This window comes from Garra rufa, chromosome 3 (assembly GCF_049309525.1).
Source record: "Garra rufa chromosome 3, GarRuf1.0, whole genome shotgun sequence".
NCBI lineage: Eukaryota > Metazoa > Chordata > Actinopteri > Cypriniformes > Cyprinidae > Garra > Garra rufa.
This window is the reverse complement of record NC_133363.1, coordinates 47,710,942-47,815,890: the sequence shown is the minus strand read 5'-3', so window position 1 is coordinate 47,815,890 and position 104,949 is coordinate 47,710,942. Positions and strand designations below refer to the sequence as shown.

General features: G+C 36.4%; 5 protein-coding genes across 6 annotated transcripts; 3 read left to right on the top strand and 2 right to left on the bottom strand.

Annotated features, from left to right (window-relative positions):
- Positions 1-10,729: 10,729 nt before the first annotated feature.
- cmtr2 (cap methyltransferase 2) lies at positions 10,730-15,158 on the bottom strand. The gene is made up of 2 exons (XM_073837199.1): positions 15,095-15,158; positions 10,730-13,372 (listed from the first exon to the last, which is right to left on the bottom strand). The coding sequence occupies exon 2, from the start codon at positions 13,331-13,333 to the stop codon at positions 11,105-11,107; it is 2,229 nt and encodes a 742-aa protein (XP_073693300.1). The 5' UTR covers positions 13,334-13,372; positions 15,095-15,158; the 3' UTR covers positions 10,730-11,104.
- An 11,378-nt stretch (positions 15,159-26,536) lies between these two features.
- shroom4 (shroom family member 4) lies at positions 26,537-86,691 on the top strand. Of its 2 annotated transcripts, XM_073836279.1 has the most exons (10): positions 26,537-26,769; positions 53,164-53,315; positions 70,320-70,478; positions 71,938-74,440; positions 77,385-77,449; positions 78,464-79,099; positions 80,088-80,717; positions 80,842-80,980; positions 81,802-82,074; positions 85,056-86,691. In XM_073836279.1, exons 1-10 carry the CDS (start codon positions 26,644-26,646, stop codon positions 85,341-85,343), a joined length of 4,971 nt encoding a protein of 1,656 aa, XP_073692380.1. In that variant the 5' UTR covers positions 26,537-26,643; the 3' UTR covers positions 85,344-86,691. The 2 variants fall into 2 exon arrangements, with proteins under 2 accessions (XP_073692380.1, XP_073692381.1); XM_073836280.1 differs by lacking the exons at positions 26,537-26,769; positions 53,164-53,315 and adding an exon at positions 68,377-68,675.
- A 784-nt stretch (positions 86,692-87,475) lies between these two features.
- On the top strand, positions 87,476-88,441 carry LOC141331588 (uncharacterized). Its single transcript, XM_073836635.1, has 2 exons — positions 87,476-87,589; positions 88,343-88,441. The coding sequence occupies exons 1-2, from the start codon at positions 87,476-87,478 to the stop codon at positions 88,439-88,441; spliced, it is 213 nt and encodes a 70-aa protein (XP_073692736.1).
- Positions 88,442-88,745: 304 nt separating this feature from the next.
- Positions 88,746-94,746, bottom strand: otub1b (OTU deubiquitinase, ubiquitin aldehyde binding 1b). Its single transcript, XM_073837197.1, has 7 exons — positions 94,654-94,746; positions 93,993-94,054; positions 92,086-92,184; positions 91,872-91,990; positions 91,619-91,703; positions 90,407-90,601; positions 88,746-89,266 (listed from the first exon to the last, which is right to left on the bottom strand). The coding sequence occupies exons 1-7, from the start codon at positions 94,694-94,696 to the stop codon at positions 89,069-89,071; spliced, it is 801 nt and encodes a 266-aa protein (XP_073693298.1). The 5' UTR covers positions 94,697-94,746; the 3' UTR covers positions 88,746-89,068.
- Positions 94,704-97,974, top strand: cskmt (citrate synthase lysine methyltransferase). The gene is made up of 2 exons (XM_073837198.1): positions 94,704-94,913; positions 97,167-97,974. The coding sequence occupies exons 1-2, from the start codon at positions 94,829-94,831 to the stop codon at positions 97,850-97,852; spliced, it is 771 nt and encodes a 256-aa protein (XP_073693299.1). The 5' UTR covers positions 94,704-94,828; the 3' UTR covers positions 97,853-97,974.
- Positions 97,975-104,949: the final 6,975 nt, after the last annotated feature.

Genomic DNA, 104,949 nt, shown 5'->3' with positions numbered 1-104,949 from the left:
TCTAACTTTTATTCAATTAAATAATTCTAATATATAGTTAAGTTCTATTTAGTTTATATTTTGAGGAGATTACTAAATAATACATGCAATAATGATCCTGACCATTTAAAAGATAACATTTTCTAATATAGTATTTATATTACAGTTAGTGTAAAATTGAAGTTAGTTAAATACATTTGAATGTGTATTTGGACATGATCAAACACTCTTTTTTTTAAAATAAACATTCTTTTTTTATGTGTTTCGATTTAACGATTTAATGTTAAATAAAAAATAATAATTTACTCGTGTTATTTTATGATATTCAAATATACAATATAAGTGAATATTATAAAGGGAAAGCAAATGTGGCATTTAACATAATAGAAAAGATGAAAATAGTGTTTTTAAAACAAAACAAAACAAGGCAACCAGTTGTCAAGCCCATCCTGGGGAGGGTGTCCTCTTTTTGGATTCTCAGAATATGTTCACCCTAAGATAGATAGATAGATAGATAGATAGATAGATAGATAGATAGATAGATAGATAGATAGATAGATAGATAGATAGATAGATAGATAGATAGATAGATAGATAGATAGATAGATAGATAGATAGATAGATAGATAGATAGATAGATAGATAAGCGCCTTTATTTCCATAACTTAATCTCCTACTGTATGCTGAATATGTCAGATAAGTCTGGTTTAGCAGCATTACAATAATGTTCGTGTGTTGTGTATGAATCTATAGGGGCTACAGGATTTTCATTCCCTCCCCACCATCCCCCATTTTCCAACATCTGAACCAATGAACACATCAGTCTATTTATAGGGGGAAAAAAGAGAAAATGAGACAGAAACAGAATGTTTGGGAAAGCACCGGGATTACAAGATGATGGGAGAAACTGAAAAGGCAAAATGGACAGGAATTGGCTACACCATAACAAGCAATAAACAGCAATCTCAGTAAGAGATTGCGCATAAACTAAATAAATCAGTGTAATTTCTCTCAATTACCGATCAATCTCACACACTTACTTGTCTCAGCAGTTTGGACTCGAGGACTGCAGATCCTGGCTGAGTTGGTGAATCGGTTTTCATGCAGCACTTCTTCATGATTACCTTTGAAAAGCCTGTTATAAGCCTGTATGACATGATTAGTGATGAGAGACGCAAACAGCAAACACCTGCAGGAGGATATGCTGGCAAGCCCCTTGGAACTGCACTTATGCACTTAATGCTATAGAGAAAAAAACATTTAAGAGATTAAAAGGGAGGAATCAAAAAGGTTGGCAGAGATTTTTTTAAAAAGAAAAAATGTTAACGTTGTTGAGAAATTTGGGGTTGGTAAGATTTTTAAAAATGTTTTTTAAAAGAAGTCACTTATGCTCAGCAAAGCTGTATTTATTTCCTTTAAAATACATTAAACAGTTTACAACTTAAAATACCTCTTCAAAAGTTTACATACACTTGATTCTTAATACTGTGTTGTTACCTGAATGATCCACAATTGTATTATTTTTTTTTTTAGATAGTTGTTCTTGAGTCCCTTATTTGTCCTGCCTGCTGTTCTTCAGAAAAGTCCTTTAGGTCCTACGCATTCTTTGGGTTTACAGCATTTTTGTGAATTTGAACCCTTTCCAACAATGACTGTATTATTTTGAGATCCATCTTTTCACACTGAGGACTATTTCAACTATTACAAAAGGTTCAAACGCTCACTGATGCTTCAGAAGGAAACACAATGCATTAAGCCAGGGGTATAAACTTTTGAATGGAATGTGGACACTTTTTTCGTATTTTGCCTAAATATCATTTTTTTTTTTCATTTAGTACTGCCCTTCAGAAGCTACAGAAGATACTTACATACTCCACAGTAGACAAAATAAGTTATATTTACACTGTAAAAAGATTTCACTAGTTTCAACTTGAAAACTTAAGTTCAGCAGCTGCTTTAAAGTTTTAAGTTAAATCAACTTAAAACTTTAAGTTATTCCAACTCACGACAATAAAATTAGTTAAAATGACTTGTACTTTTAAGTTGATTTAACTTATGAGTTGAAATTACTTGTAGTTTTATGTTGATTTAACTTAAAATGTTAAGGCAGCTGCTGAACTTATGTTTTTAAGTTGAAACTGGTGACAACTTTTTACAGTGTACCCATATCTTCAAATTCAAAAAGTTTTTTTTAATTCTTAATGCATTGTTTATTTTTCTTTTGAAGCGTCAGTGAGTGTTTGAACCTTCTGTAATAGTTGCATATGAGTCCCTCAGTTGTCCTCAATATGAAAAAATGGATCTCAAAATTATACAGTCATTGCTGGAAAGGGTTCAAACACACAAAAATGGTGAAAAACCGAAGAAGGTAGGATTTTTCTGAAGAATAGCAGGCAGTTTAAGTGTTCAGGACAAACAAGGAACTCATGAACAACTGTGGGTCATTCAGGTAACAACCCAGTATTAAGAACCGATATATATATTTGTATATCATGAAAATAAAAATTTCAATTAATCGATTAATCGATTTGACAGCCCTAATTTAAAATAAAGAAATAATTAATTCCTGTAATGGCAAACCTGAAATTTCAACAGCCATTACTCATACAGTTTCCAAAGTCACATGATCCTTCAGAAATCACTCGAATATGCTGATTTCGTGCTCAAAACAGTTGAAAACAGTTGTGATGCTTAACATTTTTGTAGAAACCATTATGAATTTTTAAAGAATTCTTTGAGAAAATTTCAAAATTGCATGTACTTGAAACAGAAATCTTTTGTAACAATGTAAATGTTTACTGCTATTTCATCAATTTAATGCATCCTTGCTGGATAAAATTATTAATTTCTTTTAAAAAATGAAACTTTATTGACTCTATATTTAGCTGTAGTTTCTGACATTCATAACATTCCCAAAATAGCATATTGCACAATGTTCATTCAGTAAATCGTAAATATCTAAAATAAATAATAATAGATACATATCTTAATACAAATGATGACCAGCTGCAGTTCCTACCTTAGCCTACATTAAAAACAAACAAAAATAAAAAAGTGCTATGCACAAGCAGGTTTTAATATCTAGGGTACTATTTCCCATATTCCAACTAAGTGACAGCGATGGCTGTCCTTCTGCCACCAGAAAACATGATCTGATGCAATAGATTGGCGTGTGTTCAGCGTTAGAGCTCAGCAAAGAGAATCTCCCTAGAATCAGACCGACGATTCCATCTGCCAAATGTACCCACATATGTAGAACGTTGTTCATCTGATGTAAGGGATAATAAAGTTTTTAGGCTATACAGTATTTTTGGCCAAACACATGCAGAACACACACATATGTGCTTGATCCTCACCAAAGTCAAGATTAAGCTGGGCCACGTCTGCCACATTCATGTGATCTGTGATGAGCATGATGTCACCAACATTAAAACACCTCCTGCTGCATTAGTGACCATAAAAATGAAATGTTCACACTCAGCAATCTAAGACACGCACAGGGAAACCATGCTCATACTGTACACTCATATATGCATGCATGAGTGTATCAAGTCCCACCACTTCAACTATACAAAAAAGAAAGGTTCCAAAAAGGCTTCTACAGCCCGATGCTTTTTTAGAAACCATCTATATGTGCTTCAAAGAACCACGGATGGCCTACTTTTGCTAATGGAAGATATTTACAACCAACATACTGACCAGCATCCATCATTATGACGCTTTTATCTTCAAGCCATTGCTTCTGGATAAAATACAAGTCCTCTGTTCATAACACTGCCTTCTCTAGTCAAAGTACTATTGTTTGAATCAGGAGAGAAATATGCACAGATCATGCAGTGCTTGTCAAAACAGTTCTAAACAAATACACTACCAGTCAAAAGTTTTTGAACAGTAAGATTTTTAATGTTTTTTAAAGAACTCCAAGTCTGCATTTATTTGATCCAAAGTACAGCAAAAACAGTAAAATTGTTATCATTTCAAATAACTTTTCCATTTGAATATATTTTATTTATTCCTGTGATCAAAGCTAAATTTTCAGCATCATTACTTCAGTCTTCAGTGTCACATGATCCTTCAGAAATCATTCTAATATGCTGATTTGCTGTTCAAGAAACATTTTTTATTATTCTTATTATACATTTTTAAAACAGAGTTTTTCAGGATTCTTTGATGAATAGAAATATCCAAAGATCAGCATTTGTCTGAAATAAAAAGCTTTTGTATTATACCATTTAAAAGCTTGGAGTCAGTATTTTTATTTTTATTTTTTTTTGGCAAAGAAATTATAGAAATTAATACTTTCATTTAGCAAGGATATTTTAGATGATAAAGACATTTCTAATGTTACAAAAGGTTTCTATTTCAGATACATGCTGTTATTCTGAAATTTCTATTCACCAAAGAAACCGGAAACATTATATGTAGCTGTTTTAACATATATAAACATTTATTATTATTATTATTTATATATATATATATATATATATATATATATATATATATATATAGAGAGAGAGAGAGAGAGAGAGAGAGAGAGAGAGAGAGAGAGAGAGAGAGAGAGAGAGAGAGAGAGAGAGACACAAATCAGATATTAAAATGATTTCTGAAGGATCATGTGACTGGAGTAATGATGCTAAAAATTCAGCTTGAAATCACAGGAATAAATTATATTTTAAAATATATTCAAATAGAAAACAGTTATTTTAAATAGTAAAAGTATTTCAAAATTTGACTGTTTTTGCTGTACTTTGGATCAAATAAATGCAGCCTTGGTGAGCAAAAGAGACTTTTTTTAAATATGAAAAATCGTACTGTTTCAAAAAAACTTTTGACTGGTGTTTCAATGGTTTTTGATGTGAGAGGACAACGAAAGATTACATTTTCCAGTGAAGGAATCATTATTACGCATTAAAATTTTGACCAGAAAAGACAGTTTAATGTTAAATATGTCTTGATGGATTTTTTTATTTTATTTTTCTCAGAAACAAAACACAACTTTTAACTTTATAAGACATTAATCGATAGACTTGTGGATTACTTGTGGATTCATTTGATGTTTTTATCAGCTGTTTGATACACATTCAGACGGCACCCATTCACTGCAGAGGATACACTGATGAATAAGTGATGTAATGCTAAATTTCTCCAAATCTGTTTTATATAAAGAAACAAATAATTTTTTTAGCGAATTTTTATTATTGGGTAAACTATTCCTTAAGGTGCAACAACAAACCATTAAAGAACTTTTTTTAGTTTTTGTATAGTAGGCAAGACATGTTTAATTAGCAAGACAGCGGACAGAAAAAAAGATAAGCGATTAAAAGGATAGTTCACCCAAAAATAAAAATTTTGTCATTAAAAGAAGATATTTTGAACACAAAAGAAGATATTTTGATGAATGTTGGTAACCAAACAGTTGCTTGTAGCCACTGACATTGATAGATTTTTCTCCATATTATGGAAGTCAATGGCTACCAGCAACTGTGTTACCAACATTCTTCAAAATGTCTTCTTTTGTGTTGTGCTCATACAGGTTTGAAACTACTTGAGGGTTAGCAAACGCTGACCGAATTTCAGAACTATCCCTTTAAAGAGTTCTTGAGTCACAGATTTATTTCTCTGAGTTTAAACAACAAAGCTTAAAAAGGTTCAATTTAGTCAATCTTCTGAAAGAGTTATGTGTGCTGACTAAACAAAAACTGCCACTCAGAGCGCTCAGGCTGAAGCCCTAATAGTAATGGATGTGTCTGTACACACACTCTCTCTCTCTCTCTCTCTCTCTCTCACACACACACACACACACACACACACACACACACACACACACACACACACACACACACACACACACACACACACACACACACACACACACACACACACACACACACACTCACACAGACAGAAATCAGTGGAACTTTCCAAATTACAGTTGGCCCGTTTTAGTCAGGAACAGGAGAATGCGCACACACACTTTTAGAGACAAAGGGATATGTTTATGATGTCTGGAAAATATGTGTGTGAAAATAAATGTAGAATTGAAAAGATAAACATGACTGAATTTGATTTTACGTTTCAACAAAAGCAGCTCTGCAAACATAGCCTGCGTCTTACAAGAAATGTTGCATGAATTATTGAAACACTTTCTTTAATGAATCGGTGTCTTGGCATACATTCTAGCTAACTCAGTGCTGAGACCACAGAGTTATGGAGGTTTCGGCCGACAGATTAGAAGAGAGTAACATTAGAAAGAGGCTTTAAGAGCAGTGGATTAAATACTGAATGTGTGGCATATGCCAAGATTTCAGTGAGAGATATTTTTGTGAATCATTTCATATGCTGTGCAGCTATTATATGTTTATACATGTGCAAATGTGTGTGTGGTTTCACTTTAGGTAGTATATTCCTCTATTAAAGAATTCTTTCATAGAATCAGTTAAGCCGACAGTCCTCAACAGACGTACTGTAATGAGGATGAGGGAGGAACATCCATGGAAATCCCACTCCAACTGTGAATCTGTCCATGGTACTAGTTTAGAAACCACTAAAGGCCTGCATAGCAGGTGGCTGTTGCAGTTTTGTTTAGTGTGCAGAATTTACTCCAGCATATGTTTTTGTATTCATCAAGTTTCACTACGTCAAAATGCTCTTGCGGCCCATCATATATATGTTAATAAGTGTGCTCACAGCTTTAAAAGTAGTCAAAAACAGATTAAACAGATTTAGTCGGTTTCCCATCCTGGTCTGTTTGTTGATTTTAGAGAAGTTTGGGCATTTTTTTCATTTGGCCTAGCTGAGAGACCAGCACAAACAATCTATGATCTGCTGGTTAAGAATTAGATACCTGTCTACCTCTGCGAAGTCCAGCAAACCAGCTAAGACTGGTTAATTTGTTGTTGTTTTTTTCTTTTACAATACTTTATAGATTTTAAAAAATGGGGTTGCCTGCAAAAATGGTAAATTATAGAGTTTAGCAATCATTACGCAAAAATATTTTACCGTAGAATGTTACATTTGTATGGAAGCCTGTTCCTTGTTTATAAATTAAAAAAGGTAATTGCAACCTTTTATCTCATAGTTCTGAGTTTTTTCTTGCAATTGCAAGTTTACAACTCGCAATTCTGAGTTTTTTTCTCAGAATTGTGAGATTTAAACTTACAGTTATGAGTTATAATGCCAGAACTATCAGATATAAACTCACAATTTTCACTTTTTTTAAAGATTGTTTGATATAAACACAATTACGAGATATAAAGACAGAATTACAAGATAAACTCACAATTTTGAGTTCAATTTTGAAAATTTTCCTCGCAATTGTGAGTTTATATTAAGCAATACTAATTTGAGTTTATAGGCCTAGCATGCAATTCTGAGAAAACAATCAGAACTGCGAGTTTATATGTAAAAATTCTAAGGAAAAAAGTCAGAATAGCAAGATGCAAACTTTCAATTGCGAGTCACAATTGTGAAATAAAAGTCACAATTACCTTTATTTATTTTTCATTCAGTGGCGGAAATGGGCCCATTTCTGCCAAATAAGAAAAAAAATAATTCCTTATAAAGTCGAAATTATGACATACTTAAGTCATAATTACAAGACAAAAAATCTAAATAATGACTTACTAAAATTAAATTGTGACTTTAAAAGTCGTAATTACGAGATAAATTCGAAATTATAACTTATAAAGTTGATATTATGACTTTAAAAGTCAAAATTATGCCATAATTACAAGATAAAAAGTCAAAATTATGACTTAAAAGGTTGAAATGATGAGATAAAAAGTTGGAATTAGGTCTAAGTATAGACCTATATATATATTAATAAACTGTATAGGTTTGGTTTTTTTCTTTTTTATTAATTTTACTGTTATAATTTAAACTTTTTATCTCATAATTTTAAGTTTATAAGTCATATTTTCTATTTTTTAAGACATAATTTTGACTCAAATTATAATTTCAAATTTTTATCTCATAATTAATTAAAGGCATGAATTTTTTTCTTAATTGGCAGAAATGGGCTTCCATAGTAGAATGATTCTACTTAGTCAAATGTATAAAAGCCCATTTTCGCCACTGAATAAAAAATAAAAAGAAGGTAATTTACTTTTTTCCTCAGAATTTTGACATATAAACTAGCAATTCTGACTTTTTTCTCAGAATTGCGTAATAGGCCTAAACTTGCGGTTGCGAGTTATAAAGTCAGTATTACTTAATATAAACTCGCAATTGCGAGGAAAATTTTTAAAATTCAAATTGCGAGTTTATAATTTATAATTCTGTCTTTATAACTCATAACTGCGAGTTTATATCTCACAATTGTAATAAAAAAGTCAGAATTGCGAGATATGAACTTTTGCATAGAAATTGCAAGAAAAACATCAAAATTGTAAGATAAAATCTTGCAGTTACCTTTCTTAATCCTGCAAATCTGACTTTATTTCTTGCAAATGTGTTACATCATGCAATCTTAAAAAAAAAGTCAAAATTGTGAGTTTATATCTGACAATTCTGACTTTATAACTCTTGAGTTTAAATCTCACAATTCTGAGAAAAAAAAACTATGAGTGTGAAATGTTGCAAATAACTTTTTAATTTTATAAAAAGGAATTTTTTAAGTCATAATTTGACTGTAAGACAGTCTTTAGTTGTGATGTATTTTTTTATCATAAGTTGTTGTGGCACAAAAAAATTATGTTTAGAATCTTTGTGAATTTAAGATTCTAAAAAAAAGACTTTTCAAGATTATCTAATTTCAACCTGCTGTCTTTCATTATTTGTTTTGTATGTATTGTTTTAGATGTAAACTGGATGAAACGGCTCAATGTGGATAGTGTTGGATGTGAATACCGTTTGGGAGATTAGTGAAAAGCTGCAGATGAGATGCACATGCGAGTACAGAAATCTCACTCTTGCTGTGTAGAAATGCATCCACGCAGAAATAATCACAGTTGATAAGAACGGAGTCACTCACATCCAACAAATGAGAAAACAACATAATGCCAGCGTGGGCGTGATAATAGGACTTCAACTGAAGCATTTGTCAGATATGTGCAGAAACATTTACCTTCATGAGACGTAAGACGGTGCCTCGTCACATTTGTAGACATTTCCATAAACGCATTCCTGGTAAGAAAAAATGGCCATTGGTTGTTCTCTGTCCTTTGTTGGATCACTCAGTCGGAATCACATCTGTCAACATAAAAAATGTACTCAGATAACTCATAGCCCTTGGCTCAGACTTGACTGTTATTTGTCAAAACCTTTTTTGACACTGGTGAACACTAGTCACATTATTTATTATTTATTAGGGAAAAAGAGGAAACCAAACTTTACCAAACAAAAACTTTGTTGTTTAGATTAATAGTTTTTTTTAGGGGGAAACTAGTAAAGGGTATACATTTTTTCACTCCACGTTTTTTTTACCTACTATGAATAACCACCATGATTTTTAACATATTTTTATGCAGTTCATCCAACACTCTTAAAAAATGGTTCCAAAAGGGTGTTTTTAAAGTGATGCCATAGAAGAACCATTTTTGGTTCCCCAAAGAACCTTTCAATGAACAGTTCCTAAAAGAATAATTTTGAAGAACATTTTAAAAATCTAAAGAAACTTTTTCGACTATAAAGAACCTTTTCTGTATTTGAAAGGTTCCATGGATGTTCAAGGTAAAGAACATTTATTTTTAAGAGTGAACTTCAAAAATCAATCAATCAATAAGTCAATCATTCTATAGCAAATGGTCCCAAATTCTAAAAATAAAATTGACATTTTGGTCTTTTTTACTTGGAGGATATTTGGGTCAGTATAGATTTTTACCTGCCAACATTTTCACTAGCCCCACTGCATTGAACATTCCGTTTTTACATTTTGCAATGCATTTTTATATTTTATATAAATACTTGTATTTTTCATTAAATGTTTTTTTTTTTTTTTTTTACAAAACATTTTGTTCATTACAATTATTTTTTTCACTGCAAACAGAAAACATGCAACTAACTATAATTGCTGAGAAAACAAAAAGAAGAAAAGAGTTATATTATAGATTTCAGCTATGTACCTAAACACACTTTTGTTGGAAAACAATGCTGTATAATGCAAAAGATTAACTGGTTTTCAGTTTTCAACACAGTCGTAATGAATACAGCCACACACAACTGTCAAATGTGACCCTGCACCACAAAACCAGTCTTAAGTCGCTGGGGTATATTTGCAGCAATAGCCACAAATACATTGGGGTCAAAATTATTGATTTTTCTTTTATGACAAAAATCATTAGGATATTAAGTAAAGATTACGTTCCACTAAGCTATTTTGTAGATTTCCTGCTGTAAATATATTAAAACTATATTTTTCATTAGTAATATGCATTGCTAAGAACTTCATTTGGACAACTTTAAAGGTGATTTTCTCAATATTTTGATTTTTTTGTGCACCCTCAGATTTTAGATTTTCAAATAGTTGTATCTTGGCCAAATATTGTTCTATCCTAACAAACCATACATCAATGGAAAACTGATTTATTCATAATGTAAAAATCTCAATTTAAAAAAAAAATTGTCCCTTATGACTGGTTTTGTGGTCCAGGGTCAAAAAAGGCTATAATGTACTTCACAATATATACCAGACACTATGTGCATATAGTTCAAATTTTACCTCAAAATCTTTTTGAGGTAAAAGTATGTGACAGTTTCTGTCACATACTTATAATAACAACAACTGGATGTTTTCATGAAAACACATCATATGTGCATTAAAGAAGAGGTTTTAATAAATGAGCCAGGACAGAAAAATTGATAAAGGCAACACATCATATCAAGTACTAAAGAAAAAATAGGTAATGAAACATAAATATTAAAATAAACATTCTGAACTGCACATACCATTACATAAATATATTTTAAAAAAAAAAAACCTTACAGTCATATGCAGCATATTCAAGGTTAAAGAAAGATATTATCCATAGTATAAATATATAAAACTAAGGAATTCTGTTCCAGTATATCCTACAAACTGAGGCTACAGCTTCACTTAAATTAAACCGAGGCATGATTATACCCAAATGTAGTCTAACTAAAAAGTTATTCTAGAGAATATAGGCATACATGGGTTGCATTATGTGCACTATTCAACCTGCATGAGCACATGTAGCTGCTGTTGAATGACAGCAGTATTGAAGGAAGACAGGAAGCGAGGTAATTCCCCTCTGAGAAGTTCCTCCAAAGGTACAAACTGCAGAATCTGCCTCCCCAGCTCAAGTTTAACCTTTTTCATCTTCTCCAACACCTCCCGGAGAAAGTCCAGCAGCCGCGGTAGTGCTGCTGGCGGAGAGAACCCTATACACACGAGAGCAGCAGGAGGCCAACCAGATGAGCAACGGAATGTGATGTAACGAAAACACAGGTGCAGTGTGAAAACCAGGCCGGAGGTGAAGCGTGTCAAGACAGAACATAAGGGAATCACCAGGGTTGATCCCTGATGCTGTTTCTGGAGAGCCAAAAGGACAGTGTTCAGAAGCTCGAATTGATAGTCTGGTTGTCCGTCGTGCAAGATGGCATCCTGTACCTCACAACAGGAGGGTCCTTGCACAAACTCCGGCTGCAATTTAACGCCTACAAGCATGGCGCCACACCAAGACTGGCTTCCCAGTACCAAACAAGATGTCACATCAGGATGGCTGCAAATCTCAGATAAGATGCCTACAGGGGAGTCAATGCTGCAGGAGCTGCATGCTGGCAAAGCTCTTTCAGGATGATTCACTGCTTTGACCCTCAGGTTCTCTTCCAGAGCTTCATTCAGGAAGTCTAGCATTTCTTGATCACAGAAGGTGGAACTGCAGACTTTCGGGAGGGCAGCTCCCTCAAGGGCATACCAGGCTCCCAAGTCGCACTCATCCAACGGGCCACTAAGTACATTTTCACATCCTTCTGTGCCAGCACAATGCCTCTCTACGAACGGCCCATAATTTCCTTGAGCAAGGCGCTGCTTCCATCCCTGGAGTTCCATTTCCTTGCGCTGATTGAAAGAGCCCATTTGCTTTCGTTCACAGAGTTTAACCCATCTGGCCATGCCGCCACGGCAAACCCAGCTTTTCCGAGGGAGGTAGTGAACATTGAAACGCTTCGTATAAAACTCTGCAGCATATTCCCTGAGCTGCTCCAATCGCCTGCGCTGTTCTACGCTCATGCATGTGAAAAGCTTAAGGTTCTCCTGGATTGTGTTAACTTGCAATGCATGGAAAAAAGTGCATATCTCTTCGTGCTGACTTAGAAATGAGTCTGGAATGCAGCGACGGGGAAAGAGCGCCGCTGTGGATGCCAAGTCTGGTCCATAATTACGGATTAACTTTGAGAGCAATGGCCGAATTTGTTCTTTGGCCTGATAGTCCAAGCACACTATATACAGTTCTGAATTTCCAGACTTGCTGGTGCCCGGTTTGAAGATGTTCACGGAACGAAAGCAGCATGCAAGGAGATACAGCAGACAGACAGATGAGTGCTCAAACAGTGTGAACATCTTCAGGACAAATGAGCCTCCGCTTCCTAGCAGCAGAAGTGCACAAACAGCTTCGCAATATTGTAGAGGAGCAACTAATCTCTCCTGTTCCCCTGGGTCCCCCTGACAGTCAAAGCTTCCATCTGCTGTAACCAAATCAACACTGCGCATGTTGCTCACAAATCTCGGCAGCTCCAGCAGATGCTTCTGAAGCATTATGTCACCTGTGTTGTCGGATCCAAAGAACCACCAAGGCAGAGTGTGTGCGATGAGTCTGTCATCTGTAATAGTGCAACTGCGTCCGTTGGCTTCATAATATGGATTTAGAGTGTTCGCAATCCAGTTCCAGTCGCAATGCAGGCCACTTGTCTTGAGGAAGTGATTTAGAGCGGATATGAAGGCACCAGGGGCTTCACAAAGGTGTATGGAGTTCAACTCGCCACTCTTTAACGCACTGTCAGGCAGAAGTTTAAAACTCCCTAGGATTTCATAGAACTTGGCCCAGGCCTGGGTGCACAGCTCTGCGTTGGTTGTGGAGCGAAGGTGGGCCATAACAGAGCCTGCTCGGTTGGTGAAACAAGTATGCTGGTGCCATACTGAGAGGTCTTTATCGCTGAGTTGATTCTTCACCTCATTTAGTGATTGTTTCAGAGCTTGCAACCGTGGGTGACTCACTTGAGGATCACAGAGCACCACATTCGGGTCAGGCAATGTCCATTCTCCTCCAGCAGGGGGAATGTAACTTTTGACCTTGTTGAAGAGCTGGTGAATCTCTGCACGTATTTCCTCGTTGCAAGATTCAAAGGCATCTGATTTTTCTGCTGCAGTTCTTTTTCTCACTCCCCGGCCCCGGTTCATCCTTCAAAACTGTGTTTGGTGACATCAATCACTCAAAAACTGTAAAAGACAATCAATCACGAGTTTCATGAGCACTGTTATGTGGCACAATATGAATAGTTTAAAAAGAAAACCCCAAAATTTTAATTTTGTCAAGATTTACTCACTCTTATGTGGTTTCAAATCTGTATGAATTTCATCTGCAGAACCCTTTTTTTTTTTCAATGTAAGGAATGTAAAAAAAAAACACTAAAATATTTCTCAAAATATCTTCTACTTACCACAGAATGTCAGTCATACAGGGTTGGAATGACATGAGGCTGAGTAAATGACAGATTTTGATTAACTATCCCTTTAATTTTAATAGCAAGTATTTTAGTTAGTAGTTTCTATATTAACAATACTAAGCCATATTTGCTTTACCATGACAGTAAGTCTCACAAATGCAATTTCGTATGCATGCTCACATAATTTATTTATATATGCATGTGTCAGTGCAAAACCCACAGGCAAAGGGTCAAACTGCATATCATGGTTCATCAGAATTATGCGAGATTCACTGAATAATTGTTACATACCATGCTAGTTCTTTTAAAAGAAAAAAGAGCTTCTAACACTAGCATTCTCTATTCTTTTTCTATTCCATCTACTTGTTTTCTTTTTATTTATTAAAAAAATCACTCTCTAACTAGTATTCTCTATTCTTTTGACTTGTTTTACTTTCATTTTAAAAGATACACTTGACCCTCTAACACTTGCACTTTCTATTTCTATTCTGTCTTGTTTTATTTATTTTTTTAATTTAAAAAAAGCCCTTGCTATGTGTACTCTTTTGTTGGTTTCAATTGCTTCTATTGTCCTAATTTGTAAGTCGCTTTACACAAAAAGCGTCTGCAAAATTACTAAATGTAAATATCTATGTATGACAGTTTATGTAATTTTGGGTTACAATTTACGTGTAAATTAAAAGCTATAGGTCCTGTAACTAGTCAGCATTTCTAAACTTGTGTCACCTTTTTAAAACATATTTTTTGCCCTCACTAGTTAATTTGAATGGCCCTACAGTGTTACAAATGTATCTTAACATTAAATACAACAAATATATAATGTAGTCTCTTAACTAATATTAAATCACAAAAGCTGCATGCACAACAACTACAAATAACTCGCAAAAGTCGTTTTAAAATAGTTTTACACGGAGTATTGTCTGTCACAATGTATTACATGACATTCAATTACTTAAGGAAGTTGACAACTACCCATTTTCTTCCAGTGATTTAGTTTTCTGCGTTCAGAGAATGTTATGATTTGCTCTGTGCTTTTACAGACCACAAAACGCATGACACATTATAAAACATTTGCTAAAAAACCCCAGTGTGTTTACATTTTTTTAAGGATTACGCTTGTTCTTGACATGGATGTTGTTAAACTCAGTCTGGCTAGCTAGCAAACAAGCTAACGTGGCTACATATCTTAAAAATGTAAATATAAGCTTCGTTCAACTATTATAGTTTTTGACTCTAGATGTTTATGCTATATATTAATCGCTGCATTTTCTACATCAAATGAATCTCCGACCGAGCTGACAGATGAACACCAGCATTGCTATGGGAGTGTTGTGGCTAGTTCGGGGAAGATTTGAAGTAAAATACGACGTGTCGATTACAGTCTGATAAATTGAACTGGACCACTAAAAACGAACTACATAGAATTATTTTCTTTGAGTTAAAATTGTCCATTACTTCAATACTAACAGAATGAGATCTGCTTGTGCTTACCAACCTCAGTACGTTTTCTCGCTGCCTTGTGCATGGCTCAGTGTTTCGTAGCTACACCCGCTTACATGCTCGGTTGTGACAGGAGGGGGAGTGACTTTCACCAAGAGACGCTTTGCATTTCATTTCATGTGAATGCTAAATTGAGATGTTGAAATTAAATTACTAATGCTCTTTAATAGGCTTTGTTCTGACATGTTCCTTATTATACCTCCTCTCCCCTTTTCTCTCTCTCTCCGTATAACGACTATAGTGAGAAATGACATAACAATAACATAGCTGACTGATCTCATCTATCTACTGGTTTTCTAATGCATACTAATTCGCTCTCTTACCACATTTTTAGCACAGCTCACACACATACACGTACATTTATGGGGACATTCCATAGGGGTAATGGTTTTTATACTGTACTATAACTATATTTTCTATCCCTTACCTTAACCCTACCCCTAAATCCACTCCTTACACAAAACTTTCTGCATTTTCAGATTTTCAAAAAACTTCCTTCTGTATGAAATATAGCTTGGTTCCTCATAGAGACCTAAAAATGTCCCCACAAGGTCAATATGTACTGATTTTATCATCATTGTGGGGACATTTGGTTCCCATAATGTTGGGAATACCAGACACACACTGTACTGAAAGCAAAATGCATGTTCTTCATATACCCATATGACTATATTATGCACATACATTTATTTTGTTTGTCCATTATTTTACGTATCATTTTATCATATTAATAATGTGCTTTATATAATGTTCAAAAGCAATCATTTTAAAGACATTAGGGTATTGTTAACCTGAAATTAAATTCTGTCTTTATTTGCTCACCTTTATGTTGTTTCAAACAAGATATTTTGAAGATTGTGCATAACCAAACCGTTTTTGGCCCCCGCTGACTTCCATAGTATTACTCGTATACTGTGATAGGGGTATCTTCCATCCATTCCATATCCATTTTCAAACAAAAAAACGGAAAACGAAAAAAAAAACGGATCATTTTTTAATTTATCATTTTTTGCCTTATTCAGATATATACTTAAAACTGTTTTTCTATTTTGCAAAAAATGATTTTTTTCTAAATAAAAGATTTTAGAATATTGGCCTAAAAATGGGACCGTGGTCCGTGTGGGTAGGTTTTATTCATTTGATTTTCAATTTGAAACGAAATAAGCAGAAATAAGAAAACGGCTCCTTTATTCGTTTTTTCATTTGTTTAGAAAACGAAAAAAAAAAACAGATTTTGGCTCGATTTTTCGTTTTTTTGGTTCACGGGTAGAAAACGGATAAACGACTTCAAAATTCGTTTTTCACATGTGTGCGGTCACGAGACGCTCCTTTACGCCGATTGGTCAATCAAACCTGGACCGGTGACGCCAACCATTGTTCGTGCAACAAAATAAAAGACCATTATTTATTTATTTTCATTCTTTTGTAGTCTTTAAAACAACAAACATTCAAGTGCAATAACATAAATTACATCAAAATATAATATAATATAACAAAATATTATAATAATGAAATTGGTAAAGCATTTTCCAATTTCTTTGCTGTCTGCAGTACCCAGACAGCACAAAGAAGAACAGATCAATGTTCAGTCAAGTGTAAATGCACAGCAGGCAGAACTTTTCTTTTAGACATTATGCTCAGTTTTGGACAAGCGATGATAAGTGCAAATACTGTAACGCAAATCGGCTGAAGGTACCGAGGGTACTGTATAGCCTATCATAGCCATGGGAACGTTTCATTTCGCCAGGATTTAAGTTAGTATAAGTGTGCACAGCCTTGATGCTTAAGTAAAATGTTGATATCAGCTAGATAAAAAATAACGCTTTAAAAAAAGTCGCTTTTCACGGTGTTCGGCCATTTAACGATTAAATTACTTGCCCACCGCCCCACCATCGTTTTTTATTGAATTATTATATAGAAATATTTTTTATATTAATAATATCAAGGTAGTTCAGCGGGACAACAGACAATCGTCTGCTTCATATACATCATGAGCAACAGCGCACTGATCCAGCGAGATGACTGACAGGACCATAGCTGAGGCAGAAGCACGAGAGCACAAAGTGAACTTTTGTTAATTAAGAAAAAAATATAGGTGCCTGTAGGTACTATACATATACCGATATAGCCACAGGAATGTTTTATTTTGCTGAGATTTAAGTTAAATGTGCACAGATAATTAATGACAGTTAATTGGTCACCTGCTGGGTGGGCCCAGGGAAATAAAATATTAGACTAGAGTTTAAAAAATGTAAAAAAAAGAAGAAGAAAAAAACTTTAAACAAAAAAAAAAAATTCATTTTATACTGTATTATATATTTACACTGGATCACCAACTTAGTACATTTTTAATCTACAATAAAAAAATCTTACTTGACAAGCAAATGGAAGAAGCCAATAATGTGCTCACAAGATAACACTGTATAGAGCTATATATATGTTATCTATCTATCTATCTATCTATCTATCTATCTATCTATCTATCTATCTATCTATCTATCTATCTATCTATCTATCTTAATCGACGAGTCAATCATCTCGCTGAATCACTCTTCTCTTGCGCTGTTGTTCGTGCTGTATGAAGCGGACGATTGTTGTATAGACCATTTCAAGCGCTATTCGGCGGCTTAAGGAAGTGACGTCGTTGGTCCCAGGACGTTTCCGGTTAGTGGTCCAGCGCATTCAAAACAATGGCGAGAAGCGCTTTATGAACAGTGGGATTGCGGTCATATATATACAAACATCCTGCTTAAATGTCTAAATTAAAATTAGATCCTTGTAGTTCGGTGGTTGTGTGCTCCCTCTGGGGCGGTACTAACATTCTGAGACGTGTTTAACGGTAGATTTCCGCGAAACGTACCCGTGTTGCGGCAGTGAAGGAGAAGGCTGGATAACAACAAGCAACTCTAGGATATACAGCGCACATTTCGATTCAGGCAAGTAAATATCGTTTTTAATTAGTCAGTTTATTTGTATATCTTTACGTTAACTCTTCAAGTATGATGCCGTATAATTTAAAGTAGCATTTTGTCATTGTTTACATATGCATCTAGCTTTCGTGTGTAACGTTAATGAAAAAAGGCAAGTTTTTTTATTTCTGTTTTATTGCTAAGTGTTATGTGGGTTAAATTCATATTAGTCGTCTAGTTATTTTGTCAGTTGACAAATGCAGTGAGTAACATGAAAGTACGTGAATGTCGTATTGTGTAACAGCAGTAGTTTACAAAACGTAATGTTTATGGTAAATATTATTTTCCATCACATAAGCTTTGGTAATGTTAATTCCAAGATGTACTGACGTATTAAGCAATAATAGCATTATTTTTTTTTATATTGTGCATTAGATTAAATAATTGTTTTTCTACTTTTATCCTTATATAATGTAAACAAAATGTATACAGGTGATTTCTAATATCATTTGTTTCTTAGTCAAGGAAGCATTTTGATGTAAGCAGTTGTAAATATGCAGCAGGGTCACTAAATCTGACAATACAGTGTAATACTGAAATTTGTTAGCTCCCTGTAATTCCCATAGAATTGGTTAAATGTTATATACATTTTCATAATGATGGCTAATATCCTTTGTTTTGTTTTCTAGAAAGTATTCTAAACTGATGTAAACAGTTGCAGAAATACAGAGGGTCACCAAATCTGAGAAGGCAGTGTAAGGAGAGCCATCATCTGTAGACACCCAACGACAGCTGATCATCCTGCAGTGACAAACCACATCTGACCATATCAACACCCAGATGTGATTGAGAACTTGAGTGTAGTATTCAGTAATTTAGTGTAGTACTTAAAGCGACTGATGACAAGGCCGGATACAGACTGCTGCTTTTGACATTTGTTCCCCCTTTGTACTCCGTTTCAGTTGTTGTTGTTTCATTTGTTGAAGCATTTTATGTTCATACAAATATTTACATATCAATACATGTGCTGGAAATAAAAACAGTTGAAAGTGAGAGAATGCTTTTTGTTTATATACAGTACTGGTCAAAAGTTTGGACAAAGTATTTTTTTTATGTTTTTTAAATAAGTATTTTATGTTTATTAACATGATTAATTATTTAAATGATTTCTATTATAAAAAATGTCGTGCAAAGCTGAATTAGCATCAGCCTTTACATTACACCAGTATTCATTTTCACATGAATATATATATATATATATATATATATATATATATATATATATATATATAATTTGTGTGGGTGTGAACAGTAAATACGTGCATAAAAACATATATGAATGCTTTATGTGTGTTTGTGTGTGCATTTATTAATCTGCAGATATACAGGTTTATGTAAAACACGTTAGCCAGCATTGAATTGCGACGATCTTGTTTATTTGTGATCACATGATGACTCGGAGCATTCATACCCTCCACTTGCACTGTTCCACAGCAACAAACTTGACCAAACTAACGTTGAACACATGTTGAAATGAATTCAACACGTAATAATAGCATCGAGCGCTTAGTTTTAATAGCATACATTTAGCGTTGTTTGGAACGATATGTATTGTGAAAAGTAATGTACTAATGAAAACAAATATTTAAACAGAAATACAGACTGACCACGCAATGCAAGTAAATTAATCACGAACAACCTCCGGATATCTTGGGAACAAAACATGAAGTAAGTTGCACTGCTTGCTTCAGACTGATGACATCCATTGTACGAATAAATGTTCACAATATTTCCGTTCATGTGATATGCTTTTAGCAATCTCCCGTGTACACGCACGCAGCATCGATTAGTTAATGAGCAGCTTTTTTACCTTAACTAGCTTTTTCGCTAGATTTTAAAAGAATGTGTTCGTATTGACAGATCGGAGAAATAGCGCTACCGGAAATGTTTCAGGACCGGACATGCGCAGTAACGTTCCAACGCGCTTGTTATTGTTTACATCCTTGAAATGGTCTATAACTACATTGATATTATTTCTATAAAAATTATTTCTTTATAACATTTCTATAAAAATCGAAAGGTGGGGGGTGGACAGTTAATTCTGAATTCAATTTAATTCAAATTAATTCTGAATTAAATCGGTGGATGGCCGAACACCGTGAAACACAGACTTTGCAAGCTTTTTTTATCCAGCTAATAACACTTTACTTAAGCATCAAGGCTGTGCACACTTATACTAACTTAAATCCTGGCGAAATGAAACGTTCCTGTGGCTATGATGTACAGTACAATAAAAATTTAATTCTCCACCCTCGGTACCTTCAGTCGATTTGCATTACAGTATTTGCACTTACCATCGCTTGTCCAAAACTGAGCATAATGTCTAAAAGAAAAGTTATGACTGCTGGGCATTTACACTTGACTGAACATTGATCTGTTCTTCTTTGCGCTGTCTGGGTACAGATATAAACCATACAGCAAAATAAAACACGCGGGTGCAGATTAATAGCTATGAAATAAATATTTCTGTGAAATTAGTTAGGTTGAACAGAAGAAAGCCATCATTTTGTTGAAAAAAAAATATATATCATCTTATTTTTACATCTTACAATAAACAACGCGACACAAGCTTTCAATTATTTAAAAGCTTAAAATATTTTGTTTGAATAATTTGTAGTACACATATGTACATGTGATTTTCTTATTGCTTTTTCTATTTTATTATTTTTAAGTGTCTTATTTTTTTATATTTTGATGCAATTAATGTTATTGCACTTGTATGTTCGTTGTTTTAAAGACTGCAATTAGAATGAAAATAAAGAATGAAAATAAATAAATAATGGTCTTTTTTAAAATAATGGTCTTTTGTTTTGTTGAATGAACAATGGATGGCGTCACCGGTCCAGATTTGGTTGACCAATCGGCGTAAAGGGGCGTCTCGTGACCGCCCACATGTGGAAAACGAATTTTGAAGTCGTTTATCCGTTTTATACCCGTGAACCAAAAAAACGAAAAATCGAGCCAAAACCTTGTTTTTTTCGTTCTCTGAACAAATGAAAAAACGATAAAAGGAGCTGTTTTCTTATTACTGCTTATTTCGTTTCAAATTGAAAATGAAATGAATAAAACTTACACGGACCACCTACCCTGATTGATAGTCAATAGGGACCAATATTTTGGAAAAAAAAAAACATCTTGAAAGAAATCTCTCTTTTCCACAAATTTTGTATGTATGCAAATTGTATAATATCCAAGTGTGCGGTTAATTCTCATATTGTATTTTCAGAAAGTTTTGGAATATTTGTCCTTTCCCCATATTTGTCACTACTGAAACATATATAATATTTAATATGAAGGGTTATATTCGACCTATTAAGATTTTGCTTACATCTTCCTTGTAAATATATATTTTTTCTATTTTATTAAAACGTTTTCAGATGTAAATCAATAACAATTACAATTTTAACAATATTTCAAATATGATTTATGAGATTTGTTGTATTTTGAATCCAATTTTTCTTTGTAAAAGGCAAAAAGTTGATCATACCGATTTCAAACCTATAGGATTCATTAGTTTAAATATACATTGAACCAAACACTATCATAACATTTTAGTTGACAATTTAATATACTTTATTTCTGACTAAACTATCTATCTAAAAATCTTACTGACCTCAAATGTGTATACAGTAAATGTGATATGTTTGTATATAGATATAAGCATATAGGTTTATGCTTTATGAGTACAATGTACAATTTGCTATTGCATTAAATAGTGTGTGTATCTGTGATTTATTCCTTTGAATGTCTTACAAAAACCCCTTTCATATATAAAACAGGCTGCACTATTTGTTAAGCAAGATCTACTGTCCCTTCCTTTGATTTATAAAACAGCATGTCATACAACAAATTGAGTTTTAACCAACAAAATGTATTGAATTCAAATCATGTCACCCATAGAAAATGGGGGGAAAAATATTGCCAGTAAGCGATAGGAACGTGTGTGAGCGGAGATAAGAGCGATGCAGAGAAATTCCCCCTGGCTCAGCATATTAGAAGTATGCGGCCATATAACTGCCTGTGCAAGTGTGAATTTAAGGCACAGTAATCTGTCAGGGTCAGATCATTACTATGGAGATGACAAGCTGCTTGCATGAATGGAGCAGTTTATTGCCATGGTGACAGGCAGATTTTGACCCCTTTGCTCTTGCACAGAAAATGCCCAAGAAACAGAAAAAGGGTCACAGGAGAAAATCAGACCTATGTTTAGGGTGACAGTGAATGAAAAAACAATGAAAAAGAGTGAAAAAACCCAGGGGGTGCACCAAAACACTCTATATAGAAATGTAGATACTGTTCTCACGCCAACTAATTCTGAGACATCAGTGTCAAAAAGAGCAGCGTTCAGATGACCGGAATACAGCTGAGCTGATGTGTGGGTGCTGTCATGCATAAAAGTACACTACATGTGTGCTCAAGTGTATTCATTGACATAGAGGCACTTGTGCTTGCATGTGCGTTCAGCTGGCTCATATGGCTGTGCATTCATGTGTATGAGAGATGCGTTAAAGCGAGCACGCTTATGTTGAAATGATTTGATTAGAATGCAGAATGCTAAGAGACTGTTAAAAGACGAGAAAGATAATGGAAGAACATGCAATGGTTTCTTAATTGTAACATCTTATTGCTGTAATTGAAAAGTTGCTGGCTTCATCCGTGCAAAGAAAGCAAGCTGTGCGCTATCACCACTGTGCCTTTGAGAAAGGCATTTAACCCCAGGTTGCTCCAGGGGGATTTTCCCTGTAATAAATATACTGAAAGTCACTCTGGATTAAAGTGCATGGTAAATGACTGCTTACTTACTTATAGGGGTCTATACCTCCTTCACTTTAACATGGTGAGTCTCTAAGAGACTGTTTATGTGATGATCAGTGTTTTGTACTAGTAGGCGTTCAGATTAATACCCTGCATGTTCTGTAGGACTGTACCACTACTAAAATGATGATTGAGAGCATGTTGAGAAAAACTCTTTGCTGTAAACTGCAGCACCTCATAATGCCAAAGTCAGAAAGGTTGCTCCCTGTGGGCCTGACTTCACTTAGGGTCAACTGAATTTTTCAAACTGGTCAAACTGAACTAAATTTTTTATTAGCATCTTTATAATGTTGTGTTTTTGGCTTCATATTTTGCCCTTCTTTTTAAACTAAACTAAACTTAAAAAAAGTTTTGAAAGTGAAAAGCAAACTATCACCACAACCCAAAAAACACATTTAAAAAGCATTTACATATTCAAATGTTAAATGTTTACTAAGATCCTTCTATTATCTATTGAAACCCAAAATAATATTTAAATTATCAGTAAGCTTAATTTATAAAATCCTAATTTATTGGGTACTTTTAATTGGGAGGTGGCTGTCCTGAACTCTAACCCCTAAATTTCAGCTTATGAAAATTATATTTAAATAATTTTTGCATTTTATTCCATTGTTGTTTTTTAAAATATCTTTTTGATTTGATTTAAAAAAAAAAAAAAAACTATTTTATTTGAAAAATTATGAAACTTTATGTGAAAAATGTGTCCCGCATTTTCATGTCACCATCGACACAATGTATGTTTTAGTCCGTTGGCTGATGACCCCTACATTTATGATCAGGAAATATTTATGTGTCACTCTCTCATAGCTACATGAGTAGATAAGTCATGACCCATTTAATGGCGTTTCAGTAGTGACATCATTGTTTTTTTCTTAATAGGTCAATATAACCTAACATAAGTTACTAACATAATTATTAAATTATATGTTACTGTGTTTCGGTAATTACAAATTTAGGTTGAGGACAAATATTCCAAATATTCCTTTCTGAAAATACAATATGATTATTAACTGATTTTTTAAAAAAGATTTTTCCAACTCTGACTTTTATATATATATATATATATTATATATTATATATATTAATATGTGTGTATGTGACTCTTCAGTCGCACTCTTCATATAATTGGCTGATCAAGCATAGTATGTGTGAGTGTGTTACTATAAACTCTCTCCACACTCGTGTTTGACAGTAAATTGATTTAGACACGCTTTTGCAGTTTTTGATCATTTGGTTTCCAGTTTAATAGCTGAATGCAGATGTCCTAACAACATGACAAATTGGACATCATGGACTTCTGTTAATCACATAGCTGAATGGATAAGGAAACAGCTGTTCATCAATGTGGAAATGATTAGTAAAGAAAGCTAGTTGCTCATACTGAAGCTTTGATCAGATGCAGGCTGAGCTTTCAATAAATGCACACATGCCACACTTCTACAACACATGAAACAACAGCTCCCCCAAGTGGCCTTTTCTACTCTAATGCCTACTGCTGAAGATTTAATAAAGACTTCTTGGTTACTTTCATATTCTTGTAATGTCACATTTGCATTTTCAGGCTACACTTTCTATTGTAATTACCCTCTATTTAGGTTGAATGTATTTAAATTTGAAAAACATGCCATCTTATTCATTTTTCCCTAACGCTTTACATTATTGCACTTTCTGCATTAGTTTTGATAGGGCTGGACGATATGGCAAAAATTTATATCACGATATATTTCTTAATTTCGGTCGATATAATTCCGATATCGATATGGACAATATTAAAAAGCCTAAGGAAAAAACTGCCGAGGACACACACAATGGATGTCTGTACCTACAAATGTCTGCAAACTGAATTTGCAAAGTCTATAATACCTCCAGGCTCCTCCTATTAAAATTATAATTTTTCAAAAATAAAAATAGTACAAAAAAATATGGTTCACTTTTTATTTGTATTTAGCCTTTACAAACAAGAAATGTGAAATAAACTATCAAATAAATAAAACTCTCAGATTTATTAACAATAATATATTTCCATTTAAACTAGAACAGGCTTATTTAATTGAGAGAACTGTGAATAATCTATACAAATATGTATGTCTTGACTAAAGACTAAATTAATTCCCTTTAAAATCGCTTAAAAAGGGGGAAAGAAATCATAATAAAAATTATGCCACTAGGCCAACTAATTATTAATCCTCTTCCAGAAGGAGGTGCTGTTTCCCGCATTTTCCTGGTAACATTTGGACACAAAGTAGTGCAGTGGTCATGAATTACTTTATAAGGAATTATAGTAAAAATTAAATGAAAATGACAGAAACTTTTTTGAATACAGTAAAGTTTCCTTTTTAGACACATTCATTTAAAAAAAAAAAACAGCGCCACATTTTGACTGTGAAACGTGCAGTGCTCATGTTTATTTAACCTTTATTTAAGCCAATCTATTTGAAGCGGTCAGCGCTGATATTATGGCGAACATTTACATGAGCTGTGTATAACTTACCAATGGCAGAGTTTATCTGAACTTAAAAAGCCGAACCACTTCCACACCACTGAATTAGTCTTTCCTGTCTTATCAACTATTTCGTCTACCTTCTTTCTTGTGGAAGCTTGTTCATCCACATCTGTATTGCGGTCAGGGGTAGCTACTCATCTTGTAGCTAAAACTTTCCGTGATGGAGCTTAACCAACTACTGATGAGCGCTGGCAGCGTGTCTGTGATGTACGTCATCACGCAATTCTGTTCTGCTCTTTCTGACGGCTGAGCATTGAACGTCATTCAGTGACAAATGCTAATGTATAAAATTATATATTTTAAGCAATAAGGTACGAGAGGCCGTGCTGTATCGTGAATAAATCGTGATTTATTCACGATACAGCACGGCCTCAAGTACCTTATTGCTTTTATAAAACGGTTACCACACAATAAAAATATTAAAATCAAAAATATATATTAATTTATATATATTAAGTTCAAGTTGTATGTTTTCATAAAGTAAAATCATTAACTGCCTTCCGCTGTAAAAAGTAGTCCCTAACTGCTGCAGTTGTGTTTACGTTGCTAAGGGTGGTTGCTAAGGGGGTTCAATGATACACAAAACCGTTGAGTGAAGTGGTCATAGCAGTGCCATATCATGAATACGACACAGCTGCTGACCAATCAGAATTGAGGAATGGAACTAACCGTTTTATATATATCTATATATATATATCTATATATATATATATCTATATATACATATCTATATATATATATATATACATACATAAAATTATATATATATAGAGAGCATTTAGGTCACTTGGTCATTTAGTTGTCTTTTGAGCTTATCTTATGTCTGAGTAAATCTTACGATTGGGTAACATTTGAGTTCGCTGACATTTTACTTGAAACTCCATTTGAAGGTTCCTAACAAGTTTTGATGTAAATTATCGCCGTTCTTCGAAAGTTACGACCAAAGAGTTGATAACGGCCAACTTTCCTGAGTTTTCCCGGACAAGTCGTACAATGGACAATGCAGCGGTCGATAAAAACCCCGCCTCTAGTACAATTTCATTGGTCAGTAAGAGCAATGCGCTGTTCTAATTGGCCGTTCGATCTGCCACTCAAATCTACTTTTCATTCTCAAGCACTTCCTCCGCTAACAGTCCACGGAAAGCCCATCACTGGCCAACCCACCGCCTGTCCCCTCATGCCCGGAGTCTCCGGTTGTCGTGATGAGGTTGGGTCGTGATTGCATGGCGATCGGACGGAGCTGAAAGCACAGAAGTTATGATGGAGACCGTTGAGCAGCTGGTGTCTTTCCAGCACATCCATGTGCAACTGAACGGAGGCGCTCCATGGGGATTCACTCTGAAAGGAGGGCTGGAGCACGGCGAGCCACTCATCATTACTAAAGTAAGACTGGAGTTTACAAAGAAAAGTTTAGAAAGTTAAAGTTTAGAAACTCTTACTGCGCTTACTTGTGTGTTATTGATTGAGTGTGTGAACACTTGAGATTACACTGTGCTAAAAGTTTAAACTCACTGTTTATGCTTGGATGAATTTTAACGGTGCATTGACGGATGTTTGGAAACTTTGTAAAAACTTAGTGGTAAGGAAATAGACATGGATATGAACAACAGCAACCTCAACGCTCTTGTTAAATTACTATTTTTACAAATGACAGATAACACATAAGATCTGTGAAATCTGTGATCTCTCAAATAGAGGAATGAATAATCAATGTTTTCATAAGAGCCACATTTCTACAATACTTACTGGACATAGCTGAAGTGACCTGGACTTCTGCACAAAGTATTCATCAGCCATTTACTATCATGAGTTTTGATAGAGCAATACATTTCTGATTATTCTGCCAAACAGATGGTTATCTATTGATTAATTATATATTATCGGCCTGGTCAAAGTGGCCATTTCAACTAACATCATATACAAAATCTGCTGACAGATATCTCAAAGAATTTGTGTTTTCAAGTATTTGACAGTGAACATCCTATTGTGTATATCTTATTTGCATTACTTGTCATTAGATTAATTAAATTGCACTTAAATTGCTCATCTTGCTTTCTAGAAATTGCATCTGCATTCAGAAGAAGAAGAGCGCATATTGTTTGTATTATAAGTTTTTCATTATAGTAAAACCGCAGCTATTTGGTTAGAAAAAGGATGTGGGATTATAAAAATCAGGCTGTAACAATAGTGGTCAGTTTAATAGATATCTCATGGATCCCTCTGTGCACACCATGTGGACTCTTGCTTGCTGTTTGTGTCATCAGCTCATTAACTTCATCTTTAGCATGTAAAACCAACTGGGATTGTGGTACTGCTGTGCAGTAATTAGATAAAACCCTTTATATGTATTAGCCTGAGGCAGATAGGAAGTAACTCATGTTCAATGATTTTTTAAAACAGAATGATCAGTAATAATAATAGAGTTAAAATACACTCTTCATATGCATTGTGATACACAAAAAATTTAAAAAGCAACTTTAATTACTTCAAAAATATTAAAATACTTAAGTTAATGTTTCCATTATATGTGACTCTGGACCACAAAACCAGTCATAAGGGTACATTTTTTGAAACTGAGATTTATACATCATCTGAAAGCTAAAGAAATAAGCAGAGATACAACTATTTGAAAATCTGGAATCTGAAAAAAATGTAAATATTGAAAAAAATCGCCTTTAAACTTGTTCAAATGAAGTTCTTAGTGATGCATATTACAAATCAAAAAATACATTTTGATATATTTGTGGTAGGAAATTTACAAAATATCCCCATGTAACATGATCTTTACTTAATATCCTTATGATTTTTGGCATAAAAGAAAAATCGATTATTTTGACCCATGCAATGTATTGTTGGCTATTGCTACAAATATACCCATGCTACTTACGACTGAGTTTGTGGTCCAGGGTTAAATTTTTTAATTAACAACCATCTTATCCAACTAGAGAAAAGTAGTGTTTTTTCCTCACAGGGAGGTAAGGGGAATCATGTTTTATTTCTTCTTTCTCCACCCCCATTTCCTCTCCAACAGCGTTTGACCAAAAAGTGTTGATTTATTTTTCTTAAATGAAGATGTTTTGGGGGAACAAGACCCCCAGAGATCACATTCACAGACTCTGCCCCCTCAGTCAGCGGGGAGGAGGGAGTGGGGGTCATGAGGGGGAGGCTGGTATTTTTTTTGTCTGACAGAGGGAAGAAATTCATTTGATTTGTGCCTTTTCAGCGTGACTAAGAAGGCGTTTACAGTTGTTTATCCTGGTGCTCAAAACATCTTGATAACTTGTAATGTGCATCAAGTCCGGTTTGACTGGGTAGAATGTTGTAAAATGTCTTTTCTTAGCTCTGCTGGGTTTAATTTAATGTGCTTTAACACTTGGCACTTAGCAGTGATATTGTCCCTTTTATCACTTCCAGGCTTTTGACATTTACATGACATTTGATCATAGTTTCTCAATGAATCGCCAGCAGGATCAAAATGCATTCAAGATGAAGACTTTCTTAATGATTCTGGGATAAAACTCCATGTTTACCTGAAAGTAAGACAGATTTATGCATTACCAAGAAGTTTCAGAGGTATCAGAGTTGTTTTTTTGTAAATTGAGCAATTTAAGTGAAGCACCAGGCGAGTGAGGTTTTGTAGCTGGCTGGTTAGTTCTCGGTGAGTGCCAACCCTTGGTTTTCTGGGTTAGATCATGGCCAATCTGATAACCTCATATTCACTGGCTGGACTTGTTAACCGCTTAACCTGAAACACATGCTTTGTCCGATGCATAGTCCTGCATTTCTATGCACCTTCTTCACACGCTTGTGAGGACTTTATTTGAATGTCATCATAAATATGATATACAGGGGCTCCCTCAGCGTTGGATTTCAATGTTTATCTGTGTTTGCATGAGCCTTCTGGGGCACGCGGCTCCAGCCGCTGCCACTCACACTGATTGTTTTTCCATCTGATTTGGAGGCAAATCACAACCTGCGTGTTTGCGTGTTCTGCTCTCTTTTTTTCTCATGGAATCTCTTGCCCTCTGATCCTATCTTCCATCTTTGCACCTTGAGGGCATTATTTTGAACCCCCCAGTGGTCTCGGTAGACATTTATCTCAAACAGCAAACATAAGGACCTGGTGCCCAAGGCCAGACACAATACTACCCCCCAGGTGTGCAACATGTGCTCGAATTAAAATCCTGTGATGGGTCATTGTGACCTCAGCCAGCAGCAAGAAGATACAATGGTATCAAGATTTCTCAGTTCGACAAACAGTGGCTGGATACAATTGGCATCTCTTGTGCTATGTTCAAATCTGGAAGTTGGAGTGTAAATGGACTCAGAAGTCTTACATCTCATTGTAACTTAATTTTGAGTTGAACATTTTTAGGGGTTTCAAAGCTTCATGTCAAATGCGTGACAAAGCATTGCCAGACTTGTGATCTTTAAAATTGTGGTGAAAACTGCATGTAAACCATTTGTTTACAAAGAATGCTTGGATATTTTCCACAGTTATGCCTGTGCACAAAACCTTCAAAGGCTTTTACATTGAAAAGGGCATTGATTGAACATGAAAAACAGGCTGATTTATGTATAAAAACCTCATTGTTGCTGCTTTCCCCCCCCCTCACCACTTTGTTAATCATCCCTCCCTCACATTCCCTCTCTTTTTTTGTTCTCCTGTTAAAGTGGAGATGGAAACATTGTGCATTTCCTTGCGTTCTCCTTTTCTGCTATGAAGTTTATGTAGACCACATGGCACTCCAGTCATCCCTCTCTTCCCACTCCTAATCGGTCAGTGGAACTTATTCTCAGGCGCTGTAGTTTTGAGGTGAAAGAAAGAAGATCTTGGATAGAGAGATGGAAATGTTTTACTGGGGCAAAATGTTAATGTTTTGAGTTTGCTGGCGGTTGAAACTCACAGTAGAGCAGAACACTGAGCACTTGTTTTTTACAACTGCTTTAGTTCCGGAAGTATTTTTTCCATTTATTCTCTCCGTAGGCCGATTAATTTCAAACCATGTGCTAAACCAAACAGCTCAGAGATGAATCACAACATAAACTTTGATTCAAAGCCAAAAGTTATTTGAAAACAAGAAAAATGTATGTGACCATGGACCACAAAACCCGTCATAAGGATACATTTTTTTGAGACTGAGATTTATACATTATCTTAAACAATAAATAAGCTTTTTTTGATGTATGATTTGTTAGGATAGGATTCAAATGAAGTTCTTAGCAATGCATATTACTCGAAAATTAAGTTTTGATATATATTTACAGTAGGAAATTTACAAAACATCTTAATGGAAGATGGTCTTTACCTAATACTCAAATGATTTTTTGCATAAAAGACCCATACAATGTATTTTTAGCTGCTGCTACAAATATACCCGTGCTACTTATGACTGGTTTTGTGGTCCAGGGTCAAATAATAATATAACTATTTTATGAGGACTTAACTACTTATCCCATGAAACACTGTGACCACGGATATAAAATACTATTTTAAATGTTGTTGCAAAAACTAATTAGTAGTGTAATTTTCCTGACAATATATAAAAGAATTAAAGACTTATTGTTGTCTCTACAGAAGCATATGTTAACAACCTCAAAGGCCATGATAGGTCTGTCTAGAAATGTCCATACAATTATTGCTGAAAATCCATTGCACTATGGAGAAAATAAATGGAACTGTTGCTCTCTATTCGAAGCATTTTTCCACTTCTGCTTCCATTTTTATCATCCCTTTGTTTAAAATGATCTCTTTGTTTAAAGTGGGATTACTTCCCCAATTCTGTTATTCAGTAACAGCGTACTTCTGCTTCTGGATGGCTTTCCAAAGTTAAATCATATCAGTTTTGGACTGCTGTGTGGAGCTCATCAGTCCTAAGAGGTAATGCTTCCCTTTTCCACTGTTATTGCAATTGGATTTAATAGAGTAAATGAATTGTTTCTTCGATTATTTGATAAAAGGCTGTTTGTTTTGAACGGTGTGTTGATTGTGGTGAAGTCCACAGCTGGTTATGGGTGTGGGAAGGATCTGATATGTGACAGGAATGTGAGCTTGGCTCCCGTTGCCTTTGCCTTGGGCAGCGAGGCTTTGATGGTGGGAGAGATATTGGGGTCTTATTGCCTGAGCCCCTCCACCACAAACACTCACCAGTGTTTCCACATGGTCTCCTAACAGAGCTGCGAGTGACAGGACTTCTGATCAGTGAGGCATGTGTTTTAGTTGTGTGTTTGTTCTTTGAGTGAATGGTTAAACGGAATAGGAAAGGTTGTAGTAAAGTGCGGACTGACCTGGCAATATGATGTTATATTGATATTTTTTATCATGCTATGATATGGGATTGAATAATAATTGTGATATTCTTTTCTCTTTTGGGTTTTGGTTAAGTATAAATAATTGATCATGCTTTAAGTCTAAATGGTGCAATAATATGAAGATAATTATCATCTTATCTCAATTTCAATATCAGTGCATCCCAAAAAGAATATTTTTTGGACACAATATTTCCCCACTCTCAAACTTATTGTTACCATATAAAATGTTTTTGAGATTGGACTTTTCAAAATTGTCTCAGATCGCTGGCCTGCATAGAGATATTTATGTTTTGCTAATTTGGTATAATTACAAACTTACCGTTTAACCTCAGTCTGATGAAATGCAAGTTTGTGGTACTCAAGACCTTCTGTGAAGACACATGGTAAATGATAATCAGGGAGTCAGTTTTCAAACTTCATCTGTGTTCTGCAGGGGACCTGACCACATCAAACGCTTCCACCAAAAGCTCATGGGCCAACATCGTATCCAACATTTGGGCTCAACCAGCCGTCAAAACCACTCCAAAGTCCTCTTTGCTCCCAGGGAGGTGAGTCTGGGGGAGGGGGGATCCGTGTGTGGAGGAGGTTAGCTGAGGGGACAAGGTCACTTCACACACATTACAACCTCAAAAGGCTCACTATAGCCCCATTCATAAATGGCAGGAAGCTGAGGGATGACAGGTCTTAAATTGAGCCATCATATTGCCCCTCCTCTCACCATGTCTGCTATGACAGTGATGGATCAATCCAAGTTAACTCTGGTCCAAAGGTTGCTGACTCTCTGACATCCACCATTGTCTTTTTCGGAAACGAGGCCTGCTATACGCTCAATATTTGCAATTGAGAGCGCTGAGGTGATGTCAAGCATGTCAAACTTTCAGATCTGTGTGCATTCGGGTTACGGATCATACATATGCGTCCATTGCTCCAATAACAACCTAATTCACCAATGTAATTTATTGCCAAGTGCACTGGGAAGTGGTTTGATGTTCCTTTAATTTGCCTCTCGTTGAACTTTGCTAAAACAAAGACAATATCTGCCCGTCAGGAGGCTTCTTCTTGGCTGCACTTCAAAAATGGCTTCTCACCTCTCGAGGAGAGCGACCTTGTTATGAGAGCACACACACTGCTGTTTCTGGACGTGCATCAAAAGGTGGAGGTTTTCCCAGTGCACGTCTAAAGCATGATTGATCACTTTGGGATGTTTGTGGAAATGTCCACCAGCGGTGATATATGTTGTCCTGATCGTCTAAAGAATGGGTATTTAAGTGAGTCGAATAAGCTGTACTGAGTAAAGAATGTGATCAAGTAACTCAACAATATAGGCAGGTTGTTGATCTGAGTGTCATGTATGTGATTAGTAATGTGTTAACACTGACTCTGGTTGAGTGTTGGGTTTCCAGTATTATTGCCAGGTCTAATTAGGTTTTGATATGTGTGCTCATGTGCCTGGTAATATAATCGCAGAGCTTTCTGTGTTCAGGTAGACAGCCCCTGTGATTATACTAAGTTTCTGCTTTTCTTCAGAAGTTTTGGAAACACTTCTAAGACATTTTAGAGTTTACCCAAAAATGAAAATTCTGTCATTAATTACTCATCCTGATGTTGTTCCAAACCCTAAGGCTGATGATACACGGGGCAACTTTTTGAGCAATTTTATCGGGCAACTTTTTTTGAGCAATGTTGCTTGGGCACTTTCCCACTGAGAATGGGTAACACATTTCTATCTGGAAAATTTAGATCAGTTGTGAGCCCTGTATCACACCTGGCTGCCTGTTGACGGCAACATTGCTTAAAAAGTTGCCTAGTGTATCATCAGCATAAGACCTTTGATTATCTTTGGAACACAAATGAACATGTTTTTGATGAAATCCAAGAGCTTTCTGACCCTGCATAGCTACCACGTTCAATGCCCAGAAAGTAGTAAGGACTTGTTTTAAACTAATGTCATATGGACTACTTTTAAAGTAGCCCATGTGACATTAGTGGTTCAACTTTAATTTTATAAAGCTTAGGCTGTCTTATGAGTAGGGAGTGAAGCGCGCACTGCGATCAGCTCGTGATCCGGTGTTTTCCACGCCTCAGGACAGCTCTGTCCACAGTGAATGCAGGGATCGCTTGGGATCGCAACGGCCACCAGTTATGCTTTATTTTTGCGGCAGATGATTACACCATTGCACTAGAATCTGGAGTTTTCCGTCAAAATAGAAGCTCTACTGCCGTTTCCATCCAAATAAAAGCTTAAAAGTGTAGCACGTATTGCTGACAGTGAGCAGTTTAAATGCAGCCCACATTCAAAATATCTGTTTCAAGTGTAGAAATTAAGGAAAAAGTACTGTAATTCCCCTACTGTAGTGTAAAGGAAAATAATATACCTATGACATATTCATTTTCATTTAATTTTACAATGCAATTGTTTTACAATATATGGCTATTACTGTCATTGTAATTGTTGTTATTATTATTATTATATTATATTCTAATTTGTTTGGCTTCCTAAAACATCAGTGTGAATGTAATTTAGACTGAGACAGTATATTACAAATAAAAAGAGGGTTAAGTCCCCTTTAAAGTTCAGGTACAAGTTCTGACTTATGTTTTTTTTAGTTAAGAACATAGGTTAAAGCACTTAATTTTGAACAGTCGAAGTGCATTAGATAGAAAAATTTAACTTTAAAATATACAAAATGTTAATTTTTTTTTCCAAGTCTTCATTTGTTTTTGTTTTTTTATCGCAATGAATATCATATCTTGGACTTCATATCGAGGTATTATCGTGCCGTGAGATTTTATTATAGTTACATCCTTAATTTTAAACTAGGATAGTTTTAAAAGGATATTTCACCCAAAATGAAAATTCTGTCATTAATTACTTGCCCTCATGTCGTTCCAAACCCGTCAGACCTTCGTTCATCTTCAGAACACAAATTAATATATTTTTGATCAAATCTGAGAGCTTTCTGATTCTGCATAGACCGCAAAGCAATAAAGACGTTAAAAAGCTAGTAAGGACATTGTTAAAATAGTCCATGTGACAGTGGTTCAACTTTTTTTAATTTTATGAAGCTTAGGCTATCTCATGAGTGATTGCAACATGCCATTTTTGAATATACATGAACTACTACAAGAAATCTTTTGAAAGTTTCATTAGGGTGACTAAATGATTTTTTTCTGACCTTTCCATTTTTGGAAGAACTATCCTTTTAAACCATTTCTTGGAAACACTAAGTCTAGTGATTCAAATGTTAGGTGTGCAATTTGTTCAGCTAGGATGAGGTGATCTTTGCAGTGCTGTTCAGTTCTGTTTAACATTTAGTTTGTGTTTTGACTTTCGGATTAGGTGTTGTTTTGGTCTTATTTCAATGATCAGGCCATGTCCTCCACTCAGTTTTGTCTGGTTTAATGGTTTGAGAAGGAAGTCTGTGCAAACAGCATTTGGTGGTTAAGACCGTAGAAGGCAAACAAATTGAGGAATGTGATAAAATGTCTCTCTACCAGAAAGGTATTTCTTCCTTGTGAGTCTCCTTGAAACAAAACATGCATTGTAAATCACACACTAAATGATTCTTGATGCATTTCTTTCGACTTGGCCTACATTTATTTGCACTTCTGCTTGATTGTTATTTATTAGCCACTACATTTCGTATCTAATTCTTTTCACCAAAGCCTCTCTTGTGAATATAGGTCACTGGCTGTTGATTCAGTTGCAGTGGTGACCCATGGCTGTGTGTCACACCTTTAAAAGTCTCAGAGCACAATGGAACTTTAGACTCAGTCGGGCCACAGCCGTAGCTCAGCACACTGAGGTAGCGCTCTCTCATTTTCCCCCAGCCTGAGCCTTGAATGAAGCCTTTGTCACCCTCTCACTCACGCTGTCTCACCCACCTTTTTCTCCCTCGGCCTCTCTCTCTCTTTCTCTCTCCACCCCCACTCTTCTGTCTCTCCTCATAAATGAAGGAGCTAAAAGCCAGCAATGATCTTCTCACCCACTCTGACCTTGAATGCATCCAAGTATGTCACTTTTCCAGGTTCGCCTGCGTTCCCAAGGTCTTAACTCTTAGTATAATAGTATAATGTCCCTTCCTGCGCTTCAGATCCTTCACTCCCATCTCCTCCCCGTGTATGAGATCAGGGCAGCTCAAGGACAGAGGTGTCCCAGCCTGCACCGCTGACCTCAGATACTGAAGGAAAACGTTCTGATAAGCACTTTGTTCTTAGCGGGGGAGCTTTGTTTCTGCTTTGCCGTAACGCTGAGGTATTTTCTTAACTCCAGATAAACCAAGTTTGTGTGTGTGTGTGTGTGGGGAGATAGATAAAGGAAACTTCAGTGGGGATAATACATCTGTCAATCAGTCAGTCAGTCAGTCAGTCAGTCAGTCAGTCGGGTTGTGTTGTTGAGTGCAGGCTCAAATCCTTGTCCAACAGTAGACAAAGGCAGTGGTGCAGAGGAGGGGGTTACTCAGGGCTTGCAACCTCATTCTTCTCTCTTTTATGAGCGCCAGAAGACTGCAATGCAAGCTTGGGTACTTGAATGCATTCACTGACCACCAGCTTACAGAGCTTTGAATACAAATGCTCATCAGTCCCTGTTGTGTAGCTCAGATGCCTCCATCAATGAGAGGATAATACGGAAGTCAAAGCTGATGCTCAGCAAAATGGACTAAAATGTTTAAAATTGTAAGTTAATAATGGCAAGTGAGACATGCATAAAATTGTTTAAATTACAAATTATTCATTTAAAATTAACAAAAGATAATTGAAAAAAAAAACTATTGTTAGTGAGGAATTTTGTTCATTTGCAATCTGTCCATTGTTCTCTCAAAATGGCCAACATTTTACCCACAATCTACCACGTTATGCACTGTAAAACATTTTTTAGTAATTGTAACAAAAAGTGGCATATAGTTAAACATTTTTAGTTAACCTGTGAGATTTTTACTGTAGCATTTTGTATTCAAAAAAGTATATAAACTACCAGTCAAAAGTTTTTGAACTAAGTTTTTTTTTTTTAAGATTTTTTTTTTTTTTGCTCACCAAGCCCCTGCATTTATTTGATCCAAAGCACAGCAAAAACAGTACAATTTTATTGAAAAATAATATTTTTAATATTTAAATAACTGTGTATTTTAATATATTTAAAAATGTAATTTATTTGTCTGATTTCAAAGCTAAATTTTTAGCATCATTACTTCAGCATGGTGCTTTAGAAATCATTATATTATTCTGATTTGCTGCTCAAAAAATGTTTATAATTGTTATTATTGTTGAAAACAGCTGGGTCTGATTTTTTTAGGTTTCTTTGATGAAAAGAAAGCTCAGAAGAACAGCATTTTTCTGAAATAGAAATCTTTTGTAACATTGTAACATTTCCCAAAAATAAAAAAAAAATATTCCAAACTTTTGAATGGTATAGACCTTTTTCCTGAGTAAACGATGAGCGCCGCCATTACGAATTCTAGCGTCAGATTGAATGCTTTTCTGTTCCGGTTTCCATAGGAACCCATTCAAATAGCGTCCATCTGTTTTTAATGTAGCTACCGTCCGCTGCTTCGTGTCATCTACACACTCATTAAAGTGAGGCACTGACAACTGACGGTCATTGCGACATTGCCAAGTGATGGCGCTATGGAGCCATGTGCTTTTTAAAAACATTTTAATAGGTTTAACATTAGTTTATTAGCTCGGAATATACCCTAATTTGACTAGAAACAATGCAGACCGGAAATGCAAAGCATTCTTTCAGTTAAGAGTCGACTTACTTCCGTGTTCAGGAAAAACGTCTAGTTATAATGTTACAAAAGCTTTTAGTTTCAGATAAATGCTGACCTTTGGATCTTTTTCCTGAAAAAAATGTATTAAACTGTTTTAAATATTCATAATAATAATAATAATTGTTTGTTGAACAACAAATCCGAATATTAGAATGATTTCTGAAGGATCATGTGACACTGAAGACTGGAGTAATGATGCTGAAAATGTAGCTTTGGTCACAGGATTAATTTACATTTTAAAATATATTCAAATAGAATACAGTTATTTTAAATGGGAACAAATATTTCACAATGTTACTGTACTTTCGATCAAATAAATGCAGGCTTGGTGAACAGAAGAGACTAATTTAAAAAACAAATAAAAATCCTGGTAGTGTATATTCAAAAAACACACCCACATACATGCACATAATTTTACTGTGAAATATAAATAAATATAAAATGTGTTTTATAAGTAAAAATTAACTGCCTTATTTTGTGAGGAATCATTATATTTAACAAGACAATGCGTAATTTAAAAGTAAACTATTGTTAAAAGGTTTGAATCACTTTTAATGTATGGGTATTGCTATGAAACATACCTTTTGCTTTTCCTTTTCCTTTTACCTTTTAGTTTCTTTTTCACATATCAAACTACAATCATGTATGAAAAGTCTTTTGATGGCATGAGGAAATGCACCAACAAACCAAAATCCTTTAAGATTCCAGGAATGAGAGGGGAAGTTTCTTGAAGAGGATTTGGCTAGGAATGGCAGCTGTTAGGCCTCGTCTTGTGGAGGCCACTGGCGGATTCTGGGCACTATGGGGTTTCCCGAGTGACCCACTGACTCTGCTTTTGATTGCTGTGGAATGAAAGCAAAGCCTGGGATAGCTGTCTCTCTCTGTGTGTGTGTGTGTGTGTGTGTGTGTGTGTGTGTGTGTGTGTGTGTGTGTGTGTGTGTGTATATACTGTATGAGCGTCAGGGTATGTTTGTGTTTTTTGAATGGATGTTCTGAATTGCATTCCCCCAAGATTTTGGCATTTGGTATTAATTTTCACATTGAATATGTATAAACACTTGCTGGGGAACAAATTGCTATGCAGCCAGCCTGTTGGGAACATTATTATGTTTCATGCACGACAATATGCCTAATGATAAATACATGACATGTTTTTAGTTTTTCTGAAGTATTAGGGTTTCCTTCATACTATAATAGCTCAGAATAAGTGTTTATTTCAACTCTGATGTTACTGGAAATTGCATTGCCAAAGTCTTAACTTATGAACACATACACATACATATTTAGGTCAAAATTTCCTTTTGGCTGACTTAGGAAAACTGAACTAGGAATATAGATCCTTCTCTGTCCTCCTCAGTTTTTTTTTTCTTTTGGTGCATGTGCATTCCCACACATACTGTGTGCCTTATTTTCAACTCTGTCCTCGCTCCAGTTGCTGTGATGTCTGTTGTTTTTCCGTCAGGATAAGTGTAGAGCAAAAGAGAGCCAAAACCCATGTTCCCCACACTTCCTAGACCTGCCTTGGATGTCTTCGTCTCACACACTTCCCCATTATCTTACACCTTTCTTTCCTTTTTCCATGGCCACGTTTCAAATCGGCGCATCCTTTCCCGGGGGGTTCAGAGACTCATCATTGTTTCAAATCAGCTGTTGAGTTAGATTTGTATATATTATATATTTTTGGCACAGGATATATATAGTAAAAAAAAAAAGGATCTATGCCACATAGACACAGGTCAGCTTTATACTGTAGGGCTGTTTCTGGGCTGAGTACCTCTGGCTGCTCTTTATTCTTGGTTTTCTGACTGGGGAAACCATTACAGGCATTGATAAAGCAGCACTTGTTTAAAAGTAATGTTTTTGGACAGCCCTCCTCCTCTAAAGGTCCCACTGGAAAAAGTCAAAGAATTACGCCTGAAAAATGTCAAACATACATTGTAGGTCTTGTGAAAAATGTTATGACAGCTTCTGATACAAATGAGTTTATTCAAAGACTGAACCTTCCCAGATTAGTGTCAGTCAATGTGAAATACTTATTCCACTTTTATCAAACTTACTATCATAAAATACAGCTTGATAAGTCCATTCTGCACTCTTATTATCTCTCTTCTACACTCACTCTCTCTCTTTTTGTAGCCAGCGTACAAGTGTTTCCTATAAAACGGGCAACTGTGTTCCCTGTGTTCCCCGTGTTCCTTTGCTTGTTGTGGTATTGGCAATGCTTGGTAAGAGCCTTCTGGTTTCTAGGCAGCTCAGACAGACTGCTCTTCTGGCCAGCTGTGGCACAATGGTGGGCAGTGAGCCAGACTGGCAAAGAGTGACGCCCTGTTATTTATAGAGCGATAGAGGGGGTGACCTCATGCCGCCAGGGCCGATGCTGGGACTGGGAGACAGGGAGCCCTTTCTTCACTGCTGCAGAGGCCCACGGTCCATATAGACCCTCTACTCGCTGCAGATCGGTTTTCACGCTCTAACATGATGAATACGAGAATTGATGTGATCCCTGAAGTATTGATGCAGGTAAACATTTTGCTTTGTTTACAAATGTAACCAAAAATTAGGTAGTCTGTCGTATGATTTCATGAATTTTTGCATGCATTATGCAAGTTAATATATTAAACAATGAAACAACCAGAAGTGAGCTTCTGTATGATAGTGGGAAAATATATATTTATTATTCTGGAAATGAATGCAATACATTTGCTAAAGAAAAAAAATAAAGTGGAAATACACCTTTTCTATTTTGTAAATGCAAAATAAATGTATTATTTTGAAAGATTCATCTCTGGATGTTTTGGTGATGTAAGTCAGATTTAGCACTGCCTGTTTCTTACAAAGATCTGCCTCCATTCAATCAAAAACCAATGGATGGAATCAAGTCCCTGACCTAATTTCTTTTTGGATCATTTGTTTCACTCAGATGTACATCACAATACAGAAGAAATGATCTGTCATTACTTCCAATACATTGTGACTTTAATTCTGGTATTCATTTTATTTTTTGGACATGCCTGTGGACATGCCTGGTGGAAGATAAAATTGGCCAAAAAAAAAAAATAGAGACTCGTGGGTTATGTTTTGACTTATAATTTGTAAACAGCCAGCTGAAACAATGCATTAAAACCACTCTGAACTAGGCATGAGCCAGTATTAGATTTTGATGGTATGATAACCTTAAGCAAAAATATCACTGTATTGTGGTTAGTTTAAAATTGTTTTTTTTTTTAAACATAATTTTAAGCAACATACAGAATAGGGATGCTCATTTCGGTTAATTTTCCTGACCGACAACTGCTGCTCGTTATCCGATCATTAACCGTTAACTGATAAAATTAGAATAATACATTTGTTTAAAATAAAAATAGAATGCACGAGTATCTGTGATGATACATAAAAATACAAGCAAATGTTTTATTTTAACGTGCAAACAGCAGCATACAGAGCAACAACAAAAACTGCATTCATATACTCAAATTATCACGCATGAGCAGCGCTTCTGAGAACAGAGAAAATCAGAATGAAAAAAAAAAGAATAATATAAATAGGCCTACACTAAATATGTATAAATTAAATAACTACCTAATTAAGATGACAAAACTAAAACACACTGAATCCTTCTATGCGCTTTGAAGAAAGGTACCGGTCTTGTTCTTCTCGTCGGACATAAAAACATATAGCAGGCCAGCTTATACCTCAGTTTTTAACATGTGGACATACTGTACGGATAGACTGGGACGCTGTCTGTTAACGCTTAGATCCGTGACAAAAACACTTCACAAGAATCCTTTCAATTTGCGGTTCGGGTCTTTTCATCCACTAGTCATATGTGGAGAAACGTGTTTTCACAGCGTTCAAAAGCCAATCACAGACATTTCTGTTGATTACATTATCGCAGTGGCCAATCAGAGGCGGCTATGTTACGATCCTCTCACCACTCAAAGTGCCGGTTTCAGTTCTGCTGAATTCTATACCTCCACGAACTCTCTCATTAAAACAAAGAAAGTGTAGACATGATGTAAATAAGAGATTCATTGTACAGAGTAAAGGTTATTTTATTACTTTTTATTAACTTTGTGAGATTGCGATTAACTACAGTAATGTATGAGTGACAGCTTTCCAGTGATTGTAAGGGGAGGGCGCACTTTTTAGACTATAATTAATTCAGAATTTGAATACATTTATTCATGGATTCACTCTCTGATAACCCAATATCGCCATTGCCATCATGTTGCATAGGCTACTTACACGAGTTACACAAACTAAGAGAAGGTAAAGCAGGTGCTTAGCTACTCAACGAAATATGTCTGGACAGCCGCACTTTTACACGCGCCCGCGAGTAAACATTATTTTTTCTTTCACCATGCAGCAAACATATATTATTATTTTTATTTTTTTTTTACCGTTTAACTGATAGTAATAATCGGTTAAAATTCTTACTGACGGTTAACGGTTAAACGGTCAATATGAGCATCCCTAATACAGAATATTTGGAAAGGCAGAATTTATTTTTTCTTTGATTTGTTTCTCAAATGTTTGTTGATTTGTGGGCTGACCTAAAGCTTTTGATGTGGAGGGTTGATTTGCTGCTACCATTACTGCTTCCCTAAAAAGAAGAAAAATAAAGATTGACATGTTAATTTAACATTACAGTGTTTTTATTTTAGTTGATCTTCTAATTACAGTACTCTTGTACTCTTCTAAAAAATGTGTGTGTGTGTGTGTGTGTGTGTGTGTGTGTGTGTGTGTGTGTGTGTGTGTGTGTGTGTGTGTGTGTGTGTGTGTGTGTGTGTGTGTATATATATATATATATGTGTGTATGTATGTATATATATGTGTGTGTGTGTGTGTGTGTGTGTATATGTGTATATATATATATATATATATATTCACGAGTTCGCCCTTACATCTAATCTGCTTGAGCGAGTATTTAAGCATATTTTGGCGTGCTGTCCTGGGGAAGGGTTCCGGGCCGGAATACAGGCCGGAACCAGAGAACTCCCCCTGCTAGTGTAGGATCGAAACAGATTAGAAGTGGGGAGTAGGGGTGGAGGAGGGATGCCAAGAAACTATCGCTGGATGGAGGTAAGACGGCTGGTAATATATATAGAGGATGCGCTGATTGAATGATTGGTTAAACAGGTTGCACCTGTGCCGAATGGGTTGATTATCTGATCGTGCTCCTCCTGAACCTTGTTTAATCAAACATCATTTAGTTAGTTTGTGTAATTTAATAATAACCTAATTTAATAATAGCTTTGTGAAATCATGCTACATAAACATACCTGATTAAAACAAAAATGGCAAAGACAACAAAGACGGACTAAATGAGAACGCAAATTCACTCTCTGACCGCAGGAGGCGCTTAGGAACAGCAGTGATACAACGTTTCCTTGGTTAACGCCGTTAACGAAGCGCTGCACTTCAAGGAGAAATTTACTTCCAGAATAAAAATTTCCTGATAATTTACTCACCCCCATGTCATCCAAGATGTTCATGTCTTTCTTCAGTCGCAAAGAAATTAAGGAATTTATAGGAAAATATTGCTGGATTTTTCTCCATATAGTGGACTTCTGTGGTGACCAACGGGTTGAAGGTCCAAATTGCAGTTTCAGTGCAGCTTCAATGGGCTCTACACAATCCCAGAAAAGGAATAAGGATCTTGTCTAGCGAAACAATCGGTTATTTTTCTAAAAACAATAAAAATGTAAAAACATTTTACCACAAATGCTTGTCTTACACCACCCCGACCTCATGCATTACATAATGATGTTGGAAAGGTTATGCGTGATGTAAGCGGAAGTGACCCATTTTTTACAAAGCAGATGTACAAAGAAAGTCAAACGCCCTTTACAAAAAAAAAAATGGTAAAACAACGATGTTGGATGATTTTTAAGTTGGAGGAGAAAATGAGATGGAGTTTTTCACCCTAATATACCTTTTTAAACTGGAGTACACAGATGAAGAACCAACTGCGCATGATGTAATGTGTGAAGACATGCATGCTCATCGCAGAGTTAGTGCAAGAAAAGCATTTGTGGTTAAAGTATATAAATCAAATTTTTTTTTAAAAGAAAATGACTAGTTTCACTAGATAAGACCCTTATTCCTCGGCTGGGATCGTGTGGAGCTATTTGAAGCTGCATTTAAACTGCAGTTTGGACCTTCAAACCACGGCCACCATTTAAATTCACTATATGAAGAAAAACCCTTTTGAATCGTCAAAAAACATAATTTCTTTGCGACTGAAGAAAGAAAGACATGAACATCTTGGATGACAAACTTCTTATTTTGGAAGTGAACTTTTCCTTTAAACACTGGTTTAATATGCACTGTAAAGAGACGAGATAGAAAGAAAATACCATTTAAACTTTTCTAAAGACTGTCAGTTCCCCTCAGAAACACATTTATATAAACCCCCAGATCAATATATAGGATTTTCTTTCAATATTTAACTCAATGCGAACGGTGAGCTTGCTCTGCCTGCTACAGTATTTTCTCCTCTTTGTGTCCATCTTCAGTGGCCATTGTTAACCGCCATTTACAAACCTCATGATATTTCCACACAAACAACATTTTGAGAAATGATTACAATGCAGAGTATGCAAGTTCAGAACAGAGATTGGCTGAAATAAAACAAGGTTGATTGCCGATTCACATAAGTTCCAGTGGTTCACCTCCTTCGGGCAACCTATGCACAGGTGACTGACTTCTTGAAAATTTTAGTGGGTTTGAAACTGTAATTTTCAAATTTATACATTTATAAATGGGCACGGCCCATTTTTAAATGTATAAATCTGGCTTCTGGTCTAATCTGCATACAGCTATGTTTAGCTGTGTTTTTCTGTTTGAAATTGCAAATTGGTGTCTTACGATATTATTTTAATGTATTATCTTAATTACGAACACACTGGTTTGTAGTGCAAACATTTTTACTTTTACTGCACATTGTTGTTATTCTTGTTATTTTCCTATAGTGGCTAATAAACCGGAAGTCTCGCCCATAGGCTTACTTCCATGTTAAAGAATGAGGTAGATACCTTGATGTCAGTAACTGTCCCATCCCTACTCTGAACACCTTAGCAGCTGATTAGCATTGCCTTGGCAACTACCTATAACACTAGCAGAGTTTTGGCAAACTTATGTACTGACTCAGAACTAGAGAGTGTTTTTTTTTGGGGTGTTTTCTACTTAAAGGTCCCATATTTTCAAAATCGAAATTTCCTGGCTTTTTTCATGATAACTGAGGTCTAGGGGCTATGTAACTACCATATGAGTTTCAAAACAGTCAATCCACAGTAAACTGCACACAGCCTGCTTAAAGTAGCTGTTCATTTTCACAAGCCGCTGTGACTTCCGTAACGATGTGACGTCCGATCTACTCAGTCACCGCCTTCAGTCACCAACCACCGTCCCACCCTCCTTTTGTCAAACCCAGAAAACATCGCGTCCATAACATTGCTAAGCAACAACAACACGGAAACTAATCTATAAAACCCTGTTCAGTCTATAGATGTCGAAACTACATCATTGCACAGGCTTCAGAACAACGTGAATATAAGAGACCAGTGGCACGTCAACTTCAGCCTCTTTCACACAGCGATTCCGGTAAATACACGGATAATGTGTCCCATGATTTGTTCTGGAGTTGTTTAATTTGGTTCATTCACAGTTGTTTTCCGGAATCTGTGCGTGCTTTACACACAACCCATAAAGACATGTGACGTTTGGATGTGAGATGTAATGTGATGCGTACATTTTAGAGGTCGACCGATGTATCGGTTTTGCCGATTAATCGGCACCGATAGTTGATTGGCCGAACTATCGGTTATCGGCAAAAATCCATGCCGATGGTTTTTCCGGGTTGCATTCTTTGCTGAAGCGGCTCACGCTCCGCTGTCATGGAGTATGAGAGGTTAAGCCCCAGACCAATGTTTAATGCCAGGATTGTTACCATATATTTGTATTGATTTATATCCAGCTGTTCATATTTTTAGCCAGTAAAGTTGCAGATTTAAAGACATGAGAAAGCAAACTGTGTTCATTCAGCCGACAAAATCAGTCACAGCGCGCCTTAGTTTTACATTACACATCTGTCCCACATCGTTCATAAAGACTTGACCCTGGGCTGGAAAATTAAGTATTGTGCATTTAAGCAAACTATTTGTATTTCTGTAGCTCTAATTAAGTCTGTATGCTTAATATGAGCTATAATTTATGTTTTAGCCTTTTCTTCAGGCCGTTGAAGCATGGTGAGTTTGCATCTTGTTACGCACTTTATTTCACAATGCCATTTTCCTGTTCCTATTTGATTTTAATAACTGATCAACAAAAATATCTATTAAAAATTAAGATAAAAATAATACAAAACGAAATTCGTTAAAGAAGGGATTTTCCACAAATAAAAACGTACGAAGTGGTCAAAAATTGTGTCTGACCCTCTCCAATTCTCCTGGCGTATTGCCGTCCAATTCATACCACGTCCTTTATGACATTTACAAATTACACAAACTTCTTTCGTAATTAACATATTAAACTGAAACAAAACAAAAACAAATCATATTTAAACATAAATGTGAAAAGAAATTGTTTCTGAAATGGCTGCAATATAGATCGCACTTTCTCTTTCCGTTTCATGTTTAAACTAACCTTTGCCGCTTTTTGATCATTCTTGAAGTAAACATTTGCCCGTTTGGTGATTAAATAAACTGTTTTAGATTTATGCTTGAACTATACAACGCGTCCTGTGTGTGTGTGATACCTGCAAGTTGTCCGCGCAACACAGCGCTGCACTTTTGTTCGGTTTCATTAAGGGTGGGTGAAAAATAGATTCTCAGACGCATCTCAATCCTCTCTTCAATGAGCGTGTGTTTTTCCCGCATATGGCACGCGTGCGCGCCAGAAACGCGGCTGGCTTCATTGCACAGAATTTCCACAGTGAGCTAATAAGTGTGTATTGTTTGACCGTGTGAGCTATCAATCGCAGTTTTTGACTTTACATGTGCCTTCATTTCTGCCGTTTGTAATGCAGTAGATGCACTGACAGACTTTCAATTGCTCTTTGTGTTTGTTCGTCCTAAAAAGCTTGATTGCAGATGCGGTTAAATGCACTTGGATTTTCAAATACTTTTATACGAAACTGATGTACACACAGTCAGTTATGTTTTCAGAGCAGGACAAAATATCTGATACATCGAAATAGATCTGCATTCGTTTGAATGCAGCCTGTTAAAGCAGCCACTGTCTGATCTCATCAGTAATAATCAAACGAAAAAGAAAAAAACAATAACTATTTCTGTAAACTTGCCGACACTTAAAGAACACTAATTTTAAATAAGTAATTGTTTTAAAAAGTAGCCTGCTTATATAATAAAAAAATGTTAAAATTTAAAGATTCCCACCCCTTTACAATGAGCCTATTTGTAACATCAACTAAGATTGATGAAAGCTGTAGAATAGAAGTGTTGTTCCTTGTTAAAGTGTTAATTTCAACATTTACTGATATATTGTTAAATTTCGAAGTTCATTTTGTTAACATTAATGAACTATGAAGTAACTTTAATGATCAATTTATAATTAATATTAATATTTTTATTCATTTACAAAGTATGGTTTAGTATTTATTTTTTTAAATCGTAGAGCACTATTTTAGTTGCCCTTCAATATCCATTTTCAAAATCTATCGGTTAATTAATCGGTATCGGCCAGTGTGGTCCAACCTAGCTATCGGTATCGGTAAAAACCAATATCGGTCGACCTCTAGTACATTTCACTAAACTGAAACTAACCTGAACAAACTGTGCTTCAGCGCTGATAGTGAGGAGCTGGCTCTGCTCGATCGCCGCTTCATTCCACTTTGCACGTATTTTTTTGTCGTGAAGAGTCGCAGGGTAAGGTGCATCATCACTGCAACACTGCCTTTATGGTTCTGGCTTTTGTTCACACAGCGCTCGTTCCCGTAATTTTCCAGAATCAGCGCGCATTGTGAAAGGGGCTTTACTAAAGCAACAGTTATGTAGCTTACTGCATTCGGTGTTTGAAAAAGAAAAAAACATTAATGATCATTCTGAAATATCCTGTTGAGTATCAGCAGGCTAGGCTCTCTCTATGGCTCTGGGTTCGGCTACAACGATACATGACCGTAGTTACCTGTGATTGGCCTGGCTGTGCGTCACTCAGAAAACAACAGGCCAATCAGAAGAGAGGCTCATGAATAATAATTAGATGGGCCAAAATCGACCTGTTTTTGACAGAGCTCCTAAAAAAGGAGCTGTAAAAATATATTGAGATGGATTTTGGCACTTATACCGCAAATATATATTCTTAAGGACATCAACAACTAAAATAAACCTCCAGAAATGTGTACAATATGGGACCTTTAATACTGGATTGTATGCAGTGTGTAATTCTGGGTCAGCCCACATTTCCTCTGTGCTGAATTTAGCAATCATATTGTACAGGGAGAGGTGAAGACTAGCTTGCTTCATCGCTGTCCGACACAAACAGACACCCCTCCCTCCTGTGGTCTCCGAGCCTGGGAGTGCAAATGCATTTTTCGGTACACTGACAGCATAACTACGAATAGCCTCTCAAAGCCGTTATTGTATTAAAACTATTCCCATCATGGGACTTATAATTTTCTAGTCCTTCTCTTGTAATTTAAGGCGTTTCTCGCCTTCTTTAGCTAAAAGTCAGACCATATTTTATCTCAAAAAGGAGTGACTGGAAAGTAGTCACAGTGGTGCCGTTTGTTTGCTGCAGTCTCTACCCTCACTACTCATCTCGGGTGTTTTATAAACACAGAAAGTTCCCCTAACATTCACCTCCTCGACTGTATTTTCCACCAGGTCACGTTTGAAGAATGGGTACGGAAATTCCTATTCTTCGCATGGCATGTAAGGAGTGGTTGCTCCTGAGGGAGATTAAAGGAATGGGGAGACCGAAAAGGATTTGTCACGTAGGACTGTTCAACCCTCCATAAAGATTCCTTTGTGAACTTAATTTCACGATCACCAGGGAGCGAGTCGTGCCCATGCCCAAACCAAACACTCGTGCACACGCACAAACACACATACACGCACAAGTCTAATGGAACATAGGTGTGGTTGCATTTATTTTTATCAAGCCTCGAAGGAGAACATGAGCTCAAGGGAAAGGAAAGAAAGAGTGGGAGAAGGAGACTGCTGGGTGGGCATACAGGAAAGAGAGAGAGAGCGAGGATATAGAGGTTCAGTGAGGTCCATGTGGTGCGCCAACAGTTTGCAAAAGTTCTTCTAAATAATCCAACGAGAGCTGAGAGTGAACATGCACGGATGAAGTGCCATTACATCATGGCCCTGGGTGCCCGTTAAACAGATTTAGTGGAGGACAGCAGATGAACACTCTTTTATCATCTTCCCTCTCATTTTATTTTGATTGCCCGGTTCCCCTTCCTCGCAGGGAGTTGTGGAAGTTCTGAGCAGCTTATGAGGTAAGACGATGCGTGTAAGTTTGTTTTATTGCCAAGGGGTACTCGGGTTTGCCTGCCAACTATGTGAATTTGTTCACTTTGTGCAACAATGTTACATATCCTGCCATAAAACATACCTGCTATGAGGGTTACCGGGCTTTTTCCAGTGGAGTGTGTGCAGCAGACTGGATTTTAGGGTGGAAAAAGACTGTGTTTGTTTTGAGTTTAATGAACTAATGGAAGGTTAGGCTACATCACTTCTCGCCTGCACCTGTACACCTGGAGAACATACTGTAGACCAGATTCATTTAGACTCGCACAGAAGGTTTATTGGATTTAGAGCACAAATTCAGGTCTCTGAGATGGAACACTCATCCACTGGAAAAAGAACTGTTCAGCAAGTGTCATCTGTGTTACAAACAAACACGTGCAACCTCTCAGAATTGATATGAAGCCCCTGTGGTCCAGGCTGAAGGGCTTTGAGGATGTTGATTATAGTATCCCGTGGAAACAGTCTGTTTGGAGCAGATGGGAAGGAGGGACGGAGCAAGAAAGAGCAGTGTCCTCAGCGAGGCTGTAATTGTGACCATACATCTGAATAATGTTTCCATTACATGCAACCAGCTATTTTGCATCTTAAACCAGCAGAATATAGGAGAAAGACTGCATGCCTCGTTCACTAAAGAAGTAGACAGTCATTTATTTAACATCACTGAAAATGACATTTTTGTCATTAATTACTCACCCTCATGTGGTTCCAAACCCGTAAGACCTTTGTTCATCTTCAGAACACAAATTAAGATATTTTTGATAAAATCCGAGAGCTTTCTGACCCTGCATAGACAGCAACGCAACTACGTTCAAGTCCCAGAAATGTAGTAAGGACATAAACAGTCCATGTGACGCGAATGAAGATGGTCTTACAGGTTTGGAATGACGCAATCGTACAAACAGAGAATGCTGTTTCCTCGAATATTGGTGCATGACACTGCTGTGTTTTATTCCTGAATCAATCTCTTTTCGAGCAAAATGATTCGATGATCCATTCATAAAGTCAGTCGTTTCTAAATGAATCAGCCATTTTGAATTAATTGTTTGAATGAATAATTAAAATAATGACTCATTAAGGCTTTATTGTAGGGACCTACTGGCAGTTTTAGTGTCATTTATCCATGACAGGCCATGACAAGGTACTAACACACACACATGCACAAAACAATTAGCAAAATATTGTTGAATTGTCAATATTAAAAGAGACCTATTATGCCTCTTTTTACAATATGTAATATAAGTCTCAGGTGTTCCCAGAATGTGTCTTTGAGGATTCAGCTCAAAATACCCCACAGATCATTTATTATATCATTTTGGAAATTAAGATTTTGAGTAGAAGCAGAAGCATGCTGTTTTCATGCATGTCACTTTGAATGCAAAAGAACTGCTGCTCCACGCCTTCTTTATCAGAATAGAGCTGTGCCTTTACAGCTCGTAACTCGATACTCTGCTAAAAAACATCTTTTTGGATTTGATTATCATGTCTATCGCACAAAATTATCCATTTTGAAGCCATATCAGTTTAAACTTAATTTAAACTGATATAGGGTTTCCTGAGCACACACATCTGAAGCACGCACACAGAAAGCGGCTGTCACCTGCCATCTGAATACTAAACTAAGTTCTCTTTCATGTCCTACTGCGCTTAAACTGTCAAATACACACAAATTCATGTAGAAAACACATTAGTACAAACAGTCAGTTATATCTGTGAAGGTAAACATCTGGGAAAAAAAATTTATATTAGATCTGTGTGGCAGCAGCGTAATATACAGTAAATAAATCAATAAATCCAATGCTCTCTTGTTTCCTCAAAGGCTGGGACTCCAAATAGTGTTCTGTGCTCGTCTGTGCAGCCAACTACAAAACAGTAGCATGCTCTGCTCAAACTTTTACACACATTTTACACACCGTTGTTGCTTCCGAAAACACAATGGTGGCGCTGTGTGTGGAAACGTGTAAATTAAGAGGCTGTAATATTATAATAAGATCTGCACGTTTTTTCACATGCTTGCAGAGAAGGGCTTAGTTACTGGGTTGTCCTTTTTCACATTTCCTGGGTTGGTAGATGCACCTGGGACCCAATTATATCTAGTCAGATTTTCATGATATGTCACCTTTAAGGAAGTACTAAAAAATATTATAATATATTTTTTTCCCTAATATATCACACCTCTTCTCTTCTCTTCTCTTCTCTTCTCTTCTCTTCTCTTCTCTTCTCTTCTCTTCTCTTCTCTTCTCTTCTCTTCTCTTCTCTTCTCTTCTCTTCTCTTCTCTTCTCTTCTCTTCTCTTCTCTTCTCTTCTCTTCTCTTCTCTTCTCTTCTCTTCTCTTCTCTTCTCTTCTCTTCTCTTCTCTTCTCTTCTCTTCTCTTCTCTTCTCTTCTCTTCTCTTCTCTTCTCTTCTCTTCTCTTCTCTTCTCTTCTCTTCTCTTCTCTTCTCTTCTCTTCTCTTCTCTTCTCTTCTCTTCTCTTCTCTTCTCTTCTCTTCTCTTCTCTTCTCTTCTCTTCTCTTCTCTTGTGTCCCTAAAAACATAACTGGTCTCTTTGAAGTGTTTGCTCTTTCAAGTCACTTGAGTTGACAAGTAAACAGCTAACCTGCTGAACATTGCAGGTTTCCACAGAATAAGAATTTCCGTCCTTCACAGTGTTTTTCTTACATGTTCGAGTTATTAAATATGTTGGAAGTTTTGATTAAGCGTTCAGCTACCGTGTATGCTCAGGTCTGTTAAACATTTTATCCTGTCTAAATTCATTTCACAGATTTCGGCAGATTTCCCCTCAAGATCAGCACAGAAAATGCAAAAACGTCTCCAGATTCTGTCTGGACCTGCTTATGAGACAAAATCTGAATACTTCATGAAGTATGAACTCTACCCACATCCCGACACTCACTGTCCCCCACCGAGCATTTTATTCCGGCCGCATGAATATTCCCTTTATGCCCCTCTGGACACATTCTGTCTTTGATCTCCTCAAAAACCACATTCAAATATTCCTGCAATGCTCACCGCATACGCGCATTCACACACACAACACATATGCATCTGTTTACTCTACAATGCAGGCCGGCAGTTGGCATTAGATGAGTCTAACAAAATGGTAAACCGTGTGAACATGTTTCAGAAAGATTTGGTTTCATTGTTGAAACACAGGGGCTCACTTGTTGCAAAATAATCGCATGTGTATCTGAACATGTTTTTTGTTGTTGTTGTTGTTGTACTTGAGCATGTGTGCTGGTTTGGCTGCAAAATAAAGAAAAAAACATCCAGATTTTTGCATCACGTTGCATGCTGAACTCAGCAAAAAATGCAGAGAAAATGCACCACAAGCACAGCATTGGTAGTTTAAACTACCATTTTTAATTAAATTTCATGATGAACCATTTTTTTTTATAATCTAAGGGATTATTTTTATAGTATAAATAACTGTATATTGGTAAACTATTAACACTCTAGTAAGAATGTATTTCTGGGGCTGAATATATAGTTTAAATCCCCTGGTTCGCACCATGACGGTAGCCGCTAAAAAGAGAAATGTGACTTCAATTTGAAAGCTTTGTGGCATTAGCTCTATGTTTTGATGGCAGGATTTGTTTAAAGAGAAATGGGCTCTAATGTAAGACATCAAAATGAATATGATACTCTGTTGCAATGTATGTGTGTCCCCCAAACATAAAAGGTGTGTGTTTATGTTGTAAGCTGAGATTTATATGTTCGTGACTGAGTGAAAGTGTGATTGTGTATGTTTTGACTAGGCTAATGTTTTGTGTATGGGAATTACGTGGCTTTGGAGCTGATCTCTGACCCTTTGTACTATTTTATGTAGGAGAGTCCCTAATGGAATAACTGGGTATTGTGTGTCTGTATGCATGTTTGATGAATGGCTGTACACGTTGTATGTATATTTGCCTTTTGACCCCTCTGTCCTAAGCTTTTAAAAAAAGGAAGTGGTTACATGTGAAATGGACAAGGCTGTGTGGGTAAACGTGTTTATCTGTAAGTAAGTTCTGTCGAGTTTGTGTGATCTAATTTAAACACTCAAGTCCTCTTTGACAGAAGAAGACAATCTGTTATAACATGGTCTTTTTCTTCAGAAGACCTCAAATCTTTTTCTCCCTCTGTGGTGTGTGAATGTGTATGACACACATATAAATATAATATTTAACTTTTAACTGTTTCTCTTTGTTTCTCCTATAGATAGAAGAGGGAGGAAAGGCAGCTCAGTGTAAGAAGTTGAGAGTGGGGGATGAACTGGTGAACATTAACGGATCTGCTCTCTACGGCTCCCGTCAAGAAGCTCTCATCCTCATCAAAGGTTCTTACAGGGTTCTCAAAATCGTTGTCCGAAGGTAAGCAGACACAAACATGCATATACTGACTTAAAGTACAGTAACATTTGCATTTACAGACAAAATACAGTAGTAGGAGTGCAAAAGATCTCACTTCACTATGGAAGCCCATTTCTGCCACTGAATAAAAACATTAAAAAAGGTAATTCGAACCTTTTTCTCTCATAATTGCGAGTTTGCATCTCGCAATTCGGACTTTTTTTTTAGAATTGCATGATACAACCTCGCAATTCTGAGAATTGTGTGATATAAACTCACAATTGTGAAGTATAAAGTCAGAATTGCAAGGTATAAACTCCCAATTCCAAGAAAAAAGTCAGAATTTTGAGTTTATATCCTGTATTCTGACTTTATTTCTTGCAGTTAAGAGTTTAAATCTCGCAATTCTGACTTTATAACTTACAATTGTGAGTTTATATCACGCAATTCTGAGAAAAAGTCTGAATTGCGAGTTAAGTCAGAATTGGGAGATATAAAGTTGCAATTCTAAGCAAATATCAGTCTCTTTTCCCCTCAGAACTCTCTTGCAATTATGAGTTTACATCCCACAATTTTAAGAAGTCAGAATTGTGAGATTAAAAAGTTGCAATTAACTTTTTTATGTTTATTCCGTAGGGGAAGCCCTACTTCGTATACTTCCCATCGGGTAAAAATTTTAAATGTGAAACCACCACTTTAACCAACAGAAAGCTGCTTGTTTTAAAAGTAACTTCTGTGTGTGCTTCATACATTGTTGACCAATTTTTTGCCCTCAAAAGTTTGCTGAAATTTTTGCTAAAAAGATCGCATTTTTATAGTGAAACGATGGTATGGTGTATGCTCGGCTTTCATATGCGCTTTAATTACTTTTTTGCACTAATTAGTTTGTCCACAATGTGGCAACACTGGCCTGAGCTGCCCACTCTGGAATTGCTTGTGTCAGGAGATTTAAAGATAAATTGCAATCACATTGTTTGGCAAATTTTCAGAGTTCAAAATCACGAATTTCGTCTGAGAGTGAAAGATTTCCCTTTGCAGATTTTGCATTGGGTTCAGTTGTGCTGCGTTGGTTTGAAAGTGACTTTAGACTTACGTCACTACACTATTGACAGTAGACAATAGGCCTTTTTTCCCTGCAAAATCTAGCCAAATTTCACTAATGTGATCACACCTTTATAGTGAAACTGCCATTTTGATTTCTGAAACATCACACCTAGAGGATATGACCAGGATATACAGTTTTTCACTGAGGGCGAGCATCTGCACAGTGGTTAAATCCACCAGTAGCCTCTGATTATGTGTCTCTTGTTTATTTTAGCTGGCGTGATGCGAGTTGACGTCAGCAGAGTTTGGCAGACATGAGAGTTTTGTCACCCCTGACAGACAAAATTGACAGACACACCCTGTTTGACTCACTCAGAGTGGCCTGTTCTAGGATCAGATCTTTTGATATCAGTATAACTGCAGTTATCAGGGAGTAAGTGGTTAAGCTGTATCCAGGTCAGTGGTAGTCCGTTTAGTCTGACCACAGGGGTTTTTCCCATTTCCAGGCATGTGGACGGTCAAAGTGTCATGTGATAGTGCCTCACTGTGGCTGTGTGCAGAGGCGCAGACGAGGCGTGTAACCAACGCGTGCGCACACTCGCAAACATTTGAAACATTTTATTGATGCATTCACTTGCAGTTTTTGATAAACATTTATGTTTTATTGGTAGCTTTATGTGTGCAGGGTAAATGAGGTGCTATGTGTGTTGTTGTTGAGTCTGGACTGGACGTCCAGTCGACTGAGTCCAGCACATTCCAGTGTGTTGAGGCTTCGCTGCATTAGCAGCTACCAGACAGCTTAGTGTACATCCCACACACCTCCCTCTTTCATCTTCTTTCTCCCCTCTCACTTATTTATACTGTCCTCCCTTCTTCCTGCTCTATGAACCCAGTCTCATCTCTTCATTCTTTTAACCAACAGTCCTGATATTGTATAGCTTTTATAACCTCATTTTCTGTCTTAAATTTTCTGAAACCTCATTCTCTAACATCCTAATATTCTCTAATTTGATTCTCAAAGTTTTGTTTTGTAATCTCATTATTTGTCCACTCAAGAGTTTATTTAAAAAACTCTCAACATTCTGTAACTTTAATCTGTAACTTCTAAACATTATGTAGCTTGTATAACCTCATTCTATATGTAGCCTGTATAACCAATGCTATATGTAGCCCATATAACCTCATTCTATACGCTCTCAGAAGTTTTATCATTTTAAAATCTTTCAACATTCTATAACCTTATTCTGAAGCTTCTTAACATTATGTAGCCTGTATAATCTAATTCTATATGTAGCCTGTATAACGTCGTGCTATATGTAGCCTGTATAACCTCATGCTATATGTAACCTGTATAACCTCATTCTATATGTAGCCTGTATAACGTCTGTCTATATGCTCAAAAGTTTTTAAATAAAAAAAACTCTAAAAAACATTCTATAACCTCATTCTATATGTAGCTTGCATAGCCTCATTCTATATGCTTTCAAACTAGGGGTGTAATGATATATGCCTAGGTCACGATACGATACGTATCCCGATATTGAGTTCACGATACGATACGTATCACGATATTTTGAACAAAAATTAAAACATGAAACTGAAAATCAAACAACAGATTTATTAAAAAAAAAAAAAATTTCAATAGCTTTTTTAGTTTTACATACAAGGTCACATTTTAAGGTTTAATAAAAACCTTCTGTATTAAAATTAACAACTGATAAGGTCTGTCTGTCACTGAATTTTTTTTTTTTACATTTAACATGATAGTGATAAAATTGTCAAGATGTCAAATTCTTTAAACCTGCTAGCGATGCAAGATTCTTTGTGTGTGTGAGTCCTACCCGACGGGTAAACCGCTATAACTGACGTAACGGTGGAATAATATTTATCTGTCAGGTGCAGTGCGGGTGACATGCACGGGATTTGCTCTTTGGACTCAATCCGGTACACGCTGACGCTGCTCTCAAACGGTCCCGTGCCTGTGTTTGCGCTCTGTCTGAAGACCGTTTAAAAGCCATTTCACATGGGACGCGTCAAGCGGTGGAATCTCTGCGCGGCTGCCGCTTTCTCTCATAGTGAAAGTGTTTTGCGGTCGAGCTGGTGTTCGCGACGCGGGCTCGGGGTAAACGTATTGCAAACAACAAGGTCTCATTTTACTTTACAAAAACAAAATAAATGAAACGTAATGAAAATACTATATGTGTTATTTGCTATTTGTCATTTTATGGGACAATGACTAGCTTGGTTTTCATGTCAGACACAGTTTACTATGACATTTTACACATAATTGTATTTTTACTGCGCAGGCTATACTACACGCATTTTCTGGATTTTTTTCTTTATTAATAGCCTTTCTCCGTATTTTATGGATCATACAGCTCCGAAATGTTGCCATACTGCTGACTTAAATGAGGAGGGAGGGTCCGCAATCTCTGGGTTGGTTGCCATGTTTCCTCACGTTCTTCTTCAACTAGCTCAACTTTTGCAGGCAGGCATCACATGATTGGAAAGGTAGTCACGGGGTGTGTCGCGATTCTCCCTTATTACACCGCGACACAGGATCGTGGATCTGAGTGTCGCGATTTCGGTTTCATATCGCGTATCGTTACAGCCCTATTTCAAACGTTTATCATTTTAAAACCTTTCAACATTCTATAATCTTATGATTGTAGCTTCTTAACATTTATGTAAGTCTATATATAATCTCATTCTATATGTAGCCTGTATAACCTCAGTCTAAATGTAACCTATCTGTGTACCTCATTCTATATGGTCTCAAAAGTTTATCATTTTAAAAACTCTCAACATTCTATACCCTCATTCTGTAGCTTGTATAACCTCATTCTATATGTAGCTTGTATAGCCCCATTCTATATGCTTTCAAAGGTTTATAATTTTAAAAACTCAACATTCTATAACCTCATTCTGTAGCTTTTTAGCATTATATAGGCTGTATAATCTTATTCTATATGTACCTCATTCTATGTGTAGCTTGCATAGCCTCATTCTATATGCTTTCAAACGTTTATCATTTTAAAACCTTTCAACATTCTATAATCTTATGCTGTAGCTTCTTAACATGTATGTAGTCTATATATAATCTCATTCTATATGTAGCCTGTATAACCTCAGTCTATATGTAACCTATCTGTGTACCTCATTCTATATGCTTTCAAAGGTTTATAATTTTAAAAACTCAACATTCTATAACCTCATTCTGTAGCTTTTTAGCATTATATAGGCTGTATAATCTCATTCTATATGTACCTCATTCTATGCACTCTCAAAAGTTTATAATTAAAAACTCTCAACATTCTATAACCTTACTCTGTAGAGTTTTTTAACATTATGTAGACTATAACCTCATTCTATATTGCTCTCAAGTTTATAATTTTAAAATTAACATTCTATAATCTCTATAGGCTAATTCTGTAATCTCTGTAAAACATCATATTCTGTCCTCAAAATTCTCTGTAATTTTGTGAAGTTTTAGATAAAATTGTATAGAAATTTGAATAAATGCCGGCATTGGTAAAAATGTAGTTATGTCTAATAACCTCATTCTTGAAACACTAAGGAGTCTGTAGCCTGTATAATCTTATTTTAGTTTCTACTTAGTTTCTGCAACACTTCACACTATAGCTTCAATAATCTTAAACTTCTATGACCTCATTTTATAATCATTACCCTCATTCTCAATCTCTCGACATCCTCTAACCTCTTGACATTCTGTATTTATCTTATCTGTAGTAAATAAACCAATTCAATATGTTGTTTATTTTTCTCCAACCCCTCACTCAAAAGATTCTCAAAACACAAGAATTCTCATGAGGTTTCTCACAAAGCATAACCTACTTGAGTGCACTTAAGGTATGAGATTTTGTAATTACAATCTCAGACTGAAAACATGCTTTTAGTAAAAAAAAAAAAAATGAACTTTTAAACCTCCAGGTTTAGGATAGCCATCCAAACACCAGCTCTGCAGAAGCTAGCCACAAAGTCAGAGGTTCAGGAGTGAGGAGAGAGGCAGAGGAGAGGGGTGTAGAGATGGAAAAAATTCCTTTTCTTTTTACATCCGTTTATTTGGCGGCATGTCAGAAATGCTGCAGTCTTAGTGTTATTACCCTGCCTGTGGTTTCCCTCTTGCTGTGGTTTTCTAGGCAGCACACCTCTTTGTGTGTGTGAATGTGTGTTTTGTGTTCTTCTGTTTGTGGGTTAGTTACACCAGTGGGACTCTGCCTTCAAGGCATCAAATTTGACTGTTCTGTTTGGATAGACAATCGCTGTATATTTTGTCTTTTTGCATGCAGCCTGAAGCCTAATGCATTGGCTTTGTTAGAATGCATGTTTATTCATATTTGGCTATCAAACATAGACACAGCTGTGTCATTTAAGGCCAGTACAGTTGCCACCATGTGAGAACATTCAAATGGCTTTACCAACTTTTCAAGGTCACCGTTCCTCACTTTTAACCTTTAGAAAAACACACAATTACCCTTTTTGCAACATCTAAGAAGGTTAAACGTGTTTTGTTTGAAAACGAGATTCTTCATGGCTGATTTACAGCTGAAAGACTAAGTGTGACTATGTGAATGTGAGGTGTGTGTGTGTGTGTGTGTGTGTGTGTGCGTGTGTGCGTGTGTGCGTGTGTGCGTGTGTGCGTGTGTGCGTGTGTGCGTGTGTGCGTGTGTGCGTGTGTGTGTGTCTGTGTGTTCATCTTTGGACGTCAGTAAAGGTCACATGCATCACGCAGGGCTCATTTCCACCTCCATTTCAAGGCCAAGGAATGTATGACTATTCAGTTAGCACCAGGACAGAGATGTTTGTCTGTGTGTGTTTTTGTTTGCGTTTAATGCCAACCTCCCCGTCAATCGTTAGAAATGGACCTGAAATGGTTTTGCAGGGTGGAACATCTGATCTAACAGCACAGTATTCTAATAAGCAGAAAAATACAAAGCATATATTGTGCAAAACACTAGTGTATATGCTTTAGCATTTTAATTAAAGGGAACCCCTATTAAAACTTGTATGGCTTAATATAACATTGTCTCTTACTGAAATATGTAGTAGAAAACCCACGAAAGATTTATGTTATTTAAAAAAAAATCCACATCGTTTTAAACATATTTTGGACTATTGGGGCTCCATTATTTTGATGACATGAAATGGTTGCACTCAGTGAGATACTGATGCTACCTGTTGTTTACAGCTTACAGGTGGCGATAGAACCAAATGCCATACCATCGATTTTTATTTTTTTTCCACAAGAAGTTTAAACGCCCCCAAATATCGAGTGAAATGTTTACATCCTGCCAGGATGGCATCAAGAGTTTCTTGTCTCTGTGGTTTGTAAGCTCTTTCAGTAGCTGTGGTCTACTAAAAGCCTCGAAGCCATCTGGGCTAAAGTGGAGAGAACAAAGACGCAAGTCTTTAGGCAGTTTTATTTGTCCACAGGCACCTTCCCATTCTTTCCTCCTCTTCTTTTCGCTAGAAAAGAAGTGAAGACTTGCATCACTTCGACTGAAAATGACAACCAGAAGCCACACAATGTGGCATCCTATCAGTATTTTATTTTCTGAGTTGTGTTGTGGTAAAATAGCAACAGGTAGTGCCAGTAGCTCACCAAGTGCAACCATTTCATGTCATCGAAATAATGGTGCCCCGATAGTCCAAAAAATGTTTAAAACGATGTGATTTTTTTTAGTAGCGTAAATGTTTCATTGGTTTTCTACTACATATTTCAGTAAGAGACATTAATTATGTTATATTAAGCCACACATGTCTTAATGCTTGGGGTTCCCTTTTAATATTTTAATATAACTACATTGTAATAATATTAGGGCTTACAAAAAAATTATATTTTCCAGTAATATATATATATATATATGTATGTATGTATATGTGTGTATTTTTGAAACAGAGCTGTTGTGTCATCCTGACTTCTCTTTGTGAATGGGAAGGTGTTCTGTACAGTTAAAGGATGTTTGTGGTGTGCTTGTCCAGAGACACACTGTATTGTTTTCCTGCACACACACTTTCTATTGTTTAGCAGCAGCTGTCTGGAATGCAGATTTCGTGCACTTTGTTCCCTGGACCCAAACTTCTAATTGCTCACATTGGTGTCTTCACCTTTTGAGTTGCATACCAGTCTAGTTCTTGTAAGTACTAAATGCTACAAGAATGAAAATGTATAATATACACAATTTAATTGCAGTTGATCTATTGAGGTTATCAAAACCTGATGTGCCCTGTCTGGAGGTGTGGTGCCCATCTTGCCATAAAGAACAGTGTACTTCTGAAATTTCTAAATGTCTGGTTCCTCCTAGTTCCTACTCCCACTTCCTGTTACACATGCTGACTGTAATAGCAGCTTTAGGAGCTAGGCTGGGAACCATGGGACAGAAATGTTTATTTACAGCAAATAACCATTGTCAGGGGCGGAAGAACTGTTTTGAAATGCGTATTTTGTGCCTGACTCAAGCCAAGTCTAAAACGCAGACCATATTTGGATTACGGGCATATAGTTTTAAGAAATTCAGATTCACACACACACACACACACACACACACACACACACATGTTCAGACTTAAAGGAAGGGTAGGTTTTTACAGGAAAGCCACGTGAGGGAGGGAAGTGTTGCTGTCTTGCTTTGCCATATCCGTCTGGATTTATTGAGGAATTGGCACGTTGATTGTACATCGTTTGCCTGAGAAAACTATTACACTAGATTACCCATACATAACAGCATTAATCTTAAAAGTTCTGAGTGGTAAGTTCTGAGCTGCTAGTGATACCAAAGGGAATTGCAAAAATAATTACTCAAATTTGGTTTCTTAAAGGTGCAGTTTAGATATTGAAGAACATGTTTTCTTGTTCATACCACCCCAGAGTGACCTTTGGTGAGCCAGAAATTGACTACATCTACATTTGGGCTGCTCAGACAAACAAGAATAGTTTGAAAGTACCACAGTGTTCACACTATTTGGATAAGAAAAAAATGGATAAATTATGCATATTACATTTCATCATTACAATTATTCCATGTCTCAGCATTTTTGGTAGAGTTGAAATAGAAAAAGAGAAGTTAATAAATGACACATTTAGCCATGTGCATTTCACATTACAGGAACCAATGGCTGTAATCTACTGTAAAAAGCCAACTGGCCAAATGCTGATATTAAAACTGCAAAAAAGCAGCACTGCTCTCATGAGGAAATAAAGTGTGGAGAGCCACTTCAGTCATCATCTATCAAAGCTTGCTTGGTCTCTCTGGGAGAAACCCCAGTTGCACTTCACTCTATGAGTTTACGATCTTGTGGTTTGGAGAGGCCGTGCAGGAGAGTTATGAAAGACAGAGACGGCAAACTCAGGAAGCTTCTAGAAAAAGCAGTCTCACGGTAAGACCTTGCCCGCTGCGCTAAGGAACAAGAAGGAACAAAGGAGACTCAATGCCAAAACAATGGACATTCCTTACATTCCCAAGACCACCACCCCCCTCTCCTGACTTTCCACGTATTAGGAACAAAACTCAAACCTGTATGCACAGCATTTATAGTTTGTTGTCTTTTGTGAAGAAAATGTGCACAGAAAGAATTTCTCTACATGTACAGTATATATTAGGGATGCATGAACAGATCTGCTACGCTGCTGCTGTTGGTTATTGCTGCTGCAAAGCAAGTACAGGAACTTGCTAGCGCCAATACATCCGCTGACATGGTGCAGTGAGTATTTAAGACATACTGCTCCTGCACAAGTAGCATATAATATAACCTGTTAGATTTATACAGGTGGAGCTGGGGAGGTGGAGGTTTTCAGAGGAACTCTAAAGAGCATTCTGCGAAATGCTCTAGTGAATGCTAACCAGCCATTTAAATGTAAAGCAGTAAGCTTTACCAGGTAATTTAACGCTGTGAATTATCATCAGTTTGCATTAACGACCCATCAGCCTGTGCCATCTAGAGTTTCATTACAGAATTTGGCATTTATCTGTTAATAAATTGTTAGTGTTTGTAACATTAACTTTTCCTTGGCTGCCATATAATGCCCATTTTAATAGGATAAATGAGCATGCACAATTAAATATCCTGTAAAAATCAATATAGTCTGAAATTAGTACAGCTGAAGTCAAAAGTTTACATACACCTTGCAGAATCTGCAAAATGTTAATTATTTTACCAAAATAAGTGGGATCATGAAATGTTGAATTTGAAGACCAGGGTAAATTGAACTTATTTTGTCTTCTGGGAAACATGTATGTATCTTCTGTAGCTTCTGAAGGGCAGTACTAAATGGAAAAATATGATATTTAGTCAAAATAAGAAATATTGACACATCTTCATTCTGTTCAAAAGTTTACATCCCCCGGCTCTTAATGCATAATTTTTCCTTCTGAAGCATAAATGAGCGTTTCAACCTTCTGTAATAGTTGACTCCCCAAACAAGCAACTCATGAACAACTATCACAGCTATGAATCATTCAGGTAACAACACAGCATTAAGAATCAACTTTTATTGTATGTAAACTTTTGAACTTTTAAACTTTTATAAAGTCAACTATTATTTTCTATTGTGGACTTTATGTAAACATATTTTATTTGAAATATCTTATTCAGGTCAGTACTAAATAAAAAAAAAAGCATTTTGTATGATCCCTCTTATTTTGGTAAAATAATGAACATTCTGCAAGGAGTATGTAAACTTTTGACTTGTGTATAAAATTAGAATGGTGTGCGGGTCTTATATTTCAGTGGTATGTATATGCTTATATTTCAGTGGTGCTGAATAAAGAAGATATGTTTCTTTTCCTGGAACGTGTAAAGTGATCAATCCAGACAGTTCTTCATGTGTGGGTTTGTCCTTTGGGATTACATTACGGGTAAACTGTGCATATTGAAATGGCTTCTTTTTTTATTAACAGGCCCAGTAGCCTAGAGCACAACACAATAGTTCACCTTCTCTCGTCATGGTAAAGCCATACTGTGATATGGACGTGTGGACAAGATGTAGGCCGTCAGTTAGATTAACTTCTGTTCAGTTGCCAGGGAAAGTGTAAACAAACTGTGGTGTTATCATTGGTGTAAACTGTGAAGCATTGTGAACTGCTGTGCATCTGTTTTAACATCTGTTGTTGAATTTTTTGTTAAGACTTAGTCGACAGATTTCATACTTTTTATTCATTAACTTTATGCTGTTGTGATTAATAGAGCACTGGGGGTCATGATCTGGCATGATCATGATCTCTCTCTGCTTTGTTTTTCTGTCTAAAATAGTTAGGAAGGGTTTGATGTGGCTGATAGGCTTTTAAGCCAAGATGCATTTTACATGCATTCTTTCCCTTTAAAAAGTACTTTAAAATCAGAGCGAAAGGGAATCCAAAACAACAAATAAGCTATTGTGCTGGAGAGCACAGCTCATGACTGCTCCCTTCCTGGACTGGCTTTTTCGTTGTGGCCGTATTGGTAAAAGCCTGGGTGATTACATGGAATGCAGCCTGTGCGTCTCGCTCGCTGTTTTCGGGAAGCGGGCAACCAGAGAACAAACGATGCTGATTGCATGCATTGAAAGTGTAAAGGTGTGCGTGTGCATGCTTATTTTTATTTTTGTGTTGTGTTGACTGTGTTGCATATACAGTCAAACCAAAATTTATTCAGACACCTTCAAAATGTCTCACATTAACAAGAGTTTATTTGCTATAGTTTAGAAAATGGTGAAATAAAATATGACAAGAACTCAAGAGTTAAACTGTGTCAGAACAAATTTATCTTGATAATGTCAGATAACAACGTACAGTCGTGGCCAAAAGTTTTGAGAATTACATAAATATTGGAAATTGGAAAAGTTGCTGTTTAAGGTTTTATAATAGGAATTTGCATATACTCCAGAATGTTATGAAGAGTGATCAGATGAATTGCATAGTCCTTCTTTGCCATGAAAATTAACTTAATCCCGAAAAAACTTTCCACTGCATTGTTAAGAAGGCTTCAGGGCGTCCAAGAAAGTCCAGCAAGCGCCAGGATCGTCTCCTAAAGAGGATTCAGCTGCGGGATCGGAGTGCCACCAGGAATGGCAGCAGGCAGGTGTGAGTGCATCTGTACGCACAGTGAGGCCAAGACTTTTGGAAGATGGCCTGGTGTCAAGAAGGGCAGCAAAGAAGCCACTTCTCTCCAAAAAAAAAAAAACATCAGGGACAAATTGATCTTCTGCAAAAAGTATGGCGAATGGACTGCTGAGGACTGGGGCAAAGTCATATTCACAGATGAAGCCTCTTTCCGATTGTTTGTGGCATCTGGAAAAAGGCTTGTCCGGAGAGGAAAAGGTGAGCGCTACCATCAGTCCTGTGTCATGCCAACAGTAAAGCATCCTGAGACCATTCATGTGTGGGGTTGCTTCTCATCCAAGGGAGTGGGCTCACTCACAATTTTGCCCAAAAACACAGCCATGAATAAAGAATGGTACCAAAACACCCTCCAACAGCAACTTCTTCCAACAATCTAACAACAGTTTGGTGAAGAACAATGCATTTTCCAGCACGATGGAGCACCGTGCCATAAGGCAAAAGTGATAACTAAGTGGCTCAGGGACCAAAACGTTGAAATTTTGGGTCCATGGCCTGGAAACTCCCCAGATCTTAAAACTTGTGGTCAATCCTCAAGAGGCGGGTGGACAAACAAAAACCCACTAATTCTGACAAACTCCAAGAAGTGATTATGAAAGAATGGGTTGCTATCAGTCAGGATTTGGCCCAGAAGTTGATTGAGAGCATGCCCAGTCGAATTGCAGAGGTCCTGAAAAAGAAGGGCCAACACTGCAAATACTGACTCTTTGCATAAATGTCATGTAATTGTCGATAAAAGCCTTTGAAACGTATGAAGTGCTTGTAATTATATTTCAGTACATCACAGAAACAACTGAAACAAAGATCTAAACGCAGTTGAGCAGCAAACTTTGTCAAAACTAATATTTGTGTCATTCTCAAAACCTTTGGCCACGACTGTATGTAACAAAACATGGTCAGGTCAAAAGTTCAAATTTTACTTTATTTTGCTGTTCTCACTTACATAAATAAACTGAAGTGTCCTGCACCCACTAGTAAAACAAAATATGAAAAACTATATCTTGTGCTGTAATTTATATAGGCTTGAAAATAGCTCATATGAGGTGAAAGCATTTAATTTAGGGACATACACGTATGAAACATGGTACAAAGTTTAAAAATACATACTAGTACCAATGCTTTGAAACAGTTTTGTACTTTGTTAGAACATTAAAATAGAATGACAGAATAATATGATTTAGTAGTATGATTATGCTTTTCTCTTTGCGTTACTATCTGCATTACAGTCTGTACAAATCGCTATATAAATGCTATATTTTTCAGTGTATTATTCATGAGTAATTAACTAATTAAATATAGACATATGTTATGTATCCCCTACAGTAAGGCAGAGAGGACTTCTAACGGGCTAATTGTATGTGTTGGTGTGGAAAAAAAAAAAAAACAGAGATCTTTGACCAGAAAACAGATCTTTGACCAGAGCACAGCATGCAGTACTACTGACTTGTGTGTGTGTGTGTGTGTGTGTGTGTGTTTCTTACAATAACCAGTGACATCACACCTCAAGATATTATCAGTTTGTGTTTTAACCACCCTTCTTTGCTATCACCCACGATCTCAGTTACTATAAAGAATTCTAATGTCAGTTTAACATGCTAGCATAACAGAAACTCTGTACCCATAATGATTTTAAAATGTTGTCACTTGAGGACTTAACCCTGGGTTAATGGCTTTTTAAACCCAGAGTTGAGAAGTAATGTTCCACACACTTGCACAATACCAACCTCAAAATTGCTGTGTCCCAATTTGCTGACTTGTACTATGGCCTAAAAGTATGTTCTTGTTTTGTGACGAACATACTTTTGAGTGTGTAGCAGAAGGGCGTCCTGTCACTGTATAGTGGTCAGTCATCTTGTCACAGTTATATATCAACATCATATACGGTACACACTCCATATTTCAGTTAATTTATGTAACAGTTATTTGTGGCATATTAGAGAGTATCATTTGTAATATACGGATGCTATGTGACTTAACATGCTGCTTAACAATCATTAATTGCCTTCATCCTTATCTCATTAAACATTCATGACTGTGTACAGCCACAGCAACGTTCACTCCACGTTTAGGTTCAGTGTCTGTGGGAAATATATAAAAATGTCACACAGTGACTGGTGAAAAGAGCATTATTTTTGCTGTGTGTTTCGGAAAACTTTGAGACCTCTTATGCCCCTTTTTACAATTTGTAATAAGTCTAAGGTGTCCCCAGTATGTGTCTGTTGCGTTTAAGCTCAAAATACCCTACAGATCATTTATTATATAATTTTGAAAATGCCTATTTTGAGTGGAAGCACAAACACGCTGTTTTCATGCATTTCTCTTTAAATGCAAATGAGCTGCTTTGATTATCATGTATATCACGCTGAAATCATGAGTTTTAAACTATATCAGTTTAAACTTATAATAAGGTTTTCTGAGCACACACCTCCAAAGCATGCGCACACAGAAAGCGGTACTAAACTAAGTTCTCTTTCATGTCTTATTGCGCTTAAACTGTCAAATACACACAAGTTTATGTTAAAAACACACATGAGTTACAAAAACAGCTGGTTATGTCTGTGAAGGTAAACAGCTGGGAAAGATATCACATGTTTATATGTGACCCTGCACTACAAAAAACAGTCTCAAGTAGCATGGGTATATTTATAGCAATAGCCAAAAATACATTGTATAGGTCAAAATGATAGATTTTTCTTTTATGCCAAAAATCATTAGGATATTAAGTAAAGATCATGTTCCATGTAGATATTTTGTAAATTTCCTGCCGTAAATATATCAAAACTTAATTTTTGATTAGTAATATGCATTGCTAAGAAGTTTGACAACTTCAAAGGCGATTTTTTTCAGTATTTAGATTTTTTTTGCACCCTCATGTTCCAGATTTTCAAATCGGTGTATCTCGGCCAAATATTGTCCTATCCTAACAAACCATACATCAATGGAAAACTATTTTTTCAGCTTTCAGGTGATGTATAAATCTCTGTTTAAAAAAATTACCTATTTGACTTATATGGTTTTGTGGTCCAGGGTCACATATTAGATTTGTGTGGCAGCAGTGTAATATACAGTAAATAAATCAATTCTCTCCTCTGAGGCGTATTTGTGGGTAAACTAACTCTTTAAGAATGACCCTGCATCAACAGTTTCAACTGAAGAACCCATTAGTGGGAGGTTGTGCACCATTGTGATTTGTCCTCAACAAGGTTTTTTTTTTTTTTTTTTTCGTATTGTCAGTGTTGTAGTTGTTAATCAGACTGACCCCATTCTGACTTTCATCAGCCTTTCTGATTAGAGCAGGAAAAGCTGTTTATTAAGCACAGCTGATATGAGTTAAACTTCATTTTATTCTCTCTCTCTCAGTCAGTTGCTGGAATAACAAAACACACACTATTGCCTCTTAGATGTGCCTTGCATTGTTGTGCTTTCTTCACTATTGAAAAGAGTACGAATACATGTACCTGGCCTCATGCCCCAGCAACAATGCACAGCTTCAATCATTTTGTCTTGTTCGACCAATTTGTTTCCCTTTTTTCACATACAGTGTATCCTCCTCTGGTCTTTCTCTCTCTCTCTCTTTCTCCACCCCCCCTCACTCTCTCACCACTACTGGCTGAAATTGACTGCTCTCCCAGGGAGACAGGAAGTGGCCCTCACATTTTTCCCCCATTCAAACAATAATAGGAGAGAATGCTAGGTATTATTTTAGCAGTGGCTTGCCGCTTTATCTCCCCCAAACATAGTTTCCTCTTCGTCTGAGCACCGCTTCCTCTCCCCCTAATGTCATTAGAGCGAGTGAGTGGGAGGTTGTGTGAGTGTGTGAGCGAGAGAGAGAATATGCGTTTAGTGGACTGAATGTTTGGTCTTCATTTGTGACTTGAAATATTGAGAGAGAGAGAGAGAGGGAGAGAGAGCTGCTGTTTGAGAGGGGAAGTGGGGGGAGTGTTTGTCTGTTAATTTTTTCCTGGACTAGGAATCTGGTCAGAGCCTCAGGCTGCCTCATTACAGCTAAATGACCGCCAACCTTCACTCATGTGAGCGCTGAAGCCGTTAGGGTCCTGATAAAGACTGACCACTCACAGCAGACATAGACCTTTGACTCGAAGCATCCACTGATGGTTTAGACCTAAACTTCACCTTGAGCCTGAAGCTGTATAGTCTTGGATTGGATTCATCTCAGAATATTTCTCTTGCTTTGAGAACATCTGGAGTTGTCTGAAGTGTTGTGAGTATCTCAAGACATTTCGTACTGTGCTGAAAATCTTAAGTGGAGGTCAAACCACTAGAAGTTTCAGCATGGTTTCTGTTTCTGTTGGTGTATTTCACTGGAACTGCTAAGGCAAAATGCAGTAACCACTGAAGCTGAGGAAAATTGTTTCGGTTTGTTTGCATGAGACACGATTTTAGTCATAACTGAATTTTTACATGAAATCGTTGTTTTTTGCCTTTTAACAGCAGTATTTATGGAGCATCAGATCATCTTTGTGTTTGGTTTAATGTTTTAGATTAGATTGTAGGGTTTTTTTGAACGAGGATGACGATAGCTACGAGCTGTCTTGAGAAATCTTAAATTTCCTAAGATTGCAAAAGTGATTGGAATGAAACATTAATAATAATACTTTTATTGTTCATGGGTTTTTGAAAGAGACAGTTTTATTCTGACGTGTCTCTGTGTTGGCGGTTTTTCTTCTTTTTTTTTTGCCTTTTGTTTACTAAATGTCATGTGGCAATAATGTTTGTGTTTTAAACTCTTTAATGTGTATTTTTTTCTTACATTACAATAAATATTCTTATGCACACTTACAATAACCAAACTCTGAGAACTGAAATTAAATAGTTAAATAAAGTCATTACAGATATCACGGTTTGTTTAAGAAGTGTTTTGAATTTTTATACACTAACAGTGTGTAAAAGTTTGTGGCCAGTAGATAAGTCCACTTTTATTCAGCAAGGGCACATTAAATTGATCAAAAGTAACAGTTAAACATGCATAATGTTACAGAAGATTTCTGTTTCAAATAAATGCGGAGCTTCTGAACTTTATATTCAGAAAAAGAATCCTGAAAATATCTATTTTGGTTTCCACCAAAAATATAAAGCATCACAACTGTTTCCATCATTGATAAAAATAAGAAATGTTTCTTAAGCTCCAAATTATTTTCGAAGAATCATGACACTGTATGGCTGTCAATGTTTTAATTTTTTTTTTAATTATAAAAAGACATTTTTTGATTAAATAAAGCTTTGGTGAGAGTAAGAGACTTCTTTTAAAAACATTAAAACATCTTTCTGACTCCAAATATTTGCATGGTAGTGTATTATGACAACAAAAGATTTTTATTCCTTATATATTGCATTTTTGGATATTTCTCACTTGCTTATTTTCTTATCTGGCCTCTTGTGGAAACACTTAAATTATTATTAGTCAAATAATAAGCCCTTAAAAAGCATTGTTCCCTCGGGATTGTTATTGCCATCTGGAATGTTTGGAAATACCGTAGTCCTGTCAATGGGAATGATGGGATGTACCTGGAATCTGGGCTTTGTTCCATTAATGCTGCTATTTTATAAATTAATTGTCCGTTATTGTGCTGTAGATACCTTAGAAAGAACCTCAGTCAGCCATTTCAGACTCTAGTGGTGGATGGCAGGTATGAAAGAGTTCCAGATGGCGAAGCCAAACAGATTTCCCTTGATTCCTGTATGTGTTTGTCAAGACTGACACTGCTTTGGAGTACAGGGTCTTGTCTTTACTCTTGAATGCTGTGGTTTCCTGATTGTGGTTTGCTGTTTGTCAGTAATTGCTACTTAGGAATATTAGAGTGATGTTATGAGTTCATGTTCACTTACGTCTCTGTTGTTCGAGCAGGCGCAGTGTGCCAGTGATCCGTCCGCATTCTTGGCACCTGGCGAAGCTGACAGAGGCTCCCTGCACTACGGGCACTGGTGACTCCTCAGATGGCCCCCCGGCTATGCAGCTCCACTTCACACCTCTCAGTGTACCGTGGCACTCCGGAGGTGACAATAGGTTGGTATAATAGTTATTATTCATCATACCTTAACCATCATAATTCATTTATTTTTTGCCATTTTAGTGTTTTTGATTTATCTAGATATAATTTGAAACATTACACCACACTAATAGCTTTAACAGATCTTTGTGTGTTCATGGGAGCGATAGAGAGAGATAGATCTCATTGTTGAATTAGGGAATTTTGCTTCCAGCAAATTTCACAAGGAAAACAATCAGAGAGGAAGCTGGTGATCTCATGTCTTATGTCAACATGTGGCTCACCGGATGCCACCACTATTTTCAGACGTATGACTCAGACATTCTTCACAGATCACCAGCAAAGTGACCAAAAACACACAAGAAAACCTGTAGTACAAAACATTGACTTAAGGGACTAATCTTTAACTTTCAGCTTCAACATTCAGTGTTTGTTTTGGGGGGACTTGGTTTTTAGTGTCTTTCCACTGAAATCTAATCATAACACCTGTAACAAATGAAAAGGCATTTGTAATTATCTCAAGTCATTCATTTTATGACTTTTAGAGACAAATAGGTAGCAATACTGATTTATGGTTGTTTATTTATGCTAAGTGTCTTTTTTTTTTTTTTTTAACTAATGGAAAATGAGGCTTACAAAAGGGATACACTACCAGTCAAAAGTTTTTGAACAGTGAGACTTTTAATGTTTTTAAAATCTTCTGCCCGCGAAGTCTGCATTTATTTGATCCAAAATACACCAAAAGCAGTAAGATTGTGAAATATATATATAGAAATTTGTATTTTTATTTAGCATGGATGCTTTAAATTGATCAAAAGTGATCATGAAGACATTTATAATGTCACAAAATATTTCTATTTCAGATAAATGCTGTCCTTTTGAACTTTCTATACATCAAAGAAACCTGAAAAAAATTCTACTGTTTTCAACACAATAATAACAATAATACATGTTTTGAGCAGCAAATCACAATAAAGGGATAATGGCTGAAAGATTATGTGACTGAAGTATTAATGCTAAAAATTGAGCTTTGAAATCAAAGGAATAAATGACATTTTAAAATATATTCAAATAGAAAACAGTTATTTTAAATAGCAAAGATTTTACTGTTCTGGATCAAATAAATGCAGGCTTTGTGAGCAAAATAGACTTCTTTAAAAATATTTGAATGTAGTTATTTTTAGTTTTTTTTATTTATTTATTGAATACTCTTAATTGTAATTTCAAAATACTTCCTTGAAGTCAATGCCATCTTGCAATTGTTAGTGTGAAGAGAGACACTTTGTAGATTTTCAGAAAGCTTTTACTTAGTTTGCTAAAGGAATTTTACAGTACTTCTAAAACAGTACTTTATAATTTGATGCTGAAATTCCAAGCTTCCATTAAATATGTAAATTGTTAGTTTCTGTAGGCAATCTTTGAAATCATTATGGTGTCACATCATCTAACCTGGTTCACTTCTGTTTTGTTGTGCAGTGAGCTGTCCATGCAGTGGGGCCATATCTCCAGGCACTACAGCACAGACCGCAGTAGCTCAATAGGAAGTATGGAGAGTTTGGAGAATCCTCCCAACCAGGGTTACTATGACAGTCAGCTCTCTCCCATCGATCCCGTCATCTTCAACAACAAACGCGATTCCGCTTACAGCTCATTCTCAGCCAGCTCAAACACATCAGATTACACTGTTCCCGTCAAGCCTGAGGATACCAACTCTATGGACAGTCTTCTCCAGGGTTTTGTTTCTTCCTGCAGGTATCCAGACGGAGGCCAACATTGTGCCCCCAGTGGCCATGGAAGCCAGCAGGAGGAGCGTGAATGCTCCAAGATACTCCAAGGTGCTAAAGTCCGACCGTCGTCCTACAGCTGCGAGGAGGAACACTGTGCGCCACCGCAGCCACCCATGAGGAAGGACAGTTTTAGGGCTACCAGAGCCCAAGCAACAGATAAACGCTGTGTGTCTGCTCCTGTAGGCATCCCTGTAGACATGGTTGAAGATCAATCCCAAATCCAGGAAGTTCTGACTAGCAGTGTTTATTTGAATGGAACACAAGACAATGAGAAAGAACGTAAAGGATGCACCATTGAACCTTATTACACCTTCAACTCAAAGAGAGACTCTGATAGAGATAGCAAGGCAACTGACTGTGATAAAAAACATTTGGAGAGCTATTCAGAATCTGTGGTGGTGTCTACACCTTCTCTCAGTCCCTTTTCACAAAGGAATAGGGATGAGAACTTTGATACCCAACCAGAACATAATCTCCAGTCAACAATGCACAGGCACAGTGCACCTGAGAAACTTCTAGCTTCTCAGCTATGTATGATAGACTTTTCCGCCGACAAAAGAGATCGTGACTCTCCAACTTGCCAGTGGTCAAAGTCACCTCTTTATGTGAGTGATACTAGTCCAGATACGGCCCAGGGCAAGTGGGGAGCAAGTAGATGTTCCACACCTGGTTCGGTGGCAACTTCCGAACTTGAGGATCCCAGGTTAGAGGAGGATCCTCTTGATTCTGGACAGAATCTCTGGGGGCAGCCTGTTATTGTCTCTGGAAATCCTGTGGAGAATGGATTCTCCACTGCTGACTCTCAATCCAGTGAGAAGAACTTTGAAACTGTAAGTGCTAACGTGTGTGTTGAAACTCACCTGAATGAAAACAGAGGAGAAGTGAGGGTAGACGATGGCACCGGCACAAAGCAGTCACAGAAACGTCAATTCCGCAACTCCAAGTCGCGTCGTAGAAGTGAGCGTTTTGCCACAAACCTCAGAAATGAGATCCAGAGGAAGAAGGCCCAGCTGCAGAAGAGTAGAAACTCTTGTGGTGAGGAGACTGTGGAAGAAGAGGTTGCAGATGTCAACATGGAGGCAGGAACTCCCCCAGAGTACCATCAACCCAAACCCCAACCCTTGTCAAGTCCTCCACCTGCCTCCATGCAAATATCCAAACAGGCACCTCAACAAGTTATTGATGCCACCCAAGTTGAGGAACCATCTAGAACCAGGGCTGTGTGCCTTCAGGCATCTCAGACTCAAACCCAGAGCCCTCAACATCCTAGGCAAGTGTGTGTGCATGTGGTGGAGGAGATGGCACCTGCAGGTAAACCACGGCGATGGCGTTGGACACCAGAATACAAGCTTCAACTAGAAACCGAGCTCTCGGAGAGTAAGAGAAATGAGGCAACCGGACAAACATGGTCTGGAAAAATGGGATCAACAAGAGGGAGGACAGGTTCCTCCAGTAGCCGCTTAGGTCGATCGGACGAGTGTGATATCCTTCCCTTTGCAGACCGCAGGAGGTTTTTTGAAGAGACTAGTAGAAAGTTGAGTCAGTCTGTAACAAACTTGTCAAGCTTGACAAGTCGAAATCAGAGACCTGACAAGCCAGGTAGACTGAACCATCCAACCTCACCTGAACCTCTCGAATTGCCCAAGAACCTGGGCCGGAGAAGGTTTTCATATCAAGATGTGCCCTACGTCAACTCACTGGACACCAGGAGACAGTTTACCCAACAAGACCAAGAAAAATTGAGGGAGAGGCTGATAGAGAGAGAGCAGGAGAAAGAAAGAGAGCAAGAGAGAATCAAGGAGCAGGAGAATCTTAGAGAACAAGAAAGGGAGAAAGAAAGATTAAGAAAAGAGAGGGAGAAAGAGCAACAAATGCTGAAGGACTGGGAGGAGAGGCAAAGACTACTGCAGAGAGAACAAGAAAGGGAATCCAGGAGAGAAACTGTTCGTTCTGAACACAACATGAGCAGTGACACGGTTCCTCAGACTTTATCTCACGACGCCTGTCGGAAACAGCCGCCCAGTCCTCAGGTTCCTTCCTCTCTGCAGCCCTCTGAGCATTTCTATAGCAACACCACCGCCAACATCCAAAAGCCTTGCTCAGCGTTCCACCCAGTGACCACCCAGCACAATCAGTATGATGACTACAATGTAAATCCACCCTACAAGGCCAGGAGCTACACCCCAGCTGAGGTAAGACTGGGAATTTAGCATTGTCCATTGTCTCAAACAGGGATTGTCAAGCTTTTCTGACCCAGGCTCTCAGGCAAGTGGTATTTTCTGAGTACCACTATAACAAACATTATTGCATATTCTAAATAGTTTTGCTATTTAGCTACCTTTAAATACTTTGCAATGTCCTGGGTTTAGTGTGCCACTGTATTGTCAAGTAGATAGTACCTTCATGGACCTCCAGGGGCCTGCCGAATATTGTTTGGGGCAAAAACATTAGGCAGCTGTATGCCTTCGGGTCGAGTGATTCTTCTAAGAAAATCTAACGGATATTAGCCACAAAGCAGTACAAGTACTGGGGGAAATACCTTATGGATACGAACATCATAGTATGCACTGTATACAGTTAAGTCGAAAGTTTACATACACCTTGCAGAATCTGCCAAATGTTATTTATTTTACAAAAGTAAGAGGGATCATACAAAATGCATGTTATTATTTATTTAGTACTGACCTTAATACGATATTTCACATAAAGGATGTTTACATATAGTCCACAAGAGAAATAATAGTTGAATTTATGAAAAGACCCCATTCAAAAGTTAACATACGCTTGATTCTTAATACTTTACTGTTACCTGAATGATCCACAACTGTGTTTTTTTAGTTTAGTGGCAGTTGTTTAGGAGTCCCTTGTTTGTCCTGAACAGTTAAACTGCCCACTGTTCTTTAGAAAAAAATTTTCAGGTCCCACAGATTCTTTTGTTTTTCAGCTTTTTTTTGTGTATTTGAAACCTTTCCAACAATGATTGCATGATTTTGAGATCCATCCTTTCACGCTAAGAGGCACTCATGTGCAACTATTACAAAAGGTTCAAACGCTCATTGATGCTTCAGAAGGAAAAACAATGCATTAAGAGCATTAAGAGATTTTGAAGATTAGTAAATTGAACTCATTGTCTTCTGGGAAACATGTAAGTATCTTCTGTAGCTTCTAAAGAGCAGTACTAAATGAGAAAAATATGATACTTAGACAAAATAAAAAAAATGTACACATCTTCATTCTATTCAAAAGTTTTCACCCCCGGCTCTTAATGCATTGTGTTTCCTTCTGAAGCATCAGTGAGCCTTTGAACCCTTTGTAATAGTTGCATTCCTTTAGTTGTCCTCAGTGTAAAAAGATGGATCTCAAAATCATACAGTCATTGTTGGGAAGGGTTCAAATACACAAAAATGCTGAAAACCCAATACTTTGTGGGACCTGAAGATTTTTTTTTAAGAACATTGGGCAGTTTAACTGTTCATCACAAACAAGGATAAACCACTATCCCTAAACCAAAAAAAACCCCAAAAAACACACACACACACACACACACACACACACACACACACACACACAGCTCTGAATAATTCAGGTAACAACACAGTATTAAGAATCATGTGTTTGTAAACTTTATAAATTCAACTATTATTTTCTCTTGTGGACTATATGTAAAAATATGTTATGTGAAATATCTTATTTAGGTCAGAACTAAATAAAAAAATAACATGCATTTTATATGATCCCTCTTATTTTGGTAAAATGACTAACATTTTGCAGATTGTGCAAGGTGTATGTAAACTTTAGACTTCAACTGTATGTCTTTACAACATAGAGAGATTTGTTATTAAGTAATTTATGTAAGTAAGATTAAAACTTTCCTCCTGCTGTTCAACCTCATAAATTCATAATGAATAGCCTGTACATTAGCTTATAATGAATAGCTTGAACATGAACGGAGTTGGAAATGAAACATTGCTGCCTGATTATATAAAAGAGGGTGTGATTTCCTTTCTTTATTGTGGTTATTTACAATTCCAGGCACTTAGGAGCTAAATTACAAACACATTTTGTGAAGCTATTGAACCACTTTTGATTTCAGTTAAATACTTTTGGATTGAAAATATTTTATTCCAAATAATAGTTTTGGTATATTTAATTCCAAAACATTTATTTTAAAATGCACTGAGCCAGAAGGGTACTTCTGTTATCTGTAAAATATATATGTATCTTCTTTGTGCATTGATCTGTATGCACACTGATGGAAAGGATGAAACTGTTTATTCTCTACTTGAGATGTTATTTTAAGACTGTTGTTTTCCGTCTTTAGTGCAGACTTATTTTAATATTAGCATTCACGCTGGATATATTGAAATTGGGCTTCCTCAGAGTCCCAAAAGGCCAAATGTTGGCCAGAACTGTATTAAAACCATGAACTGGCTCTAATACAACAGGAAGATTGAATATGTATTCTATCTCAACAATCTCTAGTCTTTGGTTTGTTAAAGTGCTTTAAGAGTTCCATCTTAAAACATGAATTGATAATCTAACTGATCTCTGAGCCATTTTTACTCCTTCAGTGAGTTTAGATAGACCTTTATTAATCCTTGAGGGCAAATTCAGGTGAATTCAAGAGGGAATTTCCTTGTAGTGGAATCAAACCCATGTCCTCTGGATGAGAATCAGAGATCCTAGTCACTGTACTGACTCCTCTTACACTTCTTAGAACAGATCAGTTATTTTGGCAGTTATTAAATATTTTTCTCATGGTGTGCTTTCAAAAGTCTGGGCTAGGGATGCTTGGCACAACAGCAGTGGGAATGAACCAGTATTTGTATGGTTATTTAAGAGCAAAAGCTTTACTATATTCCTGTACATTTATAGTATAGAAAAAAATCAAATGCCAGGGGTTTTAAAATCATAGATTACAGAGTGAAACAAGTGAAAAGGTATAAAGTTACAGAAATCACTAGTGTAGTATTTTTTTTATCCATTTACCTAGTTGCTTTTTTAAGTAGTTTTGTTTTCTAGTAGTAGGGTAAAAATCTCCAAATTAATATATATTTTTTATTTATTTATTATTTTTTTAAATGTATTGTTTAGTTTATATTTTATATTTCAATATATGGCAATTATATTTTACAGGCCCACCCTGTGCAGGAACAGGAACAAGCAAAAAAACTAAACCGAAATTTCAGCTTAACAGAGAGGTAAGATTTCTGTTTTTGCTTTTTCTGATTTCTGTTTTTGTGTTTTACTTATTTACTAGTGCTGTCAATCGATTAAAAAAAATAACTAATTAATCACACATTTTTCTGAAAATAATTGGGATTAATCCCACCTGACAATAAAGGTTTTAAATATACTATTATATTGCGATAATTTCACATTCAATTTTCAAATTAATGTAGAAACAACATAAAAACAGTATATTTTTAATGTTTGTAAAAAAAAAATAATAATAATGACTGAAGGCGAGTATCACTGATAATAATGTTACTGATGTCTCTAGAATTTTTTTTTCTTAATATTTAACCATTGACTATAGTCATTTAACATTACAGTATAAATGAGATCTATCAATTTCAACATTTATTAGACTTAAAGAAGAATATAGAAAATAACAATTTTAAGTGAACTTGAAGCAATTTTCACAACCCTATTATTTAGCCTACCTGTGGTCTCAACAAGTAGGAAATCTACAGAAATTGAATAAAGTTGTCACACACTAAATACTAAATTAAATTTGGATGAATCCTTAAAGCTACAAAAGTTATTAATTTCCTCTTTTTGCTCTTTAATTAATAGACATCACAGCAACTGGGTTATTAGCTTATTTGGCTGCTATTACTTTAAGAGCTGCCACTGCAGAACTTGAAACGGATCTGACACGCATGCTCATAGTTTCATTGACGCTGATATACCTTTCTCACGCTCGTTTGACTAGCGCTTGGCACGGAAGTGAAGTTGGAGTGCGTGTCTAAAAAAGTCTCCCATTTGATGTGGTCGTAAAGACGTTCTGCAACTAAATAGATGCAATTCTTGTCAAGAAAAAAAAAGACAGAAGCAGCAGTTGTGAGTGGGATGGCCAACGCCAGCCCTGTCCCTGCCCTGCGTTAAATATTTTTAACGCCGTTAAACTGGAGAAAATGTATCGCCTGCATTAACATGTTTTGACAGTACTATTATTTAAGAAGTATAGCATAACATTTCTTTTTCCACAGGGACTACTCAAGGTGTCGGAGAGGCTCCAAGACAGCAGATGGTGCTGCTGTTCCTAGATTCATGGGACAAGGCGGCAACAGAACTATAGGTGGCCGCACTGAGGATCATCTTTTTTCACCCCTCAGAAACCGTGCTATGTCAGAAAATGACCTTCGTGTGGACACACAAAATGTTCATAATCAGACCAACGTCGCACCAAGCAGAATGCGTGCGTCCACTCTTGGTGACCTGGATGAGAATGGAGTATGTGTTGGTGAGGTAAAGAAGAAAAAAGGGCCCCCGCCTCCTCGTCCACCGCCCCCAAAATGGGAACAGTTCCACAAGAGACGGGCATCCCACCATAACCTCTTCTCCTCCCCGCCACTCTATTCCTCTCCCTCTTCCTCTCCACCTCGACCACAGCCATGCACATCCCAGCCCCCCAATGTGCCTGAAATGACACGTGAGCGCTCATATAGTCTTCCTCCGAGGGAGGTCTCAGAGAGAAATCACTGCTACAGTCAAGATTACTCGGTGGCTCCCCCCAGCCCTGCTTTTACACGACGGGCATTTAAACCTGTAGCCCTGCCCCCGAGAGAGAGAGACATGAGGAGAGAACTTCATCAACCTTTGGCGCAGCCTGAACCACGCACAAGGTAATATATACCATCCAACACACATGTATGACAAATAAGACTTATCATGGTATTCATATTGATTTCATAACAAACTTCACATTTAATGACTGAAAAAAAGTGTTGTAACCATTCAATAAAAAGCAAAAACATATTATGATTTATAGATCTATCTTTTCACACTGAGGGAAACCGAGGGACTCATATGCAACTATTACAGAAGGTTCAAATGCTCACTGATGCTTCTGAAGGAAAAACAATGCATTAAGAGCCAGGGGTGAACATTTTTGAACAGAATGAAGATGTGTACATTTTTCTTATTTTGCCTAAATATCATATTTTTTTCATTTAGTACTGCCCCTCAGAAGCGACAGAAGATAATTACATGTTTCCCAAAAGACAAAATAAGTTAAATTTACCCTGATCTTCAAATTCAAAAAGTTTTCACCCCCGGCTGTTAATGCATCGTGTTTCATTCTATTTTAACCTTCTGTAATAGTTGCATATGAGTCCCTCTGTTGTCCTCAAAATCATAGTCATGGTTTGAAAGGGTTCAAATACACAGAAATGCTGAAAAAAACAAAGAATTTGTGGGATCTAAAGGACTTTTTTGAAAAACAGTGGGCAGTTTAACTGTTGAGGACAAACAAGGGATTTATGAACAACTATCACTAAACAAGAGTGAAAAAAAACATAGCTGTGGAACAACAGTATTAGGAATCAAGCGTATTTAAACTTTTGAACAGGGTCATTTTTATAAATTCAACTATTATATGTGAACGTCTTTTATGTTAAATATCTTATTCAGGTCAGTACTAAATAAAAAATAGCATGCATTTTGTATGATCCCTCTTATTTTGGAAAATAATTAACATTTTGCAGATTCTGCAAGGTGTATGTAAACTTTTGACTTTAACTGTAAATGTCTTTACTGTGGATTTTGGTAGTAAATGAATTAATTTTTTTATGTACTTTTAAATAAATTACCTTCATGTCTGCCTTATTTTAGAATACCAGGCTATAATCCTGCAGCGTCCGATGATCCTAGAGTCACACTAGTGAAGCCCATCTTCTCTGAGCATCGAGCTGAGTGGGAACGGCCCAGTCCCCACTACCCTGTACAGAGCAATACCAGGTCTCATGAAGTCCCAGAGAACAGCGTGTCATCTGGACCCATATGTCCTGAATCCTACTTCTCCATGAACAACTACCACCTGCAGCCCCATCAATCAGGCTTCCCTGGAATAGCCCACAAAAACCAGCTTATTTCCTCCCGCAGTCCCAGCAGTGTTGAAGATGGAAACCAGCCCCTGGAGACAGACATCGATGAGATCAGTGAGAATGAGCGAGTAGGAGAAATTGACAGGAGGGAAGGAGAGGACAGGATGGAGATGCAAGGTTTTGCTCGACCAGTTATGGTGCTGGAGACAGACATTGACAACATGCCTGAGAAAGAGGCTCCATCAGCCAGAAACATTAGAGGGCCGAGGGGTGCTTTGGTGGACTCCATTCTGGAGGATGATTATTGTTTATCTGGGAAAGAGCTGATAGGAGAGTTATTTCCACACAGTGTAAATACAGAGACTGGTGGAGAGGGCTGGAGAGGAGGCCACCTAATCAGCGGAGGAACGCTAGAGAGGTACAGCAGTCTAATAATGTTTCAGTCTTTCTGCTTCAATTTCATGTTTTAATCAATGTGTTACATGCCGTTTCTTTGTACTAGCCATTATTGTGCTTCTGAATTATCCATGACTCTTTCCTAGGGCCTCTAGACTGGGAACATCCACAGCACATGTCTCACGATCAACCTGTTATGACACATCAGCTGACAACCCGCAACTTCTTGCAAGGATTCGAGAGATCTCAGAGAGGAAAGAGGAGGAAGAAGAACTCAATTATAAGGTGAATGATTCAAAAATGTATGGCTAACTTACTTCATGCTTTGTGATTTATTCCTATGATGGAATAAATGAAGACTAGGTGGCATTTTCAGCAGTGATTACTACAGTTTTCAGTGTCACATAATCTTTCAGAAATCATTCTAATATGCTGATTGGCTGTACAAGAAACATTTATTATTATTATTAATATTTAAAACAGTTGAGTACATTTGTTTCCAGGATTCTTTGATGAATAGAAAGACCCAAATTCAGCATTTATCTGAAATAAAAAGCTTTTCTAACATTATACACTATACCATTCAAAAGCTCAGTCAGTATAATTCAGTATAATTATAGAAATTGATACATTTATTTAGCAAGGATGATTTAAATTGATCATAAGTGATGACAAATACATTTATAATGTTACAAAAGATTTCTGTTTCAGATAAATGCTGTTTTTCTTAACTTTCTATTCATCAAAGAAACCTGAAAAATTCTACTCAGCTGTTTTTAACAAATGTTTTTTGAGCAGCAAATCAGAATATCAGAATGATTTCTGAAGGATCATGTGGCTGGAGTAATAATGCTAAAAATTCAGCTTTGAAATCGCAGGAATAAATTTCATTTTATAATATATTCAAATAAAGCAGTTATTTTAAATAGTAAAAATATTTCACATTTTTACTGTTTTTGCTGTACTTTGGATTAAATAAATGCAGGCTTGGTGAGTAGAAGAGACTTCTTTAAAAAACATTTAAAAAATCTTACTGTTCAAAAACTTTTGAATGGTAGTGTGTATATATAAATGCCACTTCTCATAATAAATGTTTACACTTACAGAAGCAGCTGATAGAGAGCCTTCGTAAAAAGCTGGGTGTCCTGCGAGAGGCACAAAGGGGCCTGCAAGAGGATATTCGTGCCAATGCTCAGCTGGGAGAGGAGGTGGAGAGCCTGATGCTCGCTATTTGCAAGCCCAACGAAGTGGACAAGTTCCGTATGTTCATTGGTGACCTAGACAAGGTGACCAGCCTGCTGTTGTCTCTTTCTGGAAGACTGATCCGAGTAGAAAGCGCCCTGGACTGTGTGAACCCAGAGACTGGCCACCACGAGAGGGTGAGGAGAGAGAGATATATTTAAAAGCAAAATGTCAACAATATGTTACCCTGGACCACAAAACAAGTTATACATCATCTGAAATATGACAATGTTTGGCCGAGATGCAACTATTTAAAAATCTGGCATCTGAAGGTGCAAAAAAGTTTTGATATGTGATTATGGTAGGAAATTTACAAAATATCTCCATGGAACATGATCTTTACTTAATATCGTAATGATTTTTGGCATAAAAGAAAAATCTATTATTTTGACCCATACTATGTATTTTTGGCTATTGCTGCAAATATACTCGTGCTACTTAAGACTGGTTTTGTGGTCCAGGGTCACACATTATCGCCCAGCATTATATTAAAAGTTGGCTATATAGTACATCCAACTTTATCTGCATATATACAGTATTGACGCGAGTCAGGTTAGATGCTATATTGAATTGAGCATAATTGAAAAAGAGGCTGTGAGAGAAAGACTTACTGTCTTTACAATGGCATGCACTCTATAAAGTTCCTCAAAACTTTCAAAACTGAGTTTTTGTCTATGGAAAGTTTTACTTTTCATCACTTGAACAATCAGTACAACACCAGTACATTCCATTACACAAACTGCAATTTTGTCCTTCACAGCCTCGTTTCCTGTCAAAAAATAAATATAATGATGCCCTGACCAAGGTCTATACTCATATCAATATGTTATATGGCAAATCTGAAGTGCTTAATTGCTTGGAGAATGTCAACTACCTCAAGGCATGAAGATATTAAAGGGATAGTTCTTTCAAAAATAGAAATTCTGTCATTCTCACAAATTACTCACCCTCATGCTGTTCCAAACCCATAAGATCTTTATTCATATTCGGAACACAGCTTAAGATATTTTTATGAAATCTGACAGCTTTCTAATCCTCCATAGACAGCAACGGAGATGACACGTTCAAGGCCAAAAAAGGTAGTAAGGAAATGATTAAAATAGTCCATGTGACATCAGTGGCTGAACCCTAATGTTATGAAGCTATGAGAATACTTTTTGTACGCAAAGAAACTAAAATAACCAACCCAGGCTTATTGGAAATACATGCCTCTATATACATTTCTGCAACACCGTAATTCCGTATCTTACTGCGTGTTTCGTGACAGTTCCAAAGTGAAAAGTCCAGAGAGTGGCACTAAAACACACGTTCAATACGTGACCGTGGCACATTTTTATTTAATTGGTACAGGCATGTATTGCTGTGTTTTTATTGTGCTGCTTGAGATACATTTTGCGGCTGTTCAGAATTTAAATATCTGTGTTTTGAAGCCATAATATAATATTCTGCAATTGTTTGAAAATGAGACTTTATTAATCTAAACTCTGTGTAAATCAAACTTGTGTGAAAAGGAATAAAAGTTGTTGGAGTTTTACTGCCTCTAGTGTTCATTTCAACTGGAAACTGCAGTGATTCGTACATATAGGTACATTTTTCAGAAATGTATATAGAGGCACGTATTTCCAGTAAGCCTTTGTTGAAAATAACGACTTTATTCAACAATTTCTTCTCTTTTGTGTCAGTCTTTGACATGCGTTGATAGAACGTCTATCTCTTTTAGTTCATCGTCTGTATATTCTAGTTCAAAATATTTGAATGAAGTCATTATTTTTAGGGATGCACCGAAATGAAAAATCATGGCCGAAGCCGAACAAAAATCCCCCCCCCCCATGTATTTTGCCTTTTTTTTTTTCACAATTACATAAATTAAATAGCCAATATTTGCTTTTTACAGTTTTGTGTTGCTGTTCAAAGACAAAAGTCTATTACAAAACATTCACTTAAAAATATTTAACACTAAACAGGTTTAACATTCTAGTAGACATTATAGCCTACTGACAAAGCACAATTTAACTTAAAATTAATAAGTTAAGACCCCCTTCTTGAATCATGTGTTTTTAATGTACGTATAAATACAGCCTTGCTGAGCAAAGTAGAATTTTATAATAAATGTGTTAATAGAGCTGTTGTAATGACTGTTATCATTATTTTTGTGTTTATTTTATTTTACCAGAACAACAGTAAAATTACAATACTAACATTTATGAATGTTGACTTTTATTTTGGCGGAAACCCCAAGAAGACCTCAGTACTACTTTTTGCTGACAGCAGCAGATTTACGAATGATTCTCATGACACAAATTCCAGCGCACTTTGGACTTTGAACCCTGGTCAAGGAGCTCGTGCAGCGCTGTCAGAATAAATACAATTTGTGCGTGTATTAGACAACGTAACGTTCTGTAGTTTATTTACTAATGGTCTAAGGCTGTTTTGTGATTTCAGTCATCATACAGTAACCAGCAACAACCACCCCTTTCTCTTCTCATGGAAGACATGCGATGCGATACTAAAGTCTGGTGTTATCGGTGCTTGTAATGATTTTTTTTGATGCTTCCACACTGCTGACATGTTTGCTGTATTAGTGCGAGCCTCGATTTGATCACGTCATTTATTCTGCCTTTTCGCTTAATTTCGGTTGCCGAACATTCGGTGCATGCCTAGTTATTTTTGTTTTCTTTGTGCACAAAAAGTATTCTCGTAGCATCATAACATTACGGTTGAACCACTGATGTCACACAGACTATTTTAACAATGTCCTTACTACCTTTCTTGGCCTTGAACGTGGTAGTTGCGTTGTTGTCTATGCAGGGTCCAAAAGCTGTCGGATTTGATCAAAAATATGTTTGTGTTTCAAAGATGAACAGAGGTCTTAACTGGTTTGGAACATGAGGATGAGTAACTAATGACAGATTTTCAAATTTGGATGAACTATCCCTTTAAGATATAATCACTGACATCATTTTTTGTTTAGCGGCTTCAAAACAATGGAGTATTGTGAAAAGCACTTTACGATTGAATTTGACCTTGACTCGAGAGTAACAACTCTCTTCCTTCTGTATGTTTGATTTGCTTAGCATTTTATTCAATTTTATTATTGTCTTATTCTGTCATGTTCCAGCTACAACTTCTGGAAAAGAAGAAGCAGCTGCTGGTGCAGATGGGCGAGGCTCAGGAGCTCAAGGAGCACGTGGACCGGCGTGAGCAGGCGGTTGGCAAGGTCCTGGAATGTTGCCTGACCCCAGAACAGATGCGTGACTACAGTCACTTTGTGAAAATGAAAGCAGCCCTACTGGTAGAGCAGAGGCAACTGGATGACAAGATCAGGCTCGGCGAGGAGCAGCTCAGGGGACTTCGAGAGAGCCTCGGCCTGGGGCTGGGGGTCGGGATGGGGTACGGGCAATACTGAGATTTAATGCATGTATAACGTGATTTGAAATAGACCAAAAAGTCCTGCAGTATGTTTGAAAAATAGACATTGACATGACAGTTGAGTGCAGAGAAGCACAACTACCACCAACTGATGTTCAGTTCAATTCGAAAACACTACATCACTACTTGAAGTTGTTTGTTAGGACTTCAGCTTGTAATAACCGTTCTGTAAAGTTGTTTTGCGCTTACTCCGTTAACATCTGACACCGCCAAAGAACACGTGTGCATATACTTCTCATTGAATACAGCAGGGGGAGTGTCCATGCACTGCTATTTATTTATTTATGTGCGTATATATTTATACACACAATATATATATCTTTGTCCGTAAATTAGAGAATTTTGGTTTCAAGGTCACATTGCTTTAATAATTTACAGCCTCACGCTTATATCCAGTTCCGTTCTTTGGCATGGTAAATGTTATTGTTCTGTTGAAAGTGTTTTGTTTTAAGTATTTGTATGTACATTGCAAACATGTACATAGTGGATGCTGTAGTGCATCTTTAACTCAGAAGTTTCATTCTGTCGTAACTGGAACTTTTCTTAAATGAAACATGGTGGCGTATTATCGCAGTGTTTTCAAAAGGGGCAATTTATACTTACTTTTCATATTCAGTATGCCTTATAGTACTTGCAACACTTTTCTCAGATAAGTATTCTTGCCAAAGATAAAAAGTATGTCTACATAAGAATATAAATGTGCTGTGCCTTTTGAGAAATGACATTGTTGGCTTAAATGTCTTGAAGATCAGCCTTGCTTTACCTAAGCTCTTTTTTGAGTAAGAGTTTTTAGTTAAATGAGACGCACTGTTTAACCCTTATGTATCATCTCACAACATGGCAACTTTTGAGGCGACTGCTACTAGATTTCCTTTTCTTTGTGAGAAACTGGACATTTCTTAAGAAGGAAGGAGAATGCTGCTTTGTTGACCATTTACTGCCTTTAAAGTCTTTTTTGTTTTAATTGCAAAACAAGAAGCTTGAGATGAAGATTAAAGAAAGACAAAGAAAAGTGTTATAAAGTTGATTTGTATTTGAAGGGCTTGTACAGGAACAAGGAATGAATGTATGTATTTGGTTTCAAAATGGCAGGTCGAAAAGGTAAATGTGCCTTTGTGCTTATTTTTGCTGTTTTATTTTTGTGCTTTATTTTGTATAAAATTAATAGTTTAATAACTATAAACTGCTCTTGTTCATTTTGTTGTATCATACATTGTAAACAGCGTAGCGCTGAAGATGAAAGGAAATACTTGGTCTATTGATAATTTTCTCTTTTTGATTGAAAATATTCATTGTAAAACATGTACAATTAAAAACAATAGCTTATCAGGGTTATGCCTTTTGTTTTTACAAGTTCCTTCAGTTTTTTTTTTTTTTTTTACAATGTTGTTTTTGAGACTTGCTCTGGCATGTTATATTCCACTATTAAAACAATATGTGACCCTGGACCACAAAAAAAGTCTTAGTCTAGTATCACAGATATATTTGTATTAATAGTCAAAAATACATTGTATGGGTCAAAATTTAAAATTTTTCTTTTGCCAAAAATCATTAGGATATTAAGTAATTAGCATGTTCCATAAAGATATTTTGTAAAGTTCCTACCCTAAATGTATCAAAACTTAGTTTCTAAGTTGCTAAGAACTTACTTTGGACAACTTTAAAGGCGATTTTCTCCATTTTTTTTTTTTTTTTTGCACCCTCAGATTCCAGATTTTCAAATAGCTGTATCTCCGCCTATTATTATCTTAACAAACCATACATCAATGAAAAGCTTATTTCACATGTTTTGTTAATTAATTTACCTCAAACTGATAGACAGAGAATTGGTATTTTTAAAAATACATGATTAACATACTGATTGTGACCTACAATTTTTTAATAATGTTTTCACATTAATTAACCATTCTGGTGTTTAGGGTGTGACTTGAATAGCTTGTTAAAACGTCACGTAATTAATAATTAACGAGGGTGTTGATTGGATAGAAGGAAGTGCCAAGTGAGCTTATTAAAACTACTTGGCGGGAAACGTAAAAATATAAATAAAAGGTGCATGAATTGAGTTCTTTGTTCTCATTTCTTAAGTGCTGCTTTACAATAAGCTACATGATGTTTGGCTTTGCACAAGCACTTAAAAGCACAAGGTTTACGCTCAGAAAAAATGGCTTAACCCAGCGTTTCTACATGAACTCTAAATCTGCAAAAGGCAGTGTCAGCATTATGGTAAGTTAAACAGATAGTAAAACAAAGATGTAAGTTCATATTGCGGTTTTCCTCTATTGCGTTTTTTGTTACATTAAGTTTCATTAGGGGTTCTTTTGTAGAAGTGTGTTCAGTTTGATGGAGCCATAATTCAACTAATTTAGAAGAATGTTCTCAAATTTTAATTCTTAAACGCGTTCATTGCCAAAAAAAAAACGTTCCTAAGGCCCTGTTTACACTAGTGCGTTTAAGTCTTTTGCAGTACATTTTATAAACGTTCTGCTATTCCAAAGTGTTCCAGTTTTCGGTTTAGTAAAACGTTGACTCGAGATGCGGGAAACGTTTGGGTTCATTCCAGGGTTGCCAAATGTTCACAACTAAACCCGTCCAATTGCTACTGAACTAGCCCAATTGCGTTTTGAGGGGCCCCCGCATTTGTCAGGGTAAATTACGGTTTGTTTGTTTTTTTTAGCGGGTTTCCCCTAGTAAAATTCACTTTCCAGAAAATAAATCTCACGTTTTCGGGGTTGTTTCAACCTGCGGACATGAAAAGATACCGCGGCAACAGTGGTAGAGTAGCCCGGTTCCGCTGACTTTGCAACACTGCTTCATTCCGCTTCGTGAACGAATCTAGTATTGTGAACCTGCTCACTCAGTCGATTCATTTAAACGATTCGGCTCACGACTCGGACATATCTTAATTGAATGCATCTACATTGATTGCTTTGGCAATATTGTGTACTCACATCACATGTAACCTTGCCCCTACTTTAGGAGAGTGTATTTGTGATGGCCTTTATCTCCATTGCCGTCCTTGGTCCAGCTGGATGGATCCTGTCCAGCTCCTGTGACTCCCGGAGAAAACTGCCGTGAGGAGAAAGATGACTCCAGAGGGATATCAGACACATGTTTGTAGTGGAGTGGAGTTGTACATTATTATGAATGATCTGTCATCATACATTTTACCCAAATCTACTTAATTACCATCACAACGTGTGGTTTATAGGGTAAATGACTGTTAAATGAGCAATAAAATCATTAAAACAAATTCAAGTAGGCTAATGCTGGTTTATTCTTTTGTTACTGGCTTAAAGCCACTTCGAAACAGTAAAAGTCTGTGCCTTGATGTAATCACGTCCACAATGATTTCTTAAACCACAAATTGATTAGAGTCAAGTGAGGTGTAAATCCCTTTAATAAAACTCATGAAAGGCAGCGTAACAAAGGAAAACACTAAAAGCAAGTTGATAACATTTACAACCACAAAAAATCTACTATACAACCCTAATGCTGCCGTTTGATGCCGTGTCAGTTTTTCTGAGATCAAGAGCTTTGTTTGTACTGGAAAAGAAAAAAAATAATTTTGTAATGTGGGGAGAACTTGAGTGAAAACTTTATTTTGATTAATCATAGCATAGCCTCGCATACACGCGTATGACTCAACTTGGCTGTAGAACTGGGATGGATTCTTCACAATGGAACCACAGAATATATAGAGTATCACTTATACAGGATGTCATAGTGGCCTGGGCGGTAGAGCAGGAAGATGCGTGGCTCACTTCCTTCAGGAAAGATATGATTGTTCACCGTTCCACCCTCTCCTCTGTCCATGTATTCCACTAATATGGGCACGTTCAGTGCCTTTGCTAAGGCAATGATATGGATGTGGTCGCTCTCCTTCGCCATGGGTTCCACCTCCTAAAAAGGTAAAACAGTGTTAGATCAAGATTTATTAATCAGTGTTGCTTTATTTAACTTATTTTACCACAGTCTTAAAACAAACTAGTTCACATGTGAGTGTTGTCAAAAGTACCAGCAAAGCCAGTCAGTTTTGACATTTTAAAGTAATGATACCAGAATTTCCCATGAGCATTTTGAGCGCTGTTGAGTGGATTCTTAAACACCTCTGATTGGTTATTGTGTTCAAGTTATCAGATGTCTGTGATTGGCGACAATGATTAACTCTTCACCAGAGGTCTTCAACCCTGTTCCTAAGGACCCACTATCCTGAAGAGTTTAGCTCACTGGTCTCAAACTCAATTCCTGGAGGGCAACAGTTTAGCTCCAACCCTAATCAAACACACCTGATCCAGCTAATCAAGGTCTTCAGGATTACTAGAAAGTTCCAAGCAGGTGTGAGTTGGAGCTAAACTCTGCAGAGCTGCGGCCCTCCGGGAATTGAGTTTGAGACCTCTGGTTTAGGCTAGAAGTGATTCAGCTCTGACTACTGGGCATGCGCACATCAATCTAACATTATTTTTATCACACTGTACAACAATAATACTGTTTTTGTATTATAGTAAGCGCCAAGTTTAGGGTTGGGGTAGGCGTAGACCGTAATGAAACAATCTAATAGGTAAAAAAAAAATCATAGTTTCTGGTCTGCCACAACCCTAATCAAATACACCTGAAGCGGCCAATCAAGCTTCACAAGACTGCTTGAAAACTGCAGGCAGGTGTGCTGAAGTAGGTTGGAAATAAACTTCACAGGAGAGTGGTTCCCCAGGAGCAGAGCTGAAGACCTCTGGCTTACACAGATACACACGGGAGTATTTGAAAGGCATGTCTATCAGAGGATCCATCTATGAGCAGATATTTTACGGATCAACTGATAAATGCGGCCTTCAAGTGCTCCCGTGTATCTGTGTAAATGCTTGGTGAGGTGTATGAAGCATTTATCATTGTAGCCAGTCACAAACATATCTGTTGAGCATGTGAACACAATGGCTCAACAGCACTCAAAATGATCACAAGGAATGCTGGTATTGTCACTTTTTAAAATTTTAGTACCAACTGGTACCAAAGTCAGTACTTTTGACAACACTAGATGTTACTCACCTGCTGACAAAACTCTTTGACAGAACGGCCGCCCTCTATGAAGTGCTGAAAGAACACATGCTCCCGCTGCAGGTATCCAGAGGTGAGGAGCCTCAGGTAAACCACTATGTAGTCAGACACGCTCTGGTCGTTGAAGGAGTTCAGCAGTTCACCAAGTGATTGATGCTTTTCACACTGGTCAATCAAGTCCATGAACTGACAAAAGAAAGAAATCCCAGTGAGCATAATTCATGTGCAATTACAGGGGAAATTCATGGCTGACAAGGTAAAAGATGGCTGTCCATGCAGTAGAAACGATGTTTGTGAAGTATTGTGTGAGAAATGTGGGTATATTAGTGTTGAATTTTATTATATAATTAAAGTAGATATGTATTAAATGTATTGAAGGAGGAGTAATGGAATATAATTACAGTATTCTTTGTGATTAAGCTATAGCGTTTATGCATTTATACTATGTATTTAGACTACTGTTTTTCATACAAATACCTAGAAGCCATATTATTATTTTTACCATGGTATTGAGGTGCTATATTTGTGTTTTTAACTGTTATTATTATCACGATCTATGGATGATACCATGGAAGAGCAATGGTTAATTAAAAAAAAAAAACTGTCAGAAAAACAGTCAGAATAATTCAATTAAATTAAAGATTTTTTATTTACAATTTTTACATATATTACTGATTATGATAATCAACATAAATGTACATCTGCATTCTAAATCTGTATTTCTAAGAGACATTTTAATTATTATTAATATTATCAGGTAACAGGTAAAGGGTTGATTTGAAACAATATTACTCTTTCATTAAAACACGCAGAACTAAGAAATTATTTTTTCTATTAAGATACTTATTTTGTTAAGGAAAAATGACTGGAAAAAGTGCAAAGACTTCAAAAAACATGAAGTGTTTTTTCATGTACTGACCATAAAGATTATTTTAAAGCCACATTTAACTGTCTGTTTTATTACAACTTTCACATCTGCCTTTAAACCTGAAAGAAATAAAAATCTGACATTTATCGTGATAATTATTAATATCGACAAACGAGATAACAACATGCAACTTGGACACGACTCTACAAGGTGGACATTGTAACAACACAAAGCTGGTTGAAAATCTGTGAAATCTGTGCACTAACCCTATAAGCATTGAGAATTTGAGATGGCATGTCATGAGCAGTTTTTAACTGATAAATTTTCCAACTCACAGTGTTGTGAAAGTCCTCGATAGTGAACTCAGTGAAGCCCTGGGTTACGAGGTCCAGTTTGCTCTTGGCTGCCACAGCTTTAAACCTATAGTACCAAAATTGAGACAGTTGTGATACTTAGACATTCACTACAATGACAGAAAGAAAAATGATTTCCAAAATGGTACTATGCATGAATAAGGATGCTGCACTGAATTAATGCAACTATTCCAAACAAAGTCAATGGTATCTGCATTAGGCAGACAAATCAAACCTTTGCAGCTCTTTGCTGTCGTCCAGTAGTGACTCCAAATGTGCAAAGCCAAAAGCTCTGTAGAAACAGTTTCCATCCGGCCGTGTCTTCCGAATGCATGAATACTTTTTCTGAAGGTCCTATAAACAAGATAAGTAAGAAAGAAAGAATAACAGTTTTACAACAGGTTTAGGGCATTTGCTACATGTAAGTAAGCTTGGGAAAATGTAGTGACCTTTATCTTGAGCTGGTAAATGGAGTCCTCTGCAGCATATTCACCCTTAAGCACAGAGAGGTCTTGTCTGTCCGACACTAAAGGGTTGGTGGTGGCTATCTAATTAAAAAAAAACAAGGATTTAAAGGGTGAGATCATTTAGTCAACCTTATTTTGTTCCAAACCTGTTTGACTTGTTTTCTTCAGCTGCACACAAGATGACGTTAAGCAGAATATTTCAGTTTTTTTCCTATACATCGAATGTGAACACAGAACATGTTGTTGATCTTTTCAAAAGCAAATACAGTATTTGTGTGCTATATTTCAAGTCTAGAGGGCCATTCACACTAAAGGCAATAACCGCAATGATAACGTTTTAAAAATCTCTTTAAGAGGACAGCACAGTCCAAACTAGAAATATAATGATACAGAAGAATGATATCAATGGAATCACTTTTAAAATTTTTTTTTTTTTTTAGCTGAATGAGAAAAACTGAGAGCGAATCAGAATCCACCAAATTGATGTTAATATAGTTATTGTTCTTTGTGTCAACAGGCCTTAAAGGGATAATTCACCGAAAAATTTTAATTCTGTCATTAATTACCCCCACCCCCTTATGTCTGTCCAAACCCATTAGACCTTTGTTCATCCTCAGAACACAAATTAAAATATTTTGATGAAATCCCAGAGCTTTCTGACCCTCCATAGACAGTAACTTAAGTGTTTGAAGGGCGAGAAACTTATTTTTTAAATAATCTTAAAATAGTCCATAGACATCAGTGGTTCAACTGTAATTTTACAAAGCTATGAGAATACTTTTTGTGCGCTAAGAAAACAAAAATAATGACTTTATTTAACAATTCTTTCCCTTTGAATCATTGTCCTCCGCCATTATCAAGAGTACCACAACGTAATTTTCATAGCTTCGTAAAATTACAATGTCACATGGACTATTTTATCAAAGTCCTTACTATGTTTCCCCCTAGGCAGGGACAGAAATCTCTTGGGTTTATCAAAAATATCTTAATTTGTGGTCTGAAGATGAACAAAGGTCTTACGGGTTTGGGACGACATGACGGTGAGTAATTAATTACATTAATGACATTTTCATTTTTGTGTGAACTATCTCTTTAAGACAATTTAGTTCTATGACGTTAATGGCAGAAATAAAATGCTTCAGCTTTAAATTTGTGATTGTTCAAAACTAAAATTGTGCACAAGTTGTGTGAACTACTTTCAACCAGAATGTTTTTTTTTTAATGTGCCAGCTCATCTCTTAGATTGTATGGAATTAAACACCAGCATAAACATTCTGCCTAACATCTATCATAGAAGAAAGAAAAATAGCTTTGAGAAAAAGAGTAAATGATCACAGAACAGAATGTTTTGTTGAACTTTACTTTAAGTACAACTCTATTCATCATTAAAAACGCCTAACAATTTGACAAAAACAACATTATCAGTGATTTGTTCAGTAACAGTTACCATACGTGACCCTGGACCACAAAACCAGTTGTAAGTAGCACAGGTATATTTGTAGCAATAGTCAACAATACATTGTATGGGTCAAAATTATAGATTTTGCTTTTTATGGCAAAAAATCATTAGGATATTAAGTAAAGATCATGTTCCATTAAGATATTTTGTAAATGTCCTACCGTAAATATATGAAAACTTAATTTTGATTAGAAATATGCATTGCTAAGGACTTAATTTGGACAAATTAAAAAGGCAATTTTCTCAATATTTAGATTTTTTTGCACCCTCAGATTCCAGATTTTCAAATAGATGCATCTCGGCCAAATATTGTCCAATCCTATTTCCTATATCCAACTTCAAATTGACCCTTTAGATTGGTTTTGTGGTCCAGGGTCATATATATCAAGCTTTTTTTTTTTTTTTTTTAAGCGATACTCTGAAAACTCACCTCTTGCTGAATACGGTCCTGCTGTGCCATAATGGCTTCGTCATATGCAAGGCAGTTCACTCCTGCAAAATAATATATACATATATTGAGAGGAAGGGAGAGAGAGTCATTAAAGGTTTAAACACCTGCCACAATTGGGAGTGATGACAGTTCTGCTAATGCTGCAGTTCAGTGTCTTCACCTCGGTGACTTACAGTCACATTCCGACGTAATGTAAACAAACTCGTGTGTAAGGAGTCCTTTAACCATCATCTACCTCAGTATCCTATTGCGTCAATTACTGTAACCACACATCTAAAATACAAATAGATTCACCACTTATCTCCATAAACCCTGATTTAATATTAGTGTATAGTGTATATGAAAGTCTACAAGGATATTATCATATTTAAACCGAGAGCGTAAATCAAAGTTTTTGATTCGTAATGAAAATATGACATGTTAGGAAAACGTTTAGAAGATTGGGTTTTATTTTTGGTTAAATGAGCCCAGAGTTCACTCTTTGTGCAGCTGATGCTGCATTCCCTCCCCCTCCTCGTACAGCAATCGAATCAGATTTCTTCAATGCAAGCGCCCTCATGCAGGACGCTGCACGATGTTTTGCTTTCGCATGTCAGCTGATTATTTAGGCTGCACGAGGGAATGTTATTTTTGCACTTACCCTCCATCTCTCCCTGTGATGATTCCTGCTGCTCATCCGCCATCTTGATTGAGTTCTTTTTCGACCGCCCCCTCTCTCATGTACACTTCCGGGTCGTGTCATTCATTGCGGGATCACACATACTGGCATTGCTGTGTTTTATACGGAATACCTTTACTTAAGCTAAGTTTTTAAAATGTTGTTTACCAGATTCGCAGTCCCGCTGAGGACCCTTCAAGCGCTGAGCAAGACACATAGATGGCATCATACTGGTTTGACAAGTTCGTGTACATTTTCTTTTCTTTTACATTGTAACCTGTTAAATATTTGTATCTAACGTATTAACCTCGAGCGTTAATACTGCGCTGTGCGATTTATGCGGCACCAAGCAAAACTGCTAAATTAATTACCATTTCCAAACAGGTTTCTAAACAGTTGTCTGCTATTAGTCGAACAAACAAATGGCCCCGCCCAAATTTCACGCTATTGGCGGAGATCCGCCTCCAAGGTTTCTAATTAGCTAATACGGCGCCCATGCATTAAAGTAGTAGTTCACAAAATGTACAGACAATTTACTCAACCCCTTGTCATTCAAAATGTTCGTGTCTTTCTCTCTTCAGTCCTAATAAAATTGTTTTTTGAGGAAAACAATTCAGGATTTATCTCCATATAGCTGACTTCTATGGTGCCCCTGAGTTTCACCTTCCAAAATGCAGTTTAAATGCAGCTTTAAAGGGCTCTAAACGATCCCAGCCAAGGAAAAAAGGTCTTATCTAGCGAAACAATCAGTTATTTTCTTAAATTACAATTGATATACTTTTTAACCTCAAATGCTAGGTGTTGTCTAGCTCTGCGTGAACTCTATTCCGGTTCATGACAGTTAGGGAATGTCAAAAAAACTCCCATCTCATTTTCTTCTCCAACTTCAAAATCATCCTACATCGCTGTTTGACCTTTTTTTGTTAAGGGTGATCATCTTTGCATGTTCACATTGTATACACTGGGTCCATACTTCTGCAGCAACATAATATGATTTTCAAGTTGGAGGAGAGTTCACACAGACCTAGACAAGTGTTTAAGATTAAAAAGTACATAAATTTGTCATTTTTTAAAGAAAATAACTGATCGTTTCGCTAGATAATACCCTTCTTCCTCGGCTGGGGTCGTTTAGAGTCCTTTGAAGCTGCATTTAAACTGCATTTTGGACCTTTGACCCATTTGCCACCATAGAAGTCCACTATATGGAGAAAAATCCTGAAATATTTTCCTCAAAAAAAAAAAAAAAAAAAAAAAAAATTCTTAACTGAAGAAAGACAGACATAAACATCTTGGATGACAAGGGGGTGAGTACATTTTCTGTAGATTTTTGCTCTGGAAGTAAACTTATCCTTTAAAGGGATAGCTCACCCAAAAATGAAAATTCTATGTGCATCCAAGATGTAGGTGACTTTGTTTCTTCAGCAGAACACAAAGATTTTTAACGAAAATCGGTGCAGTCTGCCAGCCAAATAATGGAAGTGGATGGGCACCAGACCTTTGAAAGGAAAAAAACAAAACATGCACAAACAAATCCAAATTACACCCTGCGGCTTGTGACGATACATTGATGTCCTAAGACACGAAACGACCGTTTTTTGCGAAAAACTGAACAGTATTTATATATTTTTTTTTTACCTTTGATACACAGCCACGTCCATCTGTCCTGAGCACGAGTTTAGCAGCATCTGGCTCGTTACATGTGTGCGCACTCTGGCGTAGAATACGCAAACGCCGGAAGCGATCTGTCGCATGTAAAGGACACTCATTGTTTACACAGTGCACAGAGATTGTGGGTATAGCGGCTATTCAAAATGGTAATTACTTGCGCTTATCCTGATTGTTCAAACCAATTTAAAGCTAAAAGATTACTTTTACTCACGCAAACTCATCCGGGACTTTTCACCGATTTCCCCTTACGCCGTTTGCGTATATTACGCCAGAGCGCGTACACGTGTAACGAGCCGGATGAAAAGCTCATGCTCAGGACAGATGGACGTGGCTGTGTATCAAAGGTAAAAAAAAAATTATATAAATACTGTTTAGTTTTTTGCAAAAATCGATCGTTTCGTGTCTTAGGACATCAATGGATTTCACGAGCCGCATGGTGTAATTTGGATTTGTCTATGCACGTTTGTTTTTTTTACTCTTAAAGGTCTGGTGCCCATCCACTTCCATTATTTGGCTGGCAGACTGCACCGGTTTTCGTAAAAAAAAAAAAAAAAAAAAAAAAAATCTTCGTTTGTGTTCTGCTGAAGAAACAAAGTCACCTACATCTTGGATGCCCTGGGGGTAAGCAGATAAACATCAAATTTTCATTTCTGGGTGAACTATCCCTTTAATTCCTCCTTCAAAAAGACAAACTATTTCAGATATTTGTCAGATAGTGATTTAAAAAAAAAAAAAAAATCACAGCATGTTAAATACTTCTTGTAAGTTAAAGGGGATATTACGTATTTCTGTTCTAAATTCTAACCATTTACAACTTGTGTTGACAGATGAGTTGATTGAAAACATGGACAAAAAAGCCACCTGGGACAGATTCTACACAGAAAATGGAAGCAAAGGCCAATTCAAAAATTTTGAGTGGTTCTTTGGATTTCACTCAGTCAAGGACTTCATTATTCCTGTACTTCAGACCATGTCTCATACCCACAGTGGCCCATTGAACATCCTTGACATGGGCTGTGGCACATCCGCATTAGGACCTTGTATCTACAGAACCTCTCCGTGTGCTGTGAAGGTCACCTGTGCGGATATCTCACCAGTTGCAGTGAAACTTATGCAGAAGCAAGCCAATTCAACATCAGTACAGCCATGTAACCCATCCTCTGCTCTTGCCTTCCTGGAGCTGGACTGCACACAGTTGAGAAGATACTTCGGGGACGGAAGCCTGGATTTGATATTAGACAAGGGTACTACAGATGCTTTAGTTAGGTCTAAAGAAGGTCAAGTTAAGGCTGGAGAGATTGTGAGGCAGTGCTTACAAGTGCTAAGGCCCTCAGGGAGTCTCCTACAGTTCTCAGATGAGGATCCTGATGCCAGGCTTGTATGGCTTGAGAGAGAAGTTAGAGGGGCTGAACCGGCTGCTAATGTAGGAGTTCAAGAGGTGGGAGAATTGAGAGGGGTCAGCTATTTTTGCTATCAGATTTCTCCTTGTATTTCTGAAAAGGTTTCCAAATGACAATACAGTCTTTGTGCCTAATCAAAAACCCATTTGCATCAGATGAACAAGCAGCAATGTAAAATTACACTATAACAATTGTATGACTTTTGTAAAAAATAAATGTTTATTTCAGAATTTAAAAAAAATGTTTCGTCCTGTGGTGCCTAATTTGTTTATCGGGGCAAATCAGTTATCTCACAGTGCAGTTTTTCGATCATGAGAATCACATAACATTGAAATGCTCTATAAACAAGCATCACTTATGACAAAATAGATGAATAAAGAACATTTCAGTGCTTAAACATGTACACACCCTCCAAAACAACAAGGCCTATAATTTCAACAAGATGTATAACTGCTATGAAGAATATGTTTACTTAAAGGGCTTGAAGGAACAGATTAATTTAGTATCAACTTTAGTATCTGTAACCATGTTCTCGTGTATATGGGTTGTGCGGTCTTCTGTATCTTGGTCTCATCACTAGGTTGTTCTCTTGCCCATAGGGGGCAGCAGCTGCATTGTTAAACCCTTAGAAACAAATAATACATTTTAGTACAATTCAATATTACATTAACATAATACATTAAGCTGTGAATGGTTTAAGAAAAATAATTATCTATTTGTACCTCTATAGAACGGTTCCCTTTCGAAGCTCTGGTATCCTGCTGTTAGGTGTGGAGGTACACTGTCATTGTAGAAGTGTGCACCATAGCTGTTGAACTGTGAATTAAAGCCACTGAATTGCCTCATCATCTGGCCTTGTGTCCAGGCTGGACCTGAAAGATGAAAGTAACAATTTTAATCATTTTGTTCAAATGAAAGTTATTATAAAAAATTACTATCTGGCTATTTAAGTGTTTTTTTTCGTGGGGTGGCTTGATTCTTACCATTGCTGAAGTGGATGGCAGGCATCGCAGGTGGATTAAAGGTGCGCTCATTGCTATAGTGACCTGTTAAAAAGGCATGTTTTAAATTAGTAAATGTTATACAGGAAAAAAAAAAACTGTTGCATGTTACATACATGTTATATATACATACATATACACAGACACACACACACAACCAGTCAAGTTTCTGAACACTAAGATTTTTCATGTTTTGAAGTCTCTTCTACTCACCAAGCCTACATTTATTTGAATTATTAAATACAGCAAAAGCAGTAATATTTTGAAATAACTGCTTTCGATTTTTTATATATATATATTTTGAACTGTCATTTATTCCCGTCATCAAAGTTAAATGTTCAGCATCATTACTCCAGTCATGATCCTTCAGAAATCATTCTAATATGTGGATCTGCTGTTCAAGAAACATTATTATTATTATTATTATTATTATTATCAATATTTAAAACATTTAAGTACATTAGGATTCTTCGAACTAAAGAAAGATCCAAAAATCAGCATTTATCTGAAATAAAAGGCCTTATACACTATACCATTCAAAAGCTTGAAGTATGTATAATTTTCATTCTGGGAAAGAAATTATAGAAACTAATACTTTTATTTTATTATTTAGCCCAGATGCTAATTGCTAATTGATCAAAAGTGATGATAAAGACATTTATAATGTTACAAAAAATTATATTTCAGATAAATGCTGTTCTTTTGAACTTTCTGCTTAAAGAAACTTAAATTGTACTCAGCTGTTTTTAACATTTCTGAAGGATCATGTGACTGAAGTAATGATGCTAAAAATTCAGCTTGTAAATCATAGGAATAAATTAGATTTTAAGATATATTTAAATAGAAAACAGTTATTTTAAATAGTAAAAATATTTCAAAATTTTACCGTAAGATTTTTTACTTTAGATCACATAAATGCAGGCTTGGTGAGCAGAAGAGACTTCTTAACAACAACAACAACGCTTACTGTTCAAAAACTTTTGACTGGTAGTGTGTATAGTATTTTCACCAAAAAAGTTATTTCTATCTATTGCTGTAGTGTCTATAGGAAATACTGGTTTTACATTTCCAAATGTTTTTTTGCCATTAATTGTAATCCAGAAAGATTTTTGTTTGCACAAGGAGTCTGACAACAGCCAGTGCCTCACACAGAGATCTGATCTCACCATCATCCTGTCTGTCTGTAAAGACATGAAGAATCAGCAGAACTATATCCACCTGCAAAGCTACCTGAAAACTATGTGCAAGTGTACCCAAGTCTTTGTGCAAACAAAAACCTGACTGGAATATTACAATTAATGTAAACCGATATTTTCTACTGACACACCACAGCAAAATTGAAATGACTGGATTAAAACCATTTTTTGTTGACTAAAATACTAGTGGACCAAGACGTTTGTACAGTAGTATATATATATATATATTACATCAAAGTTTGGGGATTTCAAAAAAGGCTTTATTTACTTGATCAAAAAAAATAAAAACAGAAACAGTATGAAATGTTACAACTTCAAATCCCGATTTAATTACATTTTAAAATGTAATTTATTCCTGTGATGGCAAATCTGATTTTTTTAGTAGCCAATACTTTAATGTCACATGATCCTTCAGAAATCATTCTGATTTGGTGTTCAAAAAACATTAATTATCAGTTTAATAATTTGAAGGAAATTATGATTATTTTTCAAGATTGTTTGATAAACTGATAAAAAGAACTATTCAATTTAATGCATCCTTACTAAAAAAAAAATCTATTCACTCTCTGAAGTAAAAAAAAAAACAAAAACAAAAAAAAACATACTGAGCACAAACTTTTGCACAGTAGTGTACCTCGATAGCGTGCAGGAGCAGTTTTAGTAGCTTTAGTCTTCTTGTTCTTGTGTAATGGTGGGTGATCTGCCTTAAGCTGGTCTGCAAAAAATGAGAAAGAAAGAAATATAAATGGTTGACTTAATGTTCTTTGTACCCTTAGGTAAATCATTAATAAACAAAAAGGTGATTATTTGAACTGTTTTGTTGGTACAGACAGTGGTGCCAGAAAAAAAAAATACACATACATAATATTTATCTCAGAGGTCGCGTTAACCGAAAATTGTCCGTCATTGATGGATTTTTTTTAATCACTGACGGAAAAATCTGAAGGCCGTCCGTCATTTTGACAGATTACACTGCTGGTGATCTATTGTAAATTGTAGCTGTAATTCCCACCCCTGTCCAGTTGGTGGCGAGCGCGCTCCAGTGTGGCAGCAGAGCATTGGATCCAGAATAAAAACGAAACTGTCACGACGAATCTTTTGCTATGCATTTGATACGCACATGCCAAGTACCCAGTTTGAAGTATAGCGATCTATCACGCCACATTAAGAGCGCCAAAACGGTATTTATTGCTTGAATTTTCTAATGAAATGGACAAAATTTGAAATCTGAGACTTTTTCATATTGAAAGTAACAAAGCACAGAGCTTATTGCAATTTATTGGATAGGCGCACTACTGTTCATTCATAAACTGAAAACAGCATAGACCAAATAATCGATTGACATTTAAGAATAGATACTGGTTCATAAAAATAATCTATTAAAATCGAAAAACCTTTTTTTTTTTTAAACCAGCCCTAACGTTTTTTTTTTTTTTTTTTTTTTTTTTAAATGTCCTTCGGGTGTGGTGTTGAACATGAAAAGTGATACAAACTCAGTTCATCTGTTCTCTTCATAAATAAATGCATAAGCATATACAGTATGCTCACCATGTAGGATCATGATTAAAAATGAAAATGTGAACAAAAATAAAAGCAATTAAATGTGTTATGATTAAAATATGAAAATTAAAATGACAGGCAATAATAGATGACGGAATTTTTACGACCCTGTCCATCAAAATGACAATGTCTAACGCAACCTCTGATATATAGATATAGATATATAAATAAATATAACCAATGATACCAACTCAATCTGCATTTCTCACCCAGGTTTGGCAGCTCCACTCCCCAAGCCTCTGCTACATGCTCCAGTAGCAGGCATGTGATTTGTCGGTGGGCGACTGCGTTCCAGTGGACACCATCCTGCATGCGGTGTTGCAGGCTAAAGCGAAACTGGAAGTGCAGGTCCAGCACGTCAAAGCCGTACTCGTTGGCAAGAGTGGCTCCAAAGTAATTCGCTTCAATGACATCGAACCTTAATGTGGGACCCATGTGTTGGATCTGAATTTTTGGCAAGATGAAAAAGTTATGGATTATTGATTCTCATCATCACTGTTCATGAAGGTTCATTCTCTACCATACAGCTTTTTTGTAACCTACCTCTGGGACCAAGAATCCCCCCACTATCTTCTTTCCCAGTGGCATGGTCATGTTCCACACCACCAGGCTTTCTGCAGGCAACACGGCCTTTAGCCTACTGAAAAACTTGTTTAGGTTCTCACGGTATTCCGCGGCCCATTCCCGGCTGTATCTGTACATTGCAGTAAAACAAAAATCATGTTAAATGAAAATGATGAGATTCTAAATATCTTATGGCTGTAAAAAGCTGTAAGAAAGAGGACTCCCACCTCGACACATCCCACACACAAGAGTTGATTATAAGCACGTCTGGCTTCATTCCTTTCTCAAAATCAGCCAAGATGCTTTCCATATATCGCGAAAAAACGCGAGTGACAAAATAAAAGCGGATCAACTGGTGATCCGTTCTGTACTGCCTCACTTCCTTGTAAGCGGTGCCGTTGTTCATTTCGGCAAGTCTGCCGCCTTCAACAAGGCAATCTTCCTCAAAGGAAAACTCGCCCTGGGAAATAGATAAGACAGATGCATCAGACATGAATCTATACTAGGAGGAGGAAAGTTCCTATTCTTCTCATAGGTACTACAGAAGTATCAATATTGACAGCAGCATCATGTTTTCCTCTATTCACACATTTGTTTTGGTGTACATGGTTACATGAATTAAAAAGGACCAAAAAAAGGACCACATTAGAGTGTTTTGTCAAAATCTTAATAAAAAATACACACCTTATTTTTCCTGTATGCGTGAGTGCCGCTATTTGTACATTTTATGGGTTGTTTTGCTGCTTGATATTGCAATTAAGTGTTTTAACATATTATTTTAAAGTATTGTCTTAATTATCAGCACACTGGTTTATAGTGCAAACAGTTTCACCGTTTGCTGCACGTCGTTATATTCTCCTCATTATTTCCATGCAGCGGCTAATGAACCAGAAATCTCATCCATGGGCTTACTTCCGCATTGAAGAAAAAGGTGGATATATAGCTGAACTTTTGGACATGTGGACATGGCATCTAGTCTTTAGCTGGTCAACCAGCTATAATGTCCCAAAAACCAATCTGACAACCCTAAAACGGCAATGTCGACTGATACTGTAGCTGGTTTGTTGTTCGTCCAAGATAGTCTACCATCAGAGCATGTAATCATGTAATCTGGATTACCAAATCAGATTCCAAAAATGAAGTACTTGTAATTAAAGTTACATTTTAAAATATTTGTAATCGGACTAGAGTTACCTTTTATGGATTACATGATTACATATTATTCACACAATAGCAATAAATTATTCTTCATTTATTGATTCTCTGTAACTCCTCTTTTTTATCTTTTAAATTTTCCTTTCTAAAATAGTCTACCGCTTATATACACTCAGAAAGTCTTGTTTTGTGGACATTCACACATAAACTAGTCATTAATTAGGTGGCAACACAGCATTTGACCAAGGGATTTACACAAATCAGTTTAAGAAGAGTTTCAAGATTGCATCAACTACTAATGAACATTCATTTTTATGTGAATTATCACTCAGTAGGTTATTTATTATGGATTATTGAAAGGCTTTTGTCTTTAAAACTCATTAAAATGTCATTCATATAATTGCAGTCAATGGTTACCAAACCTTCAAGAATAAAAAAACATGCACAGACAAAACCAAATTAAATCCTGCGGCTTGTGATGATACATTGAGGTCTTAAGACACAAAACAATCGGTCTGTGCAAAAAACTGAACAGTATTTATATCCTTACATGGCTCTCGCGCTGGCTGTTGTGAACGCACTCCATACAGCTGAACGTTTCAGTGGATCAGAGGTAAATAATGATATGTGACCCTGGACCACAAAACCAGTCATAAGGTTAAATTTTACAAAACTGAGATGTATACATCATATGAAAGCTCAATAAATAAGCTTTCTATTGATATATGGTTTGTAAGGATAGGACAATATTTGGCTGAGATATGTCTATTTGAAAATCTGGAATCTGAGGGTGCAAAAAAATCAAAATATTGAGAAAATCATCTTTAAAGTTCTCCAAATTAAGTTCTTAACAATGCATATTACTAATCAAAAATGACATTTTTATATATTTACAGTAGGAATTTTACAAAAAATCTTCATGGAACAAAATCTTTACTTAATTTCCTAATGATTTTTGGCATAAAAGAAAAACCAATAATTTTCCAATGTAAAAACCAATGTATTTTTGGCTATTGCTACAACTATACCCCAGCGACTTAAGACTGGTTTTGTGGTTCAGGGTCACATATAAATACTGTTCAGTTTCTTGCACAGACCGATCGTTATGTGTCTTAACACCTTAATGTATCGTCAGGAGCTGCAGGGTTTAATTGGGTTTTGTCTGTGTATGTTTTTTTACTCTTAAAGATTTGGTTACCATTGACTGCCATTATATGACTGACAGACTGCCGCGGTGTGAGTTAAAAATCTTTGTTTTATTGTTCTACTGAAGAAACAAAGTCATCTTGGATGCCCTGGGGGTAAGCAGATAAACATAAAATTTTCATTTTTTGGTGAACTATCCCTTTAAGTACCTCTGAGATATACAAAAATATATATATATACATATATATTTTAATTATCAAGTATCAGATTTGCATGTTCACAGTTCTCTGATATTGGTTAATGGTCATATGTCATGCAGGTAAACAGAATATTTCTTCTTTTTTAGTAAGTGAATTATTTTGATTGTTATTTTATATTTATTTATTTGAATTTCACATTTTTACGATTTAAATACTTGTTAGCCTTTCATTGAACTCACAAACCCCCAGCAGTTTCTTTACAAACCCCGGTTTAGGAAACCTTGATGTAATATTAAAATGAAAGGAATCATTTTATCAGTCTTTGTATTTTTTTATGATTTTTTTTATTATGGTACAAGATTATCCTGTTTAAATCAATGTGATAAAC

Excerpts from the sequence above, each read along its gene's own strand:
- cmtr2 (XM_073837199.1), bottom strand. The coding sequence starts at position 13,333 with ATGAACCGGGGCCGGGGAGTGAGAAAAAGAACTGCAGCAGAAAAATCA.
- shroom4 (XM_073836279.1), top strand. The coding sequence starts at position 26,644 with ATGATGGAGACCGTTGAGCAGCTGGTGTCTTTCCAGCACATCCATGTG. Across the intron at positions 26,770-53,163 it reads AGCCACTCATCATTACTAAA|ATAGAAGAGGGAGGAAAGGC; the intron begins GTAAGACTGGAG and ends TTTCTCCTATAG. Across the intron at positions 74,441-77,384 it reads GGAGCTACACCCCAGCTGAG|GCCCACCCTGTGCAGGAACA; the intron begins GTAAGACTGGGA and ends TATATTTTACAG.
- LOC141331588 (XM_073836635.1), top strand. The coding sequence starts at position 87,476 with ATGTTTGGCTTTGCACAAGCACTTAAAAGCACAAGGTTTACGCTCAGA. Across the intron at positions 87,590-88,342 it reads AAGGCAGTGTCAGCATTATG|GAGAGTGTATTTGTGATGGC; the intron begins GTAAGTTAAACA and ends CCCCTACTTTAG.
- otub1b (XM_073837197.1), bottom strand. The coding sequence starts at position 94,696 with ATGGCGGATGAGCAGCAGGAATCATCACAGGGAGAGATGGAGG. Across the intron at positions 94,055-94,653 it reads ATCACAGGGAGAGATGGAGG|GAGTGAACTGCCTTGCATAT; the intron begins GTAAGTGCAAAA and ends ATTATTTTGCAG. Across the intron at positions 90,602-91,618 it reads TCGAGGACTTTCACAACACT|TTCATGGACTTGATTGACCA; the intron begins GTGAGTTGGAAA and ends TTCTTTTGTCAG.
- cskmt (XM_073837198.1), top strand. The coding sequence starts at position 94,829 with ATGTTGTTTACCAGATTCGCAGTCCCGCTGAGGACCCTTCAAGCGCTG. Across the intron at positions 94,914-97,166 it reads GCATCATACTGGTTTGACAA|ATGAGTTGATTGAAAACATG; the intron begins GTTCGTGTACAT and ends TTGTGTTGACAG.